This window comes from Peromyscus californicus, unplaced genomic scaffold (assembly GCF_007827085.1).
Source record: "Peromyscus californicus insignis strain IS unplaced genomic scaffold, ASM782708v3 Scaffold_4__1_contigs__length_199733344, whole genome shotgun sequence".
Classification (NCBI taxonomy): domain Eukaryota; kingdom Metazoa; phylum Chordata; class Mammalia; order Rodentia; family Cricetidae; genus Peromyscus; species Peromyscus californicus.
Genome location: NW_026294562.1, coordinates 59,552,408 through 59,676,767, shown reverse-complemented (window position 1 = coordinate 59,676,767; position 124,360 = coordinate 59,552,408). Strand labels below are relative to the sequence as shown.

At 47.6% G+C, this 124,360-nt stretch overlaps 2 protein-coding genes, 1 non-coding gene and 1 pseudogene across 7 annotated transcripts; 1 reads left to right on the top strand and 3 right to left on the bottom strand.

Moving 5' to 3' along the window:
* Positions 1-12,959: 12,959 nt before the first annotated feature.
* On the bottom strand, positions 12,960-49,027 carry Nap1l4 (nucleosome assembly protein 1 like 4). 2 transcript variants are annotated; one of them, XM_052761959.1, is made up of 16 exons: positions 48,935-49,027; positions 39,856-39,890; positions 38,244-38,302; positions 36,124-36,223; positions 33,701-33,842; positions 33,451-33,537; positions 30,654-30,785; positions 29,254-29,325; positions 26,469-26,608; positions 24,333-24,478; positions 22,131-22,153; positions 21,586-21,705; positions 20,864-20,893; positions 19,934-19,990; positions 18,360-18,395; positions 12,960-14,031 (listed from the first exon to the last, which is right to left on the bottom strand). In XM_052761959.1, the coding sequence occupies exons 2-15, from the start codon at positions 39,867-39,869 to the stop codon at positions 18,390-18,392; spliced, it is 1,128 nt and encodes a 375-aa protein (XP_052617919.1). In that variant the 5' UTR covers positions 39,870-39,890; positions 48,935-49,027; the 3' UTR covers positions 12,960-14,031; positions 18,360-18,389. The 2 variants fall into 2 exon arrangements, with proteins under 2 accessions (XP_052617919.1, XP_052617918.1); XM_052761958.1 differs by lacking the exon at positions 18,360-18,395.
* LOC128095843 (small nucleolar RNA SNORA54) lies at positions 28,506-28,632 on the bottom strand. Its single transcript, XR_008213441.1, has one exon. It is a non-coding gene; the product is annotated as a small nucleolar RNA SNORA54 (small nucleolar RNA).
* Positions 49,028-57,117: 8,090 nt separating the features above from the next.
* On the bottom strand, positions 57,118-116,962 carry Cars1 (cysteinyl-tRNA synthetase 1). Of its 4 annotated transcripts, XM_052762986.1 has the most exons (23): positions 116,832-116,948; positions 108,678-108,926; positions 105,017-105,108; positions 103,688-103,776; positions 102,963-103,059; positions 102,253-102,351; positions 100,840-100,989; positions 77,910-78,050; positions 76,812-76,900; positions 75,328-75,449; positions 72,364-72,476; positions 71,645-71,773; positions 71,122-71,251; positions 70,935-71,038; positions 70,498-70,595; positions 69,922-70,111; positions 69,335-69,403; positions 66,589-66,670; positions 63,244-63,324; positions 62,136-62,203; positions 58,978-59,037; positions 58,460-58,543; positions 57,118-57,417 (listed from the first exon to the last, which is right to left on the bottom strand). In XM_052762986.1, exons 1-23 carry the CDS (start codon positions 116,854-116,856, stop codon positions 57,283-57,285), a joined length of 2,496 nt encoding a protein of 831 aa, XP_052618946.1. In that variant the 5' UTR covers positions 116,857-116,948; the 3' UTR covers positions 57,118-57,282. The 4 variants fall into 4 exon arrangements, 3 of the variants coding, with proteins under 3 accessions (XP_052618946.1, XP_052618947.1, XP_052618948.1); XM_052762987.1 differs by lacking the exon at positions 108,678-108,926 and having other exon boundaries at positions 116,832-116,962; XM_052762988.1 differs by lacking the exons at positions 108,678-108,926; positions 116,832-116,948 and adding an exon at positions 105,945-105,965.
* LOC128094554 (ubiquitin-conjugating enzyme E2 L3-like) lies at positions 79,318-82,883 on the top strand (annotated as a pseudogene).
* Positions 116,963-124,360: the final 7,398 nt, after the last annotated feature.

Sequence of the window (124,360 nt, the reverse complement as noted above, 5' to 3'; positions counted from 1 at the left end):
TGACTCGCGGTCCCCTCCCCTCCCCTCCCGGGTGCCGGCCCGGCCTGCCTAGGAATGCGCGGCCGCGGCCCCTGCTCGCAACTCACAGGCGGGAAAGACCTAGGGAGCACCCCGACCCCTAGACGGGACCACAGTGCCCAGAATCCCACTCACTGAGAGACCCAGAGCTCCTGGTTCACGACAGTCACGGACCCACGGGTTCTTTCCTAGCCCCGGCAGCCGTCTCCTCCCAGCTTGGGCGCGCATCCAAAGGCCACCCACTAGATCGCGTTGGGAAGTGGCCCTGCCCCAACGGGCTTTATTACTCATATTGCTCCCCGGAGTTGTGCCTCGAAGGAGTTCTCTGAGTTTCTTTTCCCTTCTGTAAAATGGGACAATGACCTTTATCAGGTTTTAGTTAGGCAGTGCGGAAGGGAGAAGGGGGAACAGCACCCCGCAATGCTCAGCCATGTGAACAGAGAGGCCTGCCTCCTTTCTGGGGCCCTTGTGTGCCCCAACCTGAGCAACAGACACCTCGGGCTGCGACCCTACAACCCCGACTTGCAGGAAGTTCAGAGGGGTGGCTAACAAAGCTAGCTTGGAGAATGTGGGGACCGACCTAGGGGACAGGGGTGGCGGGGGCGGCTGAGTCATCGCCTTTCAGTGCACGGTTTTATTTATCATCTGCTTTTAAAGGTTTAATAGCAGCAGGAAGCGGACGCTGCTCCTCCAAGATTCCCAGGGATGGGGGGAGGAGCTGGACGAGGGACCCCAGAGAGTCCCCCATAGGTATGGGATGGGAGGCAGAGGTGCTGGGATGGGATAGGGAGCAGGAGGGGGGGGTGTGCAAGGAAAAACCCCTGGCTATTGGAGAGCTAGACAGCCTGCGTCTAGGCCGGCTGGCTCCCAGTGAAAATGCAAGCCCCTCCATTTAAACAACTAAAATTAAGACTGACAGCCAGCCTAAAAGTCCAGTTCCGTGACCTGGTGTGATTCTGAGGCAGGTATATCCCGCAATGAGGAGGCTGAGGCAAGAACGGCCAATCTAGGTCAGTCTGAGTTTTATAGTGAGATCAAGACTACCCAGAACCACATAGCAAAAAAAAATAAAAAAATAAGGGCCCTGAAGAGATGGCTCAGCAGTTAAGAGTGCTTGCTGCTCTTTCAGAGGATCAAAGTTTGGTTCCTGCTTCCAATTGGGTGGCCCACGACCATCCACCCAGCTCCAGGGAAACATGTTGCCCTCTCCTGCCCCCACCCCCAACACACAAAAACATATACATTAAAATAAAAATAAATCTTAAAAATAAAAAGAAATTTGGTAGTGGCCCAGTGGGCTCAGGGGTTAAGAATGCTTGTTGCTTTTCCAGAGGACCTGGGTTGGGTTCGCAGCATCCACAGGGTGGCTGAGATCCACAACCCCATGGGATGTCCTCTTCTGACCCACGTCGTGCACATGCATATGTGTAGGCAATACACTCGAACACATAAAATGAACGAAAATTAAAAATTTTAAAATATAAACTGGGCAGTGGTAGTGCACGCCTTTAGTCCCAGCACTCAGGGAGGCAGAGGTAGGTTGGTTCTCTGTGAGTTCAAGGCCAGCCTGGTCTACAGAGTGAGTTCCAGGACAGCCAGAGAGCTACACAGACTCTCAAACAACAACAACAACAACAAGTTAAAATATTAATATAAAAACAAAAAGAGAGGGCTGGTGGAAAGATGGTTCAGTGGTTAGAGACAGTTGCTCTCAACCTTGACGGCTTGAGTTTAATCCCCAGTATCAATATGGTGGAAGAAGAGGACCTGAGTCCCTCAAATTGCCCTGTGACTTTTGTGCACGAATGTGCACACACAGAGAGATCAAAATAGTGTAAAATAAAAATCTTTTTAAATTGAAAAATGACAAAGAAATCCTGGAGCCACCCACGGACTCTCACTGTGGGTTCCACAAGCCCCTTTCCCCAGCGCACACAGAACCCCTGCCTTTCAAGGTCCCTGAGGAAAAAGGAGCTTCACAAGCTCTGCCCAGGGCCCTCAGGGGTGTGTGGAAGAACAGAAGGGTCCAGCATACCTGTGGAAGAAGAAGAACAATACAGAAACAGGTAGGCAGTCAGCCAGCCCTGCCTGCTCAGATAAGAGCAATCCAGAAGGTGGATGGGAGGGTGCTCTGGGGACCCTTGGGTAAGATAGGTGGAGAGTCCACACCGAAGGAATCCCAGCTGACTAGCCAACATCAGGCTGAAAGAACTCCCAGAGGGGGACCGCTCTCCGCTCTCCGTGGTGTCCCTTCTCCAGGCTGCTTAGCCACGTGGTGGCCTGAGCTGCCTCTGCTTGTGCTTCCAGGAGGTGAAGCCGCGGCAGCCACGAAAGAGGCCACTCTAGAAAGTGGAAGTTAGGAAAGGAACTAACAGCTGCCCTGGATCCTCTTTCCCATCATGCTCTGTTCTCCATGCTCCACACTGCTCCTCGCTGCCAGACTGAGTGCTGGGGAGGCAGGAGGGAGTGAGCCCCTTCTCGGCAGAAGCACTGCTGGTAGATGGTAGTGTGAGAATAGGGGCAGGGATCTGGCACTTATGGGGACCTTGGAAGGGTCCCCCAAAGAACATGGAGGGCCTTTTGCTACCCAAGTACTAGGCACTGTGTGCCCAGCTTCCACCACCATCCCAGAGATCCAAACAGAATATTCTAACCTGTGTCACTGGAGAAGAAAGAAGTGCAAGGGACCGAGGGCCTGCACGGCCCCAGGGCAGGGGAGGAGGGTGAGCACTTAAAGACCAGGGCAGGGGCAGATGATCGAGGCTGGAATCCAGCCACCCAACTCCTCTCTTTACCCAGAAGCCCTGCTGTTCTCTGGAAGTTAGGGATGACCTAGTGGACAGGGTCCTGCCGTGGAGAAAGAAGTGGGGAAGGGAACTGGGAGGCTTAGCACAGGACACAGAAAACCCTGTGTATGGCATCCTCTCGAGGGCTTCCTGTCCAAACCGTCCAGGCCCCTCAGACAAAGTCAAGACTGGGTGTGGGGTGTGACAGCTTCTGGTAAACTGGTATCCAGATAAGTAGAGCTGACCAACAACGTCAGACCCTCTGTCAACAGACAGCCCTTGGCTGGTCACCCAACAGCTGATAGACACCCTGTGCTCTAGCATGGCCAAGTCAATGAGAACTGAGTTGGTACCTTGGGCTGTGCTCTTGGGAAGGTACAGACTTTCTTAGTGACATCCTAGGGAATACCTGCCCAACACAGGTACTCAGAAAGAGCAGAGTTATGTCAGGGTTATACTGCTAGGAAGGTCCCGTCCCCAACCCCCAGAGGCCATCTGAGTCCCCTGAGTAAGAGGACTGAGGTGCCTGTTTCTGTTTCTCAGGTTGTTGGGGCAGGCATCAGGGGGAAGCAAGCTCTGACTCAAGAGCCCAAGTGAGAGGCCTGGGACCCCAGGCTGTCTTGTTGTATGTTGAGACAGGGTCTCATGCAGTTCATGACAAAACAAGGCTTTGAACTTGTGTAGCCGAGGACAAGCGTAAACCTTTGATCCCCCTGCCTCCACTTGTCAAGTGCTGGTTGGTATTACAGGTGTTCCAGACCACTCCTGGTTTTATACAGAGCAGGTCAAACCCGGGCTTTGATCATGCTAGGCAAGTGCTCTGCTAACAGAGCTCCAGTCCCCAGCACCCTCTTCCAATTGTCTCTTCATCTATAATTGTCTGTGTGTGTGCACAGGTGTGCCCGTGCCACAGCACATGGAGGTAAAGGGACAAGTTTCAGGAGTTTGTTCTCTCTTTCCAACATGGGTTCTGGGAACCAAACTCAGGTCATCCGACATGCATAGCAGCTGCTCTTTCTTGTGGAGCTGCCTTGCAGCCCCCTCAGCCCCTTTTATATAATTTCTTTTTGAACATTTTTTTTTTTAAAAAAAATTAAGGGCTGGAGAGATGGGTCAGGGTTAAGTGCACAGTCTGCTTTTGCAGAGGAGCCAGGTTTGGTTCCTATTATCTACATGGCAGCTCCCAACCATTTTTAACTCCCGTTCTAGGGGATCTGGCACCCTCTTCTGGCCTCTTCAGGTACTGCATAAATGTGATGCACAGATGCATATGCAAGCACTCGTACAACATAGAATCAAAATATTTTTAAAGAACCTTTAAAATTAATTCAATTAATTAGTTAATTGATTATGTGGTGCTGGACATCAGACCATTGGCTTTGTGGGCCAGGCAAGAGCGCTACCTTCTATTGAGATATACCTCAGACCCTGCCACCCTTTTTTTAAAACAGGGTCTCATGTAGCCCAGGTTGGCCTGGAACTCAGGAAGCATAACCTTCAACTGAGCCTCCAGCCTTCTTCCACTTGTCAAGTGCTAGGATTACAGGTGCACACCATCACTCCTGTCCTTATGCAGTACTTCAGATTGAACCCAACGTCTCGGGCATGCTGCACAAGCATTCTACCAACTGCATTACATCACTCAGGCTCCTGACAGCCCAGAGCAACCCTAGTGCCGAGACCAGGTACCAGTTTCCTGTAACGATGAGCCTGGGTGTGGATTGGGCTGTGCCCCTGGGTGGGATGTTCCACCTGAGCTCTAGGTCAGCTCACACCCAAGGAGAGTCAAGTGTGGTCCTGCTCCATGCTCAAGCTGCTGTCCTCTCCTTCCCATTACGATTACACTACAAGGTGGCAAGTGGGGGTGGGGAGAGGCACTCAGAGAGGTGATGTGACTCAACTAGTGTCCCATAGCAGTCCACAGGAGTCAAACACAAAAAGTCTAGTTAAAGGTGGAAGAGACAGCTCAGCAGTTAAGAGCGCTGGCAGCTAGCTATTCAGAGAACCCAGGGGTTTGGTTCTAAGCACCCATAGCAGGCTGCTTACAGCTGCTTGTAATGCCTGGGGAATCAGATGTCCTCTTCAGGCCTCCATAGGTACTGCATACACATAGCATCCATTCACATGAATATACATACATACACAGAAATACAATTAAATCTTATTTTTTCCTTTTTTTTTTGGAGCTGAGGACCAAACCCAGGACCTTGCGCTTGCTAGGCAAGCACTCTACCACTGAGCTAAATCCCCAACCCCTTTTCCTTATTTTATTTTATGTGTACAGGTGCTTAGCCTGCATGTATGTCTGTGTGCCACATGCATGCAGTGCCCACAGAGGCCAGAAGAGGATGCCAGATCCCCTGGAACTGTTATCCACCATACGGATACTGGGAATAGAACCTGGGTCCTCTAGAAGAACAACCAGTACTCTTAACCACTGAGCCATCTCTCCTGCCCCCTACTGTTTATTGTTGAAACAGGGTCTCACTGTGTAGCCCTGACTGTCCTGGAACTGGCTATTAGGCCAGGCTTGCCTTGAACTCATAGAGATCCGCCTGCCTCTGCGTCTGGTTGCTGAGATTTAAGGTGTGCGCCACCATGCCTAGAAGTAGAGTATGTTTTTAAAAGTGGGAAGGGAGTTGGTGAGATGGCTAAGAAAGTCAAAGGACTTGCCATCGAATCTGACAACCTGCAGATTCCCAGGACTCACGTGGTAAAGGAGAAGACTGATTCCCACAATTGTCCTGTGATTTCCACATGTACACACACACACAATCAATCAATCAATCAATAAACAAATAAGTGATTTTAAAAACAGAAGCCTGGCTCTATTGCATCCCGGTGCCTGGAATCAAGAAACAGCCCCTTAACTTGGTGTGGGGAAGGGGCTGGGTTAGGACTTCTCAGACAAGGTGGTGGGGAGGGGAGCAGTGTACGAGGCTAAGCTTCCCACGTCAGTCAGCGTCACTCCTGGCCAAGTTTACTAATATTTATTGGGGCAGTATCTGGATTGGCACAACTTGAGCCAAAGGATCTGCCCACCCAAGCAGGCCAGAGTGGGTTATGTGTCCCCAAACTTCTGGCCTGAACACTTTCTGTCCTGTCCAGCTGCCTGGCCCTTATGGCACTGGAGCTGGGCTATGTGAGGTTCTGGCTCAGCCGGGAGGGAGGAACGAGGCACCTCTTTGAAACTCACCCAATGAGGTCATCTCCTGGTGGTGACGAGGCCAGCCCAATAGGCACTTGCCCAACCAGCTCAGTGAAGCCGCCAGCCTATGAGGAAACTGTGTCATGGAGCCTGTTGGAGTGTCAGGGACTGAATGCCACTCTCTTTCTGCGGGCTGTGAACTCACCGAGGCCTGGGGATGGCAAGATTCTCCCCTTGCCTCTTCAAGGATTGCTAGGGTGTCTAAGGCTTGCCTCTCATCAAGTGCAGTCCTTGGGTGCACAGCAGGAAGTTGGAGGAAGCATCTGATGCCATCTGTGGGGCCCACGTAGCCCCTAGTCTAGGACCTATGAGTTAGGGCAGCCCTGGATCCCTCTTCTCCCCAGCTAGTCTAAGCAAAGAAAGAAGCAGGGGGCAGAGGCTGGTCTACATGCCCTACTAGGTTTCAGGTCTTTGCTGTCATCCTGGTCTCAGTCTCCCAAGAGCTGTCCTCTCTGTCCCTGGATCCCATTTGCTGGAATGTGAAGCTGCAGGTACCGGTAACACAGGCCAGTGCTGCCACCTACAGTATCCTTTCTTTTCTTTTTTCTTTCTTTTTTTTTTTCCCCTCCAAGACAGGGTTTCTTTGGGTAGCCTCAGCTGTCCTGGAACTTGCTCTGTAGACCAGAGGTCATCAGCCCTACAATGTAGCACATGGAAATGTCTGCCAGAACCAGCCAGGGGCACTCAGAAGATGATTCTGAAGACAGTCAAAAGCTCATCTGAGACAGTCCTTAGCCAAAAGTATGGGCCAGGTGCAATGGTTTGCAAGAGCAAAACTCAGCTCCTTGATGTGCTGAGCCACACCAGCAGGGTAGAACAGATTTGCTGTTCTCGGAGTTCACAGGTGGACATGGTGCCTGAGGGCTGGTAAGATGCGCCCATGTTGGCCAGGTCTGGGGAGCTGAGGGGACCCGTGGGCCTGACAGAAGAGGGAGGCAGAGTCTAATGAGTTCTGCCCTCCCCGGGGCTCCCGTCAAAGAGCTGAAGGAGCCACTATGAACTCACTATGGAAACAGAACTGAGAGGGATCTGGGGCCGTCGCTATCACAGCAGACATCTCACTTGAACTATTCAAATGTTCCCAAACTGGGGTCTCTGTGGACACTTCTGTCCTCCCCTCACCTGGTATTTATGGGGTGTTCCCTGGCTGAGTGGTTGCCCCCAAAGGCATGCCCACTTCCTAATCTCCAGAACCTGAACCTGACCTCATTGGCTAGAGAAGTTTCCCAGGTGGCTGGAAATGTCATCCCTGGTGTCCTCTAAGATACATGGAGAGGAAGACTGAGGGCAGGCATCAGTGACAGGGCCACAAGCTATTGTCCTGACTGTGGGCCAGGTAGGAAAACTCTAGCTACAAATGGCGCCCAACGGCTCGAGTTTCCACCTTAAACCTGAGAATATTTAATAACCAATTCTTAACAGAGCCAAAACCAGGTTCCTGCTTCATGTCTCATACTGGCGGCTAGACGCCGCAAAACGCGGGTTTGAACTACTGGCGGGTTCCTGGCCTGCACGTTTGACCGGCAGTATGGCGGAAATAAGGCGTCTGCCAGCAGCACATTACGCTGTGTGGTAGATTTAGTCTTTACTAGTATATATTAAAAAAAAAAGAGGTTTCTGGGCTACACGCTACTTTGATAAAAGTGTAGACCCACTATTTGTGAGAGTTACGGCTCCCAGAGCTGGGGGAAAACGGACCACCACCATGTTGGGAAACTGAAGTGGGCGGAGCCAGCAGCCACAGCGCCGGTTCAGTCTTAGAATACTGCAGTTTAAAGCAATAGGTTCACGCCGGGCGGTGGTGGCGCACGCCTTTAATCCCAGCACTCGGGAGGCAGAGCCAGGTGGATCTCTGTGAGTTCGAGGCCAGCCTGGTCTCCAAAGTGAGTACCAGGAAAGGCGCAAAGCTACACAGAGAAACCCTGTCTCGAAAAACCAAAAAAAAAAAAAAAAAAAAAAAAAAAAAAAAAAAAAAAAAAAAAAAGCAATAGGTTCACAATAAGACTGATTCAGATAAAATAGTTTATAATGTGTGTAAAATATACATAGGCTTAAAAGAGAGAAAAAAAGAAATATATACAGTTATATAAACAAATAGATACTTTTTAAAAATAAAGTCTTTAAAGAAACAATAAAGGTAATAAGCCACGTAAAGATGGCTATCACACAGAGAATCTGGATTATGTTGTCTTTGATATTCGTAACTAAAGAAAAACATTGATTGTAAAAGCTGTTGAGTTATGCCAAAATGTAAATTTTAAAGGTACCCTGACTTCAAAATTTGGATATAAGGATATGTTGCTTTGGAAAAGAGTCTCTGCTTTTGTTTCCACAGAAAGCCAGAGGCTATGGATTTGTTCCAGATTAAGATACATCAGGTTTGACCAGCCAAGACCCCCTGAAAGGTCTCCGATGACACCATGGCCCAGATGATCCAACATCCAAAACAGTTTCAGGCAACTGGCTCAGATGATACACCCTCATGGACTACTCCATAATCCTAAAATTTTCTCTGTGTCCCCATAAGATACAGCGCCCCCCTCCAGCAGGAAGTAGTGAGAGAAGCTATGCCCAAATTCCCAAATTATATGTAATTTTACTTTGTTAAGGTTAAAACCTTCCTTTTTGAAAAAAAAAAAAAGAAAAAAAAAGAAAAGGGGAAGTGCTGTGGGATGGTCTGTATGGCAAATGTGTTGCTGATTAGTCAATAAATAAAACACTGATTGGCCATTGGCTAGGCAGGAAGTGTAGGCGGGACAAGGAGGAGAATAAAGCTGGGAAGTGGAAGGCTGAGTTGGAGAGACACTGCCAGCCGCCACGATGAGAAACAGCATGTGAAGATGCCAGTAAGCCACGAGCCATGTGGCAAGGTATAGATTAATGGAAATGGATTAATTTAAGCTGTAAGAACAGTTAGCAAGAAGCCTGCCACGGCCATACAGTTTGTAACCAATATAAGTCTCTGTGTTTACTTGGTCGGGTCTGAGCTGCTGTGGGACTGGCGGGTGAGAGATTTGTCCTGACTGTGGGCCAGGCAGGAAAACTCTAGCTACAGGGGGTCCTTAGGGCTGGAAGCAGAAGGAAAGATCCTCTGAAATCTGCAGCGAGCGAACCCCTGCCATATTTGTGGGACTGTGTGTATTTTACGCTTGCACACTGGGGAGTCATGTGACCAGTAGGTCTAAGGGCAGTCTGGGTGACCACCCCCAGGGGCACGCACAGATGAAGTAGCCAGCAGTGTTTTCCAGGGCTGCTGTTTTGGAGGTGTATGATGTCTCCGGCATCAAGCTCATGGTTGCCTCCGTCCTGAGATGCGCCTGGGGAGGCAGCTGAAGGCAGTCAGCACAGCAGGCCACTGGGCTTCAGCAAAGGCCGGCGGAAAGGCCCACCTGCTGACTCAGGGTCATCCTCTTACCTGATTCCATATGCAAAGACCCTCTTGCCACCTCTGCATGCCTGGGGGCCAGTTTGAGAGCACCTGTCCTATATCCCATCTTACACAGAATGGGTCTGGCTAGAGAACTCAAGCTCCTTACTATCTCAGGCTTCACCCTTGGAGGTGATGCCCAGGGACCAGACCCCTCCCCCACACCACAACAGAGCTGGGAATGGTTGGCCAGTGGGGTGGGGCTTGTTCAAGTCTCAGTATGTAACAGCCACAGAAGCCACCTGCTCTCTACTCCCCAGATGAACATGAGGTTTGGGGGTGCCAGTCTAGTCAGAACTTGAACAGGTTGAGACTCAAGGGAATCCTCAGGTTTCCTGATGCTACCTGCGGAAGGCAGCAGCTGTCCTCCAGTGCTGGACTGGAAAGGCTGGAGTGGGCAGGGGCAGAGTTTGAGACACTGGGGCCCTGGGAAGTGAGTTAGCTTCCACTGGAGACGTTGAGGCACCAGAGTATGTGATCTGCCCCCTGCAATACATACTGGGTTGTCATGGACAACAACATCTGGTCTCCACCTATGGGAGGTCAATCAGCATGGCCAGACAATTGGCTGGCACAGAAGCTCCACCCAGGCATATGAAGGTGACTTGGACTTGGCAGGTATCCCCAGGCCTCATTCTTTAGCCACTGGTGACCAAGAACTGTCCCTAGGTTAGTGGTCTGTGCCCTGAGCAGTGACTTCCTGTCGGTACTTCAAGGTCCATGTTTGAAAAATGGTTCTACATACATTGGAAAGCAGGTCAGATGAACCCTATGGTTCTGGGACACTTGCCAGGCTAGTACCAGCTGGTGGGTGGGGTCAGGGCCAGTCTAGGGTAGAAGAATGTGTAGGTTCTGTCTGCAAAGGAAGGCCTGGGCCAAGATCCTCATTCACATTGTGTAGGAACCTGTAGGAAGCCTGGGGCAATGCTGGAAACTGTTCTGACAGCCTGGCCCTTCTGCAGGCCAAGGTCTCCTCAGCAGGCTGGAACTGGAGGGGGCACCCACTAGGAGCTCAGCCCTGAGTCAGGACTCAATAGCCAAACAATTTGGGCACAGTGGTAGCAGACTGACCTAACTGGGGAGGCCAGAGCTAGCTCCCCCATGACATTCTCACCTAATCCTCACCACCAGAGGCAAGTGTAAACCCTGGCAGGGTAGCACCATCCAGCTCCACCCAGGGAGGTGCAGGGGCTAGACATTTCAGTGGGTTAGTGAGTCCAGCCTTTAGCGTGGAATCTCAGCGGCCATCTGTGGCTAGATGCCATCCACCCTTCCATGGTCAAGTGAACCACGAAGATGCAGCCACTGATCTGGCAGCTGGCAGAAGAGCTGTCAGTGTGCTGGCTCTGCCCCTGACCCCAGCAGTCTAAGTTGAGACTGTGCAGGAGGAAGCTAGAAGGCATATCCCTTGGCCAGAGGCTTAGATGCCTCATTTGGAATACTTCAGTGACAGCCGCAGGCCTGCTGCCCCAGGTCTACAGGATGGGTCAGTGATGACAAGTTTCTTGGGGTCTGAGCACAAGTGATGACAAGTTTCTTGGGGTCTGAGCACCTAGCAATGGCCAGTCAGGGATTTAGGCTGAATGCTGAGGGACCACGTTGCACGTCCTGTGACCCCAGAGGGCAGGCAACAGCATGAACCTCTGACCACAGGTGGCCCAGCTCCATTACCCAGTCCCAAGTGGGTGGGTCCCCGAACACTTCCATGTCCAGAAAGTGAAAGAATCCTACCTCGCTGGGTGGTGGTGGCGCACGCCTTTAATCACAGCACTTGGGAGGCAGAAGTAGGTGGATCTCAGTGAGTTCGAGGCCAGCCTGGCCCACAAATCAAGTTCCAGGGCCGTCAGGACTGTTAAACAGAGAAACCCTATCTTGAGGAAAAAAAACCTCTCTTCTGGGTCACCCCCTACCCCAACCAAGCTGTCTTCCTGCTGTGTTCTCTCACACCAAGGGTGGCACTGTCACGGCTCACCTGAGAACTGCCAAAACATTGGGCACCTCTGTACTTCTGATCTGTTGGACGCCTGCCAAGGGCACTCACCTCTCATTTGAGTAGAGCAGCCCTGGTGCAAAGTGCTGCATACACTGTCAGTTGACCCTCGCCAGCACTCCTTCATCGAGGCCTATTGCCCATGGATGGTAAATTAGGAACAACCCTTATGTGCAGCTGTGACACCAGCTGGACTGCCAGGCTAACACACTTAGAAATTATCCAAGCACGTCATTTTGTGTAGTTACCTTATCTTTTAATAGTGTGTGAGATGCAGGTTTGTAAGTGAATTTAAATGGCTCAGGTGGAGATTGTGGCCTTTGCTCAGTGACTCCCCTCACACTAGGCTGGGAATAAGGGGCAGCATGCAGGACTGTCATCACAGATGAGACAGATTCCTTGGAGAATGGCACAGGATGAAGAAAGGGTGCACCACGGTCACAGCACCTAATGTATGTCCACCTCCAAGCCTGATTCTCCTATTGTCTTCTGTGGCTTTGAAGTGGCAAAGGACAGGGCAGTTATGCAGGCAGGCCAGGGACACTGGACTTGTAGGGAGACTCACTTTTTTTTCAAGACAGGGTTTCTGTATAACAGTCCTGGCTAACCTGAACTCCCTTTGTAGACCAGGTTGGCCTTGAACTCACGAGATCTGCCTGCTTCTGCCTCCAAAGTGTGCCACCATAACCTGTTATAAGCTACTTCTGTAACTAATTGAGCACGTAAAGTAGGCATTCCTGGGATAAGCTCTTCGACCATTAGGCTCAGTCAGAAAAGGCTACCATAAGCCAGGTCGACAGCAACATTATCTCATAGCCACCCTCCCCACTAAACTTAAAAATAAATAAAAGCATCACACAATCCTCTTTGAGGTATACATCTCTTCTGGATCCTGATCCACAAGGCACAGCCCCAGATTCAGTTGTCTTCTTAAAAGTTTTATCTTAGTTGGACAATGGCAGCACATGCCTTTAATCCTAGCACTGGGGAGGCAGAGGCAGGTGGATCTCTGAGTTTCCAGGCCAGCCGGGGCTAGAGAGAAACCCTGTCTTGAAAAGCGTCGTCGTCCGTCCCCCCCCCCCCCCCGCCCGCCCCCCCCCCCCGCCCCCCGCAAAGTTTCATCTTACTGTATGAATGTGTTTGGACATGTAGATCTGTGTGCACTACATGCACACAGTGCCCAAAAGCTAGAAAAGGGCATCGGAGTCCCTGGAATTGGAGTTACAGATGGTTGTTAGCTACCACATGGGTTCTGTGAATTGAACTCTGTTCCTCTGGAAGAGAAGCCAGTGCTCTGCAGAGCCATCTCTCAAGACCTCCCACCCCTGGTCATTCCTTAAGCCTTTCCCACAGTAGCAAAATACTCCCAGGGCCCCAGGCTGGTTCCACAATCAAATAGCTCCCTTCTAAGAATGAGCTCTCACAGCCCCATCAGTCAAGTGTGAAGTCTGCAGCCATTCAGTTCCGTCAGGGTGTAGCCAGTTGTGGGCAGTCAAGGGGTAGGTGGGTGGTCAGGAAAACAGTACTCACTTCGTGTTTCACAACTTTAATAGAATATTCTAACTATTCTGTACAAATCGAAAACACCGTATTCAGTTACAAATGTGTTATCGGGTAAGGCTGAGCACGCTCTATATGGCTGGTCACTGTGGACATGGCTGTCCTGGCTGCCAAAGACCACAACCACACACTCAGAAATGCCATACACACACCAACCACCAACTGGTCACCAAACCCAGGTGTGGCCCTGGTGTGCACAGTGCAAGCTGAAGCTGTGCTCTACAGGCCAGCAATCCCTAGTGAGGGAGGGCTTTGGCCCCCGGCTACAGCCTGGCACCCTCCAGAGGCGACAATAACACGTGGTCTGCATGGCACAGAGCAGCTAGCGGCAGGAGGCAGCGGGGTTTCCTCCATAGACCTCACTCACTCCACTTGATATCACATCCTCCCGGTCAAGTCAGCAACATGGTCTCATAAGGGAGAGGAGGAGGAGGACAGTGAAGTTCGAAGCTACCCCAAGCACAAGTGAATAAATAAGTACAAGGGTGAACCAGACAGCTCTGGCCTCAGAGGTGTGTGCCACAACCCACGCAGCCCTGAAACCAAAACTCAAGTGGGGGGAAAAAAAAAAGAAAAGAAAAGCTCTTAAGGCGAGCACAGCCTCCTCTACAGTGCTTGGGAGATGACTAGGGTACAGCAGCTGGAGCAGCTTCCCACCAAGTTCAGTAGCTGGAAACCATGGGGCCTCTTCAGTAGGGGAGGGCGGCGTGCACAGGTCACCAGGCCCTGCCAATCCCAGGCACAAACCCAGCCTACCCTACGTGGTCTTCAGGCACCAAGGCCACAGGTGCTACAACTAAATCTATTCTGAACGGCAGCCCAGTCTCCACTGTACAAGTTAAGCAAAGTAAGAAGGGAAAGGGGAGAGGGATCATGCACTTGGAAATGGTTAGATGTCACAGCACTGTCAACAAAATTCTGCTTTGGCAGGGACTAGGGCCCCTGCCTGCGGCCTGGGGTCCTGACAGCCGTCCACAAGGCGGCCCCTCAGGGTCGCTGCTTCTCACTGCTGCTTGCACTCCGCTGGCTGGCTGGGTTCTTTCTGCAAGGAGAATACAGGATTTGAAGAAAATAAAATCAGTATCACTCAACAAGTCTCCCCATCCCACAAGAACCAAGATTCAAGGAGCTCATTCCTTCTTACCAAAAAGATGGCTCCTGCAAACAGACTTTAAGAGCTGACATGGAAACAAGCCAGCTCCCCAGGGAAAGTCCTAGAGGTTTGCTCTTCTGTTCTAATACAAAGTCTAACTCAGAATGTGCTAGGCAAAGATCTGCTGGGGGCCACAGAAATAAACCACGCCACGAGAGGCTTTGCTGCTGGTACAGACCACCCTGCCTCTGCCAGCAACCTCCTCTCCCAAGGGCAGCTCTGTCCTTGGATATTCATGCAGGGAAGGTTGTCCTTCCCAGTAAGCTAGTTCTCTCCAGTGACAGAGAAGAACACATAACAGATTCAACTCCAGTAGCTCAGGGTGCAGAAGCAAATGGCTAGGGGCCAGCTCCTATGAAGAGTCACGTCCATCAGTCTCACAAAGCAGGAGTCCAGATCATGCCTGTCTGAGGAGCAAGGCGACTTCAATCTAACCTAACACACAAATCTAGTGCCGTTAAGTAACATTCAGGATCCAGGGAAGCTTTGTATGGAGGCCACTGAAAGCCTGAGAACAACAGACGAGGACCTCAATGCTACCTCAGAGCTAAGACATGTACTCAACTCATCTGCTACCCAGAATCCCTGGGAGCTACAACTAATAGTCACTGTGACTGTGGAGCACGGTGATAAAAGCCTATAATTCCAGGATAAGGCAGGGAAATGCCATGCTCGAGGCCAGCCTGATCCACATACTGAGACTCACCATGTCTCCAAGTAAGAAGAGCTAGTGATGCAGCCCAGTGGTGGAGCATTTGTCTGGCATGACTGAGGTCCTGGGCTTTAACCTCAGCATCCCATCAAAAATCAATTATTTTTAGACCAGGACTATATACTTAGCCCTGGCTGCCCTCAAACTCAGAGATCTGCCTGCCTCAGTCTCTTAAGTGCTTTAAAAAAAAAATTACTTTTTTGTTTTTGAGACAGGGTCTCACTATGCAGTCCTGGCTGTTCTAGAACTCACTATGTAGACCAGCATGGCTTTGAACTCACCTGCCTAGGTCTGTTGAGTGCTAAGATTAAAGACATGTACCACTATGCTCCGTTACTCTTATTTTATGATGTGCATGGGTGTTTTGCCTGCATGTATGTCTGTGTACCATGTACGTTCCTAGTGCCAGCAGAAGTCAGAAGAGGGGGTGGTCAGATTCCCTAGTCTATAGAGTTATTGTGAGCTGCCATGTGGATACTGGAAACTGAACCTCTGGAAGAAAAGCCTGTGCTCATAACTGCTGAGCCATCTTTCCAGCCTCAATAACATAAATTTATTAAAAGCAATTCTGACTATTACTTGGCATGGCTATGGGGAACTAATAAGAAAAGCCTGCATTGCGTGAACATTTAAGGTAACACCGGAAGTATCTATGGTGTAAGATGAGACCTCCCCTCCCCGCAGTCCACCTTGAGACATCACATTTCATGGGCAAAAATATACATACAGTACCAAAACATGCAAGAGAGAACCTTGGCCTGGTCTGACTTCTACTTTTTTCTCAGTTAAAAAAAATTATTTATTTATGTGTGTGTCTATCTGTCTTTATCAGGGTAGGCACTAGATTCCCTATAACTGGAATCACAGATGGTTATAAGCTACTGTGTGGGTGCTGGGAATTGAACCCAGGTCCTCTGCAAGAGCACCCAGTGCTCTTAACAGTTGAGCCATCTCTTAGCCTCTGAACTAACTGATAGAAGAACACAGGGATAATACTGAGCCCTCCAGGTTGGGGCTCCCATCCCTACCTGTGTCTCAGGGGCCTTGTAAGTCAACAAGGAACCCAAGCCCAGAGGTGCTATGCTATTCTTAATTGTCAACTTGACTACATCTGGAATGAACTCAAACCCAAGCTGCTGGGCACTCCTGCGAGGGATTTTCCTTGACTGGATCATTTGAGGTGGGAAGACCCATCTTAAATCTAGGGCACACTTATATAAAGGACATGAAAAAGAAAGCTTTTACTCTTTGTCTGCTTGCCCTCACTCTGGCAAATCTATTGCTTCACTGGCATTAGAGCAAATTTCTTTGGGATACTGACATATACACAAGATCAGCTGAGACATCCAGCCTATGGACCGAAGAAGGGATCAGATTTTTTAACCTTCCGTTGGGAGACAGCCATTGTTGAAATAGTTGGATCACAGACTGTAAACCACATTCTATCAATTATTTTTCTAGAAAAGCCCAATACAGATGCGAATCAAGCAAGAACTATCAGAAGACAGCCAAGGCTAGATCTAGAGGCAGTCAACACCGTGCCCAAGGTTACTGACCCACTGACCTGGAGAGCATCAGGGAAGCAGGGTGTCCCAGGCAAGTACAGCAGGGACAGTAGATAGGAAGGCAAACGATGCACACATGGGAAGGAGTGTGAGCTCCAGGGGCTGGGGTCCGCTCCCACCACAGAGGGAAATAAAAAAGGCAAATGGAACAAGAGGCATTGCAGGTGGAAAACCTGCAGGCAAGGAGTGGGTGCCTCCCCACCACTGCCTCAGAACAGGCATCCTGCACTTTATCCTGTTACTTAAATCAAGTGGCATTTTTGACCACAAGAACCTAACATTTTTGTAAACCAAACTGAGGATGTAAAATCCAAAACACAGACCCCAGCAATGTAGGTGATGAAGCTACTAGGGAGCACGGTCCTTACTAAGGAGCAGAGGAGGCTGTCGGCAAGCCAAGGCAGAGAGGCAGCAGGCTTACACAGGGACACTAACCACAGCTCCAGACCCCAGCCCTGCCAGGCAGTAGACAGCGGTGTCTGTCCACTGGTACTCTGGGGGGTAACAAGCTTTGGAAGGGGATTTTGCAAATGGGACACTTACTGGCTTCGGCCTGTGACATAGTCAGAAACTAAAATGCAAATGAACTGTAACATCTGCCACATCACAAATCTTTTTTTTTTTTTTTTTATTTATTATGTATACATTGTTCTGCCTACATGCATGCTTGCAGGCCAGAAGAGGGCGCCAAATCTCATTTCAGATGGTTGTGAGCCACCATGTGGTTGCTGGGAATTGAACTCAGCACCTCTGGAAGAACAGCACAGTGCTCTTAACCGCTGAGCCATCTCTCCAGCCCACAAATCTTTTTTTTTTAAAGATTTATTTATTATGTATACAGCATGTTTGCCTGCAGGCCAGAAGAAGGTGCCAGATCTCATTACAGATGGTTGTGAGCCACCATGTGGTTGCTGGGAATTGAACTCAAGACCTCTGGAAGAGCAGTCAGTGCTCTTAACCGCTGAGCCATCTCTCCAGCCCCACATCACAAATCTTAATGACAATTTGGTCACTCAATGCTAGCCTGCCTCTCAAGGGAGGGGAGCCAGTACTTATGGTCTGCTGCTCCTGTGGCCTTGATAAACAGGGGACCTTTAACACTGAGTCAACTGCACCTAACTGCTGGAGTGAAGAAGGCTCCAGAGTAAGGCCACCAAGGACAACAGGCCGAGGCTCTGTAGGACTATGCTATCATTCAATTCCTTCACAACAAAAGGCAGGAGCCTACCACCCATGGGATGGGACTGCTGAGTTCTTGTGCTGCCTCCCACTCTTCCTGGCCTTCCTTCTCCTACCACAGCATACATGTGCAAAGCTGTCTGTGAGCACCCCACAGGGAAGGTCTTGCACTGGCAAGGGTCTCTCCTCCCTGCTAGTCGTCTAAGGATGAGGGACACTCTCCAGACTACACAAGGAAGAAAAGGTGCCTCACACCGTGTCCACAACTAGCTCTGTCATCCTCCAACCAATCTTGAGGTGGGACTTTATAGTCCCCACACTGGCAGGGACTCCGTCAATCTGATTTGATCTGTTCACTCGTTTGAATAATGTCTGGTACAGTGTAAAACCCAACAGACCTACACAAACCCAGGCTAACTACAGCCAAAGGGTGTCTGAGCCTGTCACAACGCAGCCAACAGGTACCTCCCCTATCAAGGCTGTGTGCCATCCTGCCAGTTGCTGACCCCCAGAGCCTATTGTTCTGTCACGAGTGACAATGCCCTCCCCTCAAAGTACAGCTCATTGCCTAGTTAACAAAAACCACCAGGCCCTGAAAACAGGAGCTCAGCCTCACTGTTCTGCTGATTTTACCTGGAGGAACCCCAGCTCCTGCACACTGTGATGGACTGCACCTTTCTGTGTCCCAAAAATCAAAGCAATGCAACGAATCAAGTACAGACAGCAGTTTGGAAGTTAGGTATGAACAGATTCCACCTTACCTAGAAATGCATGAATGATTAACACAAAAATTACACCTAAATGGGGAAAAAAATTGAAAGGAACTGTCAGCATGAAAGAAATGAAAAGCACAAAATTATACAGGAGGCAACAGCCACATTCTCATGATACAAAGGGCTTCCAGTAGGGGTAGGAGCAGCATTAGCACAGCGGAGCTGCATTCCTTCCCAAGATCAGAACCTCATTCCCTCTTACAACAAACAACTCCCAGACAACACTGTCTGTACAATTTTTGTGTGCAGATTCCAGTAACCCTTCACTGTGGAAGGTGCAAATGACGACACAGAACCACATCTTGACCCAAGGACAGCAGGACCAGCCCTTGGAATGCCTGTGACAACAGCTCGCCGCTGTGTCCCATTGCTTCCACAGCTTTTTTTAGCTTCTCTCCACACCTAGACAATGCAAGAGGCCAGGTGTCCAAAGGGTTTTCCACTAACCACATGATCACCTAGGTGAGAGGATCTCTTCAAAAACAGGGACGTGAGGAGACAGAAGGGAAACAACAGGAAAAAGAAAAGGGAGGAGAGGGACACACCGGAAGCTAAGTGAGACAAGCACAGCACAGAGGCCAAGGTGCACCAAGATCAAGTGTGCATGTGACAAGCTGCCCTGGTCCCTGCCAAATGCACTGTCACTGTGTCATTCAGTGCCCACAGGGCATGAAAGGGCCCCCCTCCCCAGGCTCACCAGTACAGTCTCTGGGACCCAAGGGTGATCCTCAGAGGAGAGTAGCATCGTGACTGTGGCAGCAGCCCATCTCTCTCTTTTTCCCTCTGGAACTTCACAGTGTGTGCATGCATTCCCTGCAGCACAGCAGCCACAGCACCAAGTCATTGCAATGGTAGCTTTTAGCACACACTCCACTCAGGGAAAACAAGGACAACAGACAGACACTAGTCAGTCAGAGACGCAGAGCACAGGGACACCAGGCAGGGGTGCATTCCAACAGACCCCACACACTGTCAAAACACAAGACAGTATAGCTGCGCTAGAGCAGCTCAGGGCATCCTGTCATCAGGTGCCCACAGCTCCCTAACAAGAGTCTCCTGAGGCCACAGAGAAAAATCCCAAACAACAGATAAAATTGGTAGAGTAGCTTGTCCATTTTTTCTTTATGTTTTCTTTGGTCAATCTTCCTGTTCTGTTCTTAATCACAAGGCATGTGCATGTACACATACAGATGCCTAGGACACTTTTTCTGAATCTTCTCAGCAGATATGAAGTTCTGACCACAATCTAATGTTCTCTTTATTACAGCACACAATCCCCGCCAGGTCCTCTACAGACAAACACGGGTGCTTCTTGCTATAGCATGCATTCCTCTAAGGAAGAGCTGGAAGCCACAGGTGCATGCTCAAGTCTACAGAGCTAGCTGATCAACACCTAGTTGAATCCGACACCCAATGAATGCTTCAGGCACATGAGGCACCCTTCCTCAACTGCAGATTTTTTGGACATATGTATTCCTAGCATCACTGCCTCAAAATGGGCACAGCTTCAAAAGTCCCACTGTGTAGTACTGGTAGGCTCAGGAAGTCCCCAAATAACTAACCTTGGGGTTAACATCAGCATCGTCCTCCTCTTCTCCCTCCTCATCACCTTCCAATTCCTGTATTAAAAGGAACAAAAGTAAAGGGTGCTGACTAGGGATGCAACCAAAGGCATCACTGGACACGTAAAAAGTGACACACAGCTTATTCTACATAACTAACTCAAGCTAATTCTAACAAAAGAAATCAGGGCTAGAGACACACTCAGTGGTAAAAGCACAAACTGCCCTTGTAGAGACTGAATTCAGTTCCTATGCTCACAACCACTGCGAACTTTTGCTTCAGGAGATCTAATGCCTTCTGCACTCATCAGGACCCAGCATGCAAGTGCACATATATGTGCAGACACATGTGCATTTTTTCTTTAAATCTTAGAAAATCTCTTTAAAAATGAAGGTGGGGGGAACCTCGACAGATTTAGCTAAATAGTCTGATCCAGAGGCTCAGTTTCCTGTGGTTTTTACTTTCCACAAGCAAATCACAGCAGAGACCTGCTTTCAGGCCAGTCACTAACAACTACTCTGCATATCTTTTTGTTTTCACAGATAATTCGGAAACATTTCTGAAAATTTAAATATTGCTTATTAAATGGTTACTAAGGACCCCCACCCTCCCAGAGACAAGGTTTCTCTGTGTATCTCTGGCTGTCCTTGAACTTGCTCTGTAGACTAGGCTGACCTCGAACTCACAAAAATCCTCTTGCCTCTGCCTTCCGAGTGCTAGGATTAAAGGCATGTACCACCACCACCCAGCTAAGATACATTTTTATAAGCAACTACAGGGTCAAAATCTATGGGCACCAAAAACAAAACAAATCATTTCAAAATGGCAACCCAAACCAGAGCAAGGCCTTTTGACCTCCTAAATTCAAGCAAAGAAGTCAAAACCACAAAAGGCTGCGGTGAGAACACTGCATACAACTTCTTCCTTACCTCCTCTTCTCCCTCCTCGCCTTCTTCAAACTGCAGGGGAAACAGAAAACAACTTAAATTTCCAGAACCATGATGTAGCCCCAATACCAAGCTATAAGCACCCTGCTATGCTAAAGGTAGCACAAAGCTTGGTGCTGCTGCTACAGAAGCAGTGATGGCTCCCTCCATCCAGGTGTCCGAGAGGCACATGCTGCTGTTGCAGGCCCAGCTCAGTGATGAGGGACTTTCCAGTACCGAAAGCTGCTCAAAGCAAGAATTAAGGATGGGGAGGTGACAAAGAGTTGCTGGCTGGAGACTAACACAGGGGCAACTAGAGTCATTTGGGAAGAGGGACTCTCAACAACTCCATGAGATGTGCCTAGAGGCCAAGTCAGTGGTACATTTTCTTGATTAATGATCGATGTGGGAGGGCCCATCTCACCAAATGTGGGACCACCCCTGGGCTGGTGGTTCTGAGTTATAAATAAGGCCGAGCAAGCCAATTAAGCAGCAATCTTCTATGGTCTCTGCATCAGTTCCTGCTCCAGGCTCCTAACCTTATTTCCCTGGATGACAGACTACAAGCTGTAAGATGAAACAAACCCTTTCTTCCCCACGTTACTTTTGGTCATGTTTCATCACAGCAACAAACACCCTAACTAAGACTAAGGCTAAACTAAGTTAATCAGCTGCCTAGCTACATACGGGAATTTGGGCATTTCATACCCCCCTGGCCCACATACATTGTCATCGTCCTCTATGGCCTCCCCAGTGAAGTAGAGGACAGCCCGTGGCACGATTCGCTCACGGAAAAAGTGCCCAATTTCAAAGTCAGAGGCTAAGGTGAACTCGGAATCTTCATCCTGAGAGGAAAAACCAATACATTAACTCATTTCAGTGGGGTAAAGACATGCTCCGCACCCTCCCCTACCTTCAGCCCTCACTCTGAATCATTTACACTGCTGGGCAATAGTCACCACATTCAAAGCCACTTCAAATGATCTTAAAGCCAATGTTCAAACTACACCATGAAATAACATGAAAGCATAGCAACAGAGAAGATGGGCTGCAGCTCTGTCACTTGTCTGGGTTTCAGGGTAACGGCACTGGGGTCTCTAGCGAGGACTAAAGGACAGGCATAAAAAACCCAATATTCCTCCCCAGGCCCAAGGTATAATGACTTCACTTTAACTACAGAAACTAAAGGAGCAGGAATGGATCAGAAAGAGCAGGTGTCTATTTAGGAAATACTTGAGAGAAAAGCAGGGCTTCAGACAATACATCTTACCAGAGACTCTCCATCTCCAGAGGCTAGAAGAAGAAGAAAAGACAACACACTTATATTACTATGACAATCAATGTCTTAACATCCACACTGAAGGGAACTCAGCTGGCAGACAGCTCTGTCAGACCCCAAAAAGGCACCATGGCACCTTGTGAACATTTTCATAAGCTCTATATATTACTTCAACTAGAGAAGGCTCTGGGTCAAAAAGCCTGAGAGTTTGAAGGATGAGCAGAAGGTAGGTGAATCAGCTGCCCTAGGTTGGCAGTCAGTGAATTGGTGCCACGTAGACTGACCCTGTGCACTATACAAATGCTGAATTGTGCATCCCTATCTGTTATGGAGGGAAAATGTCCAGTCTGCTGGGGCGGTGCAGCTTGTCACCCAAGAATGATGCATTCATGAGGGTCTACACACAAGACCATCAATCAGACTGGTGCTGGCATTCACTAGGCCAAACAGGAGACATGAGCTTCTTAGCACACTCCATGAAGCTAACCATCACCTGACAGATGCACTGGACTTTGACTAGCAATGTGTTGGAGTTAATCTCTCTCTGCTCAACCTGTGGTGCCCAAATTTCTCAAAGGGCTCATGTCATTTGGTGTCACAGTCTGGCAACATTCACTGGTGCAAAGACATAGTGTTGGTTGTATGAGCACCACCCACAAGAGACTGCTGCCATGTAGGCAAGGTACAGGGTCTGAGGGCTAGAATCCTATCTCCCCAGGCACAAGCACCACAGCACTTGCCTAGATCTAGAGATCGATCCCGCACTATGCAGTGTTTCCTTCATCCTCAAATCTACACTCCATCCCCTGCCACTCATCCTTTCCTGTTCACAGCATTTGATCTTGTGCTTTGTGCTGCCTGACTGAAATGCAGGTTGGATTTTTTTTTTTTTTTTTTTTTTTGGAGACAGGGTTTCTCTGCGTAGTTTTGGTGCCTGTCCTGGATCTCACTCTGTAGACCAGGCTGGCCTTGAACTCAGAGATCCGCTTGGCTCTGCCTCCCGAGTGCTGGGATAAAGGCGTGCGCTGCAGGCTGGAAACTCAATGAGTGAATTTCAGAGTTGTGCTTCTGTCAATCACTACCCCTAACATCATGTCTACTTAACAATCCCACTCTCGCTGTTGCTTTAAGAAAATTCCCAGAGAAGCTGACTTTTTTCTCTCTCGCTCTCATCTTTCTTCAAGACAGGGTCTTACTATGTAGCCCTGGCTGTCCTCGAACTCACAGAGATCTGCCGGTTTCTGCCTCCCAAGTGCTGGTATTAAAGGTGTGTGTCACTATGCCCAGTGAGCTGACTCTTGGAGGCAAGGATCCTCTATCTGGGCTCCACATGGGCCAGCCTGATCCAACAAGTCAGTGTCCTCAAAAGGGATTTCCTCACATAGAAAACTTGAGCACTAAGCTTATGGGTGTTCTTATTTACCAAATCAACATACTTTGTATTTTCTGGGTTCAAAGAAATCAGAGAAAATGGCCATTATAACAGTAACACCCAAATGTCCCATGAGGGGCATTGTGGTGGACAAGAGCAGTGAGCTCTGGGACGAAACAAAGCCAGCTGCCTAGATCCTGGAATGGACCCACCTAAGGCCACACACACAACTCTCCATGTGCTGACCTTGGTCACAGAAATGGACATTTATATCATGGAAAGCGACGAAAAAAAATCCTGTCCCCTCATACCCATGCTCTAATACTGAGACAGGGTCTGGCCAAACCCCTTCTCAGGACTACAGAATTACTGTAGGACCGCCAAGACAGGACTCCCAAAATAGACTGAGTAATTATTACAAGGCTCAAGGTCCCATCTTCACTGTACAGCTCAGAAAACTAACAAGAAGTTTCAATGTTATGGTTTTGCTCCCAGACTTTAAAAAATGTAAATCTATGTACTTGTGTTTATCACACAGAAATTCCAAGTAAATTCCTATGCTCTATCAAACTGTATAATACTAAGAAAAGCTGAATTTATAAGAAAAAGAAGCTGGACAAGTGATTCTGAAGCTTTACAACTGTGACTAGTTTAAGCCAGGAAGGGTCCTAGAGACCTGTACCTGCCTCCTGCCTGGGAAGCTGGCCTGTTCCCCTCCATATGCCCAGGAAAGGGATCATCCTCCCAAGGTGCACACTCCTGAGAGCTAAGCCAACGTGGGGAGGGAACGACTTCACACAGCACAGAGGACCCCTGCCCACCTTTCAGGGGGCTGAAGAAGTTGAAGAAGGACTCATTGGGCACTTGTTTGGTGATGGTTCGCACGGTGCCCCGGCCCTTGTGCTTCTGCTTTTTCTTGATGGTTTTGACTGTGACATTTTTCCCCTTCTTCCAGTCAATTGTACACCTGCAGGGACAAGGCAGCTGTTATAGACACTTGCTCCAAGAGAAATCCTACTACTATCCAAGAAGGAAATCACCGCCCTACAGGATTTCTGACACCACTAACCTGCAAACCAAGGCAAAGAACCCAAAGCTCATCTGTATGGCAGCTTACAAAAGCTAGCCTGGTCCCATCATCCCGGAGTAACCAATGCTCAAAAACCTTACAGCTCTGAAATGACAACAGCATTCTTCCACAATGGTCCATAGGGATTCTGAAATGTGTCTTCTGTGCAAGACCCTGTCAAGTGTGCATAATGCTCAAGAGCCCATCACCTGCTATCTCAGCAAACTGAGGATTACCACACTCATCCAGGACATCAGGGGCCAGGCCACTGTCTCACCTTTGGTGGTAGCTGAATGAGGTCTGCTCAGGAGCACTTGGAAAGCCAAAGCCCTCTCTCCCACATGACAGACTGTCCCCAGGAAAAGATATTTCCTATCCCAACCCTAATTACTCCAAGCCTCTGAATCAAATGGGACTTTAATGAAGCCCGTCATTTAGTGACAGTAACAACACTTCTGGCAAGTGTTTTACTTCAACAGTCAATTTCCCAAACAGTGAGACACAGCCACAGGAGTCAACTCTAAGATGCATCTCTACTGAGTGGTCTAGAGACTAACACTAACATGCATCAGGTAGCAAATGCAGGGCCAAATTGCAAAGCTGTCACTGGGCTGTGATCTGCATCAAACTTCACCATTCAACAAATATTTTTGCTCTTAAAGAGTTTAGGGCTTTACTGAGCATGATGGTGGCACAGCCTTTAATCCCAACACACTTGGGAGGCAGAGGCACGTGGAACTCTAAGTTCAGCCTAGTTTACACAGCAAGTTTTAGGCCAGCCAGAGGTACATGAGATCCCATCTCAAATCAATCCAAAAAAGCACTTCAGGATGGGCTAGAGAAATGGCTCAGAAGACCAGGATTTTGCTCCCCAGCACCCACATGGCAGCCCACAACCATCTTTAACTCCAATTTCAGAGTTTCAGTATCTTCCAACCTCAATGGGCACTGCATGCATGCAGTACAGATACACATACAGACACAACACCCATACACACTAAGTAAAAATAAATGTAAATCTTAAAAAAGCTTGGGACTGAGGACACAATCCAGTGGCAGAGCACTTGGTCTGATGTGGACAAGGTCCTGGACCACAGTGCCTCAAAAATGGACAAGCCAGGTGGTGATGGTACATGCCTTTAATCCCAGTGCTTGGGAGGCAGAGGCAAGTGGATCTCTATAAGTTTGAGTTTGAAGCCAGCCTGGTCTACAAAGTGAGTTCTAGACAGCCAAGGATGCTATACAAAAACAAAACAAAAAACAAACAAAAAACCCCCCCCAAAAAAACCCTTCAATTATGTTGTCTAGAGAATTCAAAATCTGGCCCCACTCAAACAGAAACTGAGCACAGGTTTGCATGCCTGAACTTTAAGACATGACATACTTTCCAGCTTTGACCAAGTCCACATTACAGCTTCCCAACTAAAAGCTACTGCACATAAACCCAGCAGGGCTTTTAAGTGCAGACTTTTTAATCTATATTTTTAAAAAAAATATTGCTGGGTGGTGGCGGCACATGATTTTAATCTCTTTGAAGCAGGGTATCGTGGAACCTGGGGCTCATGCTTTCTTGACTAAGTTGGAAGCCCACAAGTCCCAGTAATCTTTCTGTCCCCTGCCCTCTCAAAGCTGGGGTTATAGACTTAGGCAGAATGCCTAGTTTGTTATGAGTGCTGGGGTCTGAATTCTGATCCTCTGATTGCACAGCCATCTCTCTCCAGCCCCTAAGACTCTTTTATATATCATTACCATTTTCTATCTTTTTGTTGTAGACAAATCTCGCTCTACAACCTAGACTGGCCTTAAACACATACACTCCTACACCTGACTCTTCATTTTAAAATTTCAAAAGTATTACTACCTTCGTTTTAGAAAGACATGTTCTTACCCATCACAGTCCACAATTTCAGGACCTTCAAAAGAAAACGGGTCAGCCTTGTCTGGTTCTGATTTCATCTTGTATGTTTTCGTCAGGACAGGATTGGTGAAGTAGTCGTTGGGTTCAAAATGAAACTCTAGCACAAAAGACTGAAGCAAAGATACAGAGTAAGAACTACCTAACATCTGCAACAAGAGCTTAAGGAAACACCTCACAGCTCATCTCATGGGCTATAGATCTGCCTACTGAAATCAGCACTGACAGCCCCACCCTTCTCCCTCTCTGTATGAAATCTAGATCATATTCTGTGCCTTGAAAATAGGACCCTTCATAGGAGGTGGAGAGGACAGAGTCAACTGCTCCCTTGAAGCTGCACAGTACTCAGGGAGCACATGAGGAGACAATACTTGCAGAAAAATAGGTACACCAAAGCCACATGGCAGCAAGAAAAAAAAAAAAAAAACCCAGACAATTCACAAATATACAAACAAAAAATAAAACAAGCAAAACTGGGAATGATGGTGCACACCTTTAATGCCAGCATTTGGAGGCAGAGACAGGCGGATCTCTGAGTTCAAGGCTAGCCAGGACAGCTAGGCCTACACAGAGAAACCCTGTCTCAAAAAACAGAAACAACAACAAAACAAAAAAAAAAAATAAGCAAGCAAGGTGTACTTTTCTGGGGCAAAATGTACCAAAAAAATAAACCAAAACAACAACAAAACTAGGACTGACTAGTGCTCTAAGTCATAGAACTGTTCACATACCAAAAAATTACTGTGCCGTACCTATCACAGCTTGACTTTGGGAATTCATACCACTGGACGAAGCAAGGTGTTGAGTGCGTTTACCCTCAACTTATTCATAAAGAGAAACAGACCCACCTTCTCTGACCCCAAGCCAGCTATCAAGACACAGAGGGTTCACAAGTGCTTGCTCCTGAACTGGAGCACAAACAGACACTTTCCCAGATGGAAAAGACCATGTGACAGGCCCAGACTCTGGAGGGAGGAACCCCTGGAAGAGGAAGTTCGGCCTTCTCACTGTGTTCACTCTACCCAGAATTCAAACAAGAAACAACTACCAGAAGGGGAGAGATCTGTGCCATGCTCGCTCTACAATGGCCTGGTTTATGTTTAGAACATTCTGCATAATGATTTCTTGTTACTACCTTTTTTTTTGGGGGGGGGGGGGGGGACACGACACACAGTCCACCCTAGCTTAGCTGATCTCATGCTCACAGCAACCCTCTTGCCTCAGCAGGGAGTACAACCCTGACTAACAAGCAGAGTAAGACAAGATATTGGCTGAGAATGGAAGAAAATGGGCCTAAGAAATCAAACAGGCTTCTAGGAAGAAAAAAGAAAATCTAATCTATCTGAAAGTAGGTGGGCTCATGCTTTTATAGTCTCAGCACCCGGAAGGCTGAAGCAGAGGGTCTGTCATGATTTTCAGCCCTGCCTGAGATACAGTGTGAATAGGCTATCTCTAAAAACAAACAAATGAAAACCAGCCAGCCAAGGTGGCATATGCCTGTAATCCCAGGACATGGACAGCAGAGACAAGAGGCAGCCACAAATTTGAAGCCAGCTTTGTCAATATTCTGGGTTAGCACAGGTTACACAGCATGACCCTATCTCAAAATAATAAAAGGACTCATAAGAAGGCAAAAGTGTAACAACTGAGTTTGGATGGACTGAAAGTAAAAAAACATGGAGGACCTCCAACTGCCTGTTCAGGAAAGACAGATCAGGCAGCACAGCCAGAGCCTTAGGTGGGAACGGAGCTTCTGTGACCACATGAGTTAAGAGGACAGCCCCCGACCAAGACAGGCAGCAAGCATGCTGAGCTCCCACTATCCATGGCCCTATCTTCAGAGCGACAGTCAAATGTTACCTCTCACAAATGTGTACAGTTGCCCCTGAGGGACTGCTGATAAAGAAAAATCCCACCCACACTGGCCTATCGGCAGGGCCTGGGGTAGAGATGAGAAGACAGAGACCTCTTGGTCCTTCTCAAGATCTCTTGCCTAGCCCCTCACAGAATGTGTGTCTCCAAGACCTGAAACTGAAAGCCACCAGCCAGCCAGTCAGTCATGTGTCACTGGGAATACTGTCGCACTGGAATGGAACCCGCCAATCACAGCAAGACTGACAGGTTACGAACAGTGCTCCCGAGTAGAGGGTCAGACTCAGCAAGCAAGAGCCCTGCACATCCTAGGTTAAGTCCATCTTCCCAGAGGCCAGACCATCCTTCATGTTTGAAGCTATTTCAAGGTAGTTTTCAGTCACATCTACAATGGTTATTTTAGGCTAAACCCAGCAGGTTACTCTCCTCAGTATCTAGACTTCTGTACCACTGTTGCTCATGTTTATATGCTCTTCCCATTCTTTTAAGAAGGGATCTCACTGTGCTGTGATTCAGGAGGGTCCTGACTTCCTACATTCAAGTAATACATCTCCCTCCCAGGATTATAAACTCATGCCACCACACCTTGCTACCTCCATGTGATACTTGGGAAAAGTATGATATACTGATCATCTCCACCAAACAAGAAAATCCAGCAACTAAATCGGAGGCTGACCAGGTGATAACCACAGCCTAGCAGTCACCAGCCTGTATTCAGCTAACTGCTCGGCCTTGGGAAAGGATATGGTCTGTGTTATTAGTCAAATGTCTAGCTCACATTGCCAACTGCAGCACCAAGAGAAGTCTGATGTCTGATAAGCAGGCATGCTTAGGGCTGACCAACTTTGAGTGACAAGAATCAGGAAGGAGCTTGGTCAATACTCACCATAGGCTGCCCGGGGTCTGAAAACTTGACTTTAATATCTTGCAGGTGTTTCAAGATCGGTTCATCATATTCCTAACAGAGAGAGAACCTTGAACAACAGCCCACAACTCATGGCAGTCACAGCTGAATGTGTCCCAGATGCTGGGCACTTTTCCCTATTGGAATTGTCTTTGTCCAGAAAGCAATGCAAATCTGTTCATTATGTATCTCTGGTGGAAGAGATGCAAAGAATCAACTGCCACCTGTCTCTGGAGTGGCACCATGGCTACCACCAATGCTGGCTGCAGGGAAGCCCCATGCTCTCCTGCTACTACTTGACACTGCAGTTGGCACAGTGCCACCAAGACTCCTGGCCCCCAGCATCTCAGATGACAAAGCAAAAAGGCTTGGTGTCAGAAGAGATGGCTCAAGTTAGTTGTGGGTCTTCCTGAACAATATCCACCAGGGACAATAAATATCCCAAATCTGCATATGCCACTTCTATAAGATCATAGACTATGTCAAAGTCTAGCATACAGGAGCCAACAACTTGCATGGCTCTATGCTTTCACAATGACTATTGCTTAGACCTGTACTGTAAAGACCTGTGCTATACAAGTCTAAGCAATAGTCATTGTGAAAGCACGAGAAAAAGCTAAAGGAATAAAAAGAGTTGGATTCTCAAAATGACACACTAGTGACAGGTGTAGATTGTTAATTTCTTCATCCAAATATCGGCATTGAGTCCCAGAGTTTAAGGTTGGAAAGCTCTAAGAAGTAAGCCCACTAAAGGCTACCTTCCAATTTTAAGTTCTTTTGACATGACAGAATAAAACAAAACCAGGAAGAAGACACCTAGTAGGTATTCAAAGGGGAAAAAAAATCCAAAGACAATTCTGGAAGCAGGCTACACCAAAAGCAGTCACATCTCTGATGCTGACGGAGGGAGCACAGAGCTCTCCAACAATATGCCCAACGCCCTATGCACCTGATCTGAGCGCCTAGCAGCCTATCATGCATCTACTGGCACATCAAATAAGAACCAATATGGAGGTGTGAGAATCTCCCCAGGCTCCCTGCTTTCACACAGGAAGAACTATGAACAAGGTCTTAAAGATGCAGTGCTGGACTCTGCAGGAGGTGCAGGAGACTGTCCCTCAAGCTCTTGGTGTGAACAGAACTGTCAGCCTTGCCAAGAACTGCAAAAGAGAATGAAGCCTCTCCAGCAAAGACCATCCCCCTACGGCTCAGGGTTGTTATCCAAATGCCAGCTCCCAGGAGACTTTTCATTCTTCTAAAAGGACCTCCCAGAACCCAGGTAAAGAGTACGTGAGTAATAAGGCAGTCCTTCAACATACTACAGAAGTTGTGTATCACCCCAATCTTTCCCCACTTGTACCCACTAGACAGAAGCTCCTCACCTGCACCAGCTCGCTAAGCATATCTACATTTCTGAAGATGGTGAACCAGAACTCAGGGATGCCTTTGGGGTTCAGTTCTTCTGCTGTAGCTGCTTCTTTCTCTGCTATAACTACTTTATTCTTCATATCTCCCTACAAAACATTCAAAATACAATTGAAAACATATTTATGCACAGCTCAAGGTCTTACTGAAAGATATTATTTGAGGGTCCATCACACATTTCCTTTTCCTTCCGTGTGTCTCCAAACCATGGAGTTGGAAAAGGCATTCATGGCACTGTGTCCACATGTAATTTCACAATGAAATGTCCCATCAAGGGGAGAAAACTGAGAAGGTGGCAAATTGCCATTGGACTTGTGGAAGAATGTCCAGTCTGGCTTGGAGAGCTGCCTGTCATCATACACTGAATAATACAATAGCTTCCATCATACACACACACAGTCATATCCATTACCATTAAGGTGGAGAAACCCTAGTTTAGGCCAGGTGTGGTAGTACACAGCTGTATCCCAGCACTTGAGAGGCAGAGGCATGAAGACTACAATAAATTTGAGGGCAGCCTTGTCTACATAGCAAGTTCCAGTCCAGGAATACACATATACAAGGCTATATAATGAGATCCTGTCTCAAAAAAAAAAAAAAAAAAAGAGAAAGAAAGAAAGAAAAAAAGAAAATCTGTTTGCTGCAGCAGCACTGTAATCAGCAAACTGTTTGGCAACTTGGGCACGCAGTTCCCAGGAGACAGAGCACATAAGGGTAGACATACTGGGCAAACACCAGCATTGTGACCAGAAGGGCCACACAGCACCATGGAAGAGAGACTTGTAACACAGCCTCAGGAAGAAGGCAGATTAAAGGAAGTTGAACCAAGTGAATTCTGAATGCTTGTCAAAAAGCCTGTTATGATAGAGCAAAATGCAGAGACTGTCAAACCATCAAAATGGGCTTTTTGTGGGTCATAAGGAACAAATTAATGCAGAACACAGCTTCAATCAAATTCTGCCTATGTTTAAAAGAATATCTCTTGCTGGTGTGTGGTGTTATGCCATTTCTGAGTGAGGTCAACCTTGTCTACACAGTGAGTTCCATGTCAGGCAGGGCTACAAAACAAAATAAAACCAAAGGACTTTATACATAGCCACAAAAATTAAACATACTTAAAAAAAGATCCCTAAGAGATAATTCTACTGAACCAAGCTACCTGTTATCTAAACACAAAATTAGGCTGACAGGGGCTTGGGTGTGACTCAGTTGTGGAAAACTTGCCTTTTGCTTGTGAACCTCTGGGCTACATCCCTAGTACCTTTAAAAAAAGCAAACAAACCAGGATAGAAGTTAAAGTTAACTTTGTACCATGCTGGAACTTTCCATGGCATTTGAATGAGACTGTCACAGAAAATAAATAGGACTGACAGAGTGAACCATTAAGGAGTTAAGGAGAAATTTGGAGCTAGGAAAATCCCCAGGAACTCACAAGGATGTCCCCAGGTAAGACTGATAGCAATGGTGGACAGGGTGCTTGAGCTAGCCTTCCCCTGCACTCAGACTGGGGACTACCCTAATTGTCATCATAGAACCTACATCCAGTGACTGATGGAAGCAGATGCAGAGACCCACAGCCGAGCACTGGGCCAAGCTCCTGGAGTTCAGTTGAAGAGTGGGAGGAGGAATTATTAGGAGCAAGGAGGGGTCAGGATCATGATGGGAAAAATCACAGCAATAGCTGATCCAAGCTAGGGGGAGCTCACACACTCCGGACTGACAGCTGGGGAGCTGCATGGGACTGCACTAGGCCCTCTGAACGTGGTTATAGTGGTGTGGCTTGATGTGTTTGTGGGTCCCCTGGCAATGCAACCAGGACTTATCCCAGGTACATGAACTGGCTTTTTAGAGCCCATTCCCTATAGTGTGATGCCCTTACTCAGCCTTGATGCAAGGGGAAGGGGCTTGGTCCTGCCCCAATTTGGTATGCCAGCCTGTGCTGACTACCCAAGGGAGGACTTACCCCCTATGAGGAGGGGATGGAGGTGGGATAGGGGGAGGAGGGAATGGACGTGGGATGGGAGGAGGTGGCAGGGAGAGCGGGAGAAGGGGAAGGAGAGGGAACAGGGGTTGGTATGTGATATGAAAAACAATTTAAATTAAAAAAAAAAAAAGAAAAAGAGGGAGAAAAATAAAAGAAATAACACTAGAAAAAAGAAAAAAAATGAATAGGCCATCATGATGCTGGTCACCTACTCACCTGCTGGTCTAGAGACAGAGTGAGGCTGAGCAGCCTGAGGTCTCCAGATAACCCCTTTCCACATGTGCCTACTTCCCACTGAGGAGGAACATATAGTTCTTATCCATGCTAACTGCCACCTCCTCTGGGCTCAGACTTTCACTGGTGTTACAGTTAGTTTTGTTCTGGAGATAGGGTCTCACTATGTAGACCAGGCTGGCCTGGAACTCAGAGATCTATCTGCCTGTCTCTCTAGTACTGGAGTAAGAAGCATGTTCCACCATGTCTGACACATTACAATCAATTTTTGCCTGCCTAACCTATATTTCAATCCCGTGCTGCATAAACCACTGAGAAGGGGCCACAACTCATTTGTGATAACCAACAGCACTACCTCAGATGCCAGGGTGTCACCATGGACCCATGGACCCAGTGGAAATAAAGGGAACTACTGCCGGCCTGCTCTACAAAGCTTTGCGAACAGTAACCATGAGTAGGAGAACAAGGCCTCAAGTTCACCTTCCAATACCACAAAAATAACTAGGATTAAACAACACTCCCCAACAGAAACTCACAGCCAACTTTTCTTCTTCCTCATTCTCACTGTGCCACGCTGACTCTGCATCTGTGGGCTCCACGTCACCAGTGATGAATTCTCTTCTCTGCATTAAAAGCCAAGAGTCCATCAGCACTTTAGGCTCTCTGCAAACTCAAAAGCTAAGATGTTTACACAGGCCTCTGAAAAGACAGTCAAAGTCCCTGGGTGGTACAGTGTCTCACCCCACAGGAGTGACCACATGAGGCAAGCACGTCAAAGGCACACACCTTGTCAAAAAGAGGCTGGTACAAGGCTGCATACTTCCTCTCCAAGTCGTGAACTTCCTCGTAGAACTTGGCTTCTATGTGTGCACACCTTACCTGGAGCTGTTTCAGAGCATTAATTCTCCTTTTGACGGCTTTGGGTAAACTACAAGAGAACAGCAAATAAAACACCTAGTGCCAGCAAACCAGCACACACAAACACCCTGACTATAAAGAGCTGCTAAAACCCTGCATGCAAACAAGCCAAGAAGAAAGAATGAACTGCTTGTTAAGCCAGGCGGTGCACGCCTTTAATTCCAGCAGAAGCAGGTAGATCTCTGTGAGCTCAAGGCCAGCCTGGTCTAAGTTCCAGGACAGCCAGGGATACATAGAAAGACCATAAAAAAAAAGAAAGAGAAAAGGACAAGGGACTAAGAGAGGAGGGTGGAAAAGACACAAACCGCCAGAGGGGAAAACAGGCTCAATCTCATATCAAAAGCAGAAATGGGGGATCAATTTGTAAAATTGCTCCTTTGTCCCAAATTGGTGATGAAAACAGACCAAATGAAGCTGGGCCCAATTACAATCCCACCACGTGGAAGGCCACAGCAGTAAGAGTAGCAGTATAAGGCTATTCTGGGCTACACAGAGACCAAGGAGAAGAGTGTAATTCACAGGTAGAGTACTAACCTAACATGCAGATAGTCCTTGGTTCAATTCCCAGCAAAACACACACATACATACACATATACATACAGACACACACACACACACATACACACACACACACACACACACACACACACACACACACACACCACACATACAGTGGGAGCTGGGCATGATGCTATGCACCTATAATCTTAACACTTGAGAAGTTGATGTAGAAGATGAGGTATTCAAGGATAGCCTTGGCTCTAGTGAATTCCAGTCCAGCCTGGGCTATACAAGATTCTGTCTCTCAAAAAAATAAAGACTGGGGCTGGAGAGATGGCTCAACGGTTATGAGAACTTGCTGCCCCACAGAAGACCCGAGTTCAATTCCTAGCACCCAGTTTGAGTTGCTTAGAACCACCCAGAACTTCAGCTCTAGGGATATCTGATGCCTCTGGCTTCCATGGTCATCTGCACTCAAATGTGCGTGCACACACATACACACTCGTAATTTAAAACAAAAAATCCACCAAAAAGACGGCTCGGTGGGTGAAGGCACTTGCTGACAAGCGTAATAATCTGAGTTAAGTCACTGAGAATCACAAGATGGAAGGAGGAAATCAACTCCTTCAAACTGTCCTCTGACCTCTACATGAGCACAATAGATGAAATAATAAACAGCAAACATAAAACCCCCAGGTGAGGACCAGACACAGGCAAGCTGACAGGCACAGGGGCCCTGATGTTGGCTGTCTGAAAATGCACGGACACATGAAGTCTGTAGACACCCACACACAATTTTCTATAATCACAACAGCTAAGAGTTTCTTTGCCTCTGTTCCAGAGTTTAATTTTTTTGTTTGTATGAGTATTCCTAAAATCAAAAGAAAAAAACATGCCAGGCAGTGGTGGTGCATGTCTTTAATCCCAGCACTCGGGAGGCAGAGGCAGGCAGATCTTAAGTTCTGAGGCCAGCCTGGTCTAGAGAGTGAGTTCTAGGACAGCCAGGGCAACACAGAGAAATCATGTCTTGAAAAAACAAAAAAAGAAAAAGGAAAAAGGAAAAAAATTAACCTATAAAATTGTTTAAAACCCCCAAAAATAGTGTCCCCAGGTAAAACTTGTTCACAGCAAACCTGAATGCAGGGTACACATAAGCACCCAGTGCTGGCCCAAGCACCATTTAAGGCCAACACAGATGTGAGGCTGTGCTCATAAGCTGTCACCACCCTGTGTTCCATCCCAGTGAACAAATGACACTCCATATGCACACTTACAAAAGCCATCATCATTCTCAACTCCCTCACTACACCCTACCACCTACTCTACAAACAACTGCATATTAGGTACCTGTGCATTAGAGGCTGGAATCAACCCAGTACGAGAAAAGCAAAATAGGACAAAGACAAACTATACCCACGAGGAAATGTGCAGTGTCTCCTCCAGTTTTAACAGCTAAGCCCTGGAGACTGAGGTGGCTCATCTCTTCCAGCACACAGACAGGGAGGCCCTGAGAAGTGCTGCTCAGAGTGGATATCTCATTTCTACTGTACAACACAACCACAACATGGGCCTCCTAACAAGGGTAAAGGTATGGGTGTCCAGCAGCCAGCCAGCACTCTATCAGCACTAGCTTACTAGCTGAGTTCTCTAAGAGCCACAAGGTGGCACTGTGCATCACCAAGCAGACGAGATGAGCTGGCTGATGCTGAGTAACGAACACCACACTTGTTCCTACTGAGGCATGGAGATATTTGTTCTGTCACTTGACATCTCACTGGCAATGTACTCACGTTTCTATGTAGCTAGAAGGAGTGTGAGAGACGTTATCAAGACGTTCCTGCAAAGCTGCCAGCACTTGTGGGTTCTGCATCACCTGGTCTGTGAGCTTTTCTATGAGTTGAAAATGAGACCAGAGTTATTTAGCAGCAAGAACTCAAACACCAATATGGATCTCGGGCTTGTCACCCCACCTACTCAAGAGGCTGAGCAGGGAAATGCCATGCCAAGACCTTATCTCAAAATAAAAAACCACAAGAGAGCTGGGGATGTAACTCAATAGTGGAATGATAACCTAGCACATGAAGCCCTGGGGCTCAATCCCTACCACCCCAAATTTGTTTTAGAAGTACACATTCCCAGTCAGGTGTAGTGGTGCACACCTTTAATCCAAGCACTTGAGAGGGGCAGGTGGATCTCTGAGTTTGAGGCCAGCCTGGACTACAAAGTCAATTTTAGGGCAGCCAGAACTACACAGAGAAACCCTGTCTCAAAACAACAACAACAAAACAACAAAAAACAAAAAACATCTGTAGTTCTTTAGGCCAATATTCACTTTAAAAAAAGAAGCTTGTAGGCCGGGCACACGCCTTTAACCCCAGCACTTGGGAAGCAGAGGCGGGAGATCTCTTGTGAATTCAAGGCCAACCTGATCTACAAAGTGAGTTCCAGGACAGCCAGGGCTGTTACACAAACAAAAAAGAGGCTTGTGTAAAGTCTGGATATGGAGAAGACGACTCCAGAGCCCCAGACCACATTTGCTTCTTTAAAAAAATTAAATAAATAAAACCCCAACAAATGTCTACTTAGTTTTGCTTAGCTAATTTCTAGAAATAGTAAAGTACTTGTTTAGAGACTCCTATCTTTTTTTTTGGTTTTTCGAGACAGGGTTTCTCTGTGTAGCTTTGCGCCTTTCCTGGAACTCACTCTGTAGCCCAGGCTGGCCTCGAACTCACAGAGATCCGCCTGGCTCTGCCTCCCGAGTGCTGGGATTAAAGGCGTGCGCCACCACCGCCCGGCGAGACTCCTATCTTAAAAGTATCTTTGTTAATCATCAAGTGGGTGGTGGGTGATAGTCAGAGGCTTCTGCCTGTAGCCAGATAAATCCTAAGCCCCGATCTGAGATCACTACCAACTTCAGGGGTCTACCTCTGGTTACACGTTGCTCCCCAGTCCCATTGGTGTTTGGAAGACAGGGACAGGGACAAGATTAGCTCCGAGAGTGAAACAGCATCCACCCACTTCTCAGTTCGAAGAGATGGCTCTCTCCCCAGTTTTCTTTCTTTCTGGAAAGCCCTTTCCCAAAAAAACCCACCTCCTACAAAAAGTACTTTGACCACCTTGCTTCTGATGGCTCACATGCCTTTGTACTAAACTTGTAACACTGAGTTGATATTCAGAACCTGTTCCCCAAGTAAATGAGGAGACACCAAGAGAATAACTGTCCTTCACTCAGTGATGGAGTTGATCGATTTCCCTCTCATATAGTCCAGGCCAACCTGGAACTTGAGACCCTCCTGCTTGGACTCCCAAGCAGGGATTACATCACAGTCCCACACCCAGCTCGGATACAGGTTAAAATCTTTTGCATTTTATGATTATTCTTCTGTGTATGCGTTTAATCAGACATGCAATGTGCATGAGAACAGGTGTACATGCTCCATAGTTTGTGTGTGGAGGTCAAGGGATCATTTCTGGGATTTGGTTCTTGCCTCCCAGTGGGTTCTGGGGATCAAACTCAGGGTGCCATGTCTGCACGACGAGCAATGCTACAAGCTGAGCCACCTTGCTAACCCATCACATATAGATTTCTTCATGGGGAGAGAGAGTGCATGTGAATTTATTGACACAATGACACATCTAGGTTTGGCTTCAAAATAAGAGAGAGGGAAGTTGAGGGTGCAAGTCTGATTAACATTCTGATGCCCAGATTATGCAAAGCCCAGCACAGGAGCAGAGTTGTGTTGTTCTCTTTCATGCAGTCTGAATTTCTAATCACTAAATGAAGTGCTGATAGTCCTTAGACAGAAATCCTTTATTTACTGCTACTATAATTATTGTAACAGGTGGTTCTGGAAGAGATACCCAGACACACATGGAAACCCTCAATCACTGCTTCATCCATTGCACTGACCTGTATTACTGGCATTTTTAGCAGCTTCCGCAGAATCTGCAGGGCTTCCATCTGAAACACTAAAACAAGTTTACAAAGTATTATAAACAGAGTCCTAGAGACAGCACCATCTGGCATTTTCAGCGTTTCCAATATATTAGGGATCCGTGCAGCAAGGAACTTCAGATCAGGTGAAGATAACACTGGCTGGGTATGGTAGCACATGTCTTTGATGCCAGCACTTGGAAGAGGCAGGTGTATCTGAGTGCCAGGACAGCTAGAGCTACATAACGAGACCCTCCGGGGCTAGGGCACAACAACAGACGACAATGACATGCACGTGTTATCTAGGGAGACTTCCATCTGAAAAGACAGTCCCCACCACTCTCCTTCCAACACACAGGCTGCTCCACACTAACCTGCAACCCTTGCCAAAGCTTCTTAATCCCCCTTTTTGCTTTGAGACAGGGTCTAACCCAGTAGCTTTGGCTTCCTGGGTGCTGGGGTGACAAGTATGAACCACCACACTTCGCCTCATTAAATCTCTAAGATTTAAAAAAGAAAAAAGAAAAACTTCTATGTGCCGTGTGTGGTGATATACACCTTTAATTGCAGCACTTGGGAACAGAGAAAAGTGGATCTCTGGGAGTTTTGCTCACAGAGGTCTAGGTCACCCAGGGCTACACATTTGAGACTCTGTCTTAAAAACCAAATAAAATCCAAGAACAAAAATTATGTTTATGCATATGTTCATATGTGGGTATGTGGAAGAGTACAATGCCAGTGAAGTCCGGACAGAAGAGGACATCAGATACCCGGAACTGGAGCTGGTGAGCTGCCTAATGTGGGTGCTGGGAAGCAAACTTAGGTCTCCGAAATAGCAATACACAATATTAACCACTGAGCCATCTCTCCAGCCCTCTGATTTTTATTTTGACAGTCAATTCCTTGATTGTATAATCGGCCTACAGCACTTAAACCACACCACTCAAATAACATGCTACCATGTTATTTAGCAGCGCACACAAGTGGCCTTGTGCAGTAGACACAATGGTCACAGTACTCTGAATGCCAACCATGCAGCATCACCGAAAACAATGGGCTTCACAAACACAGGCCTCACAGCTACTAGAGAGCCATGTATACCTTCCTGAAGACAAAGGTCTACAAGCCCTGTGACATGAAAGCAGTCAGAGCTGATGAGGAAATGAAGGCAAATACAAGCAAAATATGACACATGTATGAAAATGCCAAGATGAAATCTATTATTTTACATCCCAACTAAAAAATTAAAACAGGCACTCAACCAACACTGACCATGAACATCCCCCCAAAAAAATCCTTCCCCCATCCATGGTAGCTACATCAGGTTAATGGACTTCACCAGGGGTGAGGAAGAAGGGGTTAAAGGTCAAGGAACACAGATACTATATCAACACAAGGTCTGCAAATATCAGTATCTGAGACAGTTGGTATCTGGCATCAATTTCTTTGCCAACAAAAGAGAAAGAAAAAGGCCATTACCACTTGAAATTTAAGTTATTTAACTTTCAATTCTAGTTTCTGAAATACAGTGAACACTAGCTCCCTATCTAAATCTAAGTCCAATAAACAAAAGTCCATGTTGGCTTACCTGTTTTCTGCCATCTGAACGTCTTTGTCCCCTACCTAGAATTGAGAAAGTTAACAGTTACATTCACAAAAAAATGTTATTACTCTTCCAACACCATCTAATGATGGCAATCTATACCAGACGTAGCAGTTGAGACCTTTCTGCAGGTGAAGGAAGGAAATGTCCCAGATGTGACCTGAAATTATTTGAGCACTCATGTGTCTAATCTCATAGATGGGTACACTTAAGATGTAGGTTTCACTAGTCATAGTGGTGCATGACTTTCATCTCAACAACTGGGAGGCAGAGGCAAGCAGATTTCTATAAATCTGAGGCCAGCCTAATCTACATAGAGAGTTCTTGGCCAGACAAGGCTACATAGTAAGACCATGTCAGAAAATAAAATTAAATGTATCTAGGTTTCATGTCCTGCATGCTTTACTTAAAAAATTTTTATTTTTGAGACAGGATCTCACGTATCCGAGACTGGCTTTCCACTTGCCATGTAGCTAGCTGATGACCCAATTTCTGACCCTGAAAACCACCTCCCCAGTACCAGGATTACAAATGTGCACCATCATGCTGGATTTTATGCAGTGCTGGGTGTCAAACCCAGGGCTTCATACATGCTACAAACTAAGCTAGATCCACAGCATTCTTACTGACACTTAAGTGAACAGACTTCATGGTAAGAAAACAGAACCCAAATCTGCCTTCTTTCTACAATAAATCTAACAGATCTACATAGCAACTCTAACCCAAACAATTCAAAAGCATTCACTGTTGTTTAAACTGTCTCTCATCAGATACACACAGTAATGCTAATTCTATCTGCCCTTATCTTTTATGTCATCTGCACTTAAAAACACTGTGAGACACTCCACATGATCTCAAGGCGGCCTCTTTAAAGGTGTAATGAACTGAGGCCACACAAAGCCCCTCACACTTGCTTGCCCAGTGCACACAGTGAGACTTTCTGAAAGCTGGGCTGGTGCTAGGAAAACAGGAGACTTAGGAAAAACAGTTCCAGCAAGAGTGATGTACAACTGTTTTACAGTTAACCCAGTTCCATCTTCTATTAGGTTTTTATTGCTTCAAAATAAACTGTGTGTACATGGCCCAAACCTTTAATCCAGGGTTTGGTAGGCATAGGCAAGTATTCAAGGATTGACATCATGGTCTACATATTGAGGTTCAGTGAAACCCTGTCTCAAACTCAAAATTAAAATGTACAAAAACAGGCCGGGCGGTGGTAGCGCACACCTTTAATCCCAGCACTCGGGAGGCAGAGTCAGGTAGATCTCTGAATTCGAGGCCAGCCTGGTCTACACACTGAGATCCAGGACAGGCTCCAAAGCTACACAGAGAAACCCTGTCTCGAGGGGGAAAAAATGTACAAAAACATATCACATGACTGTTCTCTCTCTCTCTCTCTCTTTTTTTTTCAAGACAGGGTTTTTGGTTGTCTGGGAACACTCCCTCTGTACACCAGGCTGACCTCGAACTCAGAGATCCACCTGCCTCTGCCTCCCAAATGCTGGGATCACCACAGCCCTACAGCTATTTTCTTTTTGGTTTTTCAAGACAGGGTTTCTCTGTGTAGCCCTGGCTATCCTGGAACTTGCTCTGTAGACCAGAGATCCTCCTGCCTCTGCCTCCCGAGTGCTGGGATTAAAAGTATGCGCCACTATTGCCCGGCTATTACCTTTTTAAAAGTCAGTCATTTAATAGAAGCAAAAGGAAAAAAAAAAGAGGCAACAACAGTACTGCAGATGACCAAGTCTACAGCACTTCCCACACCCAGCTTCACCTCTGTCACCTCCAAAGAACCTTCCATAGACCCTAGAATCTTCTTTGAAGTCCAAAATCACTGGCCACAGGATCTACATTCCTTTATCCACCTTGCAAAGCTCACCATTCTCAATGCCAGCAAACACAATTGCCCAGATGGCCAAGACCAAAGCTTTTCTACCATATACTTTCGGTTCATGGTCTCCATGAACACCTTAGTCAAATGTGGTTTCCCACCCCTTGCTATTCTTAACTTGCCCACCATCCTTTCCCAGTTATACAGCCTTTCTCTGCACCTAGGTCTCGCCATCCATAACCTAGAAGTCATACCTACCTGAAGCAATTATGAAGGTCAATTACCTCACCATAGTGGTACAGCAGGCCTGCCCACCTCTATGACACATACATAGACTATCTTGCCCTGTCATTCTATCCCCTGCACAGAGACAAGGCAAAGTGCCAGTACATGCTACAGTTCACTTAGCCATGTTTCAGCATCATCCATTATTGTGTTTACCGAACACTGAAAGTCATAAAGAGTTATCAATTTACAGGTAAGAGAGAAACATTCATTTTATTTTAAAGGTTGGAATGATAGGTTTAATGCTGGTTTTATGAAGCCAAAGTACTAAGCCTTGTCGGGCAAACTACTTTTAAAAGGCATCAAGAGCCAGACATAATGATGTATGCCTGTAATTCCAGGACTTGGAAGGTATGGTTATGCTGGCTATATGGCAAGTTAGAGGTCAGCCTGGGTTACAGAAGTATCCGTCTTAAAACAAAACAAAACCAAAAATCAAAAACCTAGCAATCAAGTTAGATTATAACAGACACCAAGGAATCCTAAGTTAATAAAATACAGAGGTTTAGATTCACTTCCAGGGCCAACATGCTGCTTTTTTATTTCAGGACAACACAACAGCCCTATTAGAGTCATTTCCTTTTTTTGTTCCAAACATCAAAAACTTTTCAAAGGAAAAACTTTCGTAGCAAACTTTAAACTGGCCACTTCTTAAATTTGTTTTTATATATTTTTATATATTATCTGTCTTCATAAAGTCAAAGGTCCTCAAAGTCTTAACACAAGATAAGCAAATGATTACTATTAGCCAAAACTGGCCTGGAGATAGGTCAGTGGATAAAGATGCTTGCCATCAAGCCTGATGGTCTGAGTTTGATTACTGGGCCCTATACAATAGAACAGACCACCAGAAGTTGTCCTCTGACCTCTGTATCTGGCACTTAAGCACGTTATGTGCATGTACATAAAGGAACCCTAAAGCACAGTAACTTGGTTCAGTCAGAAATGGCAGGATGAGCTAGCGAAGCTGAGGATTGTGTGCTCAGGTCCTATATGAGTACTGACTCGCAGCAACTCAGGACCATGTCAAAGGAGGAAAGGAATGGCCTGTTCAAAGAAGGAATCAGAAAAGGCCCCTAGGACATCCCAATTTCCCCTGGCCAGTAAGTGAGGCCGACACTGGACACAGCCCATCACTACTCCCAGTATGCTAAGAGTACATGCAAACACTTAAACCCTTAGGGAACTGACTCAGATTCCCACATGCACACAATGTCTTGCTAACTGGGCTGGAGATGCAGCTGGGTAGTAAATCACTGCCCAGCAAGCAGAGTGCCTAGGTCCATTTCCAAAAAAGAAAGGAAAGGGCTACTAGTCAACATTCATTTATCCTTTTAGTTTCAGAGTTGTTAAAAACAAAAGGGAACCAGCCTTTAATCCCAGCAATCGGGAGGCAGAGCCAGGTGGATCTCTGTGCGTTTGAGGCCAGCCGGGTCTACAGAGTGAGTTCCAGGAAAGACGCAAAGTTACACAGAGAAACCCTGTCTCAAAAAACCAAAATACAGCAACAAAAGGGATCCAGGAAGACTGCTTTGAGTTCAAGGCCAGCCTGGGATACATAAAACCTTGTCTCAAAACTGCTGTAGTTTCCTGCCCCCTAACTAAAAGAGGTAAAGTGTATCTGATCCTAAACACACACCAGTAGTCTTTACGTTTAAACTAATTTATGCTTAATGTCTATTATCTAATATATATGGCCTTCCTTTATTGTAGATGTAACGATCTTATTAAATAAGAAACACAGAGCCAAATGCAGAGTTAAAAGACCCAGAGGTCAGAAAGCAGTAGCTAAGAGCTGAGACCAAGACTGCCTTCTTACCTACCACTCACTGCCGTCCTTCCCCTGAGAAAGAGAGCTACTTCCTGTGTGTCTGTCTTTTTATTGACTTTCTGTTCTGCCTTCTCATTGGTTATAAACCCAACCACATGACCTCCTCGTCACTGCCTGTCTATACAGACCTCCAGGTCTCTATGGTTGGTATTGAGATTAAAGGTGTGTGTATCCATGCTGGTGGTGTCCTTGAACACACAGAGATCTATCTACCTGTCATGTGATCGGGATTAAGGGCGTGTGCTACCACTGCCAGACTTCTGCTAAGTGGCTTGTTATTAGCTCTGACCCCCAGGCACATTTATTTATTAACATACAAATAAAATCACATTTCAGCACAAATAAAATATCACCATACTTTATCTTTTAGCCTTTATCATAAAATTTAACTAAAACCAGGTATGGTGGCTCATCTCTATCTCAGCACACTGGAGGCTGAAGCCACAGAGTCAGAACATTAAGGCCAGCCTCAACTGAGACAGGAGAACCTGTCTCAGAAAAATACAAAGCAAACCACAGGAAGTCAGACACACCTGCAAGGACACTGAGGGAATGAGATTGAAGTCAGGCTGTCTCAAAAAAAACCAGGCCATGCACCAGGCCTGGGTTTGAGACCAGCACTAAAGAAATGGAATAGTGACTCACCATCAGCTACATAGCAAGGTCCAGACAGGCCAGCTAGGGTCTTGTCTTTAAACCAAACAATAAAAAAAACAGGAGACCCCCCCCCCAAGTGTTGACAGAGGCAGATGTTGAAGTCATATACCTGTAGGTGAGGGTCTACAGTCATCAACCCTTACTGCAGGTTTTGAAAGATAACATAGCTGGGCGGTGGTGGCACACACCTTTAATCCCAGCACTTGGGAGGCAGAGGCAGGCGGATTTTGTGAGCTCGAGGCCAGCCTGGTCTACAGAGTGAGATCCAGGAAAGGCACAAAGCTACAGAGAAACCCTGTCCTGAAAAATCAAAAAAAAAAAAAAAAAAAAGAAAGACAAAAAAGAAAGAAAGATTACATGGCCCTGACAATACCTTGACTCTATACTTCTAACCTCTGAACTATGACACAATAAATGTGCTATTTGTTGAAGCAAAACTGAAAAACAAAAACTCACCAAAAAGAATCCCTACATGTAACATGGTTATTATTTGACAATGTTTTATTTTGGCGTATGTATGTGTTGTTTTGTGCCCCTGTGCACACGTGTGTGGAGGTCAAAGGACTGCACTACCACTTTCCACCTTATTTCCTCAAGACAAGAGTGTTAATGAACTTAAAGCTTGTCTTAGGCTAGGCCACACCTGGCTTTCCACATTGGTGCTTGGTCCACACTGAAGTTGTCATGTTGTGCAGCAAGTGCTCTCACCCACTGAATCATCTCCCCAGCCCTAATAATAAAACATTTTACAATTCATATTTATTTTGTGTGTGTGGGGGATTGTGCCATGCACATGGAGGTCAGAGGATAACTTCCATGAGTAGGTTCTCTCTCACATCATGGTGATGTGAGTACAGGGAACACATTCAGGTCATCAGGCTTGGCAGTAGGCACCTTTGCCGGCTAAGCCATCTTGTTAGTGCGCTCTCTCTCGCTCTTGCTCTCGCGCTCTCTCTCTCTCTCTCTCTCTCTCTCTCTCTCTCACACACACACACACACACACACCGAGCTGAGGACCGAACCCAGGGCCTTGCACTTGCTAGGCAAGCGCTCTATCACTGAGCTAAATCCCCAGCCCCAGTTAGCTCATATTTTTAAGCAATTAGATTTAAGCAATTGAAGGTGCTAGGTAGTGCTAGAAGATCACTGTTTTTCTGTTTGCTTTTGAAATTTCTCCTCAGCGTTTATCACTAATGACAGATGAAAATTCCAGGAGGGCAGAGCATGTCCACTGACTCAATGCAGAGTTCAGAGCTCAGCAAAGGACTTGGCAAGAAACAGGTAGCCAGAAATCTTGCCCAATTAATCCCTGCTGTTTCCTGTAAGTACCATGGTACTAAACAGGAACCCTCTGCACACCTTGACCTATCCTAGGCAATTCTGGAAGACACAGGATGAAGACATTTCCTTAGTCACACTTGCTTACAATACCTACAACTCTGAAGTAACTGAGTGTGACTTAAATTATATATTAGTCTTTGTACATAAAGCTCAGCCAATCTCACTAGACTGAGTTTCCTGGACACAGACTGGAAGCACACTCAGTTGTAACAGCTGACACACCCGACAACACAGTAGGAAGAATTTAAGACTGCACAGCAAGCAGTCAGGATCAAAGGTAAAGTTCACAAAGCCATCTTCTGTAGTCTTCACACTACAAAAATACAATGTGCCTCCTGTTACTCCAAATTCACCCAAAGTAAAGCAGCCGAGCTTCCTCTACCAAAGGCAGGGGACACCTGACTGCTAAATGAAAGCAAACCTATGCTACCATCAATTATGTCCTCGAAATGCCTAAAAGTCCAATCCAAGACTCCACTATTTACTCATCTAAACAGGCCTCCCCGTCTGTGATCAATAACAGGTCCCCCAAGTGTAGTTCAGGGAGCCTCCACATGCTACCACTAACAGGTAGTTCCATGCAAAGGCTGGGGGGTAGAAGAGGAAGTCCCTGTGGTTCCCCTAGTAGCTTCCTCCACTACAGCAGAAGCAGCAAAATGACATCAGCTTCAATTCTCAATGCCTGAAATGCACTTCATCTTTACTGCTGTGGTGCTGGCTGGCCTTGAGCTACCTCCCAAGTGCTGGAATACAGACAGAAGGCAGCACACCCACTTACATTTCCTTTTAAATAAACAAAAGCTTGTACTCATCAGTTAGTGGTCCCCAACAGCTCATGACCACTGCCTTTTTTCAGAACATGTCACCTGGGCCAAGATCCAAGCTGTAAAAGCACCCACCCACCTGCCTACTCCACACAGAGAGTAGCCCTTAGACCTTCAGGGATCTAAACTACTCTTTCTTAAAATTTTAATTTATTTTATGCATATGGGTGTTTTCCCTGCTTGTCTGGCACCACTTGCAGAGGCCAGAAGAGGACATTGGATCTCCGGGATTGGAGTTATAGACCATTAGGAGCCAGCCTATGAGTGCTGGGACTCAAACCTGGGTCCTTTGCAAGATCACCCAATGTTCTTAACTGCTGAGCCATCTCTCAGCCCCTAAATTATTCTCTTGCCCAGATTTTTTTTTTCTTCCAAAACAAAAATTTTTAGGTATTCTACAAGCTGCTTTTTTTTTTTTTTTTACAAACACAACACAAACTTTTGTACAGGCCTCAAACCATACACAGCATGAAGAGAAGACAGCAAGCAGGGAGTCAGTACTCTCTTAGTTAGCTCTCACTAAGGGGCAATGTGGAGAAAAAAAAAAATTGAGCCAGGATCTTGCTGTGTTACCAAGACTGATTTTGAAGTCTGAGTTCCAGAGCAGCTGGGACTACAGATGTGCACTGCCACACCTACCTTAGTTGGAACATTTTAAAAGTCAAGCACAAAGTCAGACTGAAGTGGTGAACTACCTCATCCCTAAGAACTGCATCTCTGCAGAAGTATTAACTTGTAAACTCTATACTTGCAACTACACACTGGTAAACTCTATTCTCTACACAAATCCAAACAGCCAACTCACAAGCCATAAAGGCCATGCTTTCTGAGAAGATCTCAAAATATATACATCTTTTCCAATATTTTGGTGGTCAAGGCTAATAATCCAGAAAACGATAGAATCAGCTATCATTTTCAGCAGTTATTCCATATATTTGAAAAACAGTTCAAGATTTAAAGCTAACACATCAGAATTTAACCATTTAGATGTTAGGACATTGTGAACCAATAATATTGGTCAACCCAGGAAAAAAAAGGCCACACCTGAGTTTGACAGCAACTACTTTAGACAAAGGCATTAAAATGCCAACAGTCCCTGACAGATGAGCCATCCCTCTTTAATTCTGGACTATATCCCAATCCTATCACTGCCCTCTTTTCTCTGAATCTCACCGTTCATCTGCAGTGTTTATTTCAACAGCAACTGAGCCAGATCAAGTCTACTTGAGTTTAAATTCAAGCTACCATCATAACAGAACCACCACACTTAACCTAACAGGGCTTTAATTTGCAATACAAGCCAAACACTCCTATGCCAAAAATTCAGAACACTCCAAACCCCATTTCTTTCAGAGCTTTATGCCAGATTTTGGATTTCCAGATTAGGAACGCTAATCTGCCAAACCTACAAATATTCCATAAACTAAACGGCTTCTAAACCCAGGCGTTTCGTGTAAAGGCATACTCAGCCTGTTGCACCTAGAGCACACACTATTATGAACAGAGTTAAGACACGAGCTTTAAGGAGCCCCTAGTGTGTAGTAAGCAGAGATTAGTCACCGAGAGGAGGCAGCTACTATGACAGGAAGGCGGCACTAACTTAAAAGCATGTAACTTTTAGGACCAAGAACTTCAACTTGGGCCTTTTTGCCGGGGAATTTGTACGCCTGTTGAGTGGCGCACATGCAGCATGCTACCGCAGGGATTCCTCCGAGGCAGCAAAGCCAAGCAGAGTTGGGTGGAGGAAGCGCAGGCCGACTGCCCCAATGGTACCCTGGGTAGCAGGGGTACTGCTGGCGTCCCTGCACCCTTTAGGGGCCCACGGGTCGGAAGGTTCAGTGTGTCACAAAGTTGGCTACGCCTCCACCTCAGGCTAGGAGAGTCGGACCGGGGAGCTGTGCGAAGACCATGCAAAGCCCGGAAGGGCGAGGCGGCGGCCCGGCCGCGCGAACGCCATAAACCCCTTCCTTCCCAGGAGCGGTTTCAAGACAAGGCGTACCCAGGCCCACCTCGCTGGGAAGGCCTGGTCCCCTCAGGGAACCGCCTGCGCGGCTTCGCGTGCGCTCTCGGGCGGCGGGAACAAAGCGCGCTGACCTTCAGCCGGGGGCGGGGCGGCGCAGAGGAGGGACGGGCCCGCCATCCGCCGCCACCCGCCACCCGGACGGCTGATGGGGCCACCGCCCGCCTCTGCTAGCCGCCATGGCACGTCGGCCCGCCCGCGCCCCCCACCCCCCGCCTCTGCCGCCCCGGCCCCTGTCCAGCCGCCCGCCGCGCCGTTACCCGCCGGGACCGCACCTCGCGCCTCCTGCGGCACTGGCGCCCGTGTAAAGCTCGCTCCGGGGCTACGCCGCCGTGGCCGCCAACAAAACCACCTGCCACTGGCCACGTCGCCAGGCTCCGCCCTCTCCGAACAAAACGGGCTGTGAATTGGCAATAGAGCTGCCTGTCAACTGCACCTAGGCGCTGGTAGAGGCGGCATCCAATCAAAAGCCGTTGAGGGGGCACGGCGCCACGCTCAAGCCCGCGAGCTATATGTAAATAGAGTCGTGACGTGTGTTCCGGCGCACGCGCAGTTCCGCGCCTTTTTAAAGGGGCTGCTGGGGCTTGTGGAGGACTTCGGGCTTTCTTGTCTCTTGACCCTGCTGCAATTTCTAAGGCTTGCGTCCTGGGTCAGTTGACAGTGTGTTCCCCACGTTACCTGCCGCCCGTGGCCCGGGGAAAGCATTGCCTACTTCCCAAGGCTTTCGGGCCCTCAGTCTACGGTGTGTGCCTGACCTGGGGCTACCCAGCTGATAGTTAGAAAACTCCCACACACCTGATAAAAAATAAATTGCCTGAAGTTGTGTGTTTTCCTAACGTCTACAAACAGGGTCGTTGAAAACAAATCTGAATGTGGTGGGGCGTGTAAGGTGAGAGGATGAGCTATTTGCCACTTTCAACTACGTAGCAAGTTTAGCGCCAGCCTAAGCTTCATAGGACGTCTCAAAAATAAAACACAAAATGAAGTGTGGCTGCTAAAGTCTAGAAGGTTTACAGCGCTGGATTTTACTTTATTCCCTCCCATCCTGAAATTGAAACTATGTACAACATAAAGTTTCGTTTACAAAATTAAGAAAAGTAAATAAGCTCATATGTTTTTACTTGGGGAGTGGGATGAGTGGAAAGTGGTTAGAGTAGACAAGAATAGAAAATAGTTTGACAGCTAGGAACTCCATTTGCTTTGGGCTGTGCATACACCCCTCTTCTAATACTACACCTGGCAGTCTAAGAGCCCCCCTGCCTCCACTCACACATACACATATAAAAAATTTTTTTTGGGGGGGCAGGTTTCGAGACAGGGTTTCTCTTTGTAGTTTTGGTGCCTGTCCTGGAGCTCTGTCTATAGACCAGGCTGGCCTTGAACTCACAGAGATCCACCTGCCTCTGCCTCCCAAGTGCTGGGATTAAAGGCGTATGCCACCACCACCCAGCCATATAAAATGTTTTAAATCTTAAAAAAGAAAAAAAAGAGACAATATCCTTGGGCACTTTCTCACTCTGTGGCCCACTATCACAGAGTATTTCCCATCTTTACTATTACTTAGGTTTTGTATAAAGTTTCCTTGCTACTTTGCGATCTGTGTGTAGCTTTATTTCAATTCCTTGAATAAAATGCTCAGCCCACCAACAACTGGTAATAAGTTTAATAATGATATTTCATTATTATTTTTGAGACAAGGTCTCACTATGTAGCCCTGGCTGTCCTTGAATTCTCAGGGATCTGCCTGCTTCTGCCTCCTGGGTACTGGGATTAAAGAAAGGCATGCTCCATCATACCTGGATCATATGAATATAGACTAAAGCATAGACTGAGTTAAGAGAGGTGCTCAGAAGAAAGACACAGCCCAAAGCATGGGCATGGCGCGGGGGGTGGGGGGGGGTGGGGGGAGGCATCTAAAACATGGCACTACTTAATTTTTAACTTTACTAAAATTTTAAGGTAATCTCTTCTTTTATTTTGTTTTGGTTTGTTTTGAGACATGGTTTCTCTGTGTAGTTCTAGCTGTCCTGGAACTTGCTCTGTAGACCAGGCTGACCTCAAACTCAGAGGTCCACTTGCCTCTGCCTCATGCTGTGAATAAAGGCATGTGCTACCACCTCCTGGCTTAAACTTAATCTTTAACTGTTGCTGTAAATTGCATTCTTTGAGCAATCTGACTTAGCCACAGGGTTACATCGACAGTTGCTCTTAAGGTAGGTAAGCCTGGCTTTCAGCAGCCTGCACTCATGTCTTACATATGAACTGTCCTCCATCCAAGACTGTCTCTCTTGCTCAATGCCTGTGCTTAAATCCAAAATGTAAACTACTTCCTTTGTGATTAAATTTTTAAATTTATTTTACATACCAACCATAGTTTCCCCTCCCTCCTCTCCTCCCATTCCCTCCCTTACCTCCTTTCTACCTCTTTCCCCAATCCACTCCTCAGAAAGGGTAAGGCCTCCCATGATGGAACTATTTCTTCTGTTTAATATTCTTGCTAACTTTGCTTCGCTGTGACTTGTCCTGAAATTCTTTTCTGCAGCTGTCAAGGATCCAGTTTTACCTGAGTAGTGGTCCCTAAGGAGGAACGAAATGCATCAGGCTACTGGCAGCAGTACTGGGCTCTCTCCACTGCTGCTGACAAGGGTGCTAGGGAGTTGGGTACCAGCCTCAGCCTCCCCATGTCAGTTTATAGAAAAACATCCAATTTGGCTAGCAAATAAGGTTCCCAGGCAGGGATGGACAATGGTCTTCATTTCTTAGAAATTAGTTTTTTCATCGGGTGAAGGTTGCTTTGGAAACAATTTCAGTCTGATATTTTTAGCAAATGATTCCTGCTCTGTACTAGTTATAACAGGAAAAAGTTTAAAACCACCTGAAGGCTCTCGATGGAGGAGATGACAACAGGGGTTGCTGTCTTAATTGGTTTTTCACCTGTCAAACACAAGCTAAAGGAGAAGGGTTTAAGTCTCAGTACAAGGTACACTCAGTCCATCACGGTGGGGGTGTCAAGATGACAGGACCAGCTGGTCACATTAAGTCTAGAGTCCCAAGCAGTGCTGGTGCTCAGCCCACTTTCTCCTTTTCATGCAGTCCAGGATTCCTCCATCCAGGGAATGGTCCTGCCCAGAACTAAGAAGGGTCTTTCCACATCATTTATCCTAATGAATACAATCCCTGGGACCAGGAATTATAATCTCCTAGGTGATTCCAGTTTCTTGCATTGGCAATGCTGACCATGATAGCTGGTTACAAACCTCAGTGGCATCTAGACTGTGTCTCACTCAGTTAAGCTCTGCTATCCATGGGACACTCCTGCCTCTTCCTTCACCACCAGGCTTTGCCTTTGGTGAGTGAGCCTGGGAGAGGCAGAGGGAAAGAAGCAAAGACAAAAGAAACTATAGAAGAAAGGAATGCCAGCATTTTCAAATCTGAGAGTCTAATAGTCTGTCTACTTTCTGTCATGGTATCTATCCCACCTTGGGGTTAGTGTGGGTGGCATCAACGTCGTGGAGCCCCCGTTGGAGCTGGTACTGGCTCCTAAATCTGATGGTGGTGGGTGACTAGTAGGTGGACAACATTCTCCCCAAATCCTCCCATTTATAAGGACTTTGAGAATGCTTTCCTGAGTTGCTATAACCAACCAGTCCAAGATGGATGGCTTACTAACCAGGAATGAACTTTAAAGAGAAGACTGAAATGCATATGTGGCAGCTATGCTGTACTGAAGCCAAGGTTTGGGGTGTGTGGGGCCTCCCTCCTTTCATCCTCCAGCTCCTGGGGCTCCAGACCTTCCTTGGCTGGTGTTTGCAACCCTGTATCACAGATGCTGTCTGCACATGGCCTCTCCTTAGGTCCTAATCCTAGGCCCACCCTCACAATTTCATTGTGACTCATTTAGTCCTATAGGACCATTTCCAGATGTCACATGCATAGGCACCAGGGATTGGGTGTTGAATAGAACTATGGGCGCCCCTGTGCATCTCACTTGATGTTAAAGCAGGGCTGTGGAAGTTGTGATGTCTGGCTGTGAAGATGCTATCAGACAGAGGTTATAGGGTAGGGACTCCTGGGTAAGACTCGTAACTAGCTGGTGACCCTGGGCAAGTACCTGTGCCTCTGTTTCCCCATGTGCCTACTTGGGGGGGCTTGGAGTAGCACTAGGTGAGTTGTCAGCTTGAGGCCAGTATTAGCTGTTCTCATAGGTTCCTGTCCACCTATGTATTAGTAATGAGAAGAAATCCAACCAGGCAAGGTACTAGGAGCCAGCAACTGCGGCCCTGCAGACCCCTTTAATCCTACCCCTCAGAGTGGCTCAGTCCACACCAAAGCCTGTCCACACTCAGTCCCACACCGTCCCTGTGCTCAGGAAAGTGAATGCTGGGGGCAGCCAGGAGTAATGCAACTGTGGGATTTATATGCTGAACTGAAGACCAATTCTGAAAACTGTTTTCACTAAAGCAGTTAAACCCAGGGCTTGGCACATGCTAGGCAAGCACTCAACCATTGAGCTATATTTTTGGGTGGTCTCATTAAATTGCTCAATCTGGCCTTGAACTCATGATCCTCTTGCCATAGCCTCCCAAGTAGCTGGGGATTGTACAGCCTGCACCACCACACCTAATCTCTAACAGCCCTTTGAGTGACTAAAAGGGCCAGTTAATAGGTTCACTTCTGGCTTGGATATCACCTGAAGTTCACCTGACTGCATCTGGAGCTGTCCACACCCTGGCTGTCCCTCTAGGCCTCTTAGAAATTTGGAAGGAAGTTGAGAATAATGTCAAAGTCCTGTCTGTCTACATGCTCCCACCTTAGCGCACCCCCCCATCATTTAAGTCCTCTGAGAAGCCTTTGCTTACAGCCAGAACTCCTGCCATCACTGTTGCTTCTTCCACTCAAGTCATTGGATGATGCAGCTCTCTCAACACCTGTCCCCTGCCCCTACCTCCTTAGCCCTAGAAGTGTCAGGGTGTTTGGAGGAAAGGATTTGGGAGCTGATGACGCTAAGGCCCTACAGTAGCCAGCAGCCAGCAGCATGGCACAACACTGGACCTAGGACTATCTCAGGCTGGCTCATGTCCCTACCCAGTGAAGGGGAGCCCAAAAGGAAGGCATCCTCAGAGGCAGGTGCCTCTGTCCCACTGATGTGACAGGGATTAGATGTGAAGGTGATGCCAGACTGTAACCATGGCTAGCAGGGTATCATGTAGATACCTAGTGGGCCTGGGTACTCTGGCATCTTCTGATGTGACTGCCTGGCCTGGGATTTCCCAGCAGGAACTTGAAGTACCCCACAAACTCAGCCCCCTGAAGAGTAGCTTTTAGACCCCACAAGATGTACAGCCATTGCTATCTTCATCAGAGTGGCTGTGACTTCCTGCAAGAGATTCAAGATTGAGCCTGTTAATGTTTCCTCATAAGATATGTTCAAGAAGGTCATTAAACCCTCACGTGGGATACCACTTTCTCCTGCACCTCCCTCCCAGCCATGTGTAATTTTGTTTCAGCGGCACAGCTTGGCAGATGCTCCTCTACAGAGGGTGGAAGTTAAAGTTGGGGGCAGAACTCCATCAATGTATTGATGGGGAAGCCATGCTGGAGTGAGATAGGGATGGTGGCTGTTTGGGGACTGCCCCTGCTTCTTCAGTTACTCTTGACCCATGCTCCTGTAAGTCCGGTGAATGCACCGGTTCATCAGGCTAGACTGGAATCTCACTTTACTGTCACTGGTGCAATGGTCCGTTAGTGGGTAACAAGCTAGGTATGGTGGCTCATGCCCGAAAGTCTATAACCCAGGAGACCAAGGTGAGAGAATCGCCACAAGTTCCAGGCAAGCTGAGGCTGCACGGTGAGTCCCAGGCCAGCTTGAGCTACAGGGTGAGAATGTCTTCGAACAAATGAACAAAATTAGGTGACAAATTCCTGTGCCTATAGGAAGACTGTTTAGCTCTTGGTGGCCTGGAACTTACAGAAATCTTAAAGGTGTGTGCCACCATGCCTGGTTTCGAGCATATTCTTTATAGTGTTTTCATTTTTAACAGACACGGTGACTTTACAGAGTTAGGGTGGAAAGTGAAGTTTCTATGCATGTTCACTGTATAGTGATTAGATTGACATATCTGTCACTCCAGACATTTGTGCTGGCAACACTAACGATCATGTCTACCAGCTGTTTTGAATATTTTTAACTATGTGTGTGCCTGTGTCCCACCTGTGTGCAGGTGCCCATGGAGGTCAAAGGCACTGGATTCCCTGGAGCTGGAGTTACAGGAGGCTGTGAGCCACCTGAAGTGGATGCTGGGTACTAACCCAGGACCTCTGGAGGGACAAACTATGCTCTTAACTGCTGAGCCATCTCTCCAGTCCTACTAAGTACTTTGAAATACTGAGTTTCCCCAGCTTCAGTTACACTACTGAACGTTTTTCCACACACTAGCTGGCCCTTTGTATTACTTCCTCTGAGCTCTGCTAGTTCATGCTTCTGTTTTCCTGCTACAGAGAGCAGGGGTGGCGAATGGTTGTCTGTCTGCTTCCTGTGGCTGCTGTGAGGAAGTATCACAAGCCAGAAGCTTGCAGTACCAGAAACACATTCTCACAGCTGTGTAGAACCAGGGTTGGGGCAGGGCCTGGTACCACCCCCTCCCGCCCTGGAAGCCTCTACCTGTGTCTTCCTGTGTCCCTTTCTCTGCATGTATGGGTGTTTGTCTCCTCTTCCAGCAATATCAGTTGTATTACCACCCCCGCCTCCGACACTTTCCAAACATTCTATGTTGCATGACCAGAGCATGAGATCAATGCCAGAGGCAGACATTGGCAGCGGGAGTGGTTAGTTCTACAGCATGTCACACAGGCGGGGCTGTCCTATCATTGCTGCCCCTGCAGCTTGGATTTGAAATTATCACTTGGGAATCAGACATGTGGGACCTTTGAAGATTTGCTACTTTCTCCCTTAGCATAACGCCCTTGAGAACCAGCTGGCGGCTACGTGTCACTAGGCTGTTCCTTGTTCCTTTGTGGGCAGACCACTTCTCATGACTGTGCCCACTGCTGTAGGAGGGAGAACATGTAAGGCCTAGGCTGCCCTGCTGCCCCACTCTGCCAGCGTGCCCATCTGTGCTGCCTGGAGGGACCCAGTGTTGGTGCCTCCATCCTGCTGTCCAATTCACAATGCATTGCTGGTCCTTTCCTTCTTGGGTTGTACTCTTACATGAGACTCTTGGCTCCTGCCACCGACATTCCATTTGCTTCCAATTATAGCTGGGGTGTAGCTCAGTGGTCTTGCCTGTGTGTGCGATACTTGTAGATGCCAACAGCCAAACTGCTATAGCTCAGCATAGTAGTACTACTGCAGCTGAGATACACAGTGAAGCTCTTCTTCGACGCTGACTGACACTTTGTGGTCTTTCCAGCCCTCACCCTCTCTGGGAACTTGTCTTCTCTCCTCATGGTGACAATGGGTAAACTTGGGACAATGGGTAAAAATGGGCTTCTAAACAGAGCCCAAGGAGGGACTATGCTGACCTGTGAGGCACCATCCTAAAAAGCCATCCAGTGCCTTCTCTCTCAGGGCAGCCGCCTGTGGAACCACAGCTTCCAGGTGGGAGATGCAGTAACTCTGAAGCCTCAAGAAAGACCACAGAGATACAAGGCACCCAAGTGCACACCTCAGATGATCCCATCTGATTATGACTATCTGAGAGACCTTGTATGGCCTCCTGCAGTCTCACACTACTACACTCCACAACACATGCCTATGGTACCCCCAGCTGGTACAGGTGTCTCCAGGACAGTTCTTAACGAAGTCTGTCACAAGGACAAAGGGGCAGCATACCTGCCACATGGGCTCTGTGGCATCTGGAATCCACACCTGCCCCTGGTGTCTCTGGAGCTGGCCTTTACAGGTGCCAGGCAGGTTCTGGCTGCTGCCCATACCCTTTTTTATCACCAGAGAAGGCCAGACACATTCAGCATGGGTGCTGATTCTTAGCAGCAGCAGCAGCAGCATCGAGCAACCAGATGGGAGCAGGCCGGAAGGAAACACACTTGAAGGGCCCTGAAGACCCCTTATCTCACAAGCCAGTGGTGCTGATCTGGGCTTGCTGTCCTAACAGTAGTCCCCGGCGGCTTGCCAGCGCCCCACCCCACAGGGCAACTGTCCTGCTGCCACCCTGCCAGTTGCTCTGGGAAACCCGCAGTGTGTGTTCATCGGAGCCAGAGAGCCAACTGAACAGCCTTTGTCTGAGGCTCAGGGGGATCTGTTGGGCTGATTCGGCCTTTTTCCTACTCCAATACCACCAAATGTGCCAACACAGCAGAGATTAGCCCAGCTCGCCAATGTGAGGGAAATTCCTCGGGCAGGCTGGCTGAAGGGGCTCAATTGACTAGGTGGCCTAAGTTGTAAGCTGCTGACCAGGCACCCATAGGCCAGCTCTCCAAGTGCTGAGAGGGCAGAACAGGCTTCACCATTCAGAAGAATTTATTATCAGTGTCCCAGAGCTGCTACTCTCCTGATTCAGGTGTGAGAACAGCTGTAAACATGACCAGGGTATGGGGCCTGAGTGGGTGTGGCCTCAGTCTATGGTGGCCAGGCTGGCAGGTACAGCCCTCCCAGGCTGCTGTGGCATCACTGGAGGCTTCCGTTCTGCAACATCTGCAGATATTCCTTGTACAGTTTCTCCTGGGCTTCAAAGAGCTTCTTCAGTTTCTTGGCCTGCCCCTTGCTCAGCTCTTTGCCTTCAGTGTCATGGGTAGGCAGCCCCTGCAAGGACCACACAGATGCCATCAGTTCCCTTCTCCTTTCAGGCCTCATCCCTGCTGAAAGAAAACACCTCTCTCCTTGACTTGGCTGTATTTAGACTAAGGGTCAGCATCCACGTCCTTGTTTATCTAGTGTGTTTCTGAGACAGGGGACAAATCTCAAGATCGAGACTGGCTGTGCAGCGGTGGCACATGCCTTTAATCCCAGCACTCGGGAGGCAGAGACAGGTGGATCTCTGTGAGTTTGAGGCCAGCCTGGTCTACAGAGCAAGATCCAGGACAGGCAACAAAACTACACAGAGAAACTCTGTCTCAAAAAAATCAAAACAAAAACAAAAACAAAACAAAAAAGAAAGAAAGAAAGAAAGAAAGAAAGAAAGAAAGAAAGAAAGAAAGAAAAAAAAAGAAAGAAAGGAAAGAAAGAAAGAAAAGAAAGAAAAAGCTAGGGGTTAGCTTCAAACTCGAGATCCTCCTGCCTCCATCTCCAAAGTGCTGGGATCACAAGTATGTGTCACTACACCTCTGTGTGGCTGTCTGGTCACCACCCTCAGTCCAGTGTGCCCATCTGGCAGTGGGATTCTAGCAGATGAGACTAGAGAAAGTGACAGAAGTCTGGAGCACTCTCCTTAGGGTGAGGAGCAAAGTACCATGAGGGCCTATAACTTCTCAGCTGAGAGGTGGCCAGGGAGAGTTATGTAGTGATGAATCCAAGAGCCTTCAAGGAGACGCCTAAGGGACACCAAGACACCTCCAGGGAGGAGGCAGTGTTATAAATTTGCACTCTGGGCAGTTAGGAGGGTCCCCACAGAACCTGTCACCTTAAACTGGACCTGGGGCCATATTCCAGTGCCAGGGGCCAGAGCTCACCATATCACTGGCAGAGACAGGCTAGCTCAGCCTTTGCCCTGACAGGAGCAGCATTGTCCCAGCTGCCCCGACAGCCTTCTCCAAACAGGAGACCCACTAGCCAAGGCTGAAAGTCCCAGGACTCCAGCTTGGAGGATGTAGGCTACCAAAGTCTGAAGAGTGAGGGGTTGTCTTACATTTTCATCAAACTTGGAATACTTGTTGGTTTCTGACAGGAACATCTCACTGGGAGGAGTCTTCATCTTGGCCAGCTTTGCTGCCTGGAACACACAATACACACACACAAACACACGTGTCACACAGGCCTGCCACCACTGTGCCGCCCACTCTACCGCCTCCACCACATGGCTTCCAAGCTCTTAAACTCAACATAAACCCAGCAGAAAGACTGGGAGGGGAGCCACAAGCAGGGAGCAGAAAGACCACCTAAGCATCCAGAGGCCTGAGGGGCTGCAGCAGTCCTCAGATGGCAGGACCGTGGAGCTGCTGGCCCTGGGGACCCACCTAGGGCAATGTTCCTTTGCTGATGCCAGGACACCATCTGAGGGGTGGAGGCAGAGGCCAGATCCCTCTGGGAGGCTCCTCAGGGTGCCTGGTCCAAGCCCAAAGAAGGCACAGAGAACTGAGCAGCAGGGGTAAGTGTGATTTTTGCCCAGGAAACCCTACACCCCCAACAAACAAGCGAAATAGTTACTTCTTGCTCCTGTTTTCTCCTGGCCGCCTCCTCTTTCTTGCTCCTCTTCTCGTCTTCAGCCTGGGGAAGCAGCACACACCTGAGACATGTTCTTGAGCCCACCCTGCTGTCCTGCCAGGCCCTACCCGTGGTGCTTCTCCCTGACCCTGAGCCTCAGCCCTCAGCCACCCAACTATCAACTCTGCCCCTTTCTCAGAGATCCCTGAGAGAGCTGCCCCGAGCCTGCTCTCTAAGCTGGTGCACACCCAACATGGTGCCTGCCTGTGACTGGCCCACGGAGCATAATAACTCCAGGTGCCCACTCACTGCATCCAGAGTTAGGACAGTGAGCCTTTTTTTTTTTTGAAAGTGTCTTGCTGTATAGCTCAGGTTAGTCTGCAACTCATGGTATTCCCACTGGCTCAGCTCCTGGGTACAGAGGTTATAGACGTGTATCACTACACTTACTATAACAACACGTTTCTATTCTTTCTCCCATTTGACACCCAAGTCCTTACACGCAGGGGCCATCCCCATCACTGACAATGGGGACAGGGAGAGGGACACTTGGAGGACAGGCAGACAGAATGAGCACGACACATGACAGCACCCAGGACACTTGGCACCAGGTGAGAGCCAAGTAGCACACACACACTTCCTAAGTGATGCCCTTCCCTTTAGCTGAGGGACCCCTTTTAACAACAGGTCACTTATTCTACGCAGTACCGTCCTTCCTGTCATGCTGCCACTGAAGGGCAGTAGCCATGACTCCACCCTGTTCCATAGCCATGGGCCTCAACAAGGTGACAAAGAACTCCAGCAAGTCGAGGCATAAGTAGCACCTCACCTAACACACCAAGTTCATGCAGGCTATGATTCAGGTGTGTGACTTCATGTCCTGCAGGAGATCAAGGTCTCCAAGACCAAGTGGGCACTCAAGTTCTTCAGGAAGAGGACAGGGGCCTGTAGAGTCAACTCACTTGCTGCTCTTGCAAATGACCAGAGTTTTGTTCCTAGCACCCTTTTTAGGCAGGCCACGACCACCTGTAACTCTAGCTTCATTGGGATCTGACACTTTCTTCTGGCTTCCATGGGCACCCATAAATATGCAGCATACACTCACACAGACTTGGACATAAAGGGATGGGGATGGAAGATGGCTCAGCAGTGGCAATGAGCAGCACTTGCTGTTCTTCCAGAAGACCCAAGTATGTGGTGGTATTGTGTTCCCCAAAATATTGTGCACCCTAGTAAACTTATCTGGGGTCAGAGAACAGACAGCCACTAATTACAAAGGCTAGAAAATGGTGGCACTCACACCTTTAATCCTAGCATTCCAGAGACAAAAATCCCTCTGGATCTTTGTGAGTTCAAGGTCACATTGGAAACAGCCAGGCATGGTGACTCACGCCTTTAATCCCAGAAAGCAAGCCTTTAATCCCAAGGAGTGGTGGTAGAAAGCAGAAAGGTTTATAAGGCGTGAGGACCAGAAACTAGAAGCATTTTGACTGGTTAAGCATTTGGCTGGTTAAGCATTCAGGCTTTTGAGCAGCAATTCAGCTGAGACCCATTCTGGATGAGGACTCAGAGGCCTCCAGTCTGAGGAAATAGGACCAGCTGAGGATCCGGCAAGGTGAGATAGCTGCGGCTTGTTCTGTCTCTCTGATCTACCAGCATTCACCCCAATAACTGGCCTCAGGTTTGATTTTATTAATAAGAACTTTTAAGATTCATGCTACACAAGTATGATTCCTAGCACCCATTTCTGGCCTCTACAGGTACCTGTACACCTGTGGCAGACACTCACACATATGCATACACGAATAGAAATAGGCTTTTGCTTTTGAAGGGTTGACACGTAAACTCAGAGAAAGCAGGAGCCGAGCAATACTAGCTGCCATGGGAGGAGAAGGCAGGAGGATCAGGGGTTCAAGGCCAGCCTTGGCTAAATCCTGAGCTTGTGCTACATGAAACCCTGTTTCAACAAAACACAATAGAATACATGGCTAACTCCATCACTGCCCCCCTTTATATTTTGTTGAGACAGGTCACACTATGTAACCTTGGCTAGCCTGGAATGAACTATGGACTGGTCTCAAATTCACAGAGATATACCTGCCTCTGCATCCAAGTAGTGCTGGCATTAAAGGAATGTACCATCACACACAGCCAAAGGTGCCCTTTTCTGAAGTAGTTACTTACCCAGTTAACTTTTCTTCATGATATTTATAAGGATCAGAATGTTTTGTTTGTTTGTTTTACTTTTTGAAGCAAGGTTTCTCTGTGCAGCCCTGGCTATCCTAGAACTTGTTCTGTAGACCAGGCTGGCCTTAAACTCAAGAGATTTGCTTGCCTCTGACTTCTCAGTGCTGGGATTAAAGGGGTGTGTCACCATGCCCCCAAGGATCAGAATTTTTTTTTTTTTTAATGCTGAATGTTGTTTATTGAAGGAGGGAGGAGGTCTTAAATACAGGCTTACAGTACAATGGGAGAACCCTGTAGGGCAGAAGTTCGCCTGATGTTCTACAGCCTTGCATCTAAGCTGTTAATGCCCATTATGCAGGATACACAGACAAGGAACTTCCCTTAAGCATTCAGGAGGGTGGAACCCGGCAGGGAATTAGCATAGGGAGGATATCAAGGTCAAGGTCAGCAAGCAAGGCAACAGTTACCCAAAACGGGGGCCAGGGACCTACAGGTTCCCCCTTTAACTAAAAAATGAGCTTCTGACTTAGGTTGTGTGGGACGTCAGCAGGTCACCTTACCTGTCATGGAGACGCCTGTCCAGGCCACACAGGCGCTCTGTCTTAGGTTGGTGAGCGACCCCAGGCATTGCTCGTCTCTGAATACTCATTATCATACAGGCTCAATCATGTGTGAGCTGCAGAGTTAACTGCTGCCAAAGATCTCAAAGTGGCGCTGGGCTTGCAATCTGTGTGTTCGACACAGAAAATACCAACAGAAGTCCTAACCCATCTATAGCCAGTAGGCTAAAGGCAACTGAGCCATTCCCTTCCTTAACGAGCCTTACTGCAAATTGGAGTCTTTGTAAGATGGTAAAGGATCAGAATTTTAACCAAAGCACAAACATCCATTCTTAAAGCAACATAAAAATCAAACAATGTTACAGTGTTTTCATTTTCAGCAAACTCAAGCTCCATCATTTTGACTTTACTAACCCTTTTCTTCTCTTCCTTCTCTTTCAGTAAGGTGTCTTTGTCTACCAGCTTCACCACTGTTGGCAGTCCTGAAAGCAGACAGTCAGTGAGACACAGGGACTGTGACCTGCCCGCCTGCCAGGCTCGACCTCTGAGCCTGTTAGCCAAGGCCCCAACACCACTCCTGCATGGGGATCTGGGACTCTGCTTTCTGGCTCACACAGGCAAAAATCAATGGCAGGTGAAGAAAACTGGTAAAAAGCAAACAAAGCAGGGCTGGGTTGCAGATCAGGGTAGAATGCCTGCCTAGCACTGTTCGTGACCCAGGGATTCCATACCAGTGTTGCAAAAACACAAAACCACAGTAAAATGGGAAAGCCTTGCCTGTCTGAACTCATCCAATTCAACCCATCGTTTTAGCAGGTGTTGTGGCTCACACTTGCAATTAATTCCAGCACTAGGGAGACTGAGGCAAGAGGACTGTCACAAAATCAAGCCTAGCCTGGGCTACATAGTAAGACGCTGTCTCAGAAAAACAATATTAAGAACAGTGCACTTTCTGCCATCTTCTTCCTTCTTATCAAGAAAAAAGATCCTTTGGTATGCTGAGCAAACCCTTGGAAGTAAGGAGCTGAGTGCTCAAATCAGCCACAGCTGTCAGTCACCTTCAGACGAGCACAGGTAGCCTGGACAAGCACTATGTTTGTCCTGTATGACTCTTTGAATATTAAAAAGGAGGAATTAAAAAAAAATTTCTGTGTAGCCAAAGGCTCCACAAAGTCAGAAAGCACACAGTGAGACTGGGGTACATGCAGTTTGTCTCCCTACAAGTGTGAGGGAAGGCTGCAGGTAGAAAACCAGCAATGGCTGCCCAGTTCCCTTGTGGAAATGAACACATCACCATAACGAGCAATGAGCTACTCATCTTGGATGAGATGGGGTGAAGGGTAGGGCACATCTGAGAAGACACCTACTTTGCTTGGGCTTCTTCAACCACACATGAAAGTACCAGTGCCCTTGGGCCCCTAGATTACTGCTGTGCCACCCCGCCTCCCAGCATCCTTCTCACCACCTACCTATACCCAACTACTTGCCCTGTCCATAGGGAGCAGCTCAAGGAATCACCCACCTTCGTGGTCTTCAAACCGCACCCCGAGCTCAGGCAGGATGTCATCCCGGAGGGCATCACTGAGCTGCAGAACCTCAAGGACTGTAGGCAAGAAAGAGCAGCTCCCTTAGACTATAGAAGGCCTAGGCCCCCCAAAACCGTGCTTCCTCCAGTGCTGGCAAGTGGGTACTGGCTGCCAGATTTGGAGAGAAGATAGGAAAGCCAGGAGACTACCCATGCCACCACCACCATGTAAGTCCAGGATAGAGCACAGACCCACAGCCTCCGTCCTGGTGAATCCACAGGGTCCAATGAAGACAAATCAGCTGTTCTAGCACTGCAGCCTAGTGCTGGGAGCCTGTCTTAAAACACTCTGTGGACTGCTCCCAGAGATGCTGAGCAGGGAGTAGTCAGACTGCCTTGAGCCCGGTATGGCCAAACTTTGTCCCACAATGACAAGGCTCCATAACATTCGAAGCCCTGGTCATCACCAGCCTGACTCAGCACTGAGGCCATGTCCCCTCATGCATGTCTGCAGGCCAATGCTACATCTATTCAAGGTCTCTGCTCTGAGTCATCCTGATGTCCTGAAGTGCTCTTCCTTCCCCTGACACTGTCACCTCAGCAGTTTTGTGCATGTGTCTAAGGGCTAAGCGCTCCTTAGGTTTTTGAGAAGACCCAGCTCCCCACAGCTCTAAATGCCCTTCCAAATCAGAATGTAGTTGGAGTGAAGGGTATTCATGGTTTAGGCTGGGTCTGGAGAATGGGGTGGCCCTCCAACTGCTGCCTGTCTCATGTAGAGATGTTAGTCAATTCTGATCACCAGGTGCAGATATGGAGGGGCCACAGCTAGGCAAAGGGACCCACACACAACCTCAGGGATGACACTGGATCTGGTTCAGCAGGGAGCTTGATGAGCCTGGTCAGACCTGGCTCAGTCACTACAAGATGTAGCTGCCTCAAGGCTCAGCCAGAACACACAGGAAAGACTGAGAGCCAAAGAGCAGGAGACAGAGAAGCTGAACAGACAGAGCAGGTGAGAATTAAAGGACTGTGGATGTGGCCACTGAGGGCATAAACATTCCTAACCCCTGAGTCAGTTTCTCTGCTGGTGCTAGGACTTTCAATGACCAGATGCATCACCTGTGGTGGGTAAAAGGACAGACCCTGGAAGGCCAAGCACTCAAGGAAGGGACTGGGCTTTTTTTTTTTAAGGCAAGCACTATGGTTCACAGCAGACACAACACAGATTTCCTATCTGCTCACGCTGAGATTCCAAATCCCCTTGCACTTACGAACCAAGAGTCCTAAAGGTCTCTTATCATCCTAGATGGTCTCCTGGCCACAACAGACCTGCTTTTCCCTGAAGAAAATGTACCCAAGAGGGTCAGGTAAGTCCCTCTATGGCCACAAGCTCACAGCAAGGCAGGGCATGTGAAATAAGACTGCATGGGTCAATCAGGCTGTGAGTCCTGTTTACAGGATCTCCTTAAGAGGCAAACTCTGCTTAGAAATGCAAACATCTGCAGTGTGTGGGCTCCCTTCCAAGTTGGCCTTAGCTAGCTTCACCACCACCAAAACATGTAAGTAAATAAATAAAAATAAAAAAATGACAGACAGGCTAGGAAGCAACAGCTCAGTGGAAAGAAAGTACTTGCTACACAAACATGGAGACCCATATTCGAATCCCAGCACCCATGGAAAGAGCCAGGCATGATGCTGTGAGCTTACAATCCCAGCACATGAGAGATGGAAACAGGTCCCTGGTGCTTGCTGGCCAGTCAGCCATGCGGAATCAGTAACTCCAGGTCCCAGTGAGAGAATCTGTCTCATAAGGTGGAAGGCTCCTGAGGAACAACACTGAAACTTGACCTCTGGCCTCCATACACACATGTGGAAAGGCATAAGTGGAAATATGTGGAAAGGCACACACATATTCTTTAAGTGGAAGAGGAGAGAGAGGTAGAACTAGAGAGAAAGGTAGAGCTAGAGATCAATCCAGAAAGTAGAAGGTAGGAAACCAGAACCTGTGCTGATGCTCAGGAGCATGGCACAGCCCGGCCCTCACGAAGAAGCTGGCATGTCCGTAGTACTTGCCGTCAGGAACCCAGGCGCCTCACATTCCCACTCCCATGGGCAAGCCTAGAAAAACTGAAATCCATTTCCAGTGAGTGTCTGGCGTGCTGTCCTTAGCAGCAAGCACCATTCACAACTACTATTGAGTAAGAAGCAAAAAGAAAGTGAGATCTGTAGACAGGAGCCAGCCAGCCACTGAGCCTTGAGAGAGAACAAAACAGATGCCAGCCGTGGCATGGAGAGACCTCAAAGATGCCATGATCCATGAAAGGCCAGAATGGGGCAGTCTGCAGCAGCAGCGGCAGCAGCAGCAGCAGCACTGTGTGCCAGTGAGGGGTGCACGCTGGAGTGATGGGAGGTGGAGCTGCACAAGAGAGCACTGCACTGAATGCTGAGAGCTGATCTGAAGATGACTTTTGTTACACACCATCCACCTCAATAAATTATATGCCTGCCTGAGCCTAGTCCCTACTGGGAGAAGCCTGGTACTGTCACCTACATGACTCAGAGGACACAGCCCAGGCTGCTGGGGTCCCCAATGCCATGGAGGTTTAGGTTTGGAACTGCCTGCTGAGTCTGGAACCAGGATGGAAGCCTACTAGAAGAGGAGAGGTTCTTCTAAGTTGGAGGCCACCCTTGCCATAGCCAGTAATATTCCTGCCGAGAAGCAAGCCACTTCGTAAATAGTGTGGTGCCTAGTGAGGCAAAGAAATCTTCGTTGGACAAGGTTCCAAGTCAGGGTACCTACTGGGGATACCTGTGCCAGCAGCAGGTGATTCCCCAGAACCACCTGGCACAAATGATGGTGTGGGTCTTGGCACCCTGAGTAATCCTCTGTCTCTCAAATCATACACCTCCTTACTTTGGAGGATGAAAGGATGGGTGTGCATAGGCAGCCTGGCACCACCATACCCCAGGTAGGGCAGGATAGGACTCTAGCTCTGGCCCCAGCAGGAGCTTTTCCAAGCAACCTGAGACTGCAAAAGGACAAGCCATTCTTGGGTCACCAGGAACAGAAAGGAGACCCAGTGCAAGCCAAGGGCAAGTGCATGTTAGCTGTGCACAGGGTCCTCTATCCTGCCTCTGTTCAGAACAAGAGCTATGCACACACCTGACCCTCAGGACTAAGGAAAGGTTCTCCCCGAGATGTTCTAAGTCAAAGGTAACTCTGACCTAGTACAATGGTCCAGCCTGGCATGGAGGTATACACATACAGAACACGGGCAGCTGTCACAGGGAACCTGGCAGAGGGTGAGCGGCAAGGGTGAGGTACCCAGCATGGGGCCTCACCTTTTTTCTCACGGGCGATCTTCCGCACGCCTTCTCTGAATTCCGACAATACCTGCAGGTAGGGCATGACAGTGGACTCGAGCTGTGGAAAGAATGAGTTTGAATCACGAGAGCCATTGCTGTATTTGTAAATGAATACCTAACAGTTCAGTAGATATGCCATATGTCACATGCTGCTGTATCCTGTGTCCTGAAGCCCACAAGTCCTTGTCATGCCAGGTGGTATAAGAGTTACATGTGCTGGAGTGGAGCTAGACCCTATCCCCAGCTTTCTTGGACAGCTTAAAGAATCTAGCCACCATACTGCCAACCTCAGCTCCCAGTACCTAATAAAGGTAATGTGGGCCAGGGAGCAAAAAGCACCTTTGAGCTTCTAGCTGGATACGCTCAGTAGATACTACTCTGTCCCTTGCTGACACAATGTGTTTTCCTCAGGACAGACACAGTTGTCAGAAACCTGTCCTTACCATCTCCAATGGGCCATTGGGATGCACTGACCATAAGTGGTCACATGTGAGCCTGCTGAGGACTAGTCATCTTATTAACTTAGACACACACTAATAGCTGTACAAAGGGTCACTACCTACAGCGACACTGAGGATAGAGCCAGGGGACCCAGAGCCACACTGGGCAAGACCTAAATAGGACTCTGAATCTAGAGCCAGTGTTCTTACAGTGTTATTTCTTTATCTCCAGGACCAAAAAGGTCTGGGGCTTCTGAGAAGGGTCTCAGATTACACAATAGCTCAAGAACCAAGATAAGGAAGTGTAGAAACACTGGCTGGAAGGCAAGAGAGAGTTGAACTCTGAGCTAACTAGGCCTGGCCTTCTACCAGACAGACTGAGGGAAACTGTCTAATTACAGCAGAGGCTCTGGACTTCTGGAGTAGAATTAGACCTTATCTCCAACCCCCTTGACCAGCTTAAATAGCCCAGTCACCATACTACCAACTTAGTTCCCAGTACCCAAAGAGGCCTCTTGGTAGAGGGCAGGGTCCGTCTCCAACAGTCCTGGAGCTAGTATCCTACTGCCTGGCTTCTACCTGGGCATAAGAGGTTTAGGCCCAGGTCTGCCTCTCTGACTCACACAGCATTTTTAAACTATCTTCACCATGGGAGCTGTGCAATAGAGGATGCTTGGCCTCACAGGCTTACTACATTCAGTGTTGGCTGCTATTTCCTATAAGTCAACATCATGGGGCTAATGAGAACATCTGGGGATGCATAATGTGATATATCTTAAGATATATACCTCTTGATGCCTCCCCAAGACCACAGCACTGTTGAAGACTAAAAACTACTTTTAATTTCAAAGGCAGAATGACTTCAACTAGGAGTTATATCTTGTTTTCTGTTTTCAAAGAAAAGAGTGGGGCTGGAAAGATGGCTCAACACTTGGCGGCCTTGATGAGGATCCGGTTCCTGGCACCTGTATTGGGTAACTCACAATCACCTGTAACTCCAGGTCCAAGGACTCTGATACCCTCTTCTGAGGGCACCTGTATTCACATGCACATACCACACCCACACACAATTAAAAAGAAAATGTTAAAGAAGGAAGCTGGCAGCATATTTGTTAAGAGGACAGAGGAGCCTTGTATGAATTTCTAAAAAGCCCCAGCAGTGATTCCTATCTGGCAAAGTCTACAAGCCACCACACCAGCAGCTCACTCAGACTCGGAGAGGCCTCTTCCTTCAAGGGAGCAGGGCTCTCGGTTGACAGCCCTGTGTGGAGGAGGGGCCCCTTGGGCTGCCATCAGTAGGAAGCAGCTCTAGGACAGCTTTGTCTTTCCATTTGTACATTAGCACAGCAGATGCTCCATCTAAATATTGATATACACTGTCTTGATTTCGTAATTAAAGAGCACTCTCTGCACAGGAGGGTGGAGGGGATCATAAATGAGCTGTCCTCACGTTGCAAAGGACCATTACTGACATGTGTGTCCGTCAGCCTACTAGACCTGCAAATGCTGAAGCCAGTTGTGGGCACGGGTCTGTTCTAACAGGGGCTTCCTTGCATGCTTAGACTGGCACCTGGATGCTTTATGGGACCACGGCTTTCCATTTTCTTGGCACTGGCTGCAGGAACAGGGGCTTGGACTATGTGGTGGGCTCTGGACTGGTGTGAGAACTGGACCTGGCCTGGCATGGGGTTCTGCCCAGTTCCGAGGGGCAGTGGAATAGTGGGAATTCCCCCAGGATAGCATTGTGGTATGTGATCACATGACCTTTAAGAATGTGCCCAGTGATTATAGCATCAACACTCCATATTCTCAGGTTGAAATACTTGGAGGAAAAACAATCATGTGTGTGTACTGAACATGTATCATCATTCCCCAAACTACACAATGTAACCATCTGCACAGCATTTATAACACAGGATTATAAACAACCTAGAGGTAATTAAAATTTATAAAGGAGGACTGAGGTGACAGCTGTTGGTAAAGTGCTACTGGGCAAGCACTGAGTTCGATCCCAGCACCTACATGAAAAAGCCAGGGTGACGGGACATGCTTATGATCCCAGTGCTGGGGATGCAGACAGGTGAGTCTCAAGTCAATGAGAGACCCTGGCTCAAAAAACAAGGCAGGTGGCTTCTGAGGTTGACCTCTGACCTCTACACACACACACACACACACACACACACACACACACACACACACACACACACAGAGGCAGGCATGCATACAGAGGGTGGCATGGCAGCAGCTGGCCACCTAGGACCCTTCCGGTGCACTCTACTTACATTCAGGTTGGTTCCAGGCCCACCAACTGGGAAACCAAGGGGACTCTCCTCCTCTATGGCTCCAAAGATCTGAGGGAAGAAACAGACAGGACTCAACTGTGAGTGGGATGAACAAGATGAACTAGAGGTGAGGTGTCACCTATGGCCAGTAGCTCAAGAACTGTCCTGACATCTGTGGGGACAGGTAGCCAAGTGGGTCCCCATGACTGGCGGGGGAGAAGCAGGAAAGAGCAGCATTAAGCCCTATGACCCTATCCCAAGGTGTCTGCATCCATCCATGGTGCACCCTGGCTCAGAGCTGTTGCTCTGACCCTCTTCCAGCTAAAAGCCACCAGAGGATGACAAGGACAGAAGGGTGAGGTAGGGAAAGTCCCACTGGCCTGGTGCCAGAAGTGCTGTGCATACGATAAGGCCCGAGTCAAGGTCCTGTCACTGGCTTTTGCTTAGCAGGGACCAACAGCTGTGACTACAGATGGCTCTGAGGCTTTAACCACAATTCAGGGAGGCTCCGGACCAGGATGCTGTCAGGCAGCACGAGGCAGCTTCCAGCATCACTCAGAAGCTAAGGTTCCTGTTGCCGGGCTCACCTTCAGCATGTGGGTGAGGTACATGGCTATGTTCTCCAGCAGCGCCCGATTGGGCCTCCTCCTTTCAGCCTTCCTGGCTGCCATGTAGAGGTTGCACTGACTGACCAAAGCCCGCATCTCTTCCATGACAGTGCGGGTGTCGATGTTATCACACAGGGCTTCGTGAACCGCTGTCTTCTTGTCAGAGAAGCTGAGCAAGGAAGGGAATGGAAGCAACAGTCAGACCTGGTGCTCCACCACAGAAGTTCTCCAGAGTCCAACAGTCAGACCTGGTGCTCCACCACAGAAGTTCTCCAGAGTCCAACAGTCAGACCTGGTGCTCCACCACAGAAGTTCTCCAGAGTCCAACAATCAGAGTCACTGCCATCAGCAGGTACTGCACTTCTGACATGTGACAGGGCCACGTCATCAGCACAGGACAAACCATGGTAGAGAGACCCTCAGAAGGCCCAGAACACACACACACACACACACACACACACACACACACACACACACACACACCACACCTTCTCTCCTCTCTCTCTCTCTCTCTCTCTCTCTCTCTCTCTCCCCAAGGAAAAGGCTCCACCTTACTTCTTATTGAGCTCCACTTCTTCAGCTTCCCACTTTTCAAACTGGCCAGTGATGTCTACAGGGGCTCGAAGGATGTCTTTCACGTTTAAGAAAAACTCCTGAAGTTATGGAAGTCAGGTTAATGGCATTTGGACAACCTTCTACCTATAGAGACTTGACGTCCTACTGATGTGATATCACTTGAGGGCAGATCTGTCAGCACAATGCACACAGGTCCAAAAGACACAGAACACTTCTTCCTTGAGACAGAAACGTGACAACTCCCAGGGCAGGAAGCCTGAGTCAGAATGAAATGTCCTACATGTGAACATGGCCTTCACTTTGCAGCTATCAGTTTCAGGAAGTGGCACCAAGTGGCATCACTGTGCCCTGGCTTATATCAGAAGACCCACACCACCTACAATGTCCTCCACCTCCAGCAAGAACTGGGCACTCACGTTCATGAACTTTTCATACTGAAGTGCAGACTCCATAGTGTTGCTGGAATAGTCCAGCGTGTCTTTCCAAGAGTGCATGAGGAATGCCAGCCGCAGCTGCCGAGCTGGGGAGCAGACACACAGCTACCGTTACTCCTGAACAGCTGCTGGCACCCATGTCCCGGGCTTCTGCGGGAGCTCTGCTTACCTGAGTGCTTCTTTAAGGCGTCTTTAATGGTGATGAAGTTTTTCAGTGACTTGGACATCTTGCAGCCGGCGATCGTCAGGTGGCCCGTGTGCAAAAAGTATCTGACCCAGCAGTCATTCTCAAAGTAGGCCTGAGTACAAAGAGACAGGAGGAAGGCGTGGCCGTCATGGGGAGGCCTCACCTGTCAGGAGGCTCTGGACACTCAATACATGGTGTCTTGCTGTGTGCCCCATGATGAAGTAGATGCCACCTCTCCTAAGTGGGGCACCTGGGGCTTGAAGGGAATGCCCTGATGACCTGCCAGCAGGATACAACTGGTTTGAACCTAAGCTTGTCTGTTACTGAAGGTCAAGCTGTTACCACTGGGATTCAGACAAAATGATTAGGATACAACTCTCCCTCAGCTCCCAAGATGGATGCCAAGTTCATCAGAAGGCTCTTCCTTAGGGTGTTGCTGATATCTCTCCCACAGAGCAGGAAGGACATCATGTCCCTTTCTAGCAAGGCAACTGTCTTTACCTACCTCTGACTGCGCCAGCTCATTGTCATGGTGGGGGAAGCGGAGGTCAAACCCTCCGCCATGAATGTCCATCGAGGCTCCCAGGAGTGTGCCTGCCATAGCGGAGCACTCTATGTGCCATCCTGGACGACCCTAGAGAGACACAAAGGGTCCTGCTGACCACTCCAAACCTGTCCAGGCCTTTATTACTCAAGGAAACGACCTTTAAGCCTCTGAACCTCACTGCAATGGCCTCAAATCTTCACAAGACAGACTAAAGGAAAACCTGTTTATACAGTTCAAAGTCAGTCTCTGTGGCTGCAGCTTAGCTAAAGCCCGGGAATTATTTCTAATCCCCAAGCACTCAACAAGTGGCAAATAGCCACACACACAAGACTTGCCACAAGGCTGTCACATAGTCATCTAGACCTCCAGTGCCAACAACATCAACTTACATGCACAGACACCCAGAGCAGAAGCCTGAGGCAGTCAATTGGCTTGCACCCACTAAGAGATCAGGACACCGGCCTGAGAAGAGAAGCTGCTACCTTCGAGGCCCAGCATCCGTGGGCCTACAGCTCTTCACTGCTCCAGAACCAGGTCTGATCCCAGTAGTACTGTCCATCCTCTCCCAGCATCCACCCCACCACCAGAGCTGCCTATCAGAGGACTAAGGGAGCTATGTTAGCAGCCTGTGACACTACTCTTCTCACTGTTCCTGCTCCCAACAGTGGCTCACTCACCTTTCCCCAGGGGCAAGGCCAGGATGGCTCTCCTGGCTTGGAGGCCTTCCACAGGGCGAAGTCATTGGGAGAGTGTTTTTCACTGAGGCGGTCAGTGGAGATGCTCAAGTCACCTGTGAATGTGAATGGTTAAGAGAAGAAGGCAGGGTCATTTACAGATGCCTACAGGAGTGTCAGTACCTTACCTCAAGGCCACTCTGTGTGTCTATGGCCAACCTTTCTCTTAACCAGTTAACTTGCAACAGACATGGGTACCAACTGCTGCCTATCAGCTCTTAAGTCTGATTCTGAGCTGGGGTCCGAGCCACTGTTGCAGTTCTAGAGACACATCTGCCTCTTCAGCTCTGAACTCCAAGTCTGTAGGAGAGGTCATTGCACTCTGGGCTGAAGCTAAATGGGTGTGTGGCTCACTGGGGCACCCAGGGTCGGCAGCACACATAGCTGCCAGTGTGCTGGTTTCCAGAAGTGCAAAGGTGTGGCTGAGCTGCACCACTTTGTGGAAGCTGAGATCACTGGTATACTCCCTCTTGGATTCACAAAGCACCAGGTGAAATGGCTGAGGTGTAGACTCAATCATGAGAGCAGGGTGCCTGCTGGGTGCATTTCCTGCCAGATCCTCTGAGACCCCATGGGGTGGTGGAGGGAACCACTGGCTAGAGGCACTTGAATAGTAGCACACAAGTATAAGGTGGCTGGAGACCCAAGAGAACGGCACTGTCACCAAGTACATGAAGGACCTGCAGATAGAATTGCTGTGGAGATGGGGACTTGGTCCCCAACACTGAAGATCAAGCCTATGTTAGGTGACTGGATAGAGTGAACGCCTTCCTTCCACCTCAGGTTTAGGCCCTGGACTGCAAGGGTCTACCTGATCCTTGCTATTCTAGGCTAGCTTGGGATCTAAATGCAGCTCCATCTTTCAGGAACTGAGTGCCCAGGCTTGATGTTCCCGAGCTGTGGTGGAGGGAGGCACTGCTAGGGCATCCTGAAACACCAGCTCCAGATGTGGGACATGTACTGAATGCAGAATGCTTGAGCAGGACTCCTGGCATCACTCCAGGCCCAGAGATAACCACTATTGCATTCTGGTGTGCTCATCTGCAGAATGAAAATAATCTTTTCAAGAGAGTTGCAGATAACGAGGCACCCAGGACAGACCTCAGCCTGGCTCTAGCTCCTTCCTGCTGTTCCTGTGCCAGCAAGAAGCATCCAGAACCACAGCTCTCGAGGCTCCACACCATGCTCTTTCACACAATCTAGCTGGCAGCCAGGTTTTCCATGTTATTTAATGTGTCTGCGGAGAGCCAGCGTCTAGCTTACAAAGTCATTCACTAACTGGGCTTTCCCTTTCCTCCATTCACTGCTCTTCTCTGCTGTCTGACTGCCCAGCTCATTTCCTTTCTCTCTGCTTATTCACAGCCATGTGTGCTTAGTGGTCAGCATTACACCTGCCTCCCGTGCCTCTCTGGCTCCTTTCCTCTGAGGGACTCAGGAGTAGAAACCTCAGGTAGCTTGCCAGTCTCCCACCCCTGTAGTGTGGAGGCCAGCACACCTGCACCTTGGTCGGACACTAAGAGGATTGTTTGGTACTCCTCTCAGACTTCCTTCTGCACCTGGCCTGTGGTCTGGGGGCTGAAGAGATAGCTCAGTGGTTATGAGCACTGGCTGCTCTTTGAGAGGACCTGGGTTCAGTTCCCAGTACCCACACGATAACTCAAAACCTTTCTGTAATTCCTGCCAGGCGGTGGTGGCGCATGCCTTTAATTCCAGCACTCGGGAGGCAGAGACAGGCGGATCTCTGTGAGTTCGAGGCCAGCCTGGGCTACCAAGTGAGTCCCAGGAAAGGCGCAAAGCTACACAGAGAAACCCTGTCTCAAAAAAAAACAAAAAACAAAAAACAAAAAAAACCCCTTTCTGTAATTCCAACTTCAGGGGGTCTGACACTCCTACTTTCTAACCTTCTTGGGCACCAGGCACACATGCAAGCAAATACCATACACATTCAAAACAAAATTTAAACAGGGAAAGATGCTATGATTCCTTCAACCATGTCTGTTAGCGTATTCGAAACTTTTGCTCCGCTGTTAACTGATGCCGCCCAACCTCTCTGTTTCTGCAAAGTATGCAAGGCTGGCTCTCGGCATGGGTCAGTGCACGGCCCTGGAGCCCTCTCAGCTTTACGACTGTGAGTCACCTCACAGTCAGGTGTACCGAACACTACACCTATCCACCCCAGGGCCCAGGATCAATGCTAAACTGGCTTAGCTTCTCTCTTGCCGAGGTTTCTGTGTTTTCTGTTGAGCTTCTCAATTCTGATATTTCTTTAGAATAGGGCCCCACAGCTGCTATTTCTATACCTACATTTTTATGGCTGGTTCAACTTCTAGAAACAAGGGGGCAGTGGGAGATATATCTGGCATGAAAGTTACTCCTCATCTTAACAGTGTGCTTTCCCAAGCTTGGGTTTTGTGAGACTGTCCTTAGCTTCACTGTGGGTAAAGACTTCTGAAAAGTGTTTTCATGCAGTTCTGCCTGATCCAGGAAGACACTGACATCTGTGTTTAAATACTTGGAACAAGATCGCCAAACACACATCACTGCACACACATCTAAGTCACACACTGTCACAGTAGGGCAGGCTCTGAGGCCTCCGTGTCAGGTGCCCCATCAGAACAGCTTAGGACCAGGCCCAGGGCCTCTGTGCGAAGTGCCTGTCACAGCAGCTGAAGGCCCAGGGCCTCTGGGTCAGGACAGTGCAGTGCTAACCTCTCTGTTTCTTAAGCGATGCTGTCTTGAGCAGACAAGTCCTGGGACTCCTTTAGGGGAAGCAGCCTGCTCTCCATGTGCCTGTGGAGTGTACATGGGCACCCACCATGACCAAGAAGTAGAGACCTGGTGCAGCCGTGAGTGAGGAAGAGCAGCTTAGCTTTGCTTCCACACCGCACGTGCTTTGTGAGCTCTTACCTTCCCCTTCCTGAAGAGCTTTCTGGTCCCCAACAGCCTCAGGCACCAGCTTCCCATAGGAGTGCTTTTCACTAGCAGCAAACTTGGCTGTGTCGAAGTAGACGGACCCATTTGAAGCATAGCTGGAAACAAGAGGAAAGAGGTCTCAGACACACCACAGCACTGGGGACAAAGCAAGAAGGGCCAAGGCCAAGGCCACCAAGCCTCTGCTTTCTGCAGCTGGCCAGAAGCCCTAGTTTCATGGGCTGAGGAGGAGAAACAGGGATGCCTCCTAAGGCAGAGGGTGGCTGGCCTCAGTGTCAGGTAGGGTGTCCCTCACAGACCCTCTGCTTGGTGTACTGTAGCCATTTGATTACATCCCCACTCGATGGCACAACCCCATGACACACCTTCTCCTCTCTGTCTGCACTCTACTTTGTGATCCTGTCACGGCTCTCCACGTGACTCTAACATATTCTAGCACAGAGGAGTGTCCTCTCTGACCCAGGCTTGCCACTTGGCTGGACCAGTGTCTCCTGCTGCCCTGCAGCCATTAGTCACGTGGGGTGAGGTAGCACTGTCACTTCGGGGTAGCTCTGTAACAGCAGGCACTGTGAACAGTCCTCTCTTCTCTAGCCTGTGCAGCCAAGCAGAGAAGTGACCTGAGGCCAGGTCCGGGAATGCAGTCAGCCGGTGCCTAGGGCTGCCTGCAGCACCAGGGTCCCACCCAGAACTCCCTTTGAGGAACCTCTGGAAAGGCTAATGTTAGTGATGTGGGAAAGCTTCCAGTTGTCAGACATGCTAGAGCAGCAACCCTGAGCTTGGAAGTGTCTACACTAAAATCACAGCCAGGCAATAGGACACACACTCATAAAGTGTCTAAATGGTACTGATGTTTCTAGGGGCCCTGCAGGGTCCAAGCTTACAATCATGCCATTCTGGCCCCAAAGACCTATGGTCAACACTGTCAAGCTTCCAAGCACATACGAGGCCAGGTATTCCTGATTAACGTCCAGGGGAGGACACTGGGCCACTCCGAAGAATTCTCATTGCTCAGATAGCATGATGTTCCACACCCTGGCTGGTTTAGTGGGAAAACAGACAGGGTAGACAGAAAGACCTGGTCCTTTCCTGCCTGGGACCTGTAGGGGGAGGAGCCTTAGGACACCTGAGCATGGGCCTCTGGGCAGTCATGAGGACTATGACAGTGCTTTGAGAGAATGGCTGTTGGGACCTAGCTTGTGGCCAGTTCTGCCTCTCCAGCTTGCTTCCTGACTCAATTTTCCCAGTTTCAATGCTTGTGATAATGGCATGGACTATGTATGTCATGAACCAGGCAAGGGCTTCATCCTTAAAGCAATCCAAGTTCTTGCCGCAGAGCTGGAGTGAAGTGCAGAGTTAGTGAGGTACAGGGCTGAGCAGTGAGGTGTGGCCTCCACACCTAGACTCTCTCTTCCCATGGAGCTGTGTGGCCTGGCAGGGGAGGGGAGGTTTCTCATGCTCACCCATAACCATTGTCCACAATCTTTTGGACGAAGTTCACAATTTCTGGTACATACTCGCTGACCCGGGTCAGGACATCAGGAGGGAGAACCTGTGGGGACAGAGTCTCAGCGCTTTCTCCCGACCAGTCTGAAAGCCTCAGCCTCCACGGAGTACACTCCCTGGAAAGTGCATGACTGTCAGAACCAACAGCACAGACGTGTCATCCCTGCTTGGGGGACCAGGGCAGGAGAATCACAAGTTCAAGGCCCACATGGAAAGTTCATCGAAACCCTGTTTCAAAATAAAAGGTAAGGGCTGGAAAAATGTTTCAGCAGGAAAATAGACATATGGCAGACAGAAAGATCTGGTCTTCCCTGTCTGGGGCCTACAGGGGAGGAGCCTTAAAACAGCTGAGCATGGGCGTCTGGACAGCTATGAGGACTGTGACACAAACCTGTCCTGCCTTCTGCAAGGCCTACCCAGTTGATCCTATTTGTTTGCTTATCTTTTTTTTTTTAGAGACAAGGTCTTTCACAGAGATCTACCTGCCTCTGCCTTCCAAGTGCTGGGATTGAAGGCGGTTTATTTTTTATTTTATTTATTCTTTTATTTTCTTGGTTTTTCGAACAGAGTTTCTCTGTGTAGCTTTGGAGCCTATCCTGGAACTCACTCTGTAGCCCAGGTTGGCCTAGAAATCACCGAGACCCGTCTGCCTTTGCCTCCCAAGTGATGGGATTAAAGGCGTATGCCACCATTGCCTGGCAGGCTGTTTATTTTTGAGGCAGGACCACACAACACAGTTCAGAACTGGCCATGAATTTGAGATCCTCCTGCCTCCTGAGTGCTGGGAACACAGGACAGCTGGGAACACAGCCAGCTTCCACCCCAGGTTTCTGGCATCTTTTCTAGGCAGTCCTAAGCACCAGGCATGGGAATACACATGAAAACACTAAAACAAGGAGAGGAAGAATCCCCTCACCCCTCATTCAAGTTCAACTCACTGATCTTGCAAAATGAAGACACTGTGGATCACAGGCTTTGTGGCTTTACCAAAATCAGAACGTGGAAAGCAGGGCTTGGCCTAAGAAAGCAAGGACGAGGCAATCCAAGACACTCACATTCAGGGCTTCCATGTCTTTGTGGAACTCTTCTTCCCAGAACTTGGGCAGTTTGGAGAAAATAGAATTGTCAGTCACCTCACTGCCACCTGTGGAGTCCAGCCAGTCAGAGAGCAAGTCCTTTGCTTCCTCCAGCAATACCTAAGAGAAAGGATAGCCACAATGGGCTAGGATTCATGCAAGCACACACAGATGGTAGGAACCGCTCAGTGCCCTGAGGTCAAAGCCAGCCTTGCAGAGCAGGATCCATGAGCTGCCATCTCCCACTGTTGGTGTGAAACGTGTTCCAACTGTACTCATGTGGGGTGAGAAAAGGACTGTCCTCGCCCTTCTAGGATGAATGTCTTGAGCACGTTACCTTCAGCAGTGTCGGGCTGTGAGGCCACTGGAGTCTGCACTCTATCACAGGAGCACAAGGCAAGAGCAAAGGGAAGACGGACAAAGTGCAGATGACCTGACAGCAAGGGCACCAGGGAGGACAGAGGGCTCGGGACACTGGCAGGAAAGGATGCGGGGAGCCACACAGGCTGCCACTGCTGTCAGCATTCCTGGAAGTAGCAAGGTGGATCTCTTCAGGGTGCTCACTCTTCCCCACGTGAAGGGGCAGGGGATACAGGAGAGGCAAAAGCAAGCTGGGTGCAGTGGCTTGTGCCTTTACTTGAAGCACTAGGGAGGCTGAGGCAGGAGAACTGCTATGAATTTCAGGCCAGCCTGCAAGATCCTGCCTCATAAACAAACAAACAAAAAAATGAGGAAGCCTGGTGTGGTAGCATGCATTTAATCCTAGTACTTGGGAGGCAGAGGCAGGAGGATCTCTGTCAGGTGGAGGCCAGCCTGGTCTACAGAGTGAGTTTTAGGATAGCCAGGACTATAGAGAGAACCTATCTCAAAAAAACAACACAGAAAGGAAGGAGGGAAGAAGGGAGGGAGGGAGGGAGGGAGGGAGGGAGGGAGGGAGGGAGGGAGGGAGGGAGGGAAGGAAGAGAGGGAGGGAGAGAGGAAGGAGTTTCCAGATAAATAGTGAGTGTCTTACAAGTGTTACATCTAGAAAAATATAGCCTTCAGATAACAAGCAACAGCAAGCTACAAGAAAATATGGAAATAGTCCAGGCAGGTGTGACCACAGAAACAAGAGAAACTTGGAGATGAAGTCTACTAACCACTGAACATTCCAGAGGACAGGACAAGGGGATGGAGACAAGTGGTGAGTGGGACCTGATGTTGCACAGTATTTGTTTACACCGTCAAGATGTGTCTTTACCAAGATGTCCTATGATTGGTTTAATAAAGAGCTGAATGGCCAATAGCTAGGCAGTAAGCAGTTAGGCGGGACCTCCGGGGAGAGAGAGAGAGAGGACTCTGAGAAGAGAGGCAGAGACACCAGCGAGACAGTGAAGAAGTTAGACCCATGGTACAGAGGAGAGGTAATCAAGCCACATAGCAGAACGTACATTAATAAAAACAAGTTAATTTAAGTTGTAAGAGCTAGTTGGGGGGCTGGAGAGATGACTCAGAGGTTCAGAGCACTGACTGCTCTTCCATAGTCCTGAGTTCAATTCCCAGGAACCACATGGTGGCTCATAACCATCTGTAATGAGATCTGGTGCCCTCTTCTGGCCTGCAGGGACACATTCAGAACACTGTATACATAATAAATAAATAAATCTAAAAAAATAAAAAATTCACTTTAAGCCGGGCGGTGGTGACACATGCCTGTAATCCCATCACTCGGGAGGCAGAGGCAGGTGGATCTCTGTGAGTTCGAGGCCAGTCTGGGCTACACAGTGAGTTCCAGGACAGGCGTAAAAACTACACAGAGAAACCCTGTCTCAAAAAACAAAAACAAAAACAAACAAATAAAAAAAAAAAGAGCTAGTTTGGGAAAAGCCTAAGCTAAGGCCAAGCTTCCATAATTAATAATAAGTCTCCATGTCATTATTTCTGAGCTGCTGGCCCAAAAGAAAGTTCAACTGCAACTAGAAGTCACCTAAAATTGGCTGAGACCAGAAGGGCGGGACAGATCTGGGCCTCTGCCAGGAATCCCAAGGGAGGAAAGGAAGCAGCAGGAGTCCAGGGAAACACCGAAAGGACTTCTCAGAACTCAGGTGACAGCTTGCAGGCTGGCACTGCATGCATACCTGGGCATCATATGAGACAGCAGAAAGCCACCAAAGTGTCTTTAGAAGGAGCTAGACCGAAGACACAGGAAAATAATTTATAGGACAGCATCCTGTCCTCAGTTCCTGCTGACATCGGGAGCTGGCAGAAAGTAGGGCAGTCCAGTCCTAGGGCTCGGAGAAAAGTGTACCCAAGAGCACCTCCTGCAAACCCTCTGAGACCATACCAAAATGGACACTATTCTAAGCAGTCAACAGCTGGGCCTCCCATTAGAACTCTCAAACAGAGAAGACTCAAAGGCTAGTCACACTCCATCTTGTCGAGGGGAAAGCTGGCTCCATGGGTGGCCCATCCCCAGGAAAGTGGGTGCCATCAAAAGTTCATCCATTCAAAGATCATGGCACCAAAGCCAGTATGTGGCCTGAAGCCTACATTGACAAGTTCTTGGGAGCTCTGGAAAGGCAGGCCACTGAGCCCAGCCAGCAGGGGCTCTAGGGGACACCAGAAATATGCACTTTTTAAAAAAGGTTTATTTTTATTCACATGTATACACCTGCCATGTGAGTATAGGTATAAACAGGGGCCAGAAGCGGGCATCAGATGCCCTGGAGCTGAGTTAAAGTCGTTGTGAGTCACCGTGTGGTGCTGGGAACCAAGCTTACTCTTTTTTTGTTTGTTTGTTTGTTTGTTTTGTTTTTTTTGAGACAGGGTTTCTCAGTGTAGCTTTGGAGCCTGTCTTGGAACTTGCTCTGTAGACCAGGCTGGCCTTAAACTCACAGAGATCCGCATGCCTCTGCCTCCCAAGTGCTAGGATAAAAGGTGGTGGCGCACGCCTTTAACTCTAAATTTACTCTTAACCACTAAGCCATTTCTCCAGCCCAGAAACCTACATTTAACAGCTATAGGTGACAGGACCAATGGATGTTCAGGAACTCATGAAAGTGAATCTGACTTCAGTGACAAGAGACTGAGGTGCAAGAGTGCAGATGGCTGAGACACCTAACAGAAGCTTGAAAAACAAGAGACCACAGTGTGTGTGGCTGGGAGCTGGGAGGGAGCATTGTGTTCTGACCTGTATTACTTGGAAGCCCACAGCACAGCAACCACATAAGAGGCCAAAAGAAACCAAGACACTGGGCCTCACACTGTAATTCCAGCACTTGGGAGACTAAGGAATGAGAACTGAGGTTAGCCTGGGCTACATTTAAGGTAGACAGGCTGAGATCACGCCGCAGACAGAAAGCAGGAGGTTAGATTTCAACAGCTGCTGCGGGCTGCAGAAATATAGCATAAGAACTCAGCTGGTAATGGCAAAGTCACTACCTGGAGGGATCAAGGAATTCTTTCAGAGGAAGCCAAATTCCAAGAAGCTTTTGGTGTTACTTGGCTTGTTATATATATATCAGCTGTCTTCTGTTATGAAAATCATGTGTGCCTTCATAGTTTTCCCAATTGACTTTTCCCTAAGAAGGGCTAACAGTGTGGACTGATCACTCTCTGGACATACACATTCAAGGTATTTGGAGAACAGCCTCAGGAAAGGCTTCCTCTGGAATCAGATATCTCCCTTAGCCACTTTCAATGACTAACAGTAATAACAGTCCACATGCTAGTCTCCTGATTTAAGGTAAATTTCACAAGGAGACACCACCCAGGTCGGGTGGATGTTAATAGCTTTACACAATTCAGCTCGGACCCTCCTTTCTTACCGTCTTATTAACTTCATAGACTTTTAACTCCTTATCTAACCACTTCTAGGAATATTTAGATAACTTTCTGTGCTGACAGCTCTGCTCAGCCAGAACCCCAGTTCAAGCCTCCCTGTAATTATCGTCATTGGCAGCATCCGGCCAGGTCCATCCCCAGATGGAGGAAAGTACCTTATCAGAGATACCTCTGTACCCTCTAAGAACAGACTTAAGCATCCAGACTACCCATTTGAGAAGGCCTGGCGGATGTGCCAATTAAGCTTAACTTCCTCCTATCTCAAATCTTACCTCTAGTTCCAGATCTCCCTTTAACTATCACCAGAGGCATTTAGCTGTACACGGGTTGCCTAGCAACCGAGCACACCTTCCCCCACCCTGCAGAAAAAAAACGGCAGATAGCTTGGACAGATGGGAGCCAAAGGAAAAAAGAAGACAGTTTTATTTTCTCCCATTGACCTAGCAACTTATAGATTTTTTTAACATTTTCTACCAATCACGTTTAAGATTACAGTTGAGGGAAAGCAGCAGCACCAGATCCAGCGGCCAGCAGGAAGCTGATGAAAAACAACCCTCCTTACTACAAGGGGGCCTTTAGAATTGAAATCAACTTTCTAGCAGAGTATCCATTCAAACCACCCATAAAACCAAGATCTATCACCCTAACATTGATGAGAAGGGGCAGGTTTGTCTGCCGGTAATTAGTGCTGAAATCTAGAAGCCAGCCACCAAGACCGACCAAGTAATCCAGTCCCTCATAGCACTGGTGAATGACCCCCAGCCTGAGCACCCACTCCAGGCTGACCTAGCTGAAGAATACTCTAAGGACCGTAAAAAATTCTATAAAAATGCTGAAGAGTTTACAAAGAAATATGGGGAAAAGCGACCTGTGGACTAAAATCTGCCATGAGTGATTCCAGCAAGTTTGAGCAGAGCCCCAAGCGGTACTCAGATACCCCGCAAAGCAGGACTCTGTGGAAAATTGACATAGGCCACCACCTGGCGTCCGCTTGTGGCAGTTACTTTCTACAGTTTCCTTAATCAAAAGTGGTCTAGGTAACCTGTAAAGAAGGATTAAAAAATTCAGATGTTCTTAAAAAAAAAAAAAAAAAAATTACAGTTGAGCACATAAGATCCCTCTTCTTAGATATTACCCGAATTTAGCCTTTAGTTAACTCTAGTCACTTCCCTTTTGGACTGCAAATGATAATTAACAACTACTGCCCCTCTATGTGATTCTTATCACCCCTCCATTGACACTGGAAACCTGGTGGTCATTGCCTGAGGAAAATTCTTACCTGCCTTTATGACTCCATAGAATTTAAGCCTGGTAACCTTGCTCGAACAAGGGAATTGCTATTGCTTGGGTTTATAACTGGACTCCTGAGAGACTTGGGGAGACTGGAGAGACAGAGAATGGAGAGGGATTAGGAGGATTTTGACCAGAGAGAATGGGGGGGGTTGAGATGGAAGATGAGGAAGAGTCAGATGGGGAAGAACTAGCTGGGTAAGAACGAGATGATAAGGACCTAGATGAGGCAGAATTAAGACGAGAGAATTAAGATAGAACTTAGAGGGAGCAGTAGACGAATATAGAGAGAAATCAGGCAAGAAAGGAGCTAAAGGAGAATAGAAGCTTGTAGAGAGAGAACTGACACAGAATAATAAAGTGTATGGACAAAGAGTTTCGTGTACATAGGTTCATTTCTTTTCATCAAAGATTAATTATCAGCTGGTTGTAGATTCTTCCCAGACCCTGGGAGGGGACTATCGAGGGGATGGACCCCCATAGTCCTTGATACCTGGCGCCATGAACAGATTTAACTGTTTAGGTACTCAGGGACTGATAGGAAGTAAGGTTTGGAGCATATCCAGGGAAAGAGGTTTTGCTTCACAGAGGGTTGCCCAGTTAGAGGCTCAACTCTCAACTCTTGAGAGGTACGATTTCTGGAGACCTCTGGAGTATCAGCTACAATCAGTCCTCACCGAAGGATGCTGCAGATCCCAGGGACACCAACACCAGGGAGAAACCTGCCGTTATTTCCTTTAGGGTCTTGTAAGGAGGTAACACAATATTATCACACTATCAGAGCTCCTGAGATGTAAACTAAAGCTAATGAAGTTCACTAAGTTCTCCATAGTAGCAGCAGCATCCTGCTACAAACAGCCTTTTTTTGCTAAAACTATTGGAATCTAAAGGGCTAACTTGAGCCCTAAACTTCTCACTCCAGCAGCTAAGTAGGAGCGCACTCTAGCAGCCTTCATTTAAATAACAATGCAAGCTTCACAGCCAGAGCCAGTTTAAAAACTTATGGCAACTCGCAGGTCTCCTAAAAAAAAGTGTCTTTCTCTCTCTCTCTTTCCTCTTTGAGTTGACTATTAATTTCTTGGTAATTTACAAAAATCTTGGGCAAGTACAAGAACTTCAGTTAACCCATTGCAAAAAAACAGGTCCTGGTTAGGGGACGCCCTACTAAGACCTGTATGGATTCATCAGACCCCCTAAGACGTTTGGGGGTTGGAATCCTAAACATCCGCCTTCTCTCTGAACCTAACTATCTACTATCTGCATCTCAGCTCACTTCAGTCTGTGTCTCCACCCTTCTCCTTACCTTGCCATTTCTGGTGGCTATCTGTGTTGCTTGAGCTGACTTTGGAGATGTGTAAAGGTTAAAACCTTCCTTTTTAAGAAAAGAAAAGGGGAAGTGCTGTGGGATGGTCTGTATGTCAAATGTGTTGCTGATTGGTCAATAAATAAATCACTGATTGGCCCGTGGCCAGGCAGGAAGTATAGGCGGGACAAGGAGGAGAATAAAGCTGGGAAGTGGAAGGCTGAGTCAGAGACACTGCCAGCTGCCACCATGACAAACAGCATGTGAAGATGCCGGTAAGCCACGAGCCATGTGGCAAGGTATAGATTAATAGAAATGGATTAATTTAAGCTGTAAGAACAGTTAGCAAGAAGCCTGCCACGGCCATACAGTTTGTAACCAATATAAGTCTCTGTGTTTATTTGGTTGGGTCTGAATGGCTGTGGGACTGGCGGGTGTCAGAGATTTGTCCTGACTGTGGGCCAGGCAGGAAAACTCTAGCTACATATCTGGCTTGATACAGACTGGACAAACTGGCAAACAAACAAACAAACAAACAAATCTCCTGTTTTATTTTGGGTTTTTTACTATGCTTGTCTCATTTCATGATACACCTTAAAGGATTTATTAAATTGTTACTCTCCTTATATACTATATTTTTAAATATGAACTCCTGTTTCTATATTAAAATAACTTTAGCACAAACAATATTTTTAAGACTAAACCTGACAGGTATAAAACCTAAGTTCTAACTTTATAAAGACAACTAACTTATAAATTGTTAAGAATATGTTTACTTTAACTAAAGATAATTAAGAAATAAAACTTATTGATTGATTGGCCGACCTAAACTGTAAACTGTTAAGGATAAGTTGTACTTAAGCTATAAGAGATAATTATTAGGATACAAATTAAAGGTTGATCATCTTATGAATGATCAAATTCTCTAATGTATACAAAATTATATTTATATACATGTTAAGTATGCTACATTTCATATAATCATTTCATTACTTAGCCCCCTAACATTTAAAAAGTTTAAGCTTTGGACAAAACTGCCATACCTCTTATTGCCAGGGTTTTGTCCAAACTATGCTTTCAGATCATTTAGATTATATTTCCATTTATCAGGTTTAAAGATAATTTGCCTTACTATCCAATTTCAAGTAAAAGATAGCTCACCTAACAAATTTCAAAATGACCTTCTACTGTTCCTTTATTAAAAGAAATTCACTTTACATTTGCTATTCTCAATTATCAATCACTTATTTTTCCTGATGAATTTAATATATAGATGCTTTTGGATATAAAGTTTTTATAGGAATATAAAGGTTTAGAGATAGAAAATGTTTACAAAGGTTAAAAAAACATGATATGAATTGCCATTTATTGGGATATATATGAATATATATGAACATATGAACATCTAGATATGTTATAAATGATACATGAATCTCAATAAATAACCTAGAGATAGTGAGGATGTAAGCCTAAGTTAGATCTATGGATAAAGTTACTATTGAGGTCTGAGATATATAAGCTTTAGGTATGGACTTATATGCCTTAATACAAGAGTCTGCAGACCTCCCCAGAAGGTACACTGGGGCTAAATATAGGTTGTAGCTCCTCTGCTGTACAAGGTATTAATGTTGCCCCAGGGGTGTGCGATTCTGACTTTTCTGGAGAGATTAAGATCATTGTACAACAAAAACAGTTCAGATTCATGCAGGGCAGTGCCTAAGGAAGCTGCTGGTGTGGATTCTAGTGATACGGCCTTCTGGGTTCAGGAAATTAAATATTCCAAACCAACTAAACACTTAAAAGAGAGGGGAAAAAAAATAATTGACTTGCTAGACATAAGCACGGACATTTCTTACATTTCAGGAAAAGATTGGCCAAGTACTTAAGACGACTATTACTCCTTTGTCTCTTATAGGCCTAGGTCAACCTAGTATTATTGCTAACAGCTCAAAAATATTAAGATGGTCAAATAGATAAAATTATGGCATATTCTTTCTGCCTATATGTCATCCTCCATACCTAGCACACTATGGAGAAGAGACATGCTGTAACTAATGGATGTACCATTAATCTCTGCTGTGGACTAATATCATCTCAAATGCTACAGATGGGTTTTAAACTTAAAAGAACTTGGATAAACAAACCCAAGGCATAACTGAGCCCATTATTCCAGAAATTTTAAATGAAAGACAAGGCCTAAGGTATCAAAATTCATCCTAGGGGCCACTGTCCACTGTTGACCCCATTACTTGTAAATCTGATGCTCCTATCTGGGTTAAGCAATGACCTTTAAATGCTGAGAGAATTGTAATTGCTGCTTGTCTGGTGGAAGAAAAACTTAAATATTGGGCATACAAAGCCCCCCACCAGCCCTTAAATCACCCCAATATTTTCTACTTAGAAAAATCAGGCTTATAGACTGTTACAAGACCTTAAGAAATTAAATAAAATTTATTAAAACCAAGGGGGAATCTCACAGCCTGGTTTGCCATCTCCCACGGCCATCCCCAGAAATCAAACAATCATCAGTGATGTACAAGATTGCTTCTTTACCATACCACCTCACCCTAAAGATTGTAAGCATTTCACCTTTAACTTGCCTACTCACCCTGCCATGATGGAGGCCAAAGCTGACATACAGAGCAGGAAATGCGAGTTCTGTTTATCCAGGACTCATTTATTGAGCAGAGTTCCTCTTTTTTTTTTTTTTTTTTTTGGTTTTTTGAGACAGGTTTCTCTGTGTAGCTTTGCACCTTTCCTGGATCTCGCGCCATAGACCAGGCTGGCCTCAAACTCACAAAGATCTGCCTGGCTCTGCCTCCCAAGTGCTGGAATTAAAGGCATGCACCACCACCGCCCAGCCAAGTTCCTCATTTTATATATACAGATTAACTATCAGAACTAACTGTCAATTATAGCTTCCTCATAGTCCCCCAACCTAATAATATATATGTATATACATATATCTTACAATACATTTATTGCACAGATATTATATTTATATCAAACTATGAAACTTATGAGTCTATAGAGTGGCAGATAGCTCTACAGGATATACCAGCACCTTTTCTTATGTCTGTCCAACAATTACAAATTCTCTCCCTATGGAAGCTCACCCACGAGGCTTACATCCTTATGATTTATGGTTATGAAATAAGAGGTAATACACCACTTATTTCACTGCTTTTCAATTTTAGGAATACCGAGAGCTCATATATAGACAACGGCCTTACATATACTCCAAGAGCTCTTAGAATCGGTGGTTAATTTTTCACATCTCCCACTACAGGCATTCCTTATTACCCCCAGGCCAAGCCACAAAGTGACACCTAAGCCTCTATGATCTTCTCACTGGTATTTGAAAAGGTCCTGTGTTTTCATAATGTCAGGAAGAGGATATGCTTACTTGTCTTCACAGGACATTGATCTGCCTTTATGAATCCTGGACTGCCTGGTCACATCAAATGGCTAGACAGCTACAGGACAAAGGCGCTTGCTCTTAGCCGACAGTCTCATTACAGGCTGTTATTTACCTCTAGATTCTTAAATACTGAGCTTTGAATATGAATAAATTGATACAATTCCAGATCCTTTTGCTGAACTGTTCATCAATGATATAAAACTTACAGAAATATGATTAGAAGTAATAATTCTGTTCTAAACGTATTTTATTAATTTTTGTCAAAGACAAATGAGACTTGAGATATATATAAATGATACATTTCAGATTTCATTCTCTGGCTATCCTGATGTATTTTTGTTGTTGTTGTTTTTTTGTTTTTCGAGACAGGGTTTCTCTGTGTAGCTTTGCGCCTTTCCTGGATCTCGCTCCGTAGACCAGGCTGGCCTCGAACTCACAAAGATCCGCCTGGCTCTGCCTCCCAAGTGCTGGGATTAAAGGCATGCGCCACCTGATGTTTTGTTGAGACTCCAAGGATTCATAATTTTGCTCTGACAAAATTTGCCACTGTTATACTGCTAACATGTCTAAGATTTTGTCTATTAAGAAGGTTCTTATAAGCTCTAGGAGATCAGAATTTGCCAATGCTCACAAGCCAAGAAGGACTGGGAGGAATGCAACTTAACTACAGTTTTTATCTCCCACTTACAAAATTTCTTTTTCTTCTCTGGGGCAGGGAGGAGCTTTCCCTCTCCCTGGCCTTCTATCCCCTTCTCTCATGTGCTAACCACACATTGAATATTCCATAGGTACACCTAAGAGAAAAGGTTTCCTCTTTAAAACTCCTCGGCTGCATGTTCTACCATGAATACATATATTTATTTCCAGCAGAAATTCTAATCATTTAAAGAGTTACAGATTTTCATCCTCTGGACCACGGACATGCTGTCTAGCTGCAGGTCTGCACTCCACCCTCCAGCCCACACGGATGTGCTGTCCGGCTCAACCCTGCATCACGCCCTCCAGCCCATGAGACAGAAAACTCTGCTATACTGCGTGTCTCACAGAGCCTGAAAGAGCCTGAGCTTCCTGGATTTCCACTGCATTCCGGGCCTCAAGACTCTCACAGCTTTACCCCATATCAGCAGGAAATAACCATGAGAGACTTCTACAGCCCCATTGTCACCCCTTTTTCTGAACTGAACTCTCCAGCCTAGGGACTGAACTGCCCTAAAACAATGTTCTATTACTAATTGTATAAATTCTGTCCATGATCCTGAATTGTATGTACTACCAGACATTCTCCTCATGTATTTATGACAATTGTTCTGTATGTAAATCTTGCTATGTATACCCTGACATAGGTTATTACTGTTTTTTCATAACTAGTGGTTTAATATTCCATTGATTACAAATTTAAATTAGATAAGCTTCAGCTGCAGCCTTGGTCCCACAGGTGCTCAGACTAACTCAGGTAACTCTTTAACTATGCCTCCTTAAAATACAGGTTAACCAAATTTATACCACTAACCAAAGATTAACCATTTCTTTTTGACAAGTCACAATCATAGTATTCAGACACTTTTGACCATATTATGCTATACTAGCTAATGATAGATTTTTATGTTACTTCTCTGCTCCCTTACAAGGACAGAGATGTTCTAACTATATACAACTATACCTAAGAGATGGTTAAACTAATTTTCAGCCTGTCATCTATATAAACTATTGATTATAAATATATATAGTACTGATACAATATTGATTAAATATCAATATTAATCATTACTTATCATTTTCAAGTCATCTCCAAATTTAAGTTTTATCAATATTAATCATTACTTATCATTTTCAAGTCATCTTCAAATTTAAGTTTATCTACATATTCACTGCCCTAGAGAGAATTAAACATTCTCCTTTTTTTTTTTTTTTTTGGTTTTTCGAGACAGGGTTTCTCTGTGTAGCTTTGCGCCTTTTCCTGGAACTCACTTGGTAGTCCAGGCTGGCCTCGAACTCACAGAGATCCACCTGGCTCTGCCTCCCGAGTGCTGGGATTAAAGGCGTGCGCCACCACCGCCCGGCCTCATTCTCCTTTTTTTAACTAAACAAAAAAAACGGGTACTGCTGTGGGACACAGAAATATATCATAAGAACTCAGCTGGTTATGGCAAAGTCACTACCTGAAGGGATCAAGGAATTCTTTCAGAGGAAGCCAAATTCCAAGAAGCTTTTGGTGTTACTTGGCTTGTTATATATATATCAGCTGTCTTCTGTTATGAAAATCATGTGTGCCTTCATAGTTTTCCCAATTGATTTTTACCTAAGAAGGGCTAACAGTGTGGACTGATCACTCTCTGGACATACACATTCAAGGTATTTGGAGAACAGCCTCAGGAAAGGCTTCCTCTGGAATCAGATATCTCCCTTAGTCACTTTCAATGACTAACAGTAGTAACAGTCCACATGCTAGTCTCCTGATTTAAGGTAAATTTCACAAGGAGACACCACCCAGGTCGGGTGGATGTTAATAGCTTTACACAATTCAGCTCGGACCCTCCTTTCTTACCGTCTTATTAACTTCATAGACCTTTAACTCCTTATCTAACCACTTCTAGGAATATTTAGATAACTTTCTGTGCTGACAGCTCTGCTCAGCCAGAACCCCAGTTCAAGCTTCCCTGTAATTATCGTCATTGGCAGCATCCGGCCAGGTCCATCCCCAGATGGAGGAAAGTACCTTATCAGAGATACCTCTGTACCCTCTAAGAACAGACTTAAGCATCCAGACTACCTGTTTGAGAAGGCCTGGCAGATGTGCCAATTAAGCTTAACTTCCTCCTATCTCAAATCTTACCTCTAGTTCCAGATCTCCCTTTAACTATCACCAGAGGCATTTAGCTGTACACGGGTTGCCTAGCAACCGAGCACACCTTCCCCCACCCTGCAGAAAAAACGGCAGATAGCTTGGACAGATGGGAGCCAAAGGAAAAAAGAAGACAGTTTTATTTTCTCCCATTGACCTAGCAACTTATAGATTTTTTAACATTTTCTACCAATCACGTTTAAGATTACAGTTGAGCACATAAGATCCCTCTTCTTAGATATTACCCGAATTTAGCCTTTAGTTAACTCATTAGTCACTTCCCTTTTGGACTGCAAATGATAATTAACAACTACTGCCCCTCTATGTGATTCTTATCACCCCTCCATTGACACTGGAAACCTGGTGGTCACTGCCTGAGGAAAATTCTTACCTGCCTTTATGACTCCATAGAATTTAAGCCTGGTGACCTTGCTCGAACAAGGGGATTGCTATTGCTTGGGTTTATAACTGGACTCCTGAGAGACTTGGGGAGACCAGAGAGATGGAGAACAGAGAGGGACAAGGAGGATTTTGTCCAGAGAGAATGGGGGGGGGTTGAGATGGAAGATGAGGAAGAGTCAGATGGGGAAGTACTAGCTGGGTAAGAACGAGATGATAAGGACCTAGATGAGGCAGAATTAAGACGAGAGAATTAAGATAGAACTTAGAGGGAGCAGTAGACGAATATAGAGAGAAATCAGGCAAGAAAGGAGCTAAAAGAGAATAGAAGCTTGTAGAGAGAGAACTGACACAGAATAATAAAGTGTATGGACAAAGAGTTTCGTGTACATAGGTTCATTTCTTTTCAACAAAGATTAATTATCAGCTGGTTGTAGATTCTTCCCAGACCCTGGGAGGGGACTATCGAGGGGCTGGACCCTCATAGTCCTCGATAAACAGCTGTCCCAGAAACAGGTCACTAAGTGAGGGACAGAGGTAGGCTCAGGAATTTGGCCTGCCTGGGAAAAATGGCATGAAGCTGAGAGAGAGCAGAGACAGGATTTCAAGTCCATGCTGGCCATCCAGCAAAGAGGCCAGTGGGCTTGGTTATTTCTAGGGACTAAGTCGCCTTCCAAATGACAGGAGACAAAATACCTCATAGCAAAAACTTGAAACCCACAATCAGATGGCCTCAAAATGTATAAACATGGAAGTGATAAAGAAGACTGGATTTTAGCTCTAACCCCAGCAGTGAGGACCTGCAGGAAGGATGAAGTGTTGCGCCACCCACACAGCAGGTATGAGACAGAAACAAAAGCTCCAGACTCTGGCGTCCAGAGGGAACCAGAGGGAATGTGAGGTCGTGACAGCAGCCAGGAGAGCAGGGCTCAGCAGAGAGGATACAGAGCTGACAGCCATGGAGCCAGCCAGGTGACAGAGAATTAAAGAGGCTGGTGGCCTCGCCAGGGACAACTCCCAGAGGACCAGTCATCACGCTTTACCTCGAGGAACCCCAGCAGGTTCTCATGTTTGATACTGAGAGAGATGGGCTTGTGTTGCCTGTGGTACAATGGAAGGTTTTTGAAGAGGAGAGAAAGCCTGCCTGCCTGACTGTCCTGGGCCTCATGTCCCCCAGAAGCCAGGCTGCAGACACAGCCAGTGCTGACACTGTGAGAAGGGGGGCTAACAGGGGTTTAGGTCACCTGCCTTTGGTAAACAAATTAATGTGCACTGTGTAAGGGTCAGAAGTGGCCTTCCCCACACACACCCTCTCTTTCCCTTCTGCCCCTGACAGTGGATGATGGAGGATACCTTGGTCCTGAACTTCCCAGGCTCAGGAATTATAAGGAATAGATTTCTGTCCTTTATAGCTTACCAAGACTCAAGTGTTCTGGTATAGCCACACACAGTGACCTATGACACTGACTTCAGGAGAGCTATTTAACCAATGAGGAATCTGCCAGAGCTTCATCAGAGCAGAGAATATACCTGGAAGAAGGAAATCTGGCCAGCTCCGATCAGCTTGTTCCAGATAAGCAGAGAAACTAACTAAAGACTACTGGTGAGGGTCACAGTGCAGGCAGGGCTGTCGTCATGGATCCAAGAAGAGGCCACAGGGTCGCCTCTCAGCACTGACAGAATATGAAGAACAGGAGCGGGAGCTTAGAAGAAGTCAGGTCACTAGGGTGGTCCCTTCCCATCTCTGCTCTCCAATAGCCACAAAATGCTAGGTGGTGGTGCACTCCTTTAATCCCAGCACTCGGGAGACAGAGGCAGGACGATCTCTGAGTTTGAGGCCAGCCTGGTCTACAGAATAAGTTCCAGGACAGCCCGGGCTACACAGGGAAACCCTGTCTCAAAAAACAAAAACAACAAAAAAGCCAAGAGCCACAAAATGAACAGCATCCTCCACCCCCACCTCCCACCCCAGACCCAAAGCATCAGGGCCAACTAAGACTCAAACTCCTGAAACTGAGCCGTTAGCACTTTTCTCCTTATAGGTCGGTTCCCTCAGGAATTTGTCACAGTAACACAAAACTGACACATAAAACAACCAACCTTATTTTTAAAAAAGAAGAAAGAAAACCCACTCAGCGTGAGTTGGTGAGATGGTTCAGCAGATAAGGGCACTTGCTACCAAGGCTGACGACGCCCTGAGTTCAGTCACTGGGACCCACATGGTGGAAGGAGAGAATCAACTCCTGCAAGTTGTCCTCTGACTTCCTTGTTCATATAGTGGGATGTGCACCCACCCTGACAAATAAATAAAAATATAATTTAAAAAAAAAATCACTCAACAAATTGGTATAGTAGTGTGGCGGTTAGAAGGAGGATGTCCCGCATAGACACAGGTATTTGAAAACTTGGTCCCTGATGGTGGTGCCATTTGGGGAGGTGGAAGTTCATCAGTGGGGGTGGGCTTTAGGAGTTTATAGAATCACTCCACTTCCAATTAGCTCTCTCAGCTTCCTGCTCTGGCTCCCTGTTGCCATGCCTCCCCCATCATTATGGACTTTCCTTCTGGAAACATAAGTCATCACTCTGCACCACACCCCCAAACTCCTTCCTTAAGTTGCTTTTGTTCATGGTGGTTTATCACAGGAACAGAAACGTAATTGCTCCAAGCAGCAATGGACAACTGGAGATGCACATTTTTCTTTTAATGTGCATTGGTGTTTTGCCTGCATGTATGTATGTTAAGGGCGATGGATGCCCTGGAACTGGAGATACAGACAGTTGTGAGCTGCCATATGGGTGTGGGTAATTGAACCTGGAAGAGCATCCAGTGCTCCTAAGCACTGAGCCATTGTCCAGCCCTAAGAGATCAACATTTTAAAAAATGTTCTTTAAAGTAGCTCCAAAACAGTCATGAAAAGGTGCTTGGTAACACATGCCATCAATGAACTCAAATTAAAACACAGCAGAGCCAGGTGGATCTCTGTGAGTTCTAGGACAGCCAGGGCTAAAGAAAGGTCTTGTCTCAAAATAAAATAAAACATAGCACAGGGGCTGGAGAGCACTTGCTGCTGAGCCATGATGACCTAAATTTGAATCTCAGCACCCATAACGGGTAGCTCACAACTGCCTGTCACCGAAGATCCAAAGGATTGGACTCCCTCTTCCAACTGCTGCACAAACATGCACACATACCAAAAAGTAAGTAAGTAAACCCAACCCAATTCCCATAGGCCCACACCTACGATGGTGGCAGAGTCTTCTGGACTCTGCTGATGACACCGCAGTGGGGACTCTCTCAAGGCCAGTGGAGCTCAGAATGGTGCCAACACTTTAGAAGACAGTTGGAAGCTTCAAAAGAAATAAGCATTCGTTTGCCAAATGATCTGGCAAGCACATTCACTGTTATTTATCCAAAAAGGCTGAAAACTTAGGTCCACACAAAGCCCACACACAGCTGTCTATAGCAGCTTTATTCCTAACTGCCAGACCTGGAAGCAAGACACCATTCAGATACATGAATGGGTGCATCTAGGCAATAGGATATGGAATATTAGTCAGTTCTAAAAAGACATGAGCTATGAGGCCATGAAAAACTTAGAACACAGATTTCTAAGAGAAGCAGCGGTACTGTGAAATAATTACACAACACTCGTCTCTAGTTTCTTACACAAAGCCTCTAACTAGTTTGGAATTTCCTGGGTGAAGGAGCACCTTTTGTTCCATTGAGGGCACAGCCTTGAAGTGGGGTCTGCTTGTCAAGTGAGTTCCAGCCGCCAAGGTTACAAAAGGAGAGGAGGATGGAAGGCTGAGCTGATTATCAGTGGCTTTCGACAGACTAATCAATCATACCTGCATCATGAAGGCTCACAAGAAACCAAAGAAAGTGGGTTGTGGTGGTCACATGTGTAATTCCAACACTTAGGAAGCTGAGACAGGAGGATAATCAGTTTGAAGCTAGACTGGACTGTGAAAAGACCCTATGTCAATAAACAAAAACAAAAGAACAACAACAAGAAAAACCCCACAAAAAAGCCAAAGGACACAGTTGGGAAGTTCTGGGTAGCTGAAGCTGGGCGTGCAGGAGTGGTGACCTGGCTGGGCCTCAGCCTCTGCATGCTTTACTAATAAGCCAGTGAATGCATCTCAGTTGTTTCCCTGAGTTCGGTGACTGGTCCTGGCAAACTGACTGAAGCTGAGGAGGACTATGGGGACCCTGGAGTCACAGCTGACTAGTCACAAGGTAGGTGACAGCTTATTACTCGGGGTTGGCAGGTGAAGTTGTGAGGCCTTCACTTCCCAGGCTCGGAGGCCATCTTCACTGAGTGTCAGAACTGAATGAACTGCAGGGTGTCTGGCAGATGTCTCTGGAGGACTGGTCATGGTATGTATGGAGGTGAGGAGGGGGAATCTCTCACATTTTGGTGTGAAGCCAGTCTGGAAAGGCACATTCCGTGCAAGTGCAACCCAGTCACTCCTGGGGAAGGCTCGTCTATGGAGACACATGAAGTTCAGCAGCGACCAGGAGCTCAGGGGAGAGATGAGCAGGTGGAGCATCCACAGCCTTAGGTCTGTGGTGGATCCAAGTCCTTACCCATGGGTCAAAACCCACAGGACACACAGCACATGTGGTCACCTGTGTAATCCCAACGTTAGGAAGCTGACTCTAAAGCCAAATAACCACTTATCAAAGCAGGCTGCCAGATGGTAACAAAGGCATGACTCTGGTGGGGTGCTGCTGATGGGAGCAGCTGTGCAGGGAGCAGGAACTACACGATACCTCTCATTTTTTTATGTGACTCAGAGCCTAGTCTAAGAAATATCTTTTTGTTTGTTGATTCGTTTGAGACAAAGTCTCACTTCACAGACCAGGCTGGCCTAGAACTCTCAGAGCTCCATCTGCTGGGTCTAAAGGCATGGTAAAAATAAGACCTTTAAGAAGCAAACAGCCAGGCCTAGTAGCACAGACCTACAGTCTTAGCCAATCTGAAGGCTAAGGCATCAAGACAGCATTCAAGGCTAATGTGAGTAACACAAGGAGACTCATCCCCCACTCCACAAAGGGGAGGAGAAAAGGCTGGTGCTCGGTAGCAGAGTGCTTACCTAGCATGTATGAAGCCCTGGGTTTCAGCTCAGCATAGAAGGGAGGGAGGGAAGGCAGGTGGTTTGGTTAGAACAGGAGAGAGGCAAATGACCCAGCATCAGCGGACCTTCTTCTTGGTAGACTTTTAACCATTGTATCAATAGGATGAACTGTCAAAAAAACCAGCAAAGACACACAGAACCCCACCACACAGCTGAGGAACAGGAGGTGAGGCACAAAGAATACAGAAGGCCCTCTGGCATAAGACAGTGTCCCCAGCCTGACACTAGAAGCCAACCTCCTGCTTAGGGGCACAGGACACACAGTATGCTGGGTGAATGAATCTCACCCAAATAGCAACTAAGTTGATGTGAAAAGTGCAATCCACTTGGAAATAAGAAACAGACCTTTCAAAAGGTTAGAAAGGTTATCAAAAGCTGCTCTAAGCATGTGCTATCAGGACCAGCACACAAGGCCTGGAGTGACGGTACACACCTTTAATCTTAACCATTCCTTTAATCCCAGCTCTTGGAAGACAGAGGCAGGCAGATCTCTGTGAATTTGAGGCAAGCCTGGTCTACATAGTGAGTTTCAGGACTATGAAGAGATACACAGTAAGACCCTGTCTCCAAAAAACAAACAAACAAACAAAAAACAAAACAACAAAAAAAACCCCACTTAAAACAGAAAATGAGCTCCACCTATTAAGGAGTAAGACAAAACAGAGCAGAGAATGAAGGCTGGGATGGAGAGATGGCTTGCTCTTGCAGAGGACCCAGGTTCAGTTCCCAGCACCCCAGGGCTCACAACAACTCCAGTTCCAGGAGATCCAATATCCTCTTCGGACTTTCATAGACTCCTGTATGCATGTAGTTCTTATAAACTCACCCAGGCACACATACACATAAACTTACAAAATTTTTTACAAAAACAATAAAATTTTTTAAAAAAATCTTAAAAAAAATAAAGAACGAAAGGAAAGAGGCAACAAAGAAAGGGCAAGGATTGGTGCTGCAGACAGAGCCAGAGGATCAACAGACCCAGAGGCTGGTCTGGAACGTTCCACATGCCACAGGATACCCCCAACATTTGCTTCCTCTCAGACTGGGAGGAGGTGCTCCTGCTGGGCTGGGCAGTAAAACTGACAGAGTCCACATAGGAGACATGCAGAAAGTCCTGGTGCCATAACCCCTGGGAAAGAGGGCATCCCCTGCCTAGGCGAAGGCAGAATCCTCACTTAACCACTCATAAAGTAATGTGCATGACTTCCAGGGGAACTCTAAAACTTTACACCTTTGAAAGAAAACACAGAGTCCGGGGGTGGGGGGTGGGGGAAGATGGTGGTGGTGGTGGTGGTGGTGGTGGCGGTGGCGGCGGCGGCGGCGGCGGCGGCGGCGGCGGCACACTCCTTTAATCCTAGCACTCAGGAGGCAGAGGCAGGCAGATCTCTGTGAGTTCGAGAGGCCAGCCTGGGCTACAGAGTGAGTTCCAGGAAAGGCACCAAAGCTACACAGAGAAACCCTGTCTCAAAAAACAACAACAACAACACCAACAACAAAAAAAAAAAAAAAAAGAAAAGAAAGAAAGAAAGAAAGAAACCACAGGAGAATGGCGGGGCAGATTTCTTGAGACAAAATAATGTTCATTCCCCAAAAAGGAAAGGGCTGCGAACAGTGGAGCAGGCCTGCAATCCAAGCACTCGGAAAATGAGGCATGGAGCTGAATTCCAGGCCACACAGAGTTCTAGGCTAGCTTGAGATATATAGTGAGACCCAAGACTCAAGCAACAGGGATAAATCTGGATGAAAACTAAGGCTCTCTCTCACTGAAAAGCAGTGGCAGGAAGGCTGTTAGACAGGCATGCTAGCAATGTAGTTAAGTGAAAAGCTTCGGTGGGCAGAGATGGTAGGATGCTTACAAACCATTCAGAAAAAAGCCAACAACCCCAGAAGGGGCAGGACAGGGGTCCAAATCACCACACACAAGAAAACAGCAAAACTGTCTCAGGAGACTTTGGGAGAGGTACCCAAGTCATAGGTGTTACCTCCAAACACTCACTTGACTGATACAAAGGAAAGAAGGGGAGACCAGTGAGCCAGGTGAAGGTGCATATGCTGGGTGTGGCCACTGGCGAACTCACAAGCATCTATGTGAGAAGGAACAAGGCTGCCACCTTGAGGACGGCCAGGTTCCCTCTGCTGAGCAGCTGGTGCCTGGCCCTGCTGCAGCAGTCCCCATGGGCTCTGCTCTAACACTGGAGACCACGGGGATGGAGCCCTCGCTTTGCTTCCTGGAGTCTAAGCTGTTGACTGTGCTGATGTAGAAACCACAGCCCTGACAGCTGAGGCTCCTGTGGGCTTCCCTGAGAGATGCGGTTCCTACAGGGCTGATCTTTCCAGGGCAGCACGTGCTGTGTCCTAGGTATAAGTTGATTCAGAGCTGTGTATGAAATCTTGTGTATGGAATCTTGCAGCATCTGCCTATTCTCAGCATGATGGTGTCTCACCTGTGTCGCTGTGACCAATCTCAGAAACAATACAACTCCACACAAGCCCCCCTGGATCCTTCAGAGAACCTGGGAATGTATGGTCAGTGTTGGGGACTCCCAAAAGTCCTCCAAATATATGGCCTAATACTCAGCAATTCTATATGCTAGAATATGTCCTAAAGAAACTCTGAGGAACTTGCACAGAGGCAACACACCACATACAGTTCACACATGGACACACAACACCACTGGCAGCTGGGAAATGCAATCATAGGCCTCAAGAAGGACTGCCTCCCACACACTGGGATGGCTGTTACCAAAGGCGTAGGGCACCAAGCACTGGTGAGAATGCATAAATGTGCTGTGTAAACAGAATGGCATTCCTGAGGATGCTGAACAGAGAATCAAAGTAGGATCATGCAATTCCACTCTGGCACATGCGAAAAGCTTTTAAAGGCAGGTAGGGTCTGGAACAAACCCGAGCACAATGTTTTCAGCAATACAACAGCAAACAGTACAACAACACGGGAGTGGACAGCCAGTGTCCATGGCACAATGGAAGGTCATTTCCCTTAAATGGGTAGAAATGCTGGCCTACCCTGAAACATGGATGAACCTGGGAGGCATCGTGCTGAGAGAAGCCAGCCACAAGAATTAGGACTCCTTGCTCAAGGTCCCTAAACAATCAGACAAAGAAGGCAGGATGCTGGGTCTAGGAAAAGGCCTGGGCAACCAGAGCTTTATAGGTAGCTTATGTTTGAGAATGTGGCAAGCTCTAGTGGTGGATGGTGGGTACAGCAGCACACAAGTGTGGCTGCTCCGGCTGGAGAGGTGGCTCAGAGGTTAAGAGCACTGGCTGTTCTTCCAGAGGTCCTGAGTTCAGTTCCTGGCAACCACAAGGTGGCTCACAACCATTTGTAATGAGATCTGGTGCCCTCTTCTGGTGGGCAGGGGTACATACAGATAGAACAGCACTGTATACATAATAAATTAAAAAAAAAAAAAAAAAAAGGGTAGCTGCTCCTGGTACTGAGATATGTGTGCTTATAGGGCTAAGATGAAAGCTTTTTTGTTTTGTTTATTTGTTTTCTGAGACAGGGTTTCTCTGTGTAACAGCTCTGGCTGTCCTGGAACTCACTTTGTAGACCAGATTGGCCTCAAACCCACAGAGATCCACCTGCCTCTTCCTCCTGAGTGCCGAGATTAAAGGCATGGGCCACCACCACCCGGCTAAGATGGCAGTGTTTATGTTACATATATCATCAGGACTTTTCAAGCACACACACAGTCTCCATGTATAGCACAGGCTGACCTGGAACTGGCTACAATCCTCCTCCCTCAGTCTCCTGAGTGCTGGAATGTGTGACATTTTTTAAGATGGGTACTGGTAGAAGAACTGGGGAAAGACTTTAGTGGGACTGTTGGTCACCAGACTGCAGGCCTCAAAAGCATGAGAGAGAAACTTGCCCCAGAGGAATGGCAATAACATGTGGGCCCATCTCAAAAACACAACCTGAGGGAAAGCACATGGCCCTCAAGGTTATCAACATGGACTCCTCATAAACACCAGAATCTGTCATGCAGGAACACAGAAGAGAGAAATCCTAACAGAAAAAGTGAGCAAAAGGTAGAACGGTCAGCTCAGGTGGGGCCCCAAGTAGGACACAAGTCTGTAACACAGAAGCCAGGTCTCTCCTGGGCACACCTCTGTGCTGCCTGATGACCTGCTGCCATGGTCCTCCTGTCTGGTTAAAGAGTGGCCAGCAGGGGGTGCTAGCACAAAGGGGAAGGGCCAGCTGTGTTCGGAGAGCTGCTATGGTAGAAGGACAGAGGGCAGGATGCCCTCACTTTTGTCTCAAGGAGGCTTTTTCAGGAGTGGGAGAGTTGGCAAGTACGGCAGCCCCGGCTCCACTGCCAACTACAAGTTGCTGCTCACTTCTCCTTCAATTGCCGGCTCTGCTTTCTGCTACCAAGAAACGTGGGGGAAGATCCAGTGAATAATTGTGGAGTGGGAAACAGATGGCTGCTCCACAAGTGGAAGGAGGGAGCACGGGAAAGAGAGTTGCAATATGGGCTCACAGGGAAGCCAAAGCCAAGTTCAATTCCCGTGGTGCTGAGCCCCATGCCTGGCGAATGGGGCTCCAGAGGCTGGGCCCTAAGAACGGAGCCGCGGGTCTGGGTCACATTGACTCTGAATGTGGATCAATCTTGTGCAGAGTATGACGTTTTATACAAATGGTTGTTCAGGACCCAGGAGAGCTCACCTGCACATGGCTGTCTACTTCCTCTTCAGAGGGGCTGGAGTGCACAGCCTGTTCCAGTGGTTCTGCGGCAAGCTTCACAGAGCTCTGGATCCGCTCCAGCATCTGCCTCTTGTCGGGATCTGTTGTCTCACTTAACTTCACTGAAAATGGCTACAACCATAAGAACACACCAAATATGTCAGGCACAGTGCAGAACCCCACTTCCTAAAGCTGACTCAATGCATCAGAGCACTGTGTGCCCCGGTGTCCAGACTTTTAAGTCCCAATCCAGGCAGATCTGCTGCCTTTCTTCATGTGTGTCTAGACAGGATGCTTAACTTTACTGAGCAAGTTGCCTGCCCCCCCATACAAAATGGGTATAACAAAATGTACATCTAGCAAGCCCCAACAGTTGGCGGCCACCTCTATGTCAAGGGTGCCCCTGCTCCCCCAGCTCCCAGCCCCGTCAGCCCAAAGACAGCTATGCTCTAACTCCAGGCCTAATTTCTTCTCAGGGACAATGCCATGAGCATCCCAGCAGCTGTTATTGTAGTTGCTAAGGATGAACTATGACAGGAAGCAGAATGATCCATTCTCACCATATATGATGGTTTAAAAGAGAAATGGTTCCCACAGGCTCTGGGAGTTGAACACTTGGTCCGAACGCAGTGGTGCTGTTTAGGGAGGTTTAGGAGGTGCAGCCTTGCAGGAGAAAGGATGTCACTGGGGGCAGGCTCGGAGAGCTTAAAACCACGCCTTTCTACTTGCAGTTTGCTTCCTCTGCTTTGTGCTTCTGTTTGAGGGTGGGAACTCTCAGCTTCCTGCTCCTGTTAACATGCCTGCTAACTGCTGTCATGCCTCCCTGTCATGATGGGCTCATCACTCTGGAACCATAAGCCAAAATCAATTTCTATTAAGTTGCCTCCGTCATGGTGTTTTACCTCAGCAATAGGAAAATAACTAAGACACTGTAATATAAGAGTCTATGCATTAAAAGGAGGCTCATTCAGAGTAAAGGTGTGAAACTGAGAGAACATACTTCCTCAGTGGAGGTTACAGCACTGTGAATGTGACAAGGACTTAGAGATCATGTGTCTGCCTTGTGGTCAGAAGTGGGCATCAGATTGCTTATGACCCCAGCACTGAGGACCAGACAGCAGTTCAGTCCAGACCAAAAGGGATGGAGATAGATCAGATACTTCCCCTAAGTGACAGGAGGACCACCTACTCCACATCATATCCTGCAGAACTCTGCCCTGGTGACTGTCTCATGAGCCTGGCAGGGGTGACAACCTGCTGTAGCTTTGGTACCCCAATGCAGCAGGTTTGAGTACTGCCTTGGAAATGACTGCCAGGTTAAACCCCATCCTAGACAAGGGCCTACACAGGGCCTAAGAGGCACAAGGAGGAGGCAGGATGGTGTTGAGGGCCTACCTTCAGGGCAGCATGGACATCCTTCAGGAGCTCAGCAGCTGGGGGTTTCTTTTCCCGATACTGTTCAAACAGGTAGTTCTGCCGTGCCCGCCTGATGATCTGCCAAGGTGGGAGACTGGTAACAATCAGAGTCCACTCCCTCCCATGTGTAGAACACTGCTCACACTGCAACTCTGAGCGAGGGCGAAGGGGAATGGGGGCAGCCACAGGTCCTAAACAGTATGGCACTGTGGGACACTATTACCACCCTCCACCTGTACCTGCAAAGTGTGGCTGAGGTCTGTCAATTTCTGGGTGTCTAAGGACAGGTCGCTGAGGCCCTAACTTCCTCAGCTAGTGAGATACAGAGTGGGCCTGTTCCATAAAGAACCAGGAATTATGGACACTTAGCCAATGATACGAATGTGTAAATATCTAGCAGTATCTACATGCCTATGCAAATGACCCTATATCTACATAAACTGTGTTATCAGTTCACAGCAGGGACTCAGTGTTTATTAGGTCAGACCTGAGCCAGCCTGTCCTTCAGCCCACCTGTCTATCCATGTAGCCCAAGCAGTCCTGCAACTCCCTAAGTAGTCCAGACTGGCCTCAAACTCATAATCTGCCTCCTAAGTGATGTTCTGCAGCTGTATTTTCTTATCTGAAAGTCCTGCTTCCTCTCATGTCAGCTATTCAGATCTGACTGTTACCTTAGGAACTCCCTTTACCTTATCATCAATGTCCGTGATGTTCATGCAATAAAAGACGTCATACTGGAAGTAATCCCTCAGCACCCTCCTCAGGATGTCAAAAGAGATGTAGGACCTAAAACAGTGGAAAGCACAGTTGCCCAGCTGGCACACACTGTCCATGATCTGGACATTCCAAGAAGAGCATGCACAGGCTGAGCACCCTAAAACCAGAAACATCCCCAAATCCCAAGTTTTCTGAGCACCCACATGATTCCACAAATAGAAACTTCCACTCCACTCTATGAAATAATGTTTCATGAACAAAACTGTTAAGAATTAAAATTACCTTTAGGCTATGTATCTAAGATATACATGAAATAAATAAATGCTGTGTTTCAGTGTGGGTTCCATCCCCAAGACCCCTTGTTCCTATGCAAATAGTCCAAAATCTGAAAACCTTGCAGCCCTCAGCACTTCTGGACCAGGCACCTGGGCTAAGGCAACTCAGCTTGTTGGGGCAGGATCCATGGCCTTCACCCCATCAGCCATCACCTGTGAAAAGTAACACCCATGAATGTGTGTGTCTGTGTGTGGCAGGGAAGGGTTACACCTAAAGTCTGCATGTCATGGACACATCACATGTCCACTGGGGTAGGGCAGTGTCTGGGTGGATTCCAGGATGGCAACCATAGGCTCTGTGCACATCCCCTTCCTGCCGTCTTTAATCCTCCAGCAGTGTAGATCCCAGGCACCAGACCTACCTGGCATGCCCCATGTGAGATGCATCATAGACAGTCGGCCCACAGCAGTACCACGTCACCTTCTTCCCATCTTGAGGTATAAATACATCCTTATTAAAAAACAAGGAATGCCATCACCAGAAACTCAAGAAACTCCTCGGCACAGCAAAAGAAGCCACAAACAGCACACTAACTGATTGCCTAGGGCCATTTATCTGTGGGCCAGGCTCTACTTTGAATTCACTATCCTCCTACCTCCACCGAAACGAAATGATAGGCCTGAGCCACAACCAGCAAGACCTTCCTGTCTCCTGTTTCACTGATAAAGTCGTGGCACAGTAGGTAGGCTGTGTAGTGGGAGCCTGGCAAGGGCATCCTCACCCCCTCCTCCCTGGGGCCTTTCTCCTCAGAGTGGGTAAGGGAACAAGGTTGCTGTTGTGAAAATGCTCGCTTAACACAAGCTGCAGCTAACAAGTTCCACCCTGAATCCTGAATCCAGACAACTGATGCTGTCTTGTCCAGATAAAGAGCACAAGGCCCTCAGCAGCTAGCCAGGGTATCCCAACACTCTCAGACTTCTCTGGAGGCGTCATCATCAGTGAGTTACATAAGGAGATGGGACCTGTCCCAGACTTATCTCCTGCTTGCTAAGCATGTGTACTGACCAAAAACCCAGCCAGAGGGCTGGAGAGATGAGTGCATACTTCTTTAAAGGACCCGAATTCGGTTCCTAGCACCCACACTGGGGGACTCACAACCATCTGTAATTGTATCTCCAAGGGATCTGAATCCTCTGACCTTTGTGGGCACTGTATTCATATGCACACATATACCCTCCTACACACATATACACATAATTAAAAATAAAACATTAAAACAAAAACAACAACCCAGCCCACAACTGGAGAGCTTTCTGGAGCCTGTGCCACCATGGCCATGAGCTAAAGCAGAGCAAATCATGGTGAGCCTATCAGGTCAAGAGCCTGTGCTGGCATCCTGGCACATGCTGGGCTCCAAGCTCCAACACCACCTGGCAGGTCTGCCACTTTGCCTAATCTGCTTGGCTTGGGACAATCTAGACAGCCATGAGTCCTCCTGAAAGTTGCCAGCACTTGGCTTGGCTGTGGTGATGACCTTGAACACTCACGCCTGGCCAGCAGGTAGGCTTTCCCAAAGATTGTGTACAAAGTATTTGTGCCCTACTTTCAGAGCACAGCTCTGTCTGGGTTCCAAAGGCCATAGCACAGGAGTAAGAGAAGGGCCCTGAATCAAGAGGAGGAAACATGGAGCCATGTGGTTAACAGGCTATGATTTGCTCTGCAAGGGCACAGGGCATCTCATCCTTCTTACCTTGTTCCGGGTGAGGCTATTGTACAAGCGGAGCTTGCAGGGCTCAGTCCCTGCTGGAGGGGTCCACTGAGGCTGCACTCGCCGGCCTTTACCTGGAGGCAGAAGAGCAGAGAGGTCACACAGCAGGTCACCACTAGCTCTCAACACCTGGGTTCCACAGTGGAACTGTGATTCTGAGACAGGGTCTCACTTTGTAGCCCAGGCCTTCCTGAAACTTTCCTTGTGGTTCAGGCTGGCCTTAAATTCAGGATCCTCTGGCCTCAGCCTCCCTAGTCTGTAATTTTCAGTTCACGTTCTGCATAGTGCTGCATCCCAACAAACAAGGTGTGGCTGCTGCCAGCTCTCAGGATCCTTTGCCTGTGCAATGTAAGAGTCTGGACAAGTGTGACACACAGGCCACTTCCTAGTCACCAGGTGCAGCAAAGGTCAAGGTGAGAAAGGCCTCTAACCCCTCCTTATCTGGGTCCTTGGCATCAGATCTGGCTTGGCCCCACAGCCAGACTGACTCTAACCTCTGGATACAAGCCTGCTGCACTTCCATCACCACCCAGGCTGGTCCACATGGCCTTGACAGGCTCCCCAGCCCAGCCCCTTTCTCTCAGGCAGTGCCTGCTCTGGACACTACATGGCACAGTCCCTCTTTGGCATGTGTCCGAGGCCTGTACGTCCTTCCCCAAAGACAGACCTGCTTCTAGCCCTGAGAAAGGCTGTCCCTAATCTGCATGCCTGGGAACTTGAAGATGTCACAAGGGTGATGCTTCAAGTCTCACAATCTCAGTCCAGTATGGCTGACTGAAGCCACCGGGAAACCATGTGATCATCCACAGCCTGCTCCTGTGCTCTGTGGGGGCATACCTGCCTTCCTCCTTAGCCCTGCCAAGAGCCTAACACACCTTTGTAAGGTGCCCAGTCCATCAGCCCCCCTCACCTCTGCTGAGCAGGTGGAAGGTCTTGAGCTGACCTGGTCCCAGTCTTCCCTCACATGGATACTTCTCTTGCCTCCAGCCACCTCTAACTTCTATGAGCAATTGCCTACAGGTAACACCACATCTGAGCCTGTCAATCTGTTGAGTCCACTTCGAGAGTCACAGAGAAATTTGTTCAGGGTACAGGCCATTTCCAGGCTCCAATCCTTGCCCAGATCACACTAGACAGAATGAAAGGCATTGGTAACTAACAGGCTAAAGATAAAGGGGAGGACTTCCCACTGTATCGGGGCCTATGAGGGAGACGACAGCGGTTAGCTGCAAGCAGGAACTCCTTCCTCCAGGTGAGTTCGGGATCCAGTCACAGGTGGCCACAGACTAGGGTGGAGGAAAACCCCAAACCGTTCATCAGACACCAAATTTAGCCTCAGCCCAAAGTGACATCCTTATGGGAAAGTCTCACTCTGTGATGTGATGAAGGATTTGGTGTCACTGTCCTTGCTTGTAAAACCCAGAGGTGACACCAAAAATGGAAGTCCTGATGCATTCTCACAGGAATAACATTGCCAAGGGCTACTTCACTGAGGGCTGAAGGTGAGTCCCTGTAAAATTTGGGCCACATTCAGCGGTCAGCTCTCACTCCACACATACACATGGAAACAGTTCCACTCCAGGCCAGGCACCACGGTGGCATGTTCATAATGTTGAAAGTGTCACTGACCCAACAGGCAGCTCTGCAGTACCGACAGCTACACTGTGAAAATGGGATGCAAGAGGCTGGAGGTCCAAAGATGGAAAAGCTGCTGGGAAGCAACAGACTGCCCCAGGAGAGTGAGGTAATGCAGACAGCTTAAGCCCCAGCTGTGGCCACCTGCCCAGGAGGGAGCACTCAGAACCTGAACCTTCCTACTGTGCCTTGGCTTCCAGCAGACCCTTTCCTCAGTGACAGCATGTCTGCTTCCTCCAGAAGAGCTGGGAGAATTAAGGGGCCAAATTGGCTGAGCCCCAGTTCCAGGTGAGAGCTCCCAAGCAAGCTCAAAGCCCTGGGATGGAGTGGGTCTCTAAGGTGAATCATAGAGGGTGACAAGGTGACAAGATGGGAGAAAGGAGGCGGGGGGCTGGTGGGAAAAGGGCTGGCTCCTCTGGAAGGGAACCATGAAGGCTAAGAACATATGAATTTTCCATGTCTGACAGGGTCCTTTGTTGCTAAGGCCTCAGGCTTGAGAAGGGGAGGCTGGTGAAGGCAAGATATGGCTGTTTAATGCATAGAGCAGTAAGCAGAAGGAATGGTGGGCTGTCCTGGGGAGCAGCACTTGAAGTGGGGAGGTGTTCTCACTTGGAGACCATACTTTAGAGACATCAGGACAGGGAGAACTCCAGTCCTCACAGCCACATGGAGGCAGACAGAGCTACTATTAATCCAGAAGCATGCTGTGGACACCAGACTCTGGAGCCTAGGCCTGACAAAAGCCAGGTAGCCCAGCTCCACCCTGCTTTCCCCTCCAGCCAAGCTTCCGAACATTTTGCTTAAGGGACATTTGACATGTTAATGTTCTTCACAGGCTTGCAAGGTCCTGATGGCCTCATAGGCAGCTGTGGTACTGGAGGAAGCAGGATAATCCTGTTAGTGCTGTCCTTGGTCTATCCTCCATACAAAAGCATCCCTCAGAGAAGCCTCAGGGGATAGTGGCTGACTGTAGTAGGAGACCCTCTCTTCATGGTCACGAGGCCCCTGAGAAGTAATGCTCTGCTGTGTCCACTGGCACGGACAGTGGTGTGCCTGTTCAGTTCTTCCTAGGACCATAAAGGAAGCGTAGATGGGTGGCTGCTGAAGCCAGGACCAGGTCCCTGATCTCATTCCTACCGCCACAACTTGGAATTGGGGCATAGTGTTCAGACAATCTGACTCCTTGAGCTTTTTGGAGAAAACAAAAAATGCTACATATGACACCTGGGACACAGTGCCACACACAAGGACAGCAGATGTCCAGGGAAGACCACTTATGTTGCCACATCCCCCACCTAGGCTGGAGTACGGTGTTTACTTAGGATAATCCAGAAAAATCAAGACCCTAGCAAACCCTTCCACATGTTCCAAGTTCCCCACCCCAAGTCTGCAAAGCCTCAAGGAGACCACAGCAGGGACTACCGTAAGTCAGCACTCAGCCCTCTCCACCTAAAGGAGAAGGGTATTAGAGCCATGAGAAACTGGAGGGAGCACCCACAGAAGGGAACATTTCCATATGGTCAGATCAAGGTGAGAAACCATTTGGGTCCCAAACCAGAGCCTCCCCAGTAGTGCCTCCCTATCCTAACAACTGTGCCCAGCAGCACCCACAGGCATGGCTGACTTCATTTTAAACCACAGACAGGAGACCTATGTCTGGTTTTTGAAAGGTTCAACGTCAATGAATACAGCACTAATATTCAGTGACATTGCACCTGAAGAGAAACAAATGTAACCTATGGGACTAAAGACAAGAACAAAGAGCCACTATGAGCAAAACAATAACTGAACCCCCAGACAGGCCCTCAGCAGCATGCAGTGTGGCCCCAAAGTGGTCCCTGACCACGGTGGCTCTGAGCTCTACCATTCTGGGTACATAACTTCACTCTACCAGACCCTGCAAGCACACTTGATTGAAATATGGAGGTGAGTCTCCAGTAGGATACCCACTGTCCTGTAGCACCTTATGCCCTTGACCTTGGAGCAGAGGTTCACTGCTGTTACTCACTTGTTTGGAGCCTGCAGGGCTCGCCTCTGCCTTGGGGGCCACCCAGGAGCGCTTCTATGTGTCTGAACCACCGAACCACGTGGAAGAACCTTGAGTCATCGGGAGGGGCTGAGAGCTGCCTGAACACGTCCACATCTGCCTGGGACAGGGAGTACCCCTGGACATAGCTACGCGTGCTGAGGTGTTGGTCCAGGGCCTGCACCCTGGCTGCCTCGTCACTAATGCTCAGAATGGACCTGTAGTCGGCAGCTGCAAAGACAGAGGGCATAGGACATCAGGCCAGATGGCAGGCAATACATGACACCAGACAGGCAGGAAAGCAGGCAGAAGGGCACATGATGTCAGGCAAGTGGGTAGGAGAGATGCAACATCAGGCAGGCAGGTAGAGAGCATGGGACCGAAAAAGGAAGAGGTCACAGAATGCCAGGCATGCGCACAGAAAGCTGCCCAGCAACAAGAGCCAGAGAGTTGTGTGTGTCAAAGCCCTTTCCTGAATGTCAGATATCCACAAGAGGAAGGACCACAGGGTGGGCACGCAGAGCAGTGGCTGGCAGGAGGAGGAAGGCAAGGTGCAGGGAAACAGGTCAGATTCCCTCCTGGAACTTACGGAAAGGTTTCACATGTATATTGCAGTGGTCTACAGTGTCGTGAGTGCTCTAAACGCCAGAGATTGTGTACTTTAAAATGGCTAACTTTGGGTCAGACATGGTGGTGTACACCTTTAATGCCAGCAGAGGCAGAGGCAGACGGATCTCTGGCAGATGTAGTTCAGTGGCAGAGCACTCACTTAGCCAGTACAAGGCTCTTGATTTGATGCCCAGCACCGCAAAATAAACAAATTCATTAATGAAATGGCTACTTTTATGCTATGCAGAGAGAGGATAGCAGCTGCACAGCCCTCAGCACATGTCATCAGCATGCGTAAGCCTACAGATACTGGAACAAACATGGCTTCCAGGAGCAAGATACCACATCCCCAGGTTGTCCAAGCCTACTCAAGAGTGCTCAGGGCTGCCAGAAGGAACTGCTCTGAGGCCACTTGACCCCTTCACTGGGGCTCCTGCTACAAATGGTACAACAGTCATGACTCCCACCACCCACAACCCTGAGGGAGTGTAGAACTCCAGGGTAAGGTTCTGCATGGGCTACCAGGGGGGACAGAAATCTAAACTCTTATCATGGCTGGATATTTACATCATACCCAGGCTATTATGTCAACTTGGTGTAAGCTAGTCATTTGGGAAAAGGGAACCTCAGTTGGGAACATTCCACCACCAGACCTGCCTATGAACAAGCTTGTGGTACAGTCTCTGATTTAGTGGTTGAGAGCCAGTCCATCATGGTGGTGCCACCCCTGGGCAGGTGGCCCTGGGGTGTGTAAGAAAGCAAGCTGAGCAGTCAGCAGGTGAGAGACCTGCTTGCAGGCTGCACCACCACTACCACCACCCACTGAATTCTGTTCCCCCAAGGCCCACTCTGCCGCCCAACCCCACCCTTAATACAAAGAGGGAGCTTAGTCCTACCTCAACTTAATATGCCATGCTTTGTTGACACCCATAGGAGGCCTGCCTCATTCAGAACAGAAACAGAAGAGTGAATGGGGGGGGGGGAAGGGGGAGGGGAATGGAGGGGATGGGAGGAGAGGAGGGAGGGGAAACTGCAGTCAAGATGTAAAATAAATGAAAAAATTTTAATAAAAAGAAAGAAAGAGCCGGGCGGTGGTGGCGCACGCCTTTAATCCCAGCACTCGGGAGGCAGAGGCCGGCGGATCTCTGTGAGTTCGAGGCCAGCCTGGGCTACCAAGTGAGTCCCAGGAAAGGCGCAAAGCTACACAGAGAAACCCTGTCTCGAAAAACCAAAAAAAAAAAAAAAAAAAAAAAAAAAAAAGAAAGAAAGAAAGCTGAGCAAGCCATAAAGCAGTACCCCTCCATGGCCTCTGCATCAGCAACTGCCTCCCGGTTTCTACCGTGTTTTGAGTTCCTGCCCTGACTTCCCTCAGCAATACAGAGTTTCTTCCCCTAAGTGGCTTTGGTCACGGTATTTCATCAGAACAATAGGAACCCTAAGACATACTGCACGCCCTGCATCTTTTTCCACCTGAGCCACTAGCCCTCTTGTTCCCTTTAAATAGCAAATATCCTCTGCTAGATAGGACCGGAACGGTGCTCCCAGGGCCTGCCCCTGTGGTGGCAGTCAGTGGGGAAGACATTTCACCATTTTACCAGATGTCTGGCTGCATGATTCTCTGAATGGAGAGGTTAGGATCAGGCACTGCCCCCAGGCCCTGCCTCCCTATGCTGGGGCAGAGCAAATAGGTAGCACCAGACGGAGCCTGGCCCCAGCGCAAGAACAAGCAGCATCCAAGTCTGACTGTCCCATGGATTTCATTTGCTGAGGGAACTAAAGGAAAGGCCTAGGCTCATCCCTCACAGACACCTTCCTACTCTGACAGATGGCTCAGGTGGGCAAGGACACGCTGGTGACCTCTCACTCTGCCAAACCCCAGAAAGCTCCCCAGGCCACTACTGCCAGGAGTGACAACTCATGGACCATCCCACACCTCTCTGGGCCTGCGCCTCTCTCCTCTAACCCATCCTTCCCCTCCTACACCTGGCACACACTGACTAGCCCAGACCAAGCCCACCACTCCTGCACCAGACAACAGAGTGTAAGCAGGGAGATGTGTTCCTTCCCAAGTGATTGGAGCTTCATGGGGCAGAGAGGTCCAGAGAATGAAACACGAAGCTACAGCAGCATTGCCATGCCAGGCCCAGGATAGAAGCCTCCTCCAAATCTCTAAGTGGACACTGCTAGACAGAGGCTCTCCGGACATTCCTGACAGAGACCTGATGAGCACCGACGGGTCCCCACCTGCCTTGCTTCCTCTCAAACGCACAGAGCCACCTTTTCAGGGGACTCAAAATTAGCCAAGGCTCTATGCGGCCACAGGAGCCCAAAGTTTCACCATCCCCTTCAGACCAGTCCAAACCATGTCCCTTTCCAGAGCATCCCACCCACCAGCACCTGGACCCAGATCCCTCACCACAGTTCCCTGCACAGCAGTGTGGGCCCAGCTTCCCTCTCACCTGCAGATCTAACAAACCAGGCCTGCAGTCCAGCATGGCCTTCCCTGCTGAGAAGGGGAGTCTATCTTTGTTTCCCACAAATCTTGCCTCACCAGGATCATAGGCCAGGCCTCACGCTGGCCCAGGAATGGCACCTGAGGCTCTTTTGGGAGGTATATGCACCTCCAGGCATGGCCAAGCCCCTCACTTCCTTCACCACTTCGGTGCCCGCTGCCAGGGCACTCACCCTTTCTCCCTGTGCACCGCCCCTCCCCATTGCCTGCTGCTCTCCAGGTGCTTTGCTCACCACGGTACCTCAGCATCCAGAACTCAGTCTGGACGTTTTCAGCCATTTGGCAAAGCTGTGAGGGCAGGACTGGCAGGGAGCTGGCGCTTTAGCTATAGCTTTGGAATCACTGTGCCTTTCTCAGGAAGGACCCCAACACAGAGCCAGCATTGGCTGGAGACTACTACCCAAAGACACAGGGATCCAAGAACAAGAAAGGCACTTTTCACTCAGACCTGCCAACTGCCAAGTAACACCAAGCAACAGACAGACCCTGTCCCTGCAAAGGTGTCAGGGAGAGCTGGGGACTCCCAAGGGCCAGTTCTTCCAGCTCATGCCCAGTTTCAGTTTCCTTCCATTCCTCAAGCATGTAGCTCTCAGGACCCAGCTGCGGTCTTTGAAAAACAGCGCCTTGTTCCAGGCCCTCAGCCACAGGGGAAGGAGCTAGATGTGTGCCTACTGCTCTCGTCACTGCCTCCATGCCACTTGGGTGACATTAACAGGATATCTCTTCCCAGATGAAGAGGCTCCACAGGGAGGAAGGCGGCCCCTGCCTAACAGTCCCTGAGCACCACTGAGTCATGCCCAGGGATACCCCAAACGTTCACGCCCCCCTTGTGTGTGTCACTTCTGTTTTCTACTCTAGGCCCCCACCAAGTCCCCTGCTGAGTAAAGCCCCCACACTGCCCTGACCACTGCAATGCTTTAGAGTGTCGGAAAATAGCACAGGGAAGGAACAGGCTGCAGGACACTCTGGGAGATGGGCCTAGCCTGCAGGCTGAGCACCTGCCCTCTTCAGGCTGAACCACTTACCACCACCCACCTTGTAAAGCCTTAGTGCGCCAAGTGCAATTACACTTACAGAATGCTTTACAAACCTCTGGCAAAAAGCCAGCTCCCCCTGCTTGCTGTCATTACTGTAATTGCTCCTGCATTATGATGATGACTGTAATCACTGAAGAACTCCAGAGGCTCCCTGGAGGAATGTGCCAGACCACAGGATCCCAAAGGCTCTGTGTAGAGCAGTCCGGACCACTGTGAGGGAACAAAGTCTAGCCAGGTGAGCAGGGTAACTGAGAATGTGTGAGGTGGTCCTTCTGGTAATGGTGGCTGTGCAGACATTCCTGGAGGAAATGTCTAGAACAGGTCAGCTTTCTCAGGGGAGCTGGTGGAACCATCTCCAGCTGTTCATTGCCTGGCAACAGAATTCCTCCCAGGTCCACTCTGCAAACTTGGCCTCACCAGGAGCCTTCACACACCATGTCCAAACTACTCTGCCTCTACAGGACAGGTCACTGCCAGGCAGATCTGCAGCTCATCCCCTGAACACACAAAGAGCAGAGCCCTATGACGGCAGGACTGTCCCAAAGGCAGATAATAACTGACACAGCGTATGGAGTCTTTGCCAGTCACAGAGTTGTGCTAGTACTCAGCACAGTGAAGAAGCCACCTCACTTCAAATGACCCACAGTCCTAACATGTGGAAGGGCAGCCGGGCAGCATCCAGCCTGGCTCCTCCCACTAGCATTCACCCCTGTCTCTGTCCCCTTTCCTGAGTTCTCCCAGGTATACTGGAAGAAAGCACTCCTGGAGCAGCTCCCTAAGCTCACAGGGGTAAGCCTCCACTTGACATCACACCCACCGTCAGTTGCTCCTGACCCTCTCTGCCTGTTACCGCCACTATCGCTGAGGGCCCCTCAAAGCCCTCACCTGGCAGATGTCCCAACAACAGCCATACCTGCAGACTGCTCCCTCCCAGCAAAAGCACCCCTCAGCCTTCTCTAGCTGCTCTTGCTTCTCCTATCCCAATGCTCCCTATGGGGTTCCCACCCACTACTGCTGCCAGGAGCTGCTGCTCAAGACACCAGAAAACGCTCACTATTCACCAGAGGCTACTGTCATAAACAACATCCTGGGAACATGAGGGCACAGATGAGCAAGTATCTGTAGCTTTCAAATGGGTCCATTTTGCTCTGCTCTTCTACTTTCCCATACCTGGCAACTGGAGCCAACCTGACCTCTCTAAGAGAATCTGCAAGAGTCACTTCAATGGGAACTGGAGTCCCTGCACCGAGGGATACCTGGCCCTGTCTCTGGTTGTGGTAACAGAGACTCAACCACTTCACCTTGATGGTCGTCGGGGTGCTCATCTGCACAGGAAGGAACACAAAGAATACAGGCACTGTTACAGCTATGCTGGGACTTTTCTGAGACAAGCTCCGTATCATGGCATGATCATGAAGACTGTATGGTTAAAGTATGGGAAAAATCAGGTGTCTGAGATGAGCTCCCTGCCCATTCTGCCCCGTGGTACTACCAAGAGCTTGGGCCATTCTCTGAGGAAACACGAAGGAAAAAGCACTTGCTCAAATGCTCCCAAGCCACAACTAAAGACCATCTCTGTATTGTGTGTTTTCAGTTCCTTAGTGGTATTATGTTGTTTGGAGACAGGATCTCATGTAGTCAAACCTGATCTCAAACTGGTGATCCTCCTGCCTCATCTCCTAGAGTGTAAGAATTACTGGTATGCACCTACACACAGTTTTGTTGGATTTGTTGCAAGTGGCTATCCCCCCACCCCCCAGTTTCTTTTTTATTTCTTTTTTGTTTGTTGGACATAAGGTTTCACTATGTATCCCTGACTGGCCTACAACTTGCTATGTAGACCAGGCTGGTCTTGAATTCCCAGAGATCCTTTTACTTCTGCCTCTAAAGCACTAGAATTATGAATGACAGGCGCATGCCACCACACCCACTACCACTATTCCTTGACCTTCAAGGAGGCTCTGCCTCTTGGATCATCTTCCCTAAGGACTTGTGCATCTCCCTTACGATCTCTGTGGAGATCTTATTTCTAATCTCTTGTTTCTAATTTGGGGTTCATGGTTCCAGAGGACTAGATTCCATAACCATCGTGGCGGGGAGCATGGCAGCAGGCAGGCAGGCATGGCACTGGAGCAGTAGCTGAGAGCTCACATCTGGAGACACAAGCAAGAGGCAGTGATGCCTAATAGGGGATGGCAGAGGCTTTTTGAAACTTCAAAACCCACCCCCAGTGACACATCTTCCAATAAGACTACCTCTTAATTCTTCCCCAGCATTCAAATATATGAGCCCATAGGAGCCGTTCTCATTCAAACCACACCATACATACATTTTTATTTAAAAGCCAACGAGGAAGCTGGATGTGGTGTCACAATACCTGTCATCCCTGCACAAGAAATGAAGGTAGGAGGATCATTTATCGAGATCAAGGCCAGCCTGGGCTATATAAAACCCGGTCTTAAACAAACAAACAAACAAACAAACAAACAAATAAATGCCGAAGAGTCTCATTTTTGACAGACCTGGTTCTTACACACCAGGCACTGTTCCAAGTCCTTCCTACAAACTCATTCAATGCCTACACTACCCTCTGAGACAGGAACCACTTCCCTGTTGTTGTGAGTATACGCACAGCTGTGATCCCAGACCTGTTGAGCAGCTCAGGGTAGAGCTGCTGGCCATGGTGCTGTGTTACAGGAGTCTAGGTGGACTTCTAAGATCTGCTCTGAGTGGTGGAAACAGCTGGAATCTAGGCACGACAGTGGAGTGGAATGCTGGAATATGAAGGTAGGTAGCACCGTCACTAGGCATAGGCTGAGCAGCCATGTCATCTGGGTGCCCCACATCACTGGGTACTCAGGTGGTCAGAACCACCTGCCTAGAATCCAGCAAGGCCATAGGAACAACAGAGACTAAAATCTACACCAAGTATTCTGCCTTTGAAGTCTTGCTTCTGACCTTTCAGGATCTGGGCCACAGCCTGTTCTTTCTAGAACCCACTTGCTAAAAACACAATGAGAAAAGACACTACTCTTCAGAGATTTGCCAAGGCCCAGGTCCTTGGGCCACCCCTTGGGTGACATAAGTGACTGCCTCTTGAAGGAGCCTCCCAGTTGGCAATAAAGTAGACAGTGATGCTCTGACTGGACAGGTCCCTGTGGTGACTGCTGGCCACACTGGCGATTAAAGTCTTCATAAAGCCCCAAACTCTTTCATGTGTGTGTACACGGAGCCCTTGCTTCCTCTGCCCTACTTCCCTAAGTACCAACCTCAGGTGCCCTTCCGCCCACCTGCTTGGGCAGAAGACCAAAACAATCTTTGGGCCTCTGCCTCATCCCCAAAGTCCAACTAGGACAGGAGGGTAGGGGGGTGATATCTCATCCAGGCACCAGCTGGAGACAGGCTATTTGATACAGGATCATCTCCGAGTGTCCAAGGACACCTTAGCCTTAACCCTTCAAGAAATTGAAGCTGAGGAATGGATGGACTTATAGAACAGGAGTCAGGTCCCCACCAAGCAGGTACTCTAGCTTCAGGGAGTCATGGCAGCCACTCCCCAGGTCCTGTGGCTTGCCACTGTCCACTGAGATCCTGGCTATCCTCAGAGCTTTGGTCTGGTACTGCCCACTTGGGTCATGGCTGCTTCCACAGTCTTACCCCTGTCACCTGTCACCCCAGGACCTGTCACCCCAGAGCCCTGGGCTGGCCACTACCCACTTGAGTCCCAGTCAACCCCAGATCCCTGGTTCACCACTGCCCACTCCAGCCCATGCCAAATCCAGGTCCCTAGCCTGCCACCGCTCATTTGGGCCACCACTGTTCCCAGAGCCCTGCCCTGCCACTGCCCATTTGAGCCACGGCTATCCTCAGATCCCTAGTCTGGGCACTGCTTCCTTGGGCCATTGCTGTCCCCACAGCCCCAGCATGGCGCTGCCTACTCGGGTCATGCTAGCCCCACAGTCATCCCGTACAACTCACCCTGCTCCGCGGAGGAACCTGCCATCTCTGGGAATCCCGAGCCGCGGCTGCCGCCACAAACTATTTCCAGAATCTGATGCAACAGAGGCGCCGGAAGTCCCGCCCCATCAGTCGTCTTCCGGGCACGTCCCGTAGCTAGGCAACCGTGGCTCTGACGCCGGCGTGAGGCATGATGGGAGAATACTCCGCAGCTGCTGTGATTCCTGGCTCAGGGACACCGGAGAGGTTAAGAGAGTGAGAAAGCACTGGCCCGGGCCACAGCAGGAAGAGGGTTGAGAGCGGCGGGGCGAGGGACTGGGAGGAGCGAGGAGCTAGGAAGAGGGCGGGGTGAAGTGAGTGCAAGGAAAGGGGCGGGGCAAGGAACCTAGAGAGTGGAAGGGAGGGGAGAGGACGACGTCATTCTCTCAGACTGAGACGCCTTAAAAGACCACAAGCGTGGGAACAGGCCCCTCCCTGTTACACACTCTCCCAAATCCATTTCCTTCCTCTGTATATAATGTCGCCTCCCAAGACTCCCCACCAGAGGGAGGGAGGTTGTAAGAAGAAATGAGAAGTACTATTTTAAAAATATAGCCAGGAAAAAAAAAAAATTGCTAGGCATCGGACCTGGAGAGATGGCTCAGAAGAGCACTGACTGCTCTTCCAGAGGACCTGGGTTCAATTCCCAGCACCCACATGGCAGCTCACATCTGTCTGTAAACTCTCGTTCCAGGAGATCCGACACCTTCACATAGACATATATGCAGGCAAACACCAATGCACAAAAAATAAAAATGAATTATATATAAAAGTATCGTGTACAATAAATAGATGCCAGTTAAAAAACAAACAAGCCCGAAAAACAGCCAACTACATAGTGAGACCCTATCTCAAAATTAAAAAAAAAATTCTGTTTTTTTTCTTCGAGACACGATTTCTCCGTGTAACCCTGGCTGTCCCGGATTTCTAGCATTCACATGACTGCTCACAACCGGTTGTGACTCCAGATCCAGGCCATCTTACACCCTCTTCTGGCCTTCGTGGGTGGCTTTGCATGTATGCAGTACAAAAAACATACGTGCAGGCAAAACAAAACAAAATATACAAATAAAATAAAATAAATAAATCTAAAAAACACCCATATGTATCTGGCAACCGTGCCCTTAATCCTAGCAACTCAGGAGGGAGAAGCAGGTGGTTCTCAATGAATTCCAGGCCAGCCATGGCTACAAAATGCGACCCTGTCTAATATAAATGAATGAATGAATGAATGAATGAATGAATAAACTTATATTTTATATAATATATTAAATTGACCAGAACATATATTGCTAAATTCTACAACTTTCTCAGAAAATGTCATATCTTTAGTACCAGTACTTTATTTTCAGGTTTTTTTTGGGGGGATTTTGTTTATTTTTATTTTATGCATATAGATGTTTTGCTGGCATGTATTTCTGTGCAGTGCCCCAAGGAGGCCAGAAGAGGGCGACAGACCCTCATTAACTGGAACTGGAGGTACCAGTGGTTGTGAGCTGCCATGTGGGTGCTGGGAACCAAACCCAGATTGACTGGAAGAACAGCCAGGCTCTTAACTGCTGAGCTATTTTTCCAGCCTTGTAGTACCAGAACATTCAAAAGTAAAGCCCAGAGCAGGATGGTGGCATATGCTTGAAATCCTAGCACTTGGGAAACTGAGGAAGGAGGATTGGCACAAACTTGAGGGCAGCCTGGGCTACATAGTTCCTGGCTAGCATAGGCTAAGAATGGGACTCTGTATTAAGAATTAAAAAAAGGGGGGTGGCTGGAGAGATGGTTCAGCAGTTAAGAACATTGGCTGCTCTTCCAGAGGTCCTGGGTTCAATTCCCAGCACCCAAATGGCAATTCACAAAACAAAACAAAAACAAAAAATCAAAACAACAAAAAAAAACCCCTCTAGTTCCAGGGGAATTTGACATCTTCATACAGATACATTCAGGCAAAACACCAATCAATGCTCATAAAATAAAAATAAATTATTAAAAAAAGAATTTAAAAAAACCTACCCCACCAAAAATAACTTGACTTTTGCCAGGGAAAATGGTGGTGAACACCTGTAATCCCAGAGATAGAAGCAGAAGGCTTAGGAATTTCTCTGTTTTAAGTGAATTCGATGCCAGATGGGACTACATGAAACGCTGTCTAAAAAAAAAATTACTAAAATTATCAAGGCATATGTTATTAAATTATACAACTTTGGGTGGAAGGATATCATGTGTATAATACTGCAAGAAACATTAAATATTATTCTTTTCTGTCAAACAGTGTAAAACTAAAACTTTTGTTTAGGACAAGGAATTCCAATCTTTTTTATCTCCCCACCTTGTTACAAACCTTTATGCAAACGTTTTAAGCCCCTCCACACACTCACACACCTAGTCCCAGTTGCGTTCTTGGGATGTAAGTGAATTAAGTAGCTGATTCCTGACCAATTTCCTTAGCACCTTTAAAAAAAATTGTTTTAGATTTATTTTGTGTGTATGAATGTTTTGCCTGAATGTGTGTATGTATACCATACGTATGTCTGGTACTGCAGAGGTCAGAAGAGGGTATCAGATCCCTTGGATGGGATATTTATGAACATGTTTATGTGGGTGTTGGGAATTGAATTGAGGTCCTCTGCAAGAACAACAAGCACTCTTAACCTCTCAACCACTGAGGCCCTATAGACCCAGCTTTACACCTTAAAAAAACCCAGACCATGGGAAAAAGACACAGTCACCACCTATGTTAGGATACAAACCAAGTGAACGGCTTGTCCCCATGTGCCTGCTGTTCTGCCTTTGTGTGTCATCATGAACAGTAGTAAAATTCTGTCCTGTCAAGACACTTTCAATGGAGTGGTGGTCTCTTTCTTTTCAAGCCTGAACTTATTTCTATCAATACCAATAATTTTAAAAGTTTAAGGCATGGAGCTGCAGGTGGAGTCCCACACCTGTAACCCCAGCACTTTAAAGGTTGAGGCAGGAGGATGACACATACAGTCTGTAAAGCTTTCATCAAGGGCAAACCTAAATCCAAGGGCAATTTGTGATTCAGTTAATTCTGTTAAAAATCACCAAGGGAAGCCTTGGTGTTCACAAGTCTTGGCAGCAGGGCAATCTGATATCAGAAAGGAAATGCCTTTAGCTGTACCTTTTGGGGAAGGTACGCTGTTATGATTTATAATGCCGGGGGCCCCCAAGGGTATCCCACGAGTGCAGGGAAACATGCTGGCATGCTGGGCAGATGCATTGGTGGGCTGGCTGGGCGACCCACTCCATGCAGGCACAGCGGCCGGGGTGGCCGGTAATAAACAACCCAGACGATGCATCCATGTGGAAAGTTTATTGTAATAAAGAGATAAAGAGGCAGAGAGACAGAAAGAGGGAGACAGAGAGAGAGAGGAAGGGAGAGAAGGGGGTGTGTACACCTTATGGGAGGAAAAGTGGAAGGAGAGAGAAAGGGATGGAGGTTTTCCTTAAGAACAGGCTTCTATGTCAGGATGCAGGGTGGACCAGTCCATGGAGACAGTCCATGAGACGGAACTCCCTTGCAGCTAGGAAAGCCTAGAATCATCCTTGAGGTGCCTCTGTGTCTTGATTCCATGGACTCTCGTGAACATGAACCCATAACCAATAGACAGCATATTGGCATGCCAACGTCTGGCTTAAAGCAGAACAGAGGATCACATGGAACTCGAAGGACAGAGGATCCGGACATCTTAAGGACAGGAGGAAGTCACTCTCAGGGTAAGAGGACTCCAGGATTGGCAGGGTCGTGGGAAACTTCCCATCTCAGGAGCAACGGTACGTGCAGTTATTAAAATGCTTGTTAAGCCGAGCGGTGGTGGCACACCCCTTTAATCCCTCCACTCGGGAGGCAGAGCCAGGCGGATCTCTGTGAGTTCGAGGCCAGCCTGGTCTACAGAGTGAGATCCAGGACAGGCACCAAAACTACACGGAGAAACTCTGTCTCAGGGAAAAAAATGCCTGTTAAAAGGACGTGGAGTGAAAGTGAAGGAAAAACAGCTTCCAGAGCTTCTGGTATTAACAAGACGGCATTGCCATGGGTTTCAGGCAATTTCTCATGTCCAGTTGAAACTGACGGTATGGAAGTAAGTGTTGAGAGCTTTGAGAGCTCGTCATAAAGGAGAGCCCATACAGTTAAAAATTCAGTCTTTATGTAATTTAACTTCAAATGCTCTGGAGCCGCTACAGAGTGAGGAGCCACTTAAAACTCGATCTGAGGTAGAACAGGGAAGTAAAAAGGAGCACGCTTTGGCTAGAAATTGTCAGTCAGCAGAGGAGAATGTTCCTTCACAGGAAGATAAGAGTGCTATCTCGGAGGAAAATGGAAGTAAGGAGAGCCAAGACACTGGAGATGACTCTCCTCCTCATTCTTTAGACGAAACAGATTTAGAAATAAGACTGAAAGGTTAACTGCACGTTTAAAAATACAAGAGCTCCAGAGACAATGAACAAAAAAGGAAAAAGGAAACCAGTAGAGAAAAGGGAAATAAAAGAGGAAATCTTCCCAATAGAGAAGAGGGAAGGAAAGGAAATACATTTCCTGATGGAAAAGAGAGAAATGCTTAATCAAGAAAAAAGGATTTTCCCAGTAAAAAGTGGGTAATATTGAATCAAGGCCTAAAAATTAAAAGGCCCCATAAATGAAAATATAAGGAACAAAACAAAAAATAAAGGAAAGAAAAAAGCCTCTTCCTAGTAAAAACAGAAGAAGAAAAAAACGGCTCTTTCTGATATAAGGAATTGAGGATAGCTGAAACTCAGCGCTCTTTCAGAGAGCAGTCTGCCAGCACAGAGCTGCAACTTCTGAATTACACAGAATGATAGCAGACAGCCTCACTGCTGCGGCCTGAGCCAGCACAGCTGGCCAAGAGCTTAGAATTTTGTTGTCTGTTTTCTTAAATTTTATATTTCCCTCACAGTGGGAATAACTCAATATTAAAGATCTCTTTGTGGGAGATGTATTTTATTTTTCCCTAATAGTGGGGATAACTCATTATCAATGGTCCCTTCATGGGAGAAAGAAAAAATTTTAAACAAACCCAACTTCTAATAAAAAAAAAAAATTTCGGTCAGGTTAGAAGGTAATAAGTTAATGCTGTTTGAATTTTCAGAGGTATTAGTCATTCATTGTTTAAAGGATGTTGTCTTCTCTTGGCTGTCTAATGTTTAAATGAATGTTTAATTTTCATAGTAAATGAACTAAAAACAAAATTCATGATTTTAAACTATATTATTGGGTATGCTTGTGTCTGTTTATTCTGGCTGAAAATTTGGCTCAGCTCTTCAAGTTCCTTTCTAGAAATTCTTGGTTAAATTCTGTGTAAATGTAACACTTGAAACAGATTGGGTTGTTAGTTTATTAGATAGTGTGGTTACTAAGGTTAAAGCTCATAAAAAATGATCTTCTACTGATAAAGAGCTTACAAAAGTTATTTTTCCACTAAATAAATTATAGGTAAATTGTTTGTTCCACACTGTTAATAATTGGCAAGTTGCATTAATATGTTACTTGGGATTTTTAAAAAAAAGGATCCTCCATTTAAAATGATTTTTATGAAGATACTCCATATTATTGGCTAAAGTTACCTCTTTTGTGTGTGTGTGTGTGTGTGTGTGTGTGTGTGTGTGTGTGTGTGTGTGTGTGGTTTTTAGAGACAGGGTTTCTCTGTGTAGCTTTGCGCCTTTCCTGGAACTCACTTGGTAGCCCAGGCTGGCCTCAAACTCACAGAGATCCGCCTGGCTCTGCCTCCCGCATGCTGGGATTAAAGGCATGAGCCACCACTGCCCGGCAAGTTACCCCTTATAATCCTATAGAGATTGTTTATTCTTAATGCTTCTATAGGTGACTTATGGGATACATTCACCCTATATAAGAGAGGTTTTGAGTCATTGGGCTACTCAGAATAGAGTTATTCCACTGTATTGGAAGAACCTCATGGCAGCTATACTAGAAGCTAGCCCTCAGCTACAATGGCTCACTTGGTGAAGAGAGGAAGCAGCAGCCATGGAACAGTGTAATTAGACTAGAGGAGTAAATATAATAAGGAACCAATTGTTAGGAGACGGTCAATATGCTGATTTACAAAGATAAGTACAGTTTGATGATGCTACTGTAGTGCAGTGTCTTGTAGTGGCTTTAAGGGCCTGGGATAAGATTGAGGAGCCAGAGAAAAGATCTATCTACTCCACAAAAATCACACAAAGTACAGAAGAAGTCTATACTGATTTTTTTTTTTTTTTGCAAAGAATAACTTCAGCAGTGCATAGAGCAGTAGCTGATCCTGCTGTTAGAAAGGTTTTAATTGAGTCTTTGGCTTTTGAGAATGCTAATACTGAATGTCAAAAGGCCATAAGACCCTTAAAAGCTCAGGGAGCTCCTTTAGAGGAATGGATTAAAGCTACTGCTGATATTAGATCCACAGACTATAATGCTAATATAATTGGCCAAGCTTTAGCTTATGGTCTTAGATCTCAGAATACAAGATGCTTTAACTGTGGAAAATTGAGACATTTAAGGAAAGATTGTTATTGTTCTGTTACTAAAAATGATACCTCTTTGGAGAATAATCATAATAAGAAGCCTGTAGGAGATGTGGGAAAGTTAAACATTAGACTAACATCAGAAAATTTGACAAAGGGCTTAGCTCAGGGACTCAGGAACAAACAACACAAATTACCAGTTTCTTGTCAACAATGGAATGGCTCATCAACAAAGCTATCAGGGGAACATGGGCTCAGCATTGGAGATTTAATGCATGCTACTTCAGGGAGCACTGCTTTAGAATTAGCAATGGGCAAACATCTTATGTTATCTCTACAAATTCCTTGTTATAAGATACCCACTGGGGTGTATGGTCCCCTTCCCCAAGGAACAGTAGGAATAATTTTGGGAAGGAGCAGTTTAACATTCCAAGGATTTATTGTACACCCAAGAATTATAGATGAAGATTACCAAGGAGAAATTAAAATTTTGGCATATGTAAAAAGGACTATGTAAATAGAAGCTGATGATAGAATTGTTCAATTGTTATTGCTCCCATATTTTAAAGGCAAAGCAGCTCCCATATGTAGAACAGGAGGTTTTGGAAGTGGGGGGGGGGGAGGCCTAAATTAAAAGTAAAACTAAATGGGATTGAGATTGAAGGATTATTGGATTCTGGTGCAGATATATCCACAATTTCATAAGAATCCTGGGATCCCAACTGGCCTTTACAAGAAGTCTCCACTCAATTTGTAGGCATTGGAACCTTATCTCAAATAAAACAAAGTGTCAAGTGGATTAAATACATAGGGCCTGAAAGACAAATAGGGATGTTAAAGCCTTAAGTGTGTAGCTGATGTAACCATGAATTTATGGGGGAGAGATTTGTTACAACAATGGGGAGTTCAAATTAATATTCCTGCAATTTCAGAAACAGCTCATAAAATGATGTTTAAAATGGGATATAGTCCTAGAATGAGCATTAGGAAGATTTATAAGGGAAAACCACAGACTATGC

Excerpts from the sequence above, each read along its gene's own strand:
- Nap1l4 (XM_052761958.1), bottom strand. Across the intron at positions 20,894-21,585 it reads CCATAGAGGACGATGACAAT|TTTGAAGAAGGCGAGGAGGG; the intron begins GTATGTGGGCCA and ends TTTCCCCTGCAG. Across the intron at positions 14,032-19,933 it reads ATGCTGATGTTAACCCCAAG|AAAGAACCCAGCCAGCCAGC; the intron begins GTTAGTTATTTG and ends TTCTCCTTGCAG.
- Cars1 (XM_052762986.1), bottom strand. The coding sequence starts at position 116,856 with ATGGCAGGTTCCTCCGCGGAGCAGG. Across the intron at positions 103,060-103,687 it reads TCTCACATGGGGCATGCCAG|GTCCTACATCTCTTTTGACA; the intron begins GTAGGTCTGGTG and ends CCACTGTTTTAG. Across the intron at positions 69,404-69,921 it reads ACCTCACCCACATGCTGAAG|ATCTTTGGAGCCATAGAGGA; the intron begins GTGAGCCCGGCA and ends TTCTTCCCTCAG.